We start from the raw sequence: 124,117 nt of genomic DNA, 5'->3' as shown, positions 1-124,117 counted from the left end.
CACATCATCACACCAGCAGGGGGCAGTGTCCTCCTATCACTACTAGGGGTGACTGTCCTATACCATGGCCCCACATCATCACACCAGCAGGGGGCAGTGTCCTCCTATCACTACTAGGGGTGACTGTCCAAAATCATGGCCCCCATATCATCACACCAGCAGGGGGCAGTGTCCTCCTATCACTTTTAGGGATGACTGTCATATACCATGGCCCCCACATCATCACACCAGCAGGGGGCATTGTGTCCTCCTATCACTTCTAGGGAAGACTGTCATATACCATGGCCCCCACATCATCACACCAGCAGGGGGCAGTGTGTCCTCCTATCACTACTAGGGGTGACTGTCCTATGCCAAGGCACCCACATCATCACACCAGCAGGAGGCAGTGTGTCCTCCTATCACTACTAGGGGTGACTGTCCTATACCATGGCCCCACATCATCACACCAGCAGGGGGCAGTGTGTCCTCCTATCACTATTAGGGGTGACTGTCCTATACCATGGCCCCATCATCACACCAGCAGGGGGCAGTGTCCTCCTATCACTACTAGGGGTGACTGTCCTATACCATGGCCCCATCATCACACCAGCAGGGGGCAGTGTCCTCCTATCACTACTAGGGGTGACTGTCCTATGCCATAGCCCCCACATCATCCCACCAGCAGGGGGCAGTGTCCTCATATCACTCCTAGGGGTGAATGTCCTATACCATGGCCCCCACATCATCACACCAGCAGGGGGCAGTGTGTCCTCCTATCACTACTAGGGGTGACTGTCCTATACCGTGGCCCCCACATCATCACACCAGCAGGGGGCAGTGTCCTCCTATCACTAGTAGGGGTGACTGTCCTATACCATGGCCCCCACATCATCACACCAGCAGGGGGCAGTGTCCTCCTATCACTAGTAGGGGTGACTGTCCTATACCATGGCCCCCACATCATCACACCAGCAGGGGGCAGTGTCCTCCTATCACTACTAGGGGTGACTGTCCTATACCATGGCCCCCACATCATCACACCAGCAGGGGGCAGTGTCCTCCTATCACTGCTAGGGGTGACTGTCCTATACCATGGCCCCACATCATCACACCAGCAGGGGGCAGTGTGTCCTCCTATCACAACTAGTGGTGACTGTCCTATACCATGGCCCCACATCATCACTCCAGCAGTGGGCAATATCCTCCTGTCACTCGTAGGGGTGACTGTTCTATACCTTGGCCCCCACATCATCACACCAGCAGGGGGCAGTGTCCACCTATCACTACTAGGGGTGACTGTCCTATACCATAGCCCCCACATCATCACACCAGCAGGGGGCAGTGTCCTCCTATCACTACTAGGGGTGACTGTCCTATACCATGGCCCCACATCACACCAGCAGGGGGCAGTGTCCTCCTATCACTACTAGGGGTGACTGTCCAAAATCATGGCCCCCACATCATCACACCAGCAGGGGGCAGTGTCCTCCTATCACTTCTAGGGATGACTGTCATATACCATGGCCCCCAAATCATCACATCAGCAGGGGGCAGTGTGTCCTCCTATCACTACTAGGGGTGACTGTCCTATGCCAAGGCACCCACATCATCACACCAGCAGGAGGCAGTGTGTCCTCCTATCACTACTAGGGGTGACTGTCCTATACCATGGCCCCACATCATCACACCAGCAGGGGGCAGTGTGTCCTCCTATCACTGCTAGGGGTGACTGTCCTATACCATGGCCCCATCATCACACCAGCAGGGGGCAGTGTCCTCCTATCACTACTAGGGGTGACTGTCCTATACCATGGCCCCGTCATCACACCAGCAGGGGGCAGTGTCCTCCTATCACTACTAGGGGTGACTGTCCTATGCCATAGCCCCCACATCATCCCACCAGCAGGGGGCAGTGTCCTCATATCACTCCTAGGGGGAATGTCCTATACCATGGCCCCCACATCATCACACCAGCAGGGGGCAGTGTGTCCTCCTATCACTACTAGGGGTGACTGTCCTATACCGTGGCCCCCACATCATCACACCAGCAGGGGGCAGTGTGTCCTCCTATCTCTGCTAGGGGTGACTGTCCTATACCATGGCCCCCACATCATCACACCAGCAGGGGGCAGTGTCCTCCTATCACTAGTAAGGGTGACTGTCCTATACCATGGCCCCCACATCATCACACCAGCAGGGGGCAGTGTCCTCCTATCACTACTAGGGGTGACTGTCCTATACCATGGCCCCCACATCATCACACCAGCAGGGGGCAGTGTCCTCCTATCACTGCTAGGGGTGACTGTCCTATACCATGGCCCCACATCATCACACCAGGAGGGGGCAGTGTGTCCTCCCATCACAACTAGTGGTGACTGTCCTATACCATGGCCCCCACATCATCACACCAGCAGGGGGCAGTGTCCACCTATCACTACTAGGGGTGACTGTCCTATACCATAGCCCCCACATCATCACACCAGCAGGGGGCAGTGTCCTCCTATCATATCTAGGGGTGGATGTCCTATACCATGGCCCCCACATCATCACACCAGCAGGGGACAGTGTCCTCCTATCACTCTTAGGGGTGACTGTCCTATACCATGGCCCCACATCATCACACCAGAAGGGGGCAGTGTGTCCTCATATCACTGCTAGGGGTGACTGTCCTATACCATGACCCCCACATCATCACAACAGCAGGGGGCAGTGTCCTCCTATCACTACTAGGGGTGACTGTCCTATACCATGGCCCCCACATCATCACACCAGCAGGGGGCAGTGTCCTATCACTGCTAGGGGAGACTGTCCTATACCATGACCCCCACATCATCACAACAGCAGGGGGCAGTGTCCTCCTATCACTACTAGGGGTGACTGTCCTATACCATGGCCCCCACATCATCACACCAGCAGGGGGCAGTGTCCTATCACTGCTAGGGGAGACTGTCCTATACCATGACCCCCACATCATCACACCAGCAGGGGGCAGTGTCCTCCTATCACTCCTAGGGGTGACTGTCCTATACCATGGCCCCCACATCATCACACCAGCAGGGGGCAGTGTCCTATAACTGCTAGGGGTGACTGTCCTATGCCATGGCCCCCACATCATCCCACCAGCAGGAGGCAGTGTCCTCATATCACTCCTAGGGGTGACTGTCCTATACCATGGCCCCCACATCATCACACCAGCAGGGGGCAGTGTGTCCTCCTATCACTACTAGGGGTGACTGTCCTATACCGTGGCCCCCACATCATCACACCAGCAGGGGGCAGTGTGTCCTCCTATCTCTGCTAGGGGTGACTGTCCTATACCATGGCCCCCACATCATCACACCAGCAGGGGGCAGTGTCCTCCTATCACTAGTAGGGGTGACTGTCCTATACCATGGCCCCCACATCATCACACCAGCAGGGGGCAGTGTCCTCCTATCACTACTAGGGGTGACTGTCCTATACCATGCCCCCACATCATCACACCAGCAGGGGGCAGTGTCCTCCTATCACTACTAGGGGTGACTGTCCTATACCATGGCCCCACATCATCACACCAGCAGGGGGCAGTGTCCTCCTATCACTCGTAGGGGTGACTGTTCTATACCTTGGCCCCCACATCATCACACCAGCAGGGGGCAGTGTCCACCTATCACTACTAGGGGTGACTGTCCTATACCATAGCCCCCACATCATCACACCAGCAGGGGGCAGTGTCCTCCTATCATATCTAGGGGTGGATGTCCTATACCATGGCCCCCACATCATCACACCAGCAGGGGGCAGTGTCCTCCTATCACTCTTAGGGGTGACTGTCCTATACCATGGCCCCACATCATCACACCAGCAGGGGGCAGTGTGTCCTCATAACACTGCTAGGGGTGACTGTCCTATACCATGACCCCCACATCATCACAACAGCAGGGGGCAGTGTCCTCCTATCACTACTAGGGGTGACTGTCCTATACCATGGCCCCCACATCATCACACCAGCAGGGGGCAGTGTCCTATCACTGCTAGGGGAGACTGTCCTATACCATGACCCCCACATCATCACACCAGCAGGGGGCAGTGTCCTCCTATCACTCCTAGGGGTGACTGTCCTATACCATGGCCCCCACATCATCACACCAGCAGGGGGCAGTGTCCTATAACTGCTAGGGGTGACTGTCCTATGCCATGGCCCCCACATCATCCCACCAGCAGGGGGCAGTGTCCTCATATCACTCCTAGGGCTGACTGTCCTATACCATGGCCCCCACATCATCACACCAGCAGGGGGCAGTGTGTCCTCCTATCACTACTAGGGGTGACTGTCCTATACCGTGGCCCCCACATCATCACACCAGCAGGGGGCAGTGTGTCCTCCTATCTCTGCTAGGGGTGACTGTCCTATACCATGGCCCCCACATCATCACACCAGCAGGGGGCAGTGTCCTCCTATCACTAGTAGGGGTGACTGTCCTATACCATGGCCCCCACATCATCACACCAGCAGGGGGCAGTGTCCTCCTATCACTACTAGGGGTGACTGTCCTATACCATGGCCCCCACATCATCACACCAGCAGGGGGCAGTGTCCTCCTATCACTACTAGGGGTGACTGTCCTATACCATGGCCCCACATCATCACACCAGCAGGGGGCAGTGTGTCCTCCTATCACTACTAGTGGTGACTGTCCTATACCATGGCCCCACATCATCACACCAGCAGGGGGCAATATCCTCCTATCACTCGTAGGGGTGACTGTTCTATACCTTGGCCCCCACATCATCACACCAGCAGGGGGCAGTGTGTCCTCCTATCACTACTAGTGGTGACTGTCCTATACCATGGCCCCACATCATCACACCAGCAGGGGGCAATATCCTCCTATCACTCGTAGGGGTGACTGTCCTATACCATGGCCCCACACCATCCCACCAGCAGGGGGCAGTGTCCACCTATCACTACTAGGGGTGACTGTCCTATACCATAGCCCCCACATCATCACACCAGCAGGGGGCAGTGTCCTCCTATCACTACTAGGGGTGACTGTCCTATACCATGGCCCCACATCATCACACCAGCAGGGGGCAGTGTCCTCCTATCACTTCTAGGGGTGACTGTCCTATACCATGGCCCCCACATCATCACACCAGCAGGGGGCAGTGTGTCCTCCTATCACTACTAGAGGAGACTGTCCTATACCATGACCCCCACATCATCACACCAGCAGGGTGCAGTGTCCTCCTATCACTACTAGGGGTGACTGTCCTATACCATGGCCCCCACATCATCACACCAGCAGGGGGCAATATCCTCCTATCACTACTAGGGGTCACTGTTCTATACCATGGCCCCCACATCATCACACCAGCAGGGGGCAGTGTCCACCTATCACTACAAGGGGTGACTGTCCTATACCATAGCCCCCACATCATCACACCAGCAGGGGGCAGTGTGTCCTCCTATCACTGCTAGTGGTGACTGTCCTATACCATGGCCCCACATCATCACACCAGCAGGGGGCAGTGTGTCCTCCTATCACTACTAGGGGTGACTGTCCTATACCATGGCCCCCACATCATCACACCAGCAGGGGGCAATATCCTCCTATCACTACTAGGGGTGACTGTTCTATACCATGGCCCCCACATCATCACACCAGCAGGGGGCAGTGTCCACCTATCACTACTAGGGGTGACTGTCCTATACCATGGCCCCACATCATCACACCAGCAGGGGGCAGTGTCCTCCTATGACTTCTAGGGTGACTGTCCTATACCATGGCGCCCCCACATCATCACACCAGCAGGGGGCAGTGTGTCCTATCACTACTAGGGGAGACTGTCCTATACCATGACCCCCACATCATCACACCAGCAGGGGGCAGTGTCCTCCTATCACTACTAGGGGTGACTGTCCTATACCATGGCCCCACATCATCACACCAGCAGGGGGCAGTGTCCTCCTATCACTTCTAGGGGTGACTGTCCTATACCATGGCCCCCACATCATCACACCAGCAGGGGGCAGTGTGTCCTCCTATCACTACTAGAGGAGACTGTCCTATACCATGACCCCCACATCATCACACCAGCAGGGTGCAGTGTCCTCCTATCACTACTAGGGGTGACTGTCCTATACCATGGCCCCCACATCATCACACCAGCAGGGGGCAATATCCTCCTATCACTACTAGGGGTCACTGTTCTATACCATGGCCCCCACATCATCACACCAGCAGGGGGCAGTGTCCACCTATCACTACAAGGGGTGACTGTCCTATACCATAGCCCCCACATCATCACACCATCAGGGGGCAGTGTGTCCTCCTATCACTGCTAGTGGTGACTGTCCTATACCATGGCCCCACATCATCACACCAGCAGGGGGCAGTGTGTCCTCCTATCACTGCTAGTGGTGACTGTCCTATACCATGGCCCCCACATCATCACACCAGCAGGGGGCATTGTGTCCTCCTATCACTACTAGGGGTGACTGTCCTATACCATGGCCCCCACATCATCACACCAGCAGGGGGCAATATCCTCCTATCACTACTAGGGGTGACTGTTCTATACCATGGCCCCCACATCATCACACCAGCAGGGGGCAGTGTCCACCTATCACTACTAGGGGTGACTGTCCTATACCATGGCCCCACATCATCACACCAGCAGGGGGCAGTGTCCTCCTATCACTTCTAGGGTGACTGTCCTATACCATGGCGCCCCCACATCATCACACCAGCAGGGGGCAGTGTGTCCTATCACTACTAGGGGAGACTGTCCTATACCATGACCCCCACATCATCACACCAGCAGGGGGCAGTGTCCTCCTATCACTTCTAGGGGTGACTGTCCTATACCATGACCCCCACATCATCACACAAGCAGGGGCAGTGTGTCCTCCTATCACTGCTAGGGGTGACTGTCCTATACCATGGCCCCACATAATCACACTAGCAGGGGGCAGTGTGTCCTCCTATCACTCCTAGGGGTGCCTGTCCTATACCATGGCCCCCACATCATCACACTAGAAGGGGGCATTGTGTCCTCCTATCATTGCTAGGGGTGACTGTCCTATACCATGGCCCCCACATCATCACACCAGCAAGGGGAAGTGTGTCCTCCTATCACTGCTAGTGGTGACTGTCCTATACCATGGCCCCACATCATCACACCAGCAGGGGGCAATATCCTCCTATCACTCGTAGGGGTGACTGTTCTATACCTTGGCCCCCACATCATCACACCAGCAGGGGGCAGTGTGTCCTCCTATCACTGCTAGGGGTGACTGTCCTATACCATGGCCCCCACATCATCACACCAGCAGGGGGCAGTGTGTCCTCCTATCACTGCTAGGGGTGACTGTCCTATACCATGGCCCCCACATCATCACACCAGCAGGGGGCAGTGTGTCCTATCACTACTAGGGGAGACTGTCCTATACCATGGCCCCCACATCATCACACCAGCAGGGGGCAGTGTGTCCCCCTATCACAACTAGGGGAGACTGTCCTATACCAGGACCCCCACACCATCACACCAGCAGGGGGCAGTGTGTCCTCCTATCACTGCTAGGGGTGACTGTCCTATACCATGGCCCCCACATCATCACACCAGCAGGGGGCAGTGTGTCCTCCTATCACTACTAGGGGTGCTGTCCTATACCATGGCCCCACATCATCACACCAGCAGGGGGCAGTGTCCTCCTATCACTGCTAGTGATGAATGTCCATACCATGGCCCCCACATCATCACACCAGCAGGGGGCAGTGTCCTCCTATCACTGCTAGTGATGAATGTCCATACCATGGCCCCCACATCATCACACCAGCAGGGGGCAGTGTCCTCCTATCACTACTAGGGGTGACTGTCCTATACCATGGCCCCCACATCATCACACCAGCAGGGGGCAGCGTCCTCCTATCACTGCTAGGGGTGACTGTCCTATACCATGGCCCCCACATCATCACACCAGCAGAGGGCAGTGTGTCCTCCTATCACTGCTAGTGGTGACTGTCCTATACCATGGCCCCACATCATCACACCAGCAGGGGGCAATATCCTCCTATCACTTCTAGGGGAGACTGTTCTATACCATGGCCCCCACATCATCACACCAGCAGGGGGCAGTGTCCTCCTATCACTCCTAGGGGTGACTGTCCTATACCATGGCCCCACATCATCACACCAGCAGGGGGCAGTGTCCTCCTATCACTACTAGGGGTGACTGTCCTATACCATGGCCCCACATAATCACACCAGCAGGGGGCAATATCCTCCTATCACTACTATAGGTGACTGTCCTATACCATGGCCCCCACATCATCACACCAGCAGGGGGCAGTGTCCTATCACTACTAGGGGGGACTGTCCTATACCATGGCCCCCACATCATCACACCAGCAGGGGGCAGTGTGTCCTCCTATCACTGCTAGGGGTGACTGTCCTATACCATGGCCCCACATCATCACACCAGCAGGGGGCAGTGTCCTCCTATCACTACTAGGGGTAACTGTCGTATACCATGACCCCCACATCATCACACCAGCAGGGGGCAGTGTCCTCCTATCACTTCTAGGGGTGACTGTCCTATCCCATGGCCCACACATCATCACACCAGCAGGGGGCAGTGTCCTCCTATCACTACTAGGGGTGACTGTCCTATACCATGGCCCCCACATCATCACACCAGCAGGGGGCAGTGTTCTCCTATCACTGCTAGGGGTGACTGCCCTATACCATGGCCCCACATCATCCCACCAGCAGGGGGCAGTGTGTCCTCCTATCACTACTAGGGGTGACTGTCCTATACCATGGCCCCACATCATCACACCAGCAGGGGGCAGTATGTCCTCCTATCACTACTAGTGGTGACTGTCCTATACCATGGCCCCCTCATCATCACACCAGCAGGGGGCAGTGTCCTCCTATCACTACTAGGGGTGACTGTCCTATACCATGGCCCCCACATCATCACGCCAGCAGGGGGCAGTGTCCTCCTATCACTGCTAGGGATGAATGTCCTATACCATGGCCCCCACATCATCACACCAGCAGGGGGCAGCGTCCTCCTATCACTACTAGGGGTGACTGTCCTATACCATAGCACCCACAGCATCACACTAGCAGGGGGCAGTGTGTCCTCCTATCACTACTAGGGGTGACGGTCCTATACCATGGCCCCCACATCATCACACCAGCAGGGGGCAATATCCTCCTATCACTGCTAGGGGTGGCTGTCCTATACCATGGCCCCACATCATCACACCAGCAGGGGGCAGTGTCCTCCTATCACTACTAGGGGTGACTGCCCTATACCATGGCCCCCACATCATCACACCAGCAGGGGGCAGTGTGTCCTCCTATTACTTCTAGGGGTGACTGTCCTATGCCATGGCCCCCACATCATCACACCAGCAGGGGGCAGTGTCCTCCTATCACTACTAGGGGTGACTGTCCTATACCATGGCCCCCACATCATCACACCAGCAGGGGGCAGTGTGTCCTCCTATCACTACTAGGGGTGACTGTTCTTTACCATGGCCCCCACATCATCACACCAGCAGGGGGCAGTGTGTCCTCCTACCACTGCTAGGGGTGACTGTCCTATACCATGGCCCGCACATCATCACACCAGCAGGGGGCAGTGTGTCCTCCTATCACTACTAGGGGTGACTGTCCTATACCATGGCCCCCACATCATCACACCAGCAGGGGGCAATATCCTCCTATCACTACTAGGGGTGACTGTCCTATACCATGGCCCCCACATCATCACACCAGCAGGGGGCAGTGTTCTCCTATCACTGCTAGGGGTGACTGTCCTATACCATGGCCCCACACCATCCCACCAGCAGGGGGCAGTGTGTCCTCCTATCACTACTAGGGGTGACTGTCCTATACCATGGCCCCACATCATCACACCAGCAGGGGGCAGTATGTCCTCCTATCACTACTAGTGGTGACTGTCCTATACCATGGCCCCCTCATCATCACACCAGCAGGGGGCAGTGTCCTCCTATCACTACTAGGGGTGACTGTCCTATACCATGGCCCCCACATCATCACGCCAGCAGGGGGCAGTGTCCTCCTATCACTGCTAGGGATGAATGTCCTATACCATGGCCCCCACATCATCACACCAGCAGGGGGCAGCGTCCTCCTATCACTACTAGGGGTGACTGTCCTATACCATAGCCCCCACATCATCACACCAGCAGGGGGCAGTGTCCTCCTATCACTGCTAGGGGTGACTGTCCTATGCCATGGCCCCCACATCATCCCACCAGCAGGGGGCAGTGTCCTCATATCACTCCTAGGGGTGACTGTCCTATACCATGGCCCCCACAGCATCACACTAGCAGGGGGCAGTGTGTCCTCCTATCACTAATAGGGGTGACTGTCCTATACCATGGCCCCACATCATCACACCAGCAGGGGGCAATATCCTCCTATCACTGCTAGGGGTGGCTGTCCTATACCATGGCCCCACATCATCACACCAGCAGGGGGCAGTGTCCTCCTATCACTGCTAGGGGTGACTGTCCTATACCATGGCCCCCACATCATCACGCCAGCAGGGGGCAGCGTCCTCCTATCACTACTAAGGGTGACTGTCCTATACCATAGCACCCACAGCATCACACTAGCAGGGGGCAGTGTGTCCTCCTATCACTAATAGGGGTGACTGTCCTATACCATGGCCCCACATCATCACACCAGCAGGGGGCAATATCCTCCTATCACTGCTAGGGGTGGCTGTCCTATACCATGGCCCCACATCATCACACCAGCAGGGGGCAGTGTCCTCCTATCACTGCTAGGGGTGACTGCCCTATACCATGGCCCCCACATCATCACACCAGCAGGGGGCAGTGTGTCCTCCTATTACTTCTAGGGGTGACTGTCCTATGCCATGGCCCCCACATCATCACACCAGCAGGGGGCAGTGTCCTCCAATCACTGCTAGTGGTGACTGTCCTATACCATGGCCCCCACATCATCACACCAGCAGGGGGTAGTGTCCTCCTATCACTACTAGGGGTGACTGTTCTTTACCATGGCCCCCACATCATCACACCAGCAGGGGGCAGTGTGTCCTCCTACCACTGCTAGGGGTGACTGTCCTATACCATGGCCCGCACATCATCACACCAGCAGGGGGCAGTGTGTCCTCCTATCACTACTAGGGGTGACTGTCCTATACCATGGCCCCCACATCATCACACCAGCAGGGGGCAATATCCTCCTATCACTGCTAGGGGTGACTGTCCTATACCATGGCCCCACATCATCACACCAGCAGGGGGCAGTGTCCTCCTATCACTACTAGGGGTGACTGTCCTATACCATGGCCCCACATCATCCCACCAGCAGGGGGCAGTGTCCTCCTATCACTACTAGGGGTGACTGTCCTATGCCATGGCTCCCACATCATCACACCAGCAGGGGGCAGTGTCCTCCTATTACTTCTAGGGGTGACTGTCCTATGCCATGGCCCCCACATCATCACACCAGCAGGGGGCAGTGTCCTCCTATCACTACTAGGGGTGACTGTCCTATACCATGGCCCCACATCATCAGACCAGCAGGGGGCAGTGTCCTCCTATCACTACTAGGGGTGACTGCCCTATACCTTGGCCCCCACATCATCACACCAGCAGGGGGCAGTGTCCTCCTATCACTTCTAGGGGCGACTGTCCTATACCATGGCCCCCACATCATCACACCAGCAGGGGGCAGTGTCCTCCTATCACTCGTAGGGGTGTCTGTCCTATACCATGGCCCCACATCATCACACCAGCAGGGGGCAATATCCTCCTATCACTGCTAGGGGTGACTGTCCTATACCATGGCCCCACATCATCACACCAGCAGGGGGCAGTGTGTCCTCCTATTACTTCTAGGGGTGACTGTCCTATACCATGGCCCCCACATCATCACACCAGCAGGGGGCAGTGTCCTCCTATCACTGCTAGTGGCGACTGTCCTATACCATGGCCCCCACATCATCACACGAGCAGGGGGCAGTGTGTCCTCCTATCACGTCTAGGGGTGACTGTCCTATACCATGGCCCCCACATCATCACACCAGCAGGGGGCAGTGTCCTCCTATCACTGCTAGTGGCGACTGTCCTATACCATGGCCCCACATCAGACCAGCAGGGGGCAGTGTCCTCCTATCACTACTAGGGGTGACTGTTCTATACCATGGCCCCCACATCATCACACCAGCAGGGGGCAGTGTCCTCCTATCACTTCTAGGTCTGACTGTCTCACACCAGCAGGGGGCAGGATAGAAGACATCACACGCGTGTCCTGAGGGGAGTGTTACAAAAGGCCTGCAGGCTTTAATAAATACAAGCGCATCTAAAACATCTCGTCCTCCAAAATGGCGGCAAAATCCCAACCAGAAAGAAGCGGCACCGCGAGGTAAGTATTACAAAGTAACTTGATACGGGAGAGATGTGCTGCATGGATGACAGGAGGGGGATGTTGGGGGGACATTACATTCAGTAGGATCCTTCATCATTTATCTCTGGAGGAGGCTGAAGGGGCACATGTGTGTCCATAACGGAGAGGTCTCCTCGGGGGGCAAATTATGAAGGGATGAATGTGCGAGGACCTCTGTGTGGCGAGGACGGGGGCGACGGGAGAGGCCGACGAGGGGGCGGGAGAGGGCGACGAGAGGGCGGGAGAAGCTGGGGGCGACGAGAGGGCCCGAAGAGAGGGCGGGAGGGGCCGACGAGAGGGCGGGAGGGGCCGACGAGAGGGCGGGAGGGGCCGACGAGAGGGCGGGAGGGGCCGACGAGAGGGCGAGGAGAGAGTGGGAGAAGCGGGGGGGCGACAGAAGCGGGGGGCGACGAGAGGGCGACAGAAGCGGGGGGCGACAGAAGCGGGGGGCGACGAGAGGGCGACAGAAGCGGGGGGCGACGAGAGGGCGACAGAAGCGGGGGGCGACGAGAGGGCGACAGAAGCGGGGGGCGACGAGAGGGCGACAGAAGCGGGGGGCGACGAGAGGGCGACAGAAGCGGGGGGCGACGAGAGGGCGACAGAAGCGGGGGGCGCCGAGAGGGCGACAGAAGCGGGGGGCGACGAGAGGGCGACAGAAGCGGGGGGCGACGAGAGGGCGACAGAAGCGGGGGGCGACGAGAGGGCGACAGAAGCGGGGGGCGACGAGAGGGCGACAGAAGCGGGGGGCGACGAGAGGGCGACAGAAGCGGGGGGCGACGAGAGGGCGACAGAAGCGGGGGGCGACGAGAGGGCGACAGAAGCGGGGGGCGACGAGGGGCCGACGAGAGGGCGGGAGGGGCCGACGGGAGGGCGGGAGAGGGCGACGAGAGGGCGGGAAGGGGATGAGAGAGTGAGAGGGAGAGAAGGAAAGGATGAAGGAAACAAGAAGTTAGATGAAGAGAGAAGAGACCGTGGAGGAAAAGAAAGAAGACCAAAAAAATGGGAAACGGGAGTGAGAGAAAGGAAAGAGACGGCTAGAGATGCTGTAATCTATGAGATGATGGGGTGATCAGCCCTTTGTCCTGGGTCCTATCCTCTCAGTCGCGGTTAGAAGACCCTGCGGTCAGACCCATGAGGACTCCGTAGACGCCGTGTGATGCTGCAGCAGGGAGGAGGCGCTGCCATAAAACAGATGAAACGATTTTAAAAAAACACAGAACTCTAGAGGAACAGGCAGCTCTGACTGGAGCTTCAACCACTCGTACGCCCCCGGGGGTCCTACAGTCCTCCAGCAGCAGCAGCACCTCCTGTATACAGACTGGTATATACAGGGGGAATCGGAACGTACCGATACAAAATGGGAACCTCTGTACTGCAGTGCGGGTAACAGGGGGCGCTAGTGAGCTCCTATATACACAGTTTATCTTCAGCTGTATTCACAGAGGTGGCCGCAGCCCGCTGGACAGTGCGATTTCTTCTGCATCCAGTTCATGATGTGCTGAAGGTGGCCGCCGTGCCCGCAGCCCTGGCACCAGACAAAGAGGCCCTTCACCACGTGGTGGCACACGGCGCACATACTGGCACACTGCCGGCACCTGGGGAGGAAGGGCACATGCGGGTTATGGCAGAGTGTAACATGCAGACAGTATAGCGCCCCCCGGCGGCCGCACTCACCGGTCACAGATCCAGCCCTTGTTGCTCATTGGCCGCTTGCAGTTGCTGCAGTTGATGTGCAGGGTGGTGGACGCCTGGTTCAGGCAGTTGATGGCGCTGCACGTGCTCAGTTTGATCACCTGGTTGGAGACGTTCCACAGCTTGAAGCGCTGCAGCAGGTCGATGTAAGACGTGAACCAGTGCTCCTGCCAAAAAGACGAGAGACACCCGCCTTAAAGGGATCTGTAAGCAGGCGGGACCATGCAGACTGCAGCCAGTGTTATGTATTGTCCCTGGAGAGATGTGTAATCAGACCTCACACTGCTGTGCTCTGTGCTCTCTGCATCCAGTGTTATGTATTGTCCCTGGAGAGATGTGTAATCAGACCTCACACTGCTGTGCTCTGTGCTCTCTGCAGCCAGTGTTATGTATTGTCCCTGGAGAGATGTGTAATCAGACCTCACACTGCTGTGCTCTGTGCTCTCTGCAGCCAGTGTTATGTATTGTCCCTGGAGAGATGTGTAATCAGACCTCACACTGCTGTGCTCTGTGCTCTCTGCAGCCAGTGTTATGTATTGTCCCTGGAGAGATGTGTAATCAGACCTCACACTGCTGTGCTCTGTGCTGTCTGTAGCCAGTGTTATGTATTGTCCCTGGAGAGATGTGTAATCATACCTCACACTGCTGTGCTCTGTGCCGCCACTGTTATGTATTGTCCCTGGAGAGATGTGTAATCAGACCTCACACTGCTGTGCTCTGTGCTCTCTGCAGCCAGTGTTATGTATTGTCCCTGGAGAGATGTGTAATCAGACCTCACACTGCTGTGCTCTGTGCTCTCTGCAGCCAGTGTTATGTACTTTCCCTGGAGAGATGTGTAATCAGACCTCACACTGCTGTGCTCTGTGCTCTCTGCAGCCAGTGTTATGTACTGTCCCTGGAGAGATGTGTAATCATACCTCACACTGCTGTGCTCTGTGCTCTCTGCAGCCAGTGTTATGTATTGTCCCTGGAGAGATGTGTAATCAGACCTCACACTGCTGTGCTCTGTGCTCTCTGCAGCCAGTGTTATGTATTGTCCCTGGAGAGATGTGTAATCAGACCTCACACTGCTGTGCTCTGTGCTCTCTGCAGCCAGTGTTATGTATTGTCCCTGGAGAGATGTGTAATCAGATCTCACACTGCTGTGCTCTGTGCTCTCTGCACCCAGTGTTATGTATTGTCCCTGGAGAGATGTGTAATCAGACCTCACACTGCTGTGCTCTGTGCTCTCTGCAGCCAGTGTTATGTACTGTCCCTGGAGAGATGTGTAATCAGACCTCACACTGCTGTGTTCTGTGCTCTCTGCACCCAGTGTTATGTATTGTCCCTGGAGAGATGTGTAATCAGACCTCACACTGCTGTGCTCTGTGCTCTCTGCAGCCAGTGTTATGTATTGTCCCTGGAGAGATGTGTAATCAGACCTCACACTGCTGTGCTCTGTGCTCTCTGCAGCCAGTGTTATGTATTGTCCCTGGAGAGATGTGTAATCAGATCTCACACTGCTGTGCTCTGTGCTCTCTGCACCCAGTGTTATGTATTGTCCCTGGAGAGATGTGTAATCAGACCTCACACTGCTGTGCTCTGTGCTCTCTGCAGCCAGTGTTATGTACTGTCCCTGGAGAGATGTGTAATCAGACCTCACACTGCTGTGTTCTGTGCTCTCTGCACCCAGTGTTATGTATTGTCCCTGGAGAGATGTGTAATCAGACCTCACACTGCTGTGCTCTGTGCTCTCTGCAGCCAGTGTTATGTATTGTCCCTGGAGAGATGTGTAATCAGACCTCACACTGCTGTGCTCTGTGCTCTCTGCAGCCAGTGTTATGCATTGTCCCTGGAGAGATGTGTAATCAGACCTCACACTGCTGTGCTCTGTGCTCTCTGCAGCCAGTGTTATGTATTGTCCCTGGAGAGATGTGTAATCAGACCTCACACTGCTGTGCTCTGTGCCGCCACTGTTATGTATTGTCCCTGGAGAGATGTGTAATCAGACCTCACACTGCTGTGCTCTGTGCTCTCTGCACCCAGTGTTATGTATTGTCCCTGGAGAGATGTGTAATCATACCTCACACTGCTGTGCTCTGTGCTCTCTGCACCCAGTGTTATGTATTGTCCCTGGAGAGATGTGTAATCAGACCTCACACTGCTGTGCTCTGTGCTCTCTGCAGCCAGTGTTATGTATTGTCCCTGGAGAGATGTGTAACCAGACCACACACTGCTGTGCTCTGTGCTCTCTGCAGGCAGTGTTAGGTATTGTCCCTGGATAGTTGTGTAATCATATTTTTGTGTGTGTTGTTAGCACACAGGACTGTGATATATGGATTAATATTCCAGGATTACACTGTACTGGCGGGGGGGGGGGGGGGGCGATGTCCTCACACTGCTGTGCTCTATGCACTAAACCCTCACCTAGTGTTGTATACAATAAGGCCTCAGGTTGGTAGGCCTACATTTTTACATCACATTTCTATCCAGAGCACAGTGGGAGGTGGTGTGTAACAGTTCATTGCAGAGAGCACAGCAGTGTGAGGACACGTCCGCACAGCTGCAATCCTGGAATATAAACCATCTTTCAGTCCTGCTGCTGAAGATTGGCTGACAGATTCCCTAGACCTTTTTCCTTTCCCTTCTTTGTGTTGTGCCGTTACCTGCATCTGCTCGTCTATCTCCTTGCGGATCCGATCTCCCAGCACGATGAGGACAGAGGCCGCCATCTGCACGTCCCCCTGCTCCGCATAGTGACACAGCATGTCCCGCACCGTGGGGTTAAAGAAGTCAGAGGGCAGACGGTTCTCATACAGAGCGTGAGAGATGGAGATGAGGGAGAAGGACTCCACCGGGGTCAGGGAAACCGTCTCCGCCTCATTGCCGCTCACATGGGGGGAGTCCGCCTTCTCCTGGAGGTGATCCAGAGCCGAAGGGTTATCCGTAATCTCATGCCGAAGAGGAAAACCTTCCTGGGGGAGGACATACTCCTGCTCCTCCGCTGTAACAAGAGCATCCGGCATTATACCCAGAGCTGCACTCACTATTCTGCTGCTGGTGCAGTCACTGTACATACATGACATTACTTATCCTGTACTGATCCTGAGTTACATCCTGTATTATACCCAGAGCTGCACTCACTATTCTGCTGCTGGTGCAGTCACTGTGTACATACATGACATTACTTATCCTGTACTGATCCTGAGTTACATCCTGTATTATACCCCAGAGCTGCACTCACTATTCTGCTGCTGGTGCAGTCACTGTGTACATACATGACATTACTTATCCTGTACTGATCCTGAGTTACATCCTGTATTATACTCCAGAGCTGCACTCACTATTCTGCTGCTGGGGCAGTCACTGTGTACATACATGACATTACTAATCCTGTACTGATCCTGAGTTACATCCTGTATTATACTCCAGAGCTGCACTCACTATTCTGCTGCTGCTGCTGGTGCAGTCACTGTGTACATACATGACATTACTTATCCTGTACTGATCCTGAGTTACATCCTGTATTATACCCCAGAGCTGCACTCACTATTCTGCTGCTGGTGCAGTCACTGTGTACATACATGACATTACGTATCCTATACTGATCCTGAGTTACATCCTGTATTATACTCCAGAGCTGCACTCACTATTCTGCTGCTGGTGCAGTCACTGTGTACATACATGACATTACTTATCCTGTACTGATCCTGAGTTACATCCTGTATTATACTCCAGAGCTGCACTCACTATTCTGCTGCTGGTGCAGTCACTGTGTACATACATGACATTACTTATCCTGTACTGATCCTGAGTTACATCCTGTATTATACCCCAGAGCTGCACTCACTATTCTGCTGGTGCAGTCACTGTGTACATACATGACATTACTTATCCTGTACTGATCCTGAGTTACATCCTGTATTATACCCCAGAGCTGCACTCACTATTCTGCTGCTGGTGCAGTCACTGTGTACATACATGACATTACTTATCCTGTACTGATCCTGAGTTACATCCTGTATTATACTCCAGAGCTGCACTCACTATTCTATAATGGATGTATAGTAATGGTTATGTTATAATACTCACGGTGTGGATGGTCGTGATCCACCAGGTAGAGCTCGTCCTCGTCCCCCTCCACGTCCCCCAGGAGGTAGTCAGCAGGGACGTCGCTGCCTTCTGTCTCCTCGTTCTCTGTGGGGGCAGTAGATGGGTCAGTAGTGCAGCAATACACTGGGCACGGAGCTGGATCAGTCACTTACCATCATTGTTAATGGCGGTGGAGTCCATCATGATGCTGTCCGCCCGGCTGTCCCCCTTGTTGTGCTCCAGCCGAGCCTCGCTGCCCATCCCGGGGGGCATGTCCTTCATGTTAAAGCTGCACAGAGAAGGTTATAGTAATGGGGGAGTCTGGAGATACGGCTAACACACCAGGTAGAGGGGGCGACGTCTCACCTGGGCAGGGAGTTCCCGCTCTTTCCCAGGCTGTGGTTGAGGTTGGCCGGTGGCACCGTGCCCGGGCAGCTGTAGATGATCCTCAGCATGGTCCAGGTCTGCGCCACCTGGAGGGAGGTAGTGGGAGAGGTTACACTCTGAAGGGGAGGGGAATGGGGGACAACCCCCCAAGAAGAAGTCCTTATGGGGTGCATCTCACCTGCCATCTGTTCAGCTCTCGTGCCACCTTGGCATTGTGGTCGCACAGTTCCGCCAGCGGTTTCCCAGCCAGGGCGTACCTCTCCGCCGTAGCCACGAACCATCCCATGTCCTCTCCCCCGGCCTCGAACACCATGAGACTACTGGAGATGTTCTCAAACTGCTCGGTGGGGTCCTGCTTCCTCAGGAAGAAGATGGGGTGCCGCCTGTCGTACGGCTTCCTATTGGAGTCATGGGATGAGGAGGATGATGAAGAGATCAGACTCTCCTTAGCAGCAAAAGCCAGGTCACCAAGGAGCCCGTAGCAGAGCCCCTCAGGATTGGCGCGGTCTATGGGCCGGCGAGCGTCCCTGAAGATGTGCTGGTACAAGGTGCTGTCCTTAGATCCCGAGAGCATGAAGTACGGGTCATGCGAGTGGCGCCATATGATGCCCGTCGTCACGTCCTTGTGCTCCTCGAAAGTGGCGAAGGGTATGTAAGGGCGGCGGACGTCCCAGACATAGATGTTGTGGTCCACCATCATGGAGCACGTGGCCAGGTGGTACTTCCTTTCAGGTCGCCACTTCACCCGGGCCACAGAGGCGATGGTCTGCACGCAGTAGATCTCCTTGGCGCGGTTGGTGTTCATGTCCCACACTTTCACCATCTTGTCACGACCCCCGGTGGCGAGCCAGCCCCTGCAAGGTAGTGGTCAGAGGGTAAAGACTTAAAGGGATTTTATGATTAGGGATGATGATATGAAAACTGACCCACATTGTGCCAGGGGCGGCTCTCGGTCTCAGGGGCCTTGAGTTCTGTCAGACGGGAAGGGCTGATGCTGAGGGAGCTGCAGGGACTGAATGTTGTCATAGTGGGGAGGGAGCTGCAGGGACTGAATGCTGTGATAGTACCATAGCATTCAGTACTTGCAGCTCCCTCCCCACTGTGAGAGGGGAGAAGGAGCTGCAGGTACAGAATGTTGTGGTACTGTGAGAGGGGAGAAGGAGCTGCAGGTACAGAATGTTGTGGTGCTGTGAGAGGGGAGAAGGAGCTGCAGGTACAGAATGTTGTGGTACTGTGAGAGGGGAGAAGGAGCTGCAGGTACAGAATGTTGTGGTGCTGTGAGAGGGGAGATGGAGCTGCAGGTACAGAATGCTGTGGTGCTGTGAGAGGGGAGATGGAGCTGCAGGTACAGAATGTTGTGGTGCTGTGAGGGGAGAAGGAGCTGCAGGTACAGAATGTTGTGGTGCTGTGAGAGGGGAGATGGAGCTGCAGGTACAGAATGTTGTGGTGCTGTGAGGGGAGAAGGAGCTGCAGGTACAGAATGTTGTGGTGCTGTGAGAGGTGAAATGGAGCTGCAGGTACAGAATGCTGTGGTGCTGTGAAAGGGGAAAAGGAGCTGCAGGTACAGAATGTTGTGGTGCTGTGAGGGGAAATGGAACTGCAGGTACAGAATGCTGTGGTGCTGTGAGAGGGGAGATGGAGCTGCAGGTACAGAATGCTGTTTGCTGTGAGAGGGGAGATGGAGCTGCAGGTCAGAATGCTGTGGTGCTGTGAGAGGGGAGATGGAGCTGCAGGTACAGAATGCTGTGGTTTCTGTGAGAGGGGAGATGGAGCTGCAGGTACAGAATTCTGTGGTGCTGTGAGAGGGGAGATGGAGCTGCAGGTACAGAATGCTGTGGTGCTGTGAGAGGGGAGATGGAGCTGCAGGTACAGAATGCTGTGGTGCTGTGAGAGGGGGGAGGTAGCTGCAGTGATGCACACTCTGGAGAGCTGCCGTACAAGCTACTAGATCTGACGGTGTGATTTGCGGGCACATACCTGTCCTCTGGGTGCCAGTCACAGCAGAAGACGGGACCGTTATGGGCAGTGAACATGCGCTCGCATCGGTCCGGCCTCCGGATGTCCCACAGTTGGACGTTCCCATTCTCAAAGGTAGCAGCGAAGGTGAAGTAATCTCGGATGCTGAACTGGACGTCTCTCACGCTCTCCGACTGACCTGAGGATAAGAGACCGACAGTCACAACAAATCCCCAGATCTATGCAGGCAGTGTCCCCGGGTCTGGGCCTTCACTCTACCAATTTAATTTAATTACTGTTAGCGATGTTGTCCTGTGAGCATAGGTAATGTATTTCAGATTATGGGGGTCCAACGCCCTCATTATTGCAAGACAGTGATGTCACGTTCAGGTGTTACATGACCTGTTTGCAGCTGTAATACTAGGTGCAGCCACTATACCATGTATGGCCCCGTGTTTGTAGTGTGTGAGGTCCTGAGCGATCACCTGAAAAGGTGCTGACCGAGTCCTTCTTGCGGAGATCAAAGCACTTCATGAATCCGTCTTGGGATCCGCTGAGCAGCATGTAGACCTCGGTGGGGTGGAAGCAGACCTTGTTCACCGTCCTCTTGTGCTCGGTGAAGAGCTGGTCCTGCTTGTTCCGGGACGGCTTGTCCAGGTTCCAGGTCACCACCACACCATTGGTGGCCGCCGTGGCCAGGAGGTTCTCGTCCATCTGATGCCACACCACGTCCGCGCAGCTGAAGTTCAGGGACGGCTTGCGGCCCACCCTCAGGTTAAACTTTTCGGCAAAGTGGTCTTCTTCCATGGTGTAGATCTTGAAAATGTTCCGTCCGGCCACCACCACCGAAGAGGCATCGCGGCACACGCCGATGGCATTGGAGGGGGCGTCCAGGTGACAGAACATGGTGCGGCCTGTCAGGGTGTTACCGCCCAGGGCCGTGGTGACCCGCGCCATCTTCTCCATGACGGGTCCACGGCCACTGGCCCCCTTCCAGACGCCGCTGAGGGTCTCCACTAGAGCGGTTCTACTGACCAGGGATGAGAAAGACCATGCTGATCTGGGAATGGCAGAGAGGGGGCGCCACTAAGCAACAGACAGGAACAGTGCGGGTGCTGGGCAAGACCGACCAGGAAACGGGACCTGCAAAACGGAAGAGAGAAGATGAGTCACATCCAAGATCTGCAGGAGGAACACAAGTCCCATAAAAGTCCTGTGCAGGAGGACCACAAGTCCCATAAAAGTCCTGTGCAGGAGGACCACAAGTCCCAGATAGTCCTCTGCAGGAGGGCCACAAGTCCCAGATAGTCCTCTGCAGGAGGGCCACAAGTCCCAGATAGTCCTCTGCAGGAGGGCCACAAGTCCCAGATAGTCCTCTGCAGGAGGGCCACAAGTCCCAGATAGTCCTCTGCAGGAGGGCCACAAGTCCCAGATAGTCCTCTGCAGGAGGGCCACAAGTCCCAGATAGTCCTCTGCAGGAGGGCCACAAGTCCCAGATAGTCCTCTGCAGGAGGGCCACAAGTCCCAGATAGTCCTCTGCAGGAGGGCCACAAGTCCCAGATAGTCCTCTGCAGGAGGGCCACAAGTCCCAGATAGTCCTCTGCAGGAGGGCCACAAGTCCCAGATAGTCCTCTGCAGGAGGGCCACAAGTCCCAGATAGTCCTCTGCAGGAGGGCCACAAGTCCCAGATAGTCCTCTGTAGGAGGACCACAAGTCCCAGATAGTCCTCTGCAGGAGGGCCACAAGTCCCAGATAGTCCTCCGCAGGAGACTCACAAGTCCCAGATAGTCCTCTGCAGGAGGACCACAAGTCCCAGATAGTCCTCTACAGGAGACCCACAAGTCCCAGATACTCCTCTGCAGGAGGACCACAAGTCCCAGATAGTCCTCTACAGGAGACCCACAAGTCCCAGATACTCCTCTGCAGGAGGACCACAAGTCCCAGATAGTCCTCTACAGGAGACCCACAAGTCCCAGATACTCCTCTGCAGGAGGGCTACAAGTCATAGTAAGTCTCCTATTAACAAGAAGATGCAGCGCGCAGTTGCAGGTGTAAACATGGATAAAGTTGAAGGGGGAAGGAGAAGCAGAGCGCACCAGTCGCGCGACCTGTGTAAAGGCGGGAGACGAGGCCCAGAGCCCGCACACCCGTCACTGGCCACACCCTGTCCGGGCCACTGTCACCCCAGCACACGGGACACTCACCGGCTCACTCGTGACACCGGAAACAGCCGGGTTTGTATCTGGTCCGTCGCTTATTTTCTTCCCCCATCCGCTCTATAACTCCGGGACAAAGGTTCCGTGCTCGCAAGGTTCCGGCTATCTGTGTGTATGGCGCGCTGCGGCCTGGACCTGTATATGTCTTATATCGCATTCATATACTGTGGAGGGGACTAGAGAGCAGTATATACTTTGTACAATATCATATCCATCCTGTACCATATGTAGTGAATGGAGCAGCCCAATAAATACAGGGACACAATCTAATGGTGTGCTCAATGGTGATGCTGGGAGTAGTAGTATTTATTATTCATAGTAGTATTCCTAGTAACTGTAGTAGAGCCTGAACGGCTCCCTATTAAATATATAATAGGGAGCCGCAGTCCAGTCAGTCACCCGACACCACATCACTTTTAACATGAGTTTATCATGTTAAAGACGGCGTGGTGAGACGTTTAGGGACGGGGTTTAGTGAGCCATCGGCGAGCTGGCTCAGGTCGTTCACGCGAATGAGCCGGCTCTCCGTTGGCGGCTTGTTCGCGAACGACCCATCACTCCTGCATATTCCATTGGACTCGTGAGGAGGACTAGTTCTGTGCAACCACTGCCTAAGCCAAAAAGGACCCTGAGTCCCTCCTCTGAAGGGACCCCATGGTCACAAAAGTTTGGATGTGCATCAGGTGTGATCCTTTTTCTTGTAATTAGTGGGGGGTCCCTACATAATCAGACACTGGTGCTGTGGAGTTAATCTGTAAGTCTTGAACCAGTTTTGCCATTCAATGGCCCTAATGAATTTAATGGAGTCTAGAATAAAGCTGTTGTTGATACCTTTCATTGGCTAAAAAGGATGATGTAAGTAGCAAGTTTTTGATACTTCTTAGGTCTCTTCATCAGGTATAAGACAATACCTGAATTAGTGATGGGTCCTTCGTGAACGAGCCGGCGTGAATGACAGGAGTCGGCTGTCCTTAGTGAGCTGAACGCTCACCTAGACCCCGCCTCTAATCGACTCACCACGCCCCTTCCAAACAGATGAAATCGGGTTAAAAGTGGAGTGGTGTGGGGTGACTTAGGGTGATGCCTCACATGGTGTTTTGAAGCCGTTTTTGGTCCGTTTTAAAGCCGTCCGTTAAAAAACGCATGCGTTTTTGACAGGTTTTACCAATTATCTTAATTAAAACGGGTAAAAAACAGATGCTTTTTCAAAAACCGCATGCGTTTTTTAACGGACTGCTTTAAAACGGACCAAAAACGGGTTCAAACCGCCATGTGTGGCATCACCCTTTTTGGCCTGAGGCTCCCTATTATATATTTAATAGGAAGCCGTTCAGGAACCAGAAGAGCCGGCTCTTCTTAGTGAGCGGAGCCTAATGAACCAGCTCACTAAGAAGAGCCGGACTTCCCATCACTAATATGAAAAGAACACAAATTTACACACAAATGGACACACTTTCACTGCAGTCACCATAAATATCCATGTGGTGGCGCTGTTTCTCTATGTTTGCAGGATCCCCATCTATGCGTTCTCCAAATCAGATTTTTATGGTACCTGCTCCTCTGTCACCATATGATCTCAGCCATGAAAACATCACAACATTAAAAAGGTTAAGAATTTACCTCACCCAGCCTTAGGGTGCTGCCACATGGGTGCATTTTTGGACCGTTTCTAAATAGATGCGATTTTGTATGTTTACCATCCGTCTCACGGCTACCTACACTTCTAGAATTGAAGATAAAGAGGTTCAAAGCAGCCAAACGCGCGGTAAACATACATAACACATGCATTTTCAGTCTGTCCAAAAATGGTCCAAGAACGCCCCGTGTGGCAGCACAGAAGTCACACTGTTGAGGGTTTGTTACAATGTTTCAGAGCTATGGCGTACAGGACACAAAAGAGATTTGTGCTGTTTGGAGCTCACAGCTGGATACAATTGTAGCGGAAACATCTATAAAATATAAAATGTATATGACGTTGGGAGATGCGGCGCAGTCGTGAGATTCCCCTTATATATAATTGGGATGAGTTTATTTTCAGAAATCCTTTATGCACTGAGAGAGTCGCAGTGAGTCAGCCGGGTCGTGACGCTCACTATACAGGTGGGAGATGGGCCGCCTGTCAGGTGTCAGTCACCGGTGTCACCTCTGTGCCACCAGCCAGGATCAATGCCGCGCGCTGGAGCCGGAGAGCAATGGAAATGCCTGATAACAAGCTGTCAGCATCACGGAAATCACGTGCAGCATTTCTATGCATGAAAGCAAGTACTTATGTAGCTTCTTCATGTGGGTGGATTGAGTCCGTAAAATACTCACAATGTGGCGTCCATACTGCCCAGACTAAGGATATCAGCAGACAAACAAATGACCTGCATGTCCTCAGTGACTTCTGCTCACACACTGATGGCAGCCTGAGGGTGCGGTCACACGTCGCGTTTACTGCATGCGTTTAAAAACGCATTGCTACAGCTGAAGGGGTATTTCCCTAATTAAACAGCTGTTAACGCTTGCGTTTACAAAACGCAAGCGTTAACGCATTGTTAACGCATGCGTTAACATCGCGGTTAACGCATGCGGTTGTTAACGCATTGTTAACGGATGCGTTAACCGCGATGTTAACACATGCGTTTTGTAAACACGAGCATTAACAGCTGTTTAATTAGGGAAATATCCCTTCAGCTGTAGCAATGCGTTTTTAAACGCATGCAGTAAACGCGACGTGTGACAGCACCCTGAGCTGCAGATACGGGTAGGACTAGGACCTGCTCTGAGTTTTGCCATTCAGGGCGCGGTCACACGGTGCACACAAATGCATTTTGTAAACACTATGTTAACAGCAGTGGAATTAGACAAATCTCTTCTCGGCTGTTGTATTCCGTTTCAAAATGCATGTGTCGACTCCACGTGTGACCGCACCACTAGACGCAACGCTAGCACACAGCGCGGGACCTTGGCCTGATCGCATATGCTTTTCCAGTGAAACACCCGTAGTCTTGTATTGTTTAAATGCAAGGCATCGGTTGCTGGTTACTAGTCGCATGGAAACGCACAAGAAATGGGGCCGAGGCACGCCCTTGTGTCTGTAAATGCAATGCTAGTGGTATACAAGATCACATCCTCAGGGCGCGTTCACACGTTGCGTTTTGGTTGCGTTTTCATTGCGTTTGGAACGCATATACAACAGCTGATGTGAGGTAATTTGCCTAATTACATTACCGTTTACGTTTGTAAACGCAATGTTAACACATGCGTTAACAAAACGCATGTGTTAACACTTTGTTAACGCATGCGTTAACATAGCGTTTATGATGCGTTTTGTTAACGCATGCGTTAACAGTGATGAAATTAGGCAAATCACCTCTCCTCAGCTGTTGTATATGCGTTTCAAACGCAATGAAAACGCAGGTCAAAACGCAACGTGTGAACGCGCCCTCAGGCCGGCACCACACAGGGCGCTTTGTCTGCGCTTGCAAACGCAGACAAAGTCGCGCCCACTGGGGCGGGCCTCGGCTCGATCGCATCGGCGTTTCTATGGAAACGCCTGCGATCGGGAACGAGCCGCCGGTGTTTTGCGTTAATTTAACGCGAAACACCGGCGGCTCGTTCCCGATTTAACGCGAAACACCGGCGGCTCGTTCCCGATCGCAGGCGTTTCCATAGAAACGCCGATGCGATCGGGCCGAGGCCCGCCCCGGTGGGCGCGACTTTGTCTGCGTTTGCAAGCACAGACAAAGCGCCCTGTGTGGCGCCGGCCTCAGGCAGCATTCAACTTCTAGAAAGGTCTTCCATGATCACCTGAACACTTTTAGAATGTTAATCAAGATTTTTCTTAAAGGGATAGTCTGATCTTGAACATTCATGACGTACAGTCAACTCCCCCCTCCAGTCACAAGATGGTGCAGCCCCAGAGGCCGATGACCCCACATCTGTCAGACACGATGGATGTGCCATAAATGGCCCAGAGTGAAGAGCCCTTCTAAAGTGTTTTTGACGACTGAAATATTGATGACAACTGTAGGTTAGTGAAGCAATATCACACAGAACCACAAGCCACCTGGGCGCCGATTGTTGGATCACAATAATCCTGATATTAATAACCGACACTCAGTAGTGGATTATAATCTCAGTGGTTGGGCAGTGACCCAGGGCCCAGGGCTTCCCAAACCACCCACCAAATTTTCACCCAGAATAATCTGTTCCTGCTCTCAATACGCATGTACACAAGAGAGATTTCAGGACCTTTGAGGCCGCGGTCACACGTACCGCTAGGCGTCCGTTCATAATGCGACGCTAGAGCACAGGGGGAGGTCCTCGGCCCGAAAGCACATGCATTCCAGGGAAACGCATGCGATTGATAAACCGATCACATGCGTTTCTCTGGAAACGCATGTGCGTTCGGCCCGAGGACCTCCCCCTGTGCACTAGCGTTGCGTTATGAACGGACGCCTAGCAGTACGGGTGACCGCGGCGTGAAGGTCCTCCAAAGCTCCTGAAACCACAGATTGAAAGCAGCAGAAGGGGCACAACATCTGGGTGGTGTAAAGGGAGGAACAAAAGGTGTGTCTGAGGTAAAAACAAATGTTGTCCCTCTTTCTCACAGTGTGGTAGATACTTATGTAAAATAATTTGTAATGAGGCTAAACGGTTACATTATTGCTGCAGGAGTTCCCCTTTAAGGACATGATGCAATGTTTCTTATATGATCATAGTTCATTTATTACTAATTCACCAAAATCCTCCATCTGCATCCTGTCTCCATGGAAGCCACATCGGACAGATTCCCTTTATGGCATTTTACACCAAATAATGTAAGAATGAGGCTTCTCCATTATTAATAACCATCATAATTCATATTTTATTATAGCAAATGTTTTATTATTCTGGTATTTTGCTGCTGCCCACAGTCAACATGGCCGCCGCGCTCTTTCCCGTCCTGTCTGTTCATTGGCTCAGTTACCGGAAGTCTATGGAGCGGCCGCTGAAGCCACTTCCGCCCACAATTCCCGGCTGCGGGCGTTGCTATTCTGCCCGGCGGCTGCTGTCTGTGTACGTGCGTCACTATGACGTCACCGCGCTGCCTGTGTGTGTGGCGGGGTCACCCAGCCGCGGGCAGAGCGGGGGAGGATGAGGAGGAGGCTTGGTTTGGCTCCTGTTTGTGTTTATAGCGGGCATTGTTTGCAGACATCACTTAGCAGGTGGAGGACTACAAGTCCCAGTGATATTGAGTCGCGCTGACTATGTATGGTGTAACCCTTTAACACCTGGGTATTTTTTTTAGGTCACCTACAATTATCAGTCCAATATATTTTTTAGTGTTTGATCATTAATCTGGAATAACCAATAATCTGGCAACAGAAATACTGAAATTTATGTTATCTGTCACCCTCCACTCCTGCCTTGTACATTATTCATACCTGCAGCTGGTGGCCTGAGCCCAAGAGCTTACAATCCTCTCCCTTGCCTGTGGGGGCTGCCTTTGTTGGTCAATCCCCCATGGGCATAGGAAAGATTTTCATATTTATCAACCAGGAGAAGCCACTGCTGATTGTGTGCACTGATATCCCCTGAGCCTGGTAACACCATAGCACACAGTGGCGGTTTTATCTCCATTCATCCCAATATAATAAGCACCTGGAGCAGCCGCTTATCCAGGCACCTCACACAATGGCCGCCATGTGCCCCCCTGCAGGAACAGGCCGGATTACTGGTATGAATACTGCCCGGGATTATCCTGATCTCACACCAGCATCACCCTGAGCCACTGATACACGGAGATAGCGAATATATCCAACACAGGGGGCAGTATTATAGTAGTTATATTCCTGTACATAGGGGCAGTATTATAGTAGTTATATTCCTGTACATAGGGGGCAGTATTATAGTAGTTATATTCTTGTACATAGGGGGCAGTATTATAGTAGATATATCCCTGTACATAGGGGGCAGTATTATAGTAGTTATATTCCTGTACATAGGGGGCAGTATTATAGTAGTTATATTCCTGTACATAGGGGTCAGTATTATAGTAGTTATATTCTTGTACATAGGGGGCAGTATTATAGTAGTTATATTCCTGTACATAGGGAGCAGTATTATAGTAGTTATATTCTTGTACATAGGGGGCAGTATTATAGTAGTTATATTCTTGTACATAGGGGGCAGTATTATAGTAGTTATATTCCTGTACATAGGGGGCAGTATTATAGTAGTTATATTCTTGTACATAGGGGGCAGTATTATAGTAGTTATATTCTTGTACATAGGGGCAGTATTATAGCAGTTATATTCCTGTACATAGGGGGCAGTATTATAGTAGTTATATTCCTGTACATAGGGAGCAGTATTATAGTAGTTATATTCTTGTACATAGGGGCAGTATTATAGTAGTTATATTCTTGTACATAGGAGGCAGTATTATAGTAGTTATATTCCTGTACATAGGGGGCAGTATTATAGTAGTTATATTCTTGTACATAGGGGGCAGTATTATAGTAGTTATATTCTTGTACATAGGGGGCAGTATTATAGTAGTTATATTCCTGTACATAGGGGGCAGTATTATAGTAGTTATATTCTTGTACATAGGGGGCAGTATTATAGTAGTTATATTCTTGTACATAGGGGGGAGTATTATAGTAGTTATATTCTTGTACATAGGGGGCAGTATTATAGTAGTTATATTCTTGTACATAGGGGGGAGTATTATAGTAGTTATATTCTTGTACATAGGGGGCAGTATTATAGTAGTTATATTCTTGTACATAGGGGGCAGTATTATAGTAGTTATATTCTTGTACATATGGAGCAGTATTATAGTAGTTATATTCTTGTACATAGGGGGCAGTATTATAGTAGTTATATTCTTGTACATAGGGGGCAGTATTATAGTAGTTATATTCTTGTACATAGGGGGCAGTATTATAGTAGTTATATTCTTGTACATAGGGGGCAGTATTATAGTAGTTATATTCTTGTACATAGGGGGCAGTATTATAGTAGTTATATTCTTGTACATAGGGGGCAGTATTATAGTAGTTATATTCCTGTACATAGGGGGCAGTATTATAGTAGTTATATTCTTGTACATAGGGGGCAGTATTATAGTAGTTATATTCTTGTACATATGGAGCAGTATTATAGTAGTTATATTCTTGTACATAGGGGGCAGTATTATAGTAGTTATATTCTTGTACATAGGGGGCAGTATTATAGTAGTTATATTCTTGTACATAGGGGGGAGTATTATAGTAGTTATATTCTTGTACATAGGGGGCAGTATTATAGTAGTTATATTCTTGTACATAGGGGGCAGTATTATAGTAGTTATATTCTTGTACATAGGGGGCAGTATTATAGTAGTTATATTCTTGTACATATGGAGCAGTATTATAGTAGTTATATTCTTGTACATAGGGGGCAGTATTATAGTAGTTATATTCTTGTACATAGGGGGCAGTATTATAGTAGTTATATTCTTGTACATAGGGGGCAGTATTATAGTAGTTATATTCTTGTACATATGGAGCAGTATTATAGTAGTTATATTCTTGTACATAGGGGGCAGTATTATAGTAGTTATATTCTTGTACATAGGGGGCAGTATTATAGTAGTTATATTCTGTACATAGGGGGCAGTATTATAGTAGTTATATTCCTGTACATAGGGGGCAGTATTATAGTAGTTATATTCCTGTACATAGGGGCAGTATTATAGTAGTTATATTCTTGTACATAGGGGGCAGTATTATAGTAGTTATATTCTTGTACATAGGGGGCAGTATTATAGTAGTTATATTCCTGTACATAGGGGGCTGTATTATAGTAGTTATATTCTTGTACATAGGGGGCAGTATTATAGTAGTTATAGTCCTGTACACAGGGGGCAGTATTATAGTAGTTATATTCTTGTACATATGGGGCAGTATTATAGTAGTTATATTCTTGTACATAGGGGGCAGTATTATAGTAGTTATATTCTTGTACATAAGAGGCAGTATTATAGTAGTTATATTCCTGTACATAGGGGGCAGTATTATAGTAGTTATATTCTTGTACATAGGGGGCAGTATTATAGTAGTTATATTCCTGTACATAGGGGACAGTATTATAGTAGTTATATTCTTGTACATAGGGGGCAGTATTATAGTAGTTATATTCTTGTACATAGGGGGCAGTATTATAGTAGTTATATTCCTGTACATAGGGGGCAGTATTATAGTAGTTATATTCTTGTACATAGGGGGCAGTATTATAGTAGTTATATTCTTGTACATAGGGGGCAGTATTATAGTAGTTATATTCCTGTACATAGGGGGCAGTATTATAGTAGTTATATTCTTGTACATAGGAGGCAGTGTTATAGTAGTTATATTCCTGTACATAGGGGGCAGTATTATAGTAGTTATATTCCTGTACATAGGGGGCAGTATTATAGTAGTTATATTCTTGTACATAGGGGGCAGTATTATAGTAGTTATATTCCTGTACATAGGGGGCAGTATTATAGTAGTTATATTCTTGTACATAGGGGGCAGTATTATAGTAGTTATATTCCTGTACATAGGGGACAGTATTATAGTAGTTATATTCTTGTACATAGGAGGCAGTGTTATAGTAGTTATATTCCTGTACATAGGGGGCAGTATTATAGTAGTTATATTCTTGTACATAGGGGGCAGTATTATAGTAGTTATATTCCTGTACATAGGGGACAGTATTATAGTAGTTATATTCTTGTACATAGGAGGCAGTGTTATAGTAGTTATATTCCTGTACATAGGGGGCAGTATTATAGTAGTTATATTCCTGTACATAGGGGGCAGTATTATAGTAGTTATATTCTTGTACATAGGGGGCAGTATTATAGTAGTTATATTCCTGTACATAGGGGGCAGTATTATAGTAGTTATATTCTTGTACATAGGGGGCAGTATTATAGTAGTTATATTCTTGTACATAGGAGGCAGTATTATAGTAGTTATATTCCTGTACATAGGGGGCAGTATTATAGTAGTTATATTCCTGTACATAGGGGGCAGTATTATAGTAGTTATATTCTTGTACATAGGGGGCAGTATTATAGTAGGTATATTATTGTACATATGGGGCAGTATTATAGTAGTTATATTCCTGTACATAGGGGGCAGTATTATAAGGTATTATATTCCTGTACATAGGGGGCAGTATTTTAGTAGTTATATTCTTGTACATAGGGGGCAGTGTTTTAGTAGTTATATTCCTGTACATAGGGGGCAGTATTATAGTAGTTATATTCTTGTACATAGGGGGCAGTATTATAGTAGTTATATTCTTGTACATAGGGGGCAGTATTATAGTAGTTATATTCTTGTAAATAGGGGGCAGTATTATAGTAGTTATATTCCTGTACATAGGGGGCAGTATTATAGTAGTTATATTCTTGTACATAGGGGGCAGTATTATAGTAGTTATATTCTTGTACATAGGGGGCAGGATTATAGTAGTTATATTCTTGTACATAGGTGCAGTATTATTGTAGTTATTTTCTTAAACATAGGGGGTAGTATTATAGTAGTTATATTCCTGTACATAGGGGCAGTATTATAGTAATTATATTCTTGTACATAGGGGGCAGTATTATAGTAGTTATATTCTTGTACATAGGGGGCAGTATTATAGTAGTTATATCCCTGTACATAAGGGGCAGTATTATAGTAGGTATATTCCTGTACATAGGGGGCAGTATTATAGTAGTTATATTCCTGTACATAGGGGCAGTATTATAGTAGTTATATTCCTGTACATAGGGGGCAGTATTATAGTAGTTATATTCTTGTACATAGGGGGTAGTATTATAGTATTTATATTCTTGTACATAGGGGGCAGTGTTTTAGTAGTTATATTCCTGTACATAGGGGGCAGTATTATAGTAGTTATATTCCTGTACATAGGGGGCAGTATTATAGTAGTTATATTCCTGTACATAGGGGGCAGTATTATAGTAGTTATATCCTTGTACATAGGGGCAGTATTATAGTAGTTATATTCTTGTACATAGGGGCAGTATTATAGTAGTTATATTCCTGTACATAGGGGGCAGTATTATAGTAGTTATGTTCTTGTACATAGGGGGCAGTATTATAGTAGTTATTTTCTTGTACATAGGGGGCAGTATTATAGTAGTTATATTCTTGTACATAGGGGGCAGTATTATAGTAGTTATATTCTTGTACATAGGGGGCAGTATTATAGTAGTTATATTCCTGTACATAGGGGGCAGTATTATAGTAGTTATATTCTTGTACATAGGGGGCAGTATTATAGTAGTTATGTTCTTGTACATAGGGGGCAGTATTATAGTAGTTATTTTCTTGTACATAGGGGGCAGTATTATAGTAGTTATATTCTTGTACATAGGGGGCAGTATTATAGTAGTTATATTCTTGTACATAGGGGGCAGTATTATAGTAGTTATATTCCTGTACATAGGGGGCAGTATTATAGTAGTTATATTCTTGTACATAGGGGGCAGTATTATAGTAGTTATATTCTTGTACATAGGGGGCAGTATTATAGTAGTTATATTCTTGTACATAGGGGGGAGTATTATAGTAGTTATATCCTTGTACATAGGGGCAGTATTATAGTAGTTATATTCTTGTACATAGGGGCAGTATTATAGTAGTTATATTCCTGTACATAGGGGGCAGTATTATAGTAGTTATGTTCTTGTACATAGGGGGCAGTATTATAGTAGTTATTTTCTTGTACATAGGGGGCAGTATTATAGTAGTTATATTCTTGTACATAGGGGGCAGTATTATAGTAGTTATATTCTTGTACATAGGGGGCAGTATTATAGTAGTTATATTCCTGTACATAGGGGGCAGTATTATAGTAGTTATATTCTTGTACATAGGGGGCAGTATTATAGTAGTTATATTCTTGTACATAGGGGGCAGTATTATAGTAGTTATATTCTTGTACATAGGGGGCAGTATTATAGTAGTTATATTCCTGTACATAGGGGGCAGTATTATAGTAGTTATATTCTTGTACATAGGGGGCAGTATTATAGTAGTTATGTTCTTGTACATAGGGGGCAGTATTATAGTAGTTATTTTCTTGTACATAGGGGGCAGTATTATAGTAGTTATATTCTTGTACATAGGGGGCAGTATTATAGTAGTTATATTCTTGTACATAGGGGGCAGTATTATAGTAGTTATATTCCTGTACATAGGGGGCAGTATTATAGTAGTTATATTCTTGTACATAGGGGGCAGTATTATAGTAGTTATATTCTTGTACATATGGAGCAGTGTTATAGTAGTTATATTCTTGTACATAGGGGGCAGTATTATAGTAGTTATATTCTTGTACATAGGGGGCAGTATTATAGTAGTTATATTCTTGTACATAGGGGGCAGTATTATAGTAGTTATATTCTTGTACATATGGAGCAGTATTATAGTAGGTATATTCTTGTACATAGGGGGCAGTATTATAGTAGTTATATTCTTGTACATAGGGGGCAGTATTATAGTAGTTATATTCTGTACATAGGGGGCAGTATTATAGTAGTTATATTCCTGTACATAGGGGGCAGTATTATAGTAGTTATATTCTTGTACATAGGGGGCAGTATTATAGTGGTTATATTTGTGTACATAGGGGGCAGTATTATAGTAGTTATATTCTTGTACATAGGGGGCAGTATTATAGTAGTTATATTCTTGTACATAGGGGGCAGTGTTATAGTAGTTATATTCCTGTACATAGGGGGCAGTATTATAGTAGTTATATTCCTGTACATAGGGGGCAGTATTATAGTAGTTATATTCTTGCACATAGGGGGTAGTATTATAGTAGTTATATTCCTGTACATAGGGGCAGTATTATAGTAGTTATATTCTTGTACATAGGGGGCAGTATTATAGTAGTTATATTCCTGTACATAGGGGGCAGTATTATAGTAGTTATATTCTTGTACATAGGGGGCAGTTTTATAGTAGTTATATTCTTGTACATAGGGGGCAGTATTATAGTAGTTATATTCCTGTACATAGGGGGCAGTATTATAGTAGTTATATTCTTGTACATAGGGGGCAGTATTATAGTAGTTATATTCTTGTACATAGGAGGCAGTATTATAGTAGTTATATTCTTGTACACAGGGGGCAGTATTATAGTAGTTATAGTCCTGTACACAGGGGGCAGTATTATAGTAGTTATATTCTTGTACATAGGGGGCAGTATTATAGTAGGTATATTCTTGTACACAGGGGGCAGTATTATAGTAGTTATATTCCTGTACATAAGGGGCAGTATTATAGTAGTTATATTCTTGTACATAGGGGGCAGTATTATAGTAGTTATATCCCTGTACATAGGGGGCAGTATTAAAATTGTTATATTCTTGTACATAGGGGGCAGTATTATAGTAGTTATATTCTTGTACACAGGGGGCAGTATTATAGTAGTTATATTCCTGTACATAGGGACAGTATTATAGTTGTTATATTCCTGTACATAGGGGGCAGTATTATAGTAGTTATATTCCTGTACATAGGGGGCAGTATTATGGTAGTTATATTCCTGTACATAGGGGGCAGTTTTATAGTAGTTATATTCCTGTACATAGGGGGCAGTATTATAGTAGTTATATTCCTGTACATAGGGGGCAGTATTATAGTAGTTATATTCCTGTACATAGGGGGCAGTATTATAGTAGTTATATTCTTGTACAAAGGGGCAGTATTATAGCAGTTATATTCCTGTACATAGGGGGTAGTATTATAGTAGTTATATTCTTGTACATAGGGGGCAGTATTATAGTAGTTATATCCCTGTACATAGGGGGCAGTATTATAGTAGTTATATTCCTGTACATAGGGGGTAGTATTATAGTAGTTATATTCTTTTACATAGGGGGCAGTATTATAGTAGTTATATTCCTGTACATAGGGGGCAGTATTATAGTAGTTATATTCCTGTACATAGGCGGCAGTATTATAGTAGTTATATTCTTGTACATAGGGGGCAGTATTATAGTAGTTATATTCCTGTACATAGGGGGCAGTATTATAGTAGTTATATCCTTATACATAGGAGGCAGTATTATAGTAGTTATATTCCTGTACATAGGCGGCAGTATTATAGTAGTTATATTCTTGTACATAGGGGGCAGTATTATAGTAGTTATATTCTTGTACATAGGGGGCAGTATTATAGTAGTTATATTCCTGTACATAGGGGGCAGTATTATAGTAGTTATATGCCTGTACATGGGGGACAGTATTATAGTAGTTATATTCCTGTACATAGGGGGCAGTATTATAGTAGTTATATTCCTGTACATAGGGGGCAGTATTATAGTAGTTATATGCCTGTACATGGGGGACAGTATTATAGTAGTTATATTCCTGTACATAGGGGGCAGTATTATAGTAGTTATATTCTTGTACATAGGGGGCAGTATTATAGTAGTTATATTCTTGTACATAGGGGGCAGTATTATAGTAGTTATATTCCTGTATATATGGGGCAGTATTATAGTAGTTATATGCCTGTACATAGGGGGCAGTATTATAGTAGTTATATTCTTGTACATAGGGGGCAGTATTATAGTAGTTATATTCTTGTACATAGGGGGCAGTATTATAGTAGTTATATTCTTGTACATAGGGGGCAGTATTATAGTAGTTATATTCTTGTACATAGGGGGCAGTATTATAGTAGTTATATTCTTGTACATAGGGGGCAGTATTATAGTAGTTATATTCCTGTACATAGGGGGCAGTATTATAGTAGTTATATTCCTGTACATAGGCGGCAGTATTATAGTAGTTATATTCTTGTACATAGGGGGCAGTATTATAGTAGTTATATTCCTGTACATAGGTGGCAGTATTATAGTAGTTATATCCTTATACATAGGAGGCAGTATTATAGTAGTTATATTCCTGTACATAGGCGGCAGTATTATAGTAGTTATATTCTTGTACATAGGGGGCAGTATTATAGTAGTTATATTCTTGTACATAGGGGGCAGTATTATAGTAGTTATATTCCTGTACATAGGGGGCAGTATTATAGTAGTTATATGCCTGTACATGGGGGACAGTATTATAGTAGTTATATTCCTGTACATAGGGGGCAGTATTATAGTAGTTATATTCCTGTACATAGGGGGCAGTATTATAGTAGTTATATGCCTGTACATGGGGGACAGTATTATAGTAGTTATATTCCTGTACATAGGGGGCAGTATTATAGTAGTTATATTCTTGTACATAGGGGGCAGTATTATAGTAGTTATATTCTTGTACATAGGGGGCAGTATTATAGTAGTTATATTCCTGTATATATGGGGCAGTATTATAGTAGTTATATGCCTGTACATAGGGGGCAGTATTATAGTAGTTATATTCTTGTACATAGGGGGCAGTATTATAGTAGTTATATTCTTGTACATAGGGGGCAGTATTATAGTAGTTATATTCTTGTACATAGGGGGCAGTATTATAGTAGTTATATTCTTGTACATAGGGGGCAGTATTATAGTAGTTATATTCTTGTACATAGGGGGCAGTATTATAGTAGTTATATTCTTGTACATAGGGGGCAGTATTATAGTAGTTATATTCCTGTACATAGGGGGCAGTATTATAGTAGTTATATTCCTGTACATAGGGGGCAGTATTATAGTAGTTATATTCCTGTACATAGGGGGCAGTATTATAGTAGTTATATGTTAGTATTAATGTATGTTCCTATTCTCTCTACAGGTGAGGTCGGTACTGTTGGTTCCGGTGTCAGGTTAGTTGTGCCTTGTATGGATTGATCTATGTACTTTATATGAAGCCATTTTTTGGCTCCTCTCTGTGTTGCCCCCTCCCCCTTTCACATATAATCAGAGATCTGTGTGCCCTTCCCTGTTGTGGTTTTGGTTACATGAGGATGTGTCATACTTTATAGTTGGGATCAGTTTGGCTCTGGAGCCTGGGAAAGCTGGGTGACCTCTTCTAATGGAGGACAAAACCTCTGAGTGACAGGTGCTTTGCTGTAAAGGCGGCCATGTTGGTATCAGACCTTGGGAAAGCTGGGTGGTAGCTCATACTGTGAGGCCAGGCATGTCGCCACCCTTGTCCTCAGGTTGGCTGTGGTATTGCACCTGAGCTGCAGTCTCGTTCTCAGACAGGTGCGGAGCTGTTCATGGAAGAAGCTTCATGTTTCCTGAGGTTCGGGTCGTGGACATCCCCTTTAAAGGCTCCCATGTAGCAGGTAGCACAGGATAGTAGTGGGTGGGGGGGTCCATGTTTGGTGTGATCGTCATCCTTGTGGCCGTTGATGGGTTAACCCCCGGCCCTGCAGATGTGTGCACCCGTCTTCTATGTCCTCAGAAGCTTCTCCTCAGCCTCCGCTATTTATAGCTGCAGACTCTCGCGCCTCCTCCCCTCCCCCGCACACACTACAGCCCGTAGCCAGGCAACCACTGTTACTGGGGGAGACAACCATTGCTAAGTGACGGCAGTTGCCGGGGCGACAGCGAGAGCCATCTCCTCCGCAGTGCAGCTGGACCGAAAGTGTCGTCAGAGAGAAGAGAAAGTCATGTGTTCCCCCGATGTGTATCACCGGAGGAGAGGCTGACGTGTCCTATCTACCTGCCTCACATCTATCAACCTCGCGTCTACCAATCATCTATCTACCTACCTCACAACTTTCAATCATCTATCTGTCTGTCCATCTACCTCGCGTCCACCTACCTCGAATCCACCTACCTCGCGTCCACCTACCTAGACTCCACCTACCTCGCATCCAACTACTTAGAATCCACTTCCTCGCGCCCACCTACCTAGAATCTACCTACCTCGCGTCCACCTACCTAGAATCTACCTACCTCGCGCCCACCTACCTAGAATCCACCTGTCTCGCGCCCACCTACCTAGAATCTACCTACCTCGCGCCCACCTACCTAGAATCCACCTGTCTCGCGCCCACCTACCTAGAATCCACCTACCTCGCGCCCACCTACCTAGAATCCACCTACCTCGCGTCCACCTACCTAGACTCCACCTACCTCGCATCCAACTACTTAAAATCCACCTACCTCGCGCCCACCTACCTAGAATCCACCTACCTCGCGCCCACCTACCTAGAATCCACCTACCTCGCGTCCACCTACCTAGACTCCACCTACCTCGCATCCAACTACTTAGAATCCACCTACCTCGCGTCCACCTACCTAGAACCCACCTACCTCGCGTCCACCTACCTAGAACCCACCTACCTCGCATCCAACTACTTAGAACCCACCTACCTCGCGTCCACATACCTCGCGTCCACCTACCTAGAACCCACCTGCCTCGTGTCCACCTACCTCGCATCCAACTACTTAGAATCCACCTACCTTGCGTCCACCTACCTAGAACCCACCTGCCTCGCGTCCTCCTACCTCGCATCCAACTACTTAGAATCCACCTACCTAGAACCCACCTGCCTCGCGTCCACCTACCTCGCATCCAACTACTTAGAATCCACCTACCTAGAACCCACCTGCCTCGCGTCCACCTACCTCGCATCCAACTACTTAGAATCCACCTACCTAGAACCCACCTGCCTCGCGTCCACCTACCTCGCATCCAACTACTTGGAATCCACCTACCTAGAACGCACCTGCATCGCGTCCTTTCTTTTGTCCTTTCCATTTTCCAAGGACAGATATAGGGGTAGTTGGTGTCTCTGCTGAGGTGCAGGGTTTGGGGGGTCCTGAAGTTTTGGGCTTATCCCTGGAGTTGTGATCCAGAAGTGACTTTCCAGGGGCTGAGAACATCTTCTTCTTGTGCGGTCGTAGTATAAGCTCCGCCCCAATACTCCGATGCTTGTAGTCCCCGCCCAGCGTCACCTGCCTCTTATCCTGCTCTGGACCTCTCTCTGATTGGATGAGGCGGCACCTAGGGGACAGTAGAGCGGAGCTGCCCCACACCTACCTCCCGGGACTGTACCGGGGCATCGGCCTTACATTCAGGGCATCCCGGTTTCTTCTCCCCTACACTGATGTAAAGGGGTTCCCCGATCATCTGAAGGCCCTTAAACCCTTGCTAGGAAGGACCCGGCCTTGGCCCATGGTCTCCGATTCTGGAATGCTGACCTTGGAGCTTTGCTCCGGACCACCGGGTCAGTCGCTGTGCGTGTCATCTCCGCAGGACCCTCCCAGAGGTCAGCGTCACCTAGTGTGAGAATCAGGGGACCCCTTTACCCTTGGTGGGAGTCCACATCTCAGAATTTTAGAAATACCCCTAAGCACAGTTTTCCAGTCTCCCAGAATCCTCTGCGGCATCACGGCTCAGCACAGATACAGCTCTGAGATGTACATGTATGGGAGAGGCGCACGGAGCAGGACGTGTCTCGTGCGATCGTGTTTCTATTTTCAGCCTCCCATCACCTTACACCACAGAAACCTGATCAGACTCCCGAATAATCGAGCGAGGAAGAGAAAGAGGACGGACACATCCAGAGGAAGGCGTCTCCAGGACACAAGCTCCATATAATACCGCAACATGGCGCACAGTATAACACGGAACAGGAGGCCTGTGAGAGACGTCACATCGACTCAAGATGGATTATTCTATCTTCATATATGTATCTATATATATATATAGTCTTTTCCAAAAACAGGCAGCACTCCAAAATAGTAGTAAAAGTAGTGGGGGGTGTCTTTATTCCATGTGCAACGTTTCAGCTCTTGCAGAGCCTTTATCAAGCATAGTATACATGGCCAGTGTGCAAACTTATAAGGGCCAACATTACATCTCATTGGTCCGTGGGCGGACCTAAACAATCATCAGCAAATTTACACAAATTGTGTTAGTGCCTTTACAAGTGATACATATACATCATTGATTCATAGTGGTATTTTGTGTACATTGAAATTGTTGTGTTAAACAAGTGAATAATATAATTAAAGATAGGTAATGCCTCCACATCGGTTGTAGGACCGCCCCCAGTCTCAGCCTTCCAATCATCAGCTCCAAAGGAGAAGGGGCGGGTCGCCGGAAGTGTCAGTGTCTTGATGATGATTAAAACCGCGTCACCGGAAGTCATCATGGTCACGTGAGCGGGCTCCATTCACGTGATTATGGCGCATATGCGCCTATTCCCGCGGTGTTCACGTGATTCTGGCGCATGTGCGCTTATTCTTGCGATGTCAGGCGCCATATTGGGTAAGGGAAAAAGCAATACAGAAACTATGTACAGACATGGTCGAATCCCATGTTGGGTTATGTGCAGTACTGTGCCCCTCCATGACCAGGGGCATAGGGGCAGCAATAAGTAGTGAAGCACCACTCATGCTACCCAGCTCAGATCGCTGGGGCAGGACACGGTATCCAATAAATGGACCACAGTTATCCCGTCCCGACGTCATACCTGGTGTTGCTGGAGTAGTGGGTACAATCTGAGGTAAAAAATTCTGGAATTCTCCCTGTAGGTTGCGACCACTAGTTTTCAGTGTCTGTCAAAATAAAAAATAAAAAAATAATAAAGCATGCCTGGTGAGGCTAAGCAGAAACTGTGACTATACCGGTGATGTGTCTGCGGTATGTTGAAGGCGACTGAGGAGGAAGGCACGAGACTATACGGGGGTTGGTGATCCAGCCAATGAGGGTCACAAGTTTTCCAATATATCTGGAAAAATAAGTAGACAAATAAACACATAAATAAATACATAGGTAAGTATAGTAGATTGTTATGTTACAATATTGTCAATATTCAGACATGTGAGGTCTGAGTCATTACTGGCAGGGGTATTTCCCCTTACTATACTTTAACCTACAGTATGGAGTCCCAGGAGGGCTACACACAGAGCCACCGGACGATCCTTATTCTAGAGCACTCTCAGTCAGTCCTATAGGAAAGTGTCATTAAATAAGACCACTCAAATTGTATTCCACATTTAAACCATAGGGTTGTAGAGTCCCCAGTCTCTGTATCCATCGTAATTCGCATCTCCTGAGTATGGCTTCTCGATTGCCACCTCTTCTCAGTGGGGGAATGTGGTCTATGATCATACATTTCAGGTCACTCTCTTTGTGTCCTGCCTCGGTGAAATGTCGGCTAACTGGTAGGTCTTTTTTCTTTTTGCGGATGGTATACCTATGTTGCGTGAATCGAGTCTTGAAGTCAAGTGTGGTCTCCCCCACGTATTTCAAGTCACATGGGCAACTCAGTAAGTATATCACGAAGTCGCTATTGCAGTCAAGATAGTGGTGTATTTTATACCGTGTCTCTTTGTGGGTAAACGTGTCACCTTTGACGACATAGGAACAATTAATACATGAGCGACATGGATAACACCCTTTTCGAATAGGGCCCAACAGGCCCCTTTGTATTGGTGTTTTGGATGGGCCTATATCGGTCTTGACTACTCGGTCCCTGATGTTTCTAGCCCTTCGATATGAGAGTATTGGGGGATTCTGTAGTGCTGGCACTCTTGAGGGGTCACTTTGTAGTAGCTTCCAGTGTTTCCTCACTATGGATGCTACTTGTGTGCTCGTGTCACAGTACGTGGAGATGAAGGGTATTCTTTCACCTTTGTTTTCAGATTGTGTGGGTGTTAGTAGTTCATTTCTACTTTTGCGTTCCAACCTATGTTTATTGTCAAGGAGTACCCTGTTGGGGTATCCACGTTGTTTAAATCTGGATAACATCACTGTAGTGTTTTTTTGTAATTTGTGCTCGTCACTGGCTATCCGTTTCACTCTATAGAGTTGGCTGAGGGGTAGAGAGTTCAGCATAGGGCGTGGGTGATTGCTGTCAAAACGCAGAATAGTGTTTCTGTCAGTAGGTTTGTAAAAAACGTCAGTTGTGAGACCTTGATGCGTGTTCTCAACGAGTACATCTAAAAATTGGAGATTCTCATTAGAATGTACCATAGTAAATTTAATGTCACTATCCACTGTATTGAGGTATTGGTGGAAGTCAGTCAATTGTTGTGTGTCACCGGTCCACAGGAGGAAGACATCGTCTATGTATCGCCACCACCCCATAACATGCTGGAAGTGGTGGGACACATAGACGAAGTCCTCCTCCAACGTGGTCATGACAATATTGGCGTATGTGGGGGCCATGTTGGCCCCCATAGCCACACCTCTAAGTTGTACATAGAAGTCACTGCCGTATAAAAAGTAATTGTTGAATAATATCAATCTTAAGAGATCCAAAATGAAAAAAATTTCAAGTTGCTTGAAGCTAGATCTCTGTAGTTGTTTCTCCACACACTTAAGGCCCATTTCATGGTTGATGGACGTATATAACGATACTACATCAAAAGAAACAAGAGTAAGCTTCTTCGGATCACATGGTTGTGTCTGTTTAAGTTTGCACAAAAAGTCGGTGGTGTCACGTATATGTGATTGTCCCCTGGTAGATAGTTCCCTCAGTGCCTGATCTAAAAAGATGGCTATGTTTGACGTGATAGATCCCCTTCCGGACACTATTGGTCTCCCTCACGGACCAATGAGATGTAATGTTGGCCCTTATAAGTTTGCACACTGGCCATGTATACTATGCTTGATAAAGGCTCTGCAAGAGCTGAAACGTTGCACATGGAATAAAGACACCCCCCACTACTTTTACTACTATTTTGGAGTGCTGCCTGTTTTTGGAAAAGACTATATTTGAGGACGCTCTAGCCAGAGGGTCAAGGACGTTGCACCCAACCAGGTTGCTGTGCTGCTCTGGATTTTCTCTTTTTTTATTTATTTGGCACCGGAGCTTATTTTGCACGCAAATTCTGTTGCCTTATTTTTTCTACACTATGGATATTGTTTCGGGGGAACCTTTCCAACTCTTTGCCTACACAGAGGAAGACCAGGAGCGGATTGTACGCGAACTACAGGGCGATACGACTTTTTTGAGCACTCCCACAGTCAATGAACTTAGAAAACAATATGAACAAGCCATGAAGAAATCAGTGTCTCTCCAACTCCATCTTGCAACACTTGGTGAATATCTTAAAGCTAAACGGATACCAAGGGGAATGCGGTCTAATGTTCGACCGAACCTTTTCTCACAGGACGCATCATTTTGTTTGAAATTTATGCACATTTCCAATAAGTACTCTCTTGATCTTATTCTGCTAAACATCGAATATCTCCAGACTGAGACCAAAAAACTGGACGCTTTTTTGATGGAACTGATACAAAAACTTAAAGAGATGTGTACCACCGCGGAGTTCGAGGAATTTGTAAAAGAAGTTGACAAGAAAGTAACTACACTAAAGAATGAACAGGAACAAACAAAAAGAACGAAATGGACAAGGGATAATGAAGATTATCGGATCGGCAGAATCTATACCTGGCAGGGCATACACTCTGTTACTATGGGGACCACACCTAAGGAAGCTTCTCTGAGAAAGAAAAAACGCAGCCCGACTATGAAAACACAACGTGACGATCTGGTCTCCACTTCAAAATCATCAACAACAGGCGAATCTTTTTTAGGGGACAACCCGGACAAAGACGACCCACCAGGAGGGGGAGCCGACGCCACTACAAGTGGAGAAAAGTGCAAAGCAATAAAGAACAGAACTTTACCATTGAGAACGGCGAACAAGAGGAAGTGAAACCGGTGGTTGTCAATATTTCCTCTAAACAGCTAAATGTGAGTGAACTGTCTGTACTAGAAAAAGGTTTAAGTTTTTGCCCATGTACTAATACCGATTGGTTTCAACTAGATATTGATTTGCACAGATTGTACCGTAGTATATGTCTTAAACACTGGTTTCATGGCAATCCAATCACCCCTAAGGTTCACACCAATCTTGACCCAAGACAATTTGGCTTAACGAACAAAAGTAACTTTTCTCCCAATACAGAGATCCCAGCCATCACAGCGTTTAAAGACGCAGTACAACATGACATAAACTTACTACGACAGACCAAAAGTGACAGGTTAACACACACTAACCTCAATTCTGAGGAAATCCTGGCGTTGGGACACCTTGCACGTGACAGTGACATCACGATCCGCCCCGCCGACAAGGGCGGAGCGGTAGTGGTCATGGACACGTCGATGTACAACGCCGAGATTCGTCGACAATTGGACGACTCTACGGTGTATAAACGTGTCTCAATTGACCCCAAATTTGAATTGGGACGACGCATCGCACAGATCCTAGACACAGCTGTGAACACAGGGATCATTAGCGAGAACATGCACAAATTCCTAACTGTCATGCACCCACGTACCCCCATTATATATACCCTCCCCAAGATACATAAAAGTCTTGAACACCCCCCAGGGAGACCAATAGTGTCCGGAAGGGGATCTATCACGTCAAACATAGCCATCTTTTTAGATCAGGCACTGAGGGAACTATCTACCAGGGGACAATCACATATACGTGACACCACCGACTTTTTGTGCAAACTTAAACAGACACAACCATGTGATCCGAAGAAGCTTACTCTTGTTTCTTTTGATGTAGTATCGTTATATACGTCCATCAACCATGAAATGGGCCTTAAGTGTGTGGAGAAACAACTACAGAGATCTAGCTTCAAGCAACTTGAAATTTTTTTCATTTTGGATCTCTTAAGATTGATATTATTCAACAATTACTTTTTATACGGCAGTGACTTCTATGTACAACTTAGAGGTGTGGCTATGGGGGCCAACATGGCCCCCACATACGCCAATATTGTCATGACCACGTTGGAGGAGGACTTCGTCTATGTGTCCCACCACTTCCAGCATGTTATGGGGTGGTGGCGATACATAGACGATGTCTTCCTCCTGTGGACCGGTGACACACAACAATTGACTGACTTCCACCAATACCTCAATACAGTGGATAGTGACATTAAATTTACTATGGTACATTCTAATGAGAATCTCCAATTTTTAGATGTACTCGTTGAGAACACGCATCAAGGTCTCACAACTGACGTTTTTTACAAACCTACTGACAGAAACACTATTCTGCGTTTTGACAGCAATCACCCACGCCCTATGCTGAACTCTCTACCCCTCAGCCAACTCTATAGAGTGAAACGGATAGCCAGTGACGAGCACAAATTACAAAAAAACACTACAGTGATGTTATCCAGATTTAAACAACGTGGATACCCCAACAGGGTACTCCTTGACAATAAACATAGGTTGGAACGCAAAAGTAGAAATGAACTACTAACACCCACACAATCTGAAAACAAAGGTGAAAGAATACCCTTCATCTCCACGTACTGTGACACGAGCACACAAGTAGCATCCATAGTGAGGAAACACTGGAAGCTACTACAAAGTGACCCCTCAAGAGTGCCAGCACTACAGAATCCCCCAATACTCTCATATCGAAGGGCTAGAAACATCAGGGACCGAGTAGTCAAGACCGATATAGGCCCATCCAAAACACCAATACAAAGGGGCCTGTTGGGCCCTATTCGAAAAGGGTGTTATCCATGTCGCTCATGTATTAATTGTTCCTATGTCGTCAAAGGTGACACGTTTACCCACAAAGAGACACGGTATAAAATACACCACTATCTTGACTGCAATAGCGACTTCGTGATATACTTACTGAGTTGCCCATGTGACTTGAAATACGTGGGGGAGACCACACTTGACTTCAAGACTCGATTCACGCAACATAGGTATACCATCCGCAAAAAGAAAAAAGACCTACCAGTTAGCCGACATTTCACCGAGGCAGGACACAAAGAGAGTGACCTGAAATGTATGATCATAGACCACATTCCCCCACTGAGAAGAGGTGGCAATCGAGAAGCCATACTCAGGAGATGCGAATTACGATGGATACAGAGACTGGGGACTCTACAACCCTATGGTTTAAATGTGGAATACAATTTGAGTGGTCTTATTTAATGACACTTTCCTATAGGACTGACTGAGAGTGCTCTAGAATAAGGATCGTCCGGTGGCTCTGTGTGTAGCCCTCCTGGGACTCCATACTGTAGGTTAAAGTATAGTAAGGGGAAATACCCCTGCCAGTAATGACTCAGACCTCACATGTCTGAATATTGACAATATTGTAACATAACAATCTACTATACTTACCTATGTATTTATTTATGTGTTTATTTGTCTACTTATTTTTCCAGATATATTGGAAAACTTGTGACCCTCATTGGCTGGATCACCAACCCCCGTATAGTCTCGTGCCTTCCTCCTCAGTCGCCTTCAACATACCGCAGACACATCACCGGTATAGTCACAGTTTCTGCTTAGCCTCACCAGGCATGCTTTATTATTTTTTTATTTTTTATTTTGACAGACACTGAAAACTAGTGGTCGCAACCTACAGGGAGAATTCCAGAATTTTTTACCTCAGATTGTACCCACTACTCCAGCAACACCAGGTATGACGTCGGGACGGGATAACTGTGGTCCATTTATTGGATACCGTGTCCTGCCCCAGCGATCTGAGCTGGGTAGCATGAGTGGTGCTTCACTACTTATTGCTGCCCCTATGCCCCTGGTCATGGAGGGGCACAGTACTGCACATAACCCAACATGGGATTCGACCATGTCTGTACATAGTTTCTGTATTGCTTTTTCCCTTACCCAATATGGCGCCTGACATCGCAAGAATAAGCGCACATGCGCCAGAATCACGTGAACACCGCGGGAATAGGCGCATATGCGCCATAATCACGTGAATGGAGCCCGCTCACGTGACCATGATGACTTCCGGTGACGCGGTTTTAATCATCATCAAGACACTGACACTTCCGGCGACCCGCCCCTTCTCCTTTGGAGCTGATGATTGGAAGGCTGAGACTGGGGGCGGTCCTACAACCGATGTGGAGGCATTACCTATCTTTAATTATATTATTCACTTGTTTAACACAACAATTTCAATGTACACAAAATACCACTATGAATCAATGATGTATATGTATCACTTGTAAAGGCACTAACACAATTTGTGTAAATTTGCTGATGATTGTTTAGGTCCGCCCACGGACCAATGAGATGTAATGTTGGCCCTTATAAGTTTGCACACTGGCCATGTATACTATGCTTGATAAAGGCTCTGCAAGAGCTGAAACGTTGCACATGGAATAAAGACACCCCCCACTACTTTTACTACTATTTTGGAGTGCTGCCTGTTTTTGGAAAAGACTATATTTGAGGACGCTCTAGCCAGAGGGTCAAGGACGTTGCACCCAACCAGGTTGCTGTGCTGCTCTGGATTTTCTCTTTTTTTATATATATATATATATATATACCACCATCATGTACACAGCGCTGTACAGAGCATAGACTTTTATACAACACAATAAGACATCACAGAACAGTAATGGCCAGAGGGAACAATAGGATTGAGAGATTACATATGTAATAGGTTCTAGATGTATATACTGCCCCTATAATCCAAAATAACTGCTATAATACTGCCCCCTATGTACAGGAATATAACTACTATAATACTGCCCCCTATGTACAGGAATATAACTACTATAATACTGCCCCCTATGTACAAGAATATAACTACTATAATACTGCCCCTATGTATAGGGATATAACTACTATAATAATGCCCCCTATGTACAAGAATATAACTACTATAATACTGCCCCCTATGTACAGGAATAGAACTACTATAATACTGCCCCCTATGTAGAAGAATATAACTACTATAATACTGCCCCCTATGTACAGGAATATAACTACTATAATACTGCCCCCTATGTACAGGAATATAACTACTATAATACTGCCCCCTATGTACAAGAATATAACTACTATAATACTGCCCCCTATGTACAAGAATATAATTACTATAATACTGCCCCCTATGTACAGGAATATAACTATTATAATACTGCCCCCGATGTACAAGAATATAACTACTATAATACTGCCCCCTATGTACAAGAATATAACTACTATAATACTGCCCCCTATGTACAAGAATATAACTACTATAATACTGCCCCCTATGTACAAGAATATAACTACTATAAAACTGCCCCCTATATACAGGAATATAACTACTATAATACTGCCCCCTATGTAGAAGAATATAACTACTATAATACTGCCCCCTATGTACAGGAATATAACTACTATAATACTGCCCCCTATGTACAGGAATATAACTACTATAATACTGCCCCCTATGTACAAGAATATAACTACTATAGTACTGCCCCCTATGTACAGGAATATAACTACTATAATACTGCCCCCTATGTACAGGAATATAACTACTATAATACTGCCCCTATGTACAAGAATATAACTACTATAACACTGCCCCCTATGTACAAGAATATAACTACTATAATACTGCCCCCTATGTACAGGAATATAACTACTATAATACTGCCCCCTATGTACAAGAATATAACTACTATAGTACTGCCCCCTATGTACAGGAATATAACTACTATAATACTGCCCCCTATGTACAGGAATATAACTACTATAATACTGCCCCTATGTACAAGAATATAACTACTATAACACTGCCCCCTATGTACAAGAATATAACTACTATAATACTGCCCCCTATGTACAAGAATATAATTACTATAATACTGCCCCCTATGTACAGGAATATAACTACTATAATACTGCCCCCGATGTACAAGAATATAACTACTATAAAACTGCCCCCTATATACAGGAATATAACTACTATAATACTGCCTCCTATGTACAATAATATAACTACTATAATACTGCTCCCTATGTACAGGAATATAACTACTATAATACTACCCCTATGTACAAGAATATAACTACTATAATACTGCCCCCTATGTACAGGAATATAACTACTATAATACTGCCCCCTATGTAAAGAATATAACTACTATAATACTGCCCCCTATGTACAGGAATAGAACTACTATAATACTGCCCCCTATGTAGAAGAATATAACTACTATAATACTGCCCCCTATGTACAGGAATATAACTACTATAATACTGCCCCCGATGTACAAGAATATAACTACTATAATACTGCCCCCTATGTACAAGAATATAACTACTATAATACTGCCCCCTATGTACAAGAATATAACTACTATAATACTGCCCCCTATGTACAAGAATATAACTACTATAAAACTGCCCCCTATATACAGGAATATAACTACTATAATACTGCCTCCTATGTACAATAATATAACTACTATAATACTGCTCCCTATGTACAGGAATATAACTACTATAATACTGCCCCCTATGTACAAGAATATAACTACTATAATACTGCCCCCTATGTACAGGAATATAACTACTATAATACTGCCCCCTATGTACAAGAATATAACTACTATAATACTGCCCCCTATGTACAAGAATATAACTACTATAATACTGCCCCCTTTGTACAAGAATATAACTACTATAATACTGCCCCTTATGTACAAGAATATAACTACTATAATACTGTCTCCTATGTACAAGAATATAACTACTATAATACTCCCCCCTATGTACAAGAATATAACTACTATAATACTGCCCCCTATGTACAGGAATATAACTACTATAATACTGCCCCCTATGTACAAGAATATAACTACTATAATACTGCCCCCTATGTACAAGAATATAACTACTATAATACCTCCCCCTATGTACAAGAATATAACTATTATAATACTGCCCCCTATGTACAGGAATATAACTACTATAATACTGCCCCCTATGTACACGAATATAACTACTATAATACTGCCCCCTATGTACAGGAATATAACTACTATAATACTGCCCCCTATGTACAAGAATATAACTACTATAATACTGCCCCCTATGTACAAGAATATAACTACTATAATACTGCCCCCTATGTACAAGAATATAACAACTATAATACTGCCCCCTATGTACAAGAATATAACTACTATAATGCTGCCCCCTATGTACAAGAATATAACTACTATAATGCTGCCCCCTATGTACAAGAATATAACTACTATAATACTGCCCCCTATGTACAGGAATATAACTACTATAATACTGCCCCCTATGTACAAGAATATAACTACTATAATACTGCCCCCTATGTACAGGAATATAACTACTATAATACTGCCTCCTATGTACAGGAATATAACTACTATAATACCGCCCCCTATGTACAGGAATATAACTACTATAATACTGCCCCCTATGTACAAGAATATAACTACTATAATACCTCCCCCTATGTACAGGAATATAACTACTATAATACTGCCTCCTATGTACAAGAATATAACTATTATAATACTGCCCTCTATGTACAGGAATATAACTAATATAATACTGCCCCCTATGTACAAGAATATAACTACTATAATACTGCCCCCTATGTACAAGAATATAACTACTATAATACTGCCCCCTATGTACAAGAATATAACTACTATAATACTGCCCCCTATGTACAAGAATATAACTACTATAATACTGCCCCCTATGTACAAGAACATAACTACTATAATACTGCCCCATATGTACAGGAATATAACTACTATAATACTGCCCCCTATGTACAAGAATATAACTACTATAATACTGCCCCCTATGTACAGGAATATAACTACTATAATACTGCCTCCTATGTACAGGAATATAACTACTATAATACTGCCCCCTAGGTAGAAGAATATAACTACTATAATACTGCCCCCTATGTACAGGAATATAACTACTATAATACTGCCTCCTATGTACAGGAATATAACTACTATAATACTGCCCCCTATGTACAGGAATATAACTACTATAATACTGCCCCCTATGTACAGGAATATAACTACTATAATACTGCCCCTTATGTACAGGAATATAACTACTATAATACTGCCCCCTATGTACAGGAATATAACTACTATAATACTGCCCCCTATGTACAGGAATATAACTACTATAATACTGCCCCCTATGTAGAAGAATATAACTACTATAATACTGCCCCCTATGTACAGGAATATAACTACTATAATACTGCCTCCTATGTACAGGAATATAACTACTATAATACTGCCCCCTATGTACAGGAATATAACTACTATAATACTGCCCCCTATGTACAAGAATATAACTACTATAATACTGCCCCCTATGTACAGGAATATAACTACTATAATACTGCCCCCTATGTAGAAGAATATAACTACTATAATACTGCCCATATGTACAAGAATATAACTACTATAATACTACCCCCTATGTACAAGAATATAACTACTATAATACTACCCCCTATGTACAAGAATATAACTACTATAATACTACCCATATGTACAAGAATATAACTACTATAATACTGCCCCCTATGTAGAAGAATATAACTACTATAATACTGCCCCCTATGTACAGGAATATAACTACTATAATACTGCCTCCTATGTACAGGAATATAACTACTATAATACTGCCCCCTATGTACAGGAATATAACTACTATAATACTGCCCCCTATGTACAGGAATATAACTACTATAATACTGCCCCCTATGTACAGGAATATAACTACTATAATACTGCCCCCTATGTACAGGAATATAACTACTATAATACTGCCCCCTATGTACAGGAATATAACTACTATAATACTGCCCCCTAGGTAGAAGAATATAACTACTATAATACTGCCCCCTATGTACAGGAATATAACTACTATAATACTGCCTCCTATGTACAGGAATATAACTACTATAATACTGCCCCCTATGTACAGGAATATAACTACTATAATACTGCCCCCTATGTACAGGAATATAACTACTATAATACTGCCCCCTATGTACAGGAATATAACTACTATAATACTGCCCCCTATGTAGAAGAATATAACTACTATAATACTGCCCCCTATGTACAGGAATATAACTACTATAATACTGCCTCCTATGTACAGGAATATAACTACTATAATACTGCCCCCTATGTACAGGAATATAACTACTATAATACTGCCCCCTATGTACAAGAATATAACTACTATAATACTGCCCCCTATGTACAGGAATATAACTACTATAATACTGCCCCCTATGTAGAAGAATATAACTACTATAATACTGCCCATATGTACAAGAATATAACTACTATAATACTACCCCCTATGTACAAGAATATAACTACTATAATACTGCCCCCTATGTACAAGAATATAACTACTATAATACTGCCCATATGTACAAGAATATAACTACTATAATACTACCCCCTATGTACAGGAATATAACTACTATAATACTGCCTCCTATGTACAGGAATATAACTACTATAATACTGCCCCCTATGTACAGGAATATAACTAACTAAGCTCCTTCTTATAAGTTGTAGTATTGCGGTATATATTGTGTCATATAAGCTGTATTGGGCCCCCTGGGTGCTGTATTTCCATCTCTGTAGTCGGCTCTTTCCCTTTGATCTTCCGTTCTGCACTGAGACGCTATTATATTATCTTCTTCTGTTGTGTTTATGGCGGTGACTGATTATTTCTGTGTCTTACAATATGGCGGCACAGTGTGTCCCCTGCTGAGCGCTGTCCCCTGTACTATCCCCCACACTATTAATTATTGATGTCCCCGTATTATTGGGCCATCTGCAGCTTTTTGTTACGTGATATTTTTTATTTGATTGTAATTAAACTTTAATACTCGTCTAGTCACCGGGGGGGGGGGGGGGGGTTTGGAGGGGGTGTATTAATGAGTGCAGTGTTTTAATTACCGATTCTGGTGGATAACGAGATGGCAGTGGTTTATGTAGCGGGGTTAATCACGGATGAATGTTTTCTTATAGATTGATTATCCATTTCCAGGAAACCTTTGATCCTGCCTCTATATGGAATGTGTCGGAATTCTTGTTACATTGAAACAATATGTGAAGATCGCCCCGTAGGTTAAAGGTCACTTAGTGACTGACGAATAAGATTCCTTTTATTGGAAAAGTTTGTGCAACCAACATAAACAGAGGCCTGTCCCGGCTAAGTATTTGGGGTGCGGATCAGTCCATTACCACAGCAATTGTAGGTCCAAAGTCCAAGACATCCAGGTTACAACTTAAAGGGATTCTCCGATTTTTAAATATTGGTGGCGCGGTAGTCAGACCTCCGGCATCACTGGCAAATTGCTGCCCAATTCTCAGAATCGCTTCCGCATTTGAGGCCAGTGACCACATATGTTAGCCCAACCCCGATTAAATCAGTTGCAATACCAAGCACAGCCACCGTACTGTGTACAGCACCGTTCTAGGCAAGAAGTGAAGATACGGACACTGACTTCGTTTGCCAATTCTTGGTCAATCACTTCGAGAGGTCTTGGCCACCACCAGGTCTAGTTCTTGAGGCAAAGCTTAATGGGTCTACCTGGTGTTTACGCTGTAACTTCTATATAAGGATCTGGATTTAACTCTCAGAAGACCACCAGGTCACTACCTCTTGACACAGTCACCTAGTGGCTGGCAAACGTCTAGTGATGAGCCGGCCAAGATAAAGAAATGAACGGTATGTGGAAAGTACAAAATTTAGGCAAGAAGTTGGGTGGTAAAGAATCGAAGTGAGAGAGAGGTCAGCGTCCACATGGAGGATAGTCTAGTGATGAGCCGGCCAAGATATAGAAATAAGGTGTATGCTGAAAGTACAAAATTTAGACAAGTTGGGTGGCAAAGATTGGATAAGATTAAGATAGATCAGGGGCCTCACGGAGAATAAACAGGTTCGGGAAATCCTTGTAGGAATTCTAGGATCCTTTCTGTGGGAGAGTAGAGGATGGGTTGGGGACAAAGTTATGGGCCTGACCGCCCTAAAAACTTTGACAATGAAACGTGTGTGTGACCTTTGGACCAACAAAGACGGAGGAGAGCCCCGTGCAGAGGAGTGTATCCACGACTTCCGAGAGGAGTGGGATCCAAGAAAATCAAAGATTAGTGTTCTAGAAAAGTAGAGACGTCTCAATCCTGAGGAGACCACATCGTCTAGTTGGAAGAAGCTTTGAAAAGTTAAGAAAATAAACTCCTTGCGTTGAGTAAGTCTGTTACTAAGAAGTCTATGAGGCAGAACAATGTGAGACCTCCTGCTCCTGATGGACTCTAGTGGTGAACAACACCACCACATGTGATCCAAGCTAGGTACAGCAGATGTGGAAGTACCTCCTCATTGTGCCTGGGAAAGAGGACTCACAAATGGACAAAGGGGAAGGACTGAGCAGGATTTGCTTGTACCTGAGATCTTTTGGGACCAACTTTTAACAGGAGCATAGGCTCCAACTCTAAGGTCCAAGAGTTTGGGGTCATAAAGGTGTTTTAAAGGGTTTCTCAAATGGTGGTAGAAACGGCCATTGTGAGATCTCTTTACAGGTTCTATGGGATCCAGGTCTGGACTCATTGCTGGTCTCCAGCTCTTTCTTTCAAACCATTTTTTAGGGCTTTTTGAAGTGTGTTTTGGGTCATTGTCCTGCTGGAAGACCCATGACCCCTGAGGAAGGCCCAGCTTTCTCACACTGGGCCTTACATTATGCTGCAAAATGTGTTGGTAGTCTTCAGACTTCATAATGCCATATACACGGTCAAGCAGTCTAGTGCCAGAGGCAGCAAAGCAGCCTCCAAACATCAGGGAACCTCCGCCATGTTTGACTGTGGGGACCGTGTTCTTTTCTTTGAAGACCTCTTTTTTTTTTTTCCTGTAAACTCTATGTTGATGCCTTTTCGCAAAAAGGGAGGAGCCACTGTGACAGGGGCTTTACACTTCTTCATCTAGGGAGGTGCCACAGTGCCAGGGGCATTACACTTCTTCTAGGGAGGAGCCACTGTGCCAGGGGCTTTACACTTCTTAATCTAGGGTGGTACCACAGTGCCAGGGGCTTTACCCTTCTTAATCTAGGTAGGTGCCACAGTGCCAGGGGCTTTACCCTTCTTAATCTAGGTAGGTGCCACAGTGCCAGGGGCTTTACCCTTCTTCATCTAGAGAGGTGCCACAGTGCCAGGGGCTTTACCCTTCTTCATCTAGAGAGGTGCCACAGTGCCAGGGGCATTACACTTCTTCTAGGGAGGAGCCACTGTGCCAGGGGCTTTACACTTCTTCTTCTAGGGAGGAGCCACTGTGCCAGGGGCTTTACACTTCTTAATCTAGGGTGTTACCACAGTGCCAGGGGCTTTACCCTTCTTAATCTAGGGAGGTGCCACAGTGCCAGGGGCTTTACACTTCTTAATCTAGGGTGTTACCACAGTGCCAGGGGCTTTACCCTTCTTAATCTAGGGAGGTGCCACAGTGCCAGGGGCTTTACCCTTCTTAATCTAGGTAGGTGCCACAGTGCCAGGGGCTTTACCCTTCTTCATCTAGGGAGGTGCCACAGTGCCAGGGGCTTACACTTCTTCATCTAGGGAGGTGCCACAGTGCCAGGGGCTTACACTTCTTCATCTAGGGAGGTACCACAGTGACAGGGGCTTTACACTTCTTCATCTAGGGAGGTGCCACAGTGCCAGGGGCATTACACTTCTTCTAGGGAGGAGCCACTGTGCCAGGGGCTTTACACTTCTTAATCTAGGGTGGTACCACAGTGCCAGGGGCTTTACCCTTCTTAATCTAGGTAGGTGCCACAGTGCCAGGGGCTTTACCCTTCTTAATCTAGGTAGGTGCCACAGTGCCAGGGGCTTTACCCTTCTTAATCTAGGTAGGTGCCACAGTGCCAGGGGCTTTACCCTTCTTCATCTAGAGAGGTGCCACAGTGCCAGGGGCATTACACTTCTTCTAGGGAGGAGCCACTGTGCCAGGGGCTTTACACTTCTTCTTCTAGGGAGGAGCCACTGTGCCAGGGGCTTTACACTTCTTAATCTAGGGTGTTACCACAGTGCCAGGGGCTTTACCCTTCTTAATCTAGGGAGGTGCCACAGTGCCAGGGGCTTTACCCTTCTTAATCTAGGTAGGTGCCACAGTGCCAGGTGCTTTACCCTTCTTCATCTAGGGAGGTGCCACAGTGCCAGGGGCATTACACTTCTTCTTCTAGGGAGGTGCCACAGTGCCAGGGGCTTACACTTCTTCATCTAGGGAGGTGCCACAGTGCCAGGGGCTTTACCCTTCTTAATCTAGGGAGGTGCCACAGTGCCAGGGGCTTACACTTCTTCATCTAGGGAGGTACCACAGTGCCAGGGGCTTTACCCTTCTTAATCTAGGGAGGTGCCACAGTGCCAGGGGCTTTACCCTTCTTAATCTAGGTAGGTGCCACAGTGCCAGGGGCTTTACCCTTATTAATCTAGGTAGGTGCCACAGTGCCAGGGGCTTTACCCTTCTTCATCTAGAGAGGTGCCACAGTGCAAGGGGTTTTACACTTCTTCATCTAGGGAGGTGCCACAGTGCCAGGGGCTTTACACTTCTTCATCTAGGGAGGTGCCACAGTGCCAGGGGCTTTAGACTTCTTCATGTAGGGAGGTGCCACAGTGCCAGGGGCTTCACACTTCTTCATGGAGGGCGGTGCCACAGCGCCAGGGGCTTTACACATCTTCATGTAGGGCGGTGCCACAGTGCCAGGGGCTTTACACTTCTTCATGTAGGGCGGTGCCACAGCGCCAGGGGCTTTACACATCTTCATCTAGGGAGGTGCCACAGTGCCAGGGGCTTTACACTTCTTCATCTAGGGAGGTGCCACAGTGCCAGGGGCTTTACACTTCTTCATCTAGGGAGGTGCCACAGTGCCAGGGGCTTTACCCTTCTTAATCTAGGGAGGTGCCACAGTGCCAGGGGCTTTACCCTTCTTAATCTAGGGAGGTGCCACAGTGCCAGGGGCTTTACACTTCTTCATCTAGGGAGGTGCCAGGGGCTTTACACTTCTTCATCTAGGGAGGAGCCACAGTGCCAGGGGCTTTAGACTTCTTCATGTAGGGAGGTGCCACAGTGCCAGGGGCTTCACACTTCTTCATCTAGGGCGGTGCCACAGCGCCGGGGGCTTTACACATCTTCATGTAGGGCGGTGCCACAGCGCCAGGGGCTTTACACATCTTCATCTAGGGAGGTGCCACAGTGCCAGGGGCTTTACACTTCTTCATCTAAGGAGGTGCCACAGTGCCAGGGGCTTTAGACTTCTTCATGTAGGGAGGTGCCACAGTGCCAGGGGCTTTACACATCTTCATCTAGGGAGGTGCCACAGTGCCGGGGGCTTTACACATCTTCATGTAGGGCGGTGCCTCAGTGCCAGGGGCTTTACACTTCTTCATCTAGGGAGGTGCCACAGTGCCGGGGGCTTTACACTTCTTCGTCTAGGGAGGTGCCACAGTGCCGGGGGCTTTACACTTCCTAATCTAGGGAGGTGCCACAGTGCCAGGGGCTTTACACTTCTTCATCTAGGGAGGAGCCACAGTGCCAGGGGCTTTACACTTCTTCATCTAGGGAGGAGCCACAGTGCCAGGGGCTTTACCCTTCTTCATCTAGGGAGGTGCCACAGTGCCAGGGGCTTTACACATCTTCATCTAGGGAGGTGCCACAAACAGTACCAATACTTTTGTCCACCCCCTTTTTTCTGTTTGGTCTGGAATTAAATCCACTTTGGCTTTTTGACAATTCTTTTTGTGGTTTTACATTGAAGACAAATTTAATGAAGATAATAATACCAAAGAATTTCTGATTGCAATCATTTTTTGGATAAAAACATCTTTTGAGTATTATCTGACAGAATTGCAGGGGTGCCAATACTTTTGGCCACCACTGTAAGTGTTCTTTAAACTTATTTTATCTCTTCCTCTGAGGTATTCTGTTGCAGATCATCTGTCACCGATTGGTGGTAGGGTTGAAACTATTCAGGCCTCCTAGAACACGAAAAGATCCCTCACTTCTAGTTCACACATCAAAAACCTATTGACTTTACAACTTTGGGAAAGAATTGTCCTCCTGGAGCCTACCAAACCCTGGTCTATCTCACCATCGCGACTCAGAAGACATTGCTCTAAAATCTAAGGGGTGACCATAGACCATACTGCTGGCCCTCTACTGTATGGAAACCTAACCCAAGGAGGTGACATACTGCTGGCCCTCTACTGTATGGAAACCAAACCCAAGGAGATGACATACTGTTGGCCCTCTACTGTATGGGAACCAAACCCGAGGAGGTGACATACTGTTGGCCCTCTACTGTATGGAAACCAAACCCAAGGAGGTGAACTACTGTTGGCCTTCTACTTTATGGAAACCAAACCCACGGAGGTGACATACTGCTGGCCCTCTACTGTATGGAAACCTAACCCAAGGAGGTGACATACTGCTGGCCCTCTACTGTATGGAAACCAAACCCAAGGAGATGACATACTGTTGGCCCTCTACTGTATGGGAACCAAACCCAAGGAGGTGACCTACTGTTGGCCTTCTACTGTATGGAAACCAAACCCAAGGAGGTGACATACTGCTGGCCCTCTACTGTATGGTAACCAAACCCAAGGAGATGACATACTGTTGGCCCTCTACTGTATGGGAACCAAACCCAAGGAGGTGACATACTGCTGGCCTTCTACTGTATGGGAACCAAACCCGAGGAGGTGACATACTGCTGGCCCTCTACTGTATGGAAACCAAACCCAAGGAGGTGACCTACTGCTGGCCCTCTACTGTATGGAAGCCTAACCCAAGGAGGAGACATACTGTTGGCCCTCTACTGTATGGAAACCAAACCCAAGGAGGTGACATACTGCTGCCCTCTACTGTATGGAAACCTAACCCAAGGAGGTGACATACTGCTGGCCCTCTACTGTATGGAAACCAAACCCAAGGAGATGACATACTGTTGGCCCTCTACTGTATGGGAACCAAACCCGAGGAGGTGACATACTGTTGGCCCTCTACTGTATGGAAACCAAACCCAAGGAGGTGACATACTGCTGGCCCTCTACTGTATGGGAACCAAACCCAAGGAGGTGACATACTGCTGGCCCTCTACTGTATAGAAACCAAACCCAAGGAGATGACATACTGCTGGCCCTCTACTGTATGGGAACCAAACCCATGGAGGTGACATACTGTTGGCCCTCTTCTGTATGGAAACCAAACCCAAGGAGGTGACATACTGCTGGCCCTCTACTGTATGGATACCAAACCCAAGGAGGTGACATACTGCTGGCCCTCTACTGTATGGAAACCAAACCCAAGGAGGTGACATACTGCTGGCCCTCTACTGTATGGAAACCTAACCCAAGGAGGTGACATACTGCTGGCCCTCTACTGTATGGGAACCAAACCCAAGGAGGTGACATACTGCTAGCCCTCTACTGTATGGAAACCAAACCCAAGGAGGTGACATACTGCTGGCCCTCTACTGTATGGGAACCAAACCCGAGGAGGTGACATACTGTTGGCCCTCTACTGTATGGGAACCAAACCCAAGGAGGTGACGTACTGCTAGCCCTCTACTGTATGGGAACCAAACCCAAGGAGGTGACGTACTGCTGGCCCTCTACTGTATGGGAACCAAACCCAAGGAGGTGACGTACTGCTGGCCCTCTACTGTATGGTAACCAAACCCAAGGAGGTGACGTACTGCTGGCCCTCTACTGTATGGGAACCAAACCCAAGGAGGTGACGTACTGCTGGCCCTCTACTGTATGGTAACCAAACCCAAGGAGGTGACGTACTGCTGGCCCTCTACTGTATGGTAACCAAACCCAAGGAGGTGACGTACTGCTGGCCCTCTACTGTATGGAAACCAAACCCAAGGAGGTGACATACTGCTGGCCCTCTACTGTATAGAAACCAAACCCAAGGAGATGACATACTGCTGGCCCTCTACTGTATGGGAACCAAACCCAAGGAGGTGACATACTGTTGGCCCTCTACTGTATGCAAACCAAACCCAAGGAGGTGACATACTGCTGGCCCTCTACTTTATGGAAACCAAACCCAAGGAGGTGACATACTGCTGGCCCTCTACTGTATCGAAACCTAACCCAAGGAGGTGACATACTGCTGGCCCTCTACTGTATGGGAACCAAACCCAAGGAGGTGACATACTGCTAGCCCTCTACTGTATGGAAACCAAACCCAAGGAGGTGACATACTGCTGGCCCTCTACTGTATGGGAACCAAACCCGAGGAGGTGACATACTGTTGGCCCTCTACTGTATGGGAACCAAACCCAAGGAGGTGACGTACTGCTAGCCCTCTACTGTATGGGAACCAAACCCAAGGAGGTGACGTACTGCTGGCCCTCTACTGTATGGGAATCAAACCCAAGGAGGTGACGTACTGCTGGCCCTCTACTGTATGGTAACCAAACCCAAGGAGGTGACGTACTGCTGGCCCTCTACTGTATGGGAACCAAACCCAAGGAGGTGACATACTGCTGGCCCTCTACTGTATGGAAACCAAACCCAAGGAGGTGACATACTGCTGGCCCTCTACTGTATGGAAACCAAACCCAAGGAGGTGACATACTGCTGGCCCTCTACTGTATGGAAACCAAACCCAAGGAGGTGACATACTGCTGGCCCTCTACTGTATGGAAACCAAACCCAAGGAGGTGACATGGTTTTGTGAGGAGCCAATCCTGCTGTATATTCAGGTACAATGAGATGATCCTCAGCTCTTCTGCCCTGCGCAGCTTCTTCCATCAATCTCCCGATGACAATGATAACTCCAGCATCACTTCTGGTGAGACTCTGTAATAGAACGGGCCACGTGGCTGTCACCATATTTCAGAGTCTTTCTTTTTTTTCGCAACCTTTCTTTTCTCCTTTCACCGGTGTTATATGTACACGGTGCTCCTATGACCTGTTATCTGCTAGACCCTTCATGATATTGACCTGCACGATGGGGGAAGGGAAATAACTGGAAAATCACAGCATTGCTGATGACCTCACAGACCACAACACTGGATCTTACCAAGGAAAGTGGATTAGAATATAGTCATGATGTAGTCCTCTCCTGGGAGTATATACCACTATACTCATGGTGTAACTACTATAATACTGCCCCCTATGTACAAGAATATAACTACTATAATACTGCCCCCTATGTACAGGAATATAACTACTATAATACTGCCCCCTATGTACAAGAATATATCTACTATAATACTGCCCCCTATGTACAGGAATATAACTACTATAATACTGCCCCCTATGTACAAGAATATAACTATTATAGTACTGCCCCCTATGTACAGGAATATAACTACTATAATACTACCCCCTATGTACAAGAATATAACTACTATAATACTGCTCCCTATGTACAGGAATATAACTACTATAATACTGCCCCCTATGTACAAGAATATAACTACTATAATACTGCCCCCTATATACAAGAATATAACTACTATAATACTGCCCCCTATGTACAAGAATATAACTACTATAATACTGCCCCCTATGTAGAGGGATATAACTACTATAATACTGCCCCCTATGTACAGGAATATAACTACTATAATACTGCCCCCTATGTACAGGGATATAACTACTATAATACTGCCTCCTATGTACAGGAATATAACTACTATAATACTGCCCCCTATGTACAAGAATATAACTACTATAATACTGCCCCCTATGTACAGGAATATAACTACTATAATACTGCCCCCTATGTACAGGAATATAACTACTATAATACTGCCCCCTATGTACAAGAATATAACTACTATAATACTGCCCCCTATGTACAGGAATATAACTACTATAATACTGCCCCCTATGTACAGGAATATAACTAGTATAATACTGCCCCCTATGTACAAGAATATAACTACTATAATACTGCCCCCTATGTACAAGAATATAACTACAATAATACTGCCCCCTATGTACAAGAATATAACTACTATAATACTGCCCCCTATGTACAAGAATATAACTACTATAATACTGCCCCCTATGTACAAGAATATAACTACTATAATACTGCCCCCTATGTACAAGAATATAACTACTATAATACTGCCCCCTATGTACAAGAATATAACTACTATAATACTGCCCCCTATGTACAAGAATATAACTACTATAATACTGCCTCCTATGTGCAGGAATATAACTACTATAATACTGCCCCCTATGTACAGGAATATAACTACTATAATACTACCCCCTATGTACAAGAATATAACTACTATAATACTGCCCCCTATGTACAAGAATATAACTACTATAATACTGCCCCCTGTGTACAAGAATATAACTACTATAATACTGCCCCCTATGTACAAGAATATTACTACTATAATACTGCCCCCTATGTACAGGGATATAACTACTATAATACTGCCCCCTATGTACAGGAATATAACTACTATAATACTGCCCCCTGTGTACAAGAATATAACTACTATAATACTGCCCCCTATGTACAAGAATATTACTACTATAATACTGCCCCCTATGTACAGGTATATAACTACTATAATACTGCCCCCCTATGTACAAGAATATAACTACTATAATACTGCCTCCTATGTGCAGGAATATAACTACTATAATACTGCCCCCTATGTACAGGAATATAACTACTATAATACTGCCTCCTATGTGCAGGAATATAACTACTATAATACTGCCCCCTATGTACAAGAATATAACTACTATAATACTGCCCCCTATGTACAGGAATATAACTACTATAATACTGCCCCCTATGTACAAGAATATAACTACTATAATACTGCCCCCTATGTACAGGAATATAACTACTATAATACTGCCCCCTATGTACAAGAATATAACTACTATAATACTGCCCCCTATGTACAAGAATATAACTACTATAAAACTTCCCCCTATGTACAGGAATATAACTACTATAATACTGCCCCCTATGTACAGGAATATAACTACTATAATACTGCCCCCTATGTACAAGAATATAACTACTATAATACTGCCCCCTATGTACAGGAATATAACTACTATAATACTGCCCCCTATGTACAGGAATATAACTACTATAATACTGTCCCCTATGTACAGGAATATAACTACTATAATACTGCCCCCTATGTACAAGAATATAACTACTATAATACTGCCCGCTATGTACAAGAATATAACTACTATAATACTGCCCCCTATGTACAAGAATATAACTACTATAATACTGCCTCCTATGTACAGGAATATAGCTACTATAATACTGCCTCCTATGTACAGGAATATAACTACTATAATACTGCCCCCTATGTACAGGAATATAACTACTATAATACTGCCACCTATGTACAAGAGTATAACTACTATAATAATGCCCCCTATGTACAGGAATATAACTACTATAATACTGCCCCCTATGTACAAGAATATAACTACTATAATACTGCCCCCTATGTGCAGGAATATAACTACTATAATACTGCCCCCTATGTACAGGAATATAACTACTATAATACTGCCCCCTATGTACAGGAATATAACTACTATAATACTGCCCCCTATGTACAGGAATATAACTACTATAATACTGTCCCCTATGTACAGGAATATAACTACTATAATACTACCCCCTATGTACAAGAATATAACTACTATAATACTGTCCCCTATGTACAGGAATATAACTACTATAATACTGCCCCCTATGTACAGGAATATAACTACTATAATACTGCCCCCTATGTACAGGAATATAACTACTATAATACTGTCCCCTATGTACAGGAATATAACTACTATAATACTGCCTCCTATGTGCAGGAATATAACTACTATAATACTGCCCCCCATGTACAAGAATATAACTACTATAATACTGCCCCCTATGTGCAGGAATATAACTACTATAATACTGCCCCCTATGTACAGGAATATAACTACTATAATACTGCCCCCTATGTACAGGAATATAACTACTATAATACTGCCCCCTATGTACAGGAATATAACTACTATAATACTGTCCCCTATGTACAGGAATATAACTACTATAATACTACCCCCTATGTACAAGAATATAACTACTATAATACTGTCCCCTATGTACAGGAATATAACTACTATAATACTGCCCCCTATGTACAGGAATATAACTACTATAATACTGCCCCCTATGTACAGGAATATAACTACTATAATACTGTCCCCTATGTACAGGAATATAACTACTATAATACTGCCTCCTATGTGCAGGAATATAACTACTATAATACTGCCCCCCATGTACAAGAATATAACTACTATAATACTGCCCCCTATGTACAAGAATATAACTACTATAGTACTGCCCCCTATGTACAGGAATATAACTACTATAATACTGCCCCCTATGTACAGGAATATAACTACTATAATACTGCCCCCTATGTACAGGAATATAACTACTATAATACTGCCCCCTATGTACAGGAATATAACTACTATAATACTGCCCCCTATGTGCAGGAATATAACTACTATAATACTGCCTCTGCCCCCTGTCCTGTGTATTGTAGCGGTGTGGCTGTGCTGAAGGAGTAGCAGAGCTGGTTGTGTATGGCAGGGGAGGAGGGGACGGTGACTCTGGAGAGGAGGAGGAGGAGGGGAGGGCCGGGCAGGGAGGAGGCGAGAGCCCGGAGTCATGAATTATTGATAATAATGCTGATGTCTCTTTAACAGGATCGGTGTGTGACTCCCTGTGTGTGGCGGGCGGTGGGGAGGTCTCGCCCGGGGGCCGCTGCCCCTCATCCTGCCGACAAAGAGAGGATTGTGGATCCGTTATCCGGAGGATTCTTCCCTCTGCACCTGCAGCGTCTGCCCCTGGATCCTCCTATACCGGGGGGTAGATGGCGCCCCCCGACTGAGGCCGGAGAGGACCCTGTGTATGAGGGGCCGGGAGATGCCGGAGTGACCTACATCTGGTGCTGAGGAGGAGGATGATGGGGATGATGATGAGGATGATGAGGATGCTCTAGCGTGCACCTTAGGATTTAGCAGGAGAATTGGATCCAGCGGCGCCCCCCGCCCTCCAAGACCTCCCCCCCCGGGGGTGCAGGACCCCCTCACCGGAGGATTGGTGTCACCTGTCTGGAGGATAATAACGCTGGATGATGCCATGAGCAACGGTAAGACCCCCACCCCTCCAACCGGGGGGATACATGGCTGCCGAGCAGGCCTCGCATCCCTGCATCCTCATCCACCCAGCTCTTATACACTGTCCTTATATACAAGGACCTCGTACACTGTCCTTATATACAGAGACCTCGTACACTGTTCTTATATACAGAGACCTCGTACACTGTTCTTATATACAGGGACCTCATACACTGTCCTTATATACAGAGACCTCATACACTGTTCTTATATACAGGGACCTCATACACTGTCCTTATATACAGAGACCTCATACACTGTCCTTATATACAGGGACCTCATACACTGTCCTTATATACAGGGACCTCGTACACTGTCCTTATATACAGAGACCTCGTACACTGTTCTTATATACAGAGACCTCGTACACTGTTCTTATATACAGGGACCTCATACACTGTCCTTATATACAGGGACCTCATACACTGTCCTTATATACAGAGACCTCATACACTGTCCTTATATACAGGGACCTCATACACTGTCCTTATATACAGAGACCGTACACTGTCCTTATATACAGATACCTCATACACTGTCCTTATATACAGAGACCGTACACTGTCCTTATATACAGAGACCATACACTGTCCTTATATACAGAGACCTCGTACACTGTCCTTATATACAGAGACCATACACTGTCCTTATATACAGGGACCTCATACACTGTCCTTATATACAGGGACCTCATACACTGTCCTTATATACAGAGACCATACACTGTCCTTATATACAGAGACCTCGTACACTGTCCTTATATACAGAGACCTCGTACACTGTCCTTATATACAGAGACCTCATACACTGTCCTTATATACAGAGACCTCGTACACTGTCCTTATATACAGGGACCTCGTACACTGTCCTTATATACAGGGACCTCATACACTGTCCTTATATACAGGGACCTCATACACTGTCCTTATATACAGAGACCTCATACACTGTCCTTATATACAGAGACCTCCAACCGGGGGGATACATGGCTGCCGAGCAGGCCTCGCATCCCTGCATCCTCATACACCCAGCTCTTATACACTGTCCTTATATACAGGGACCTCGTACACTGTCCTTATATACAGAGACCTCGTACACTGTCCTTATATACAGGGACCTCATACACTGTCCTTATATACAGAGACCGTACACTGTCCTTATATACAGATACCTCATACACTGTCCTTATATACAGAGACCGTACACTGTCCTTATATACAGAGACCATACACTGTCCTTATATACAGAGACCTCGTACACTGTCCTTATATACAGAGACCATACACTGTCCTTATATACAGGGACCTCATACACTGTCCTTATATACAGGGACCTCATACACTGTCCTTATATACAGAGACCATACACTGTCCTTATATACAGAGACCTCATACACTGTCCTTATATACAGAGACCTCGTACACTGTCCTTATATACAGAGACCTCATACACTGTCCTTATATACAGAGACCTCATACACTGTCCTTATATACAGGGACCTCATACACTGTCCTTATATACAGAGACCTCATACACTGTCCTTATATACAGAGACCTCCAACCGGGGGGATACATGGCTGCCGAGCAGGCCTCGCATCCCTGCATCCTCATACACCCAGCTCTTATACACTGTCCTTATATACAGGGACCTCGTACACTGTCCTTATATACAGAGACCTCGTACACTGTCCTTATATACAGGGACCTCATACACTGTCCTTATATACAGAGACCTCGTACACTGTCCTTATATACAGAGACCATACACTGTCCTTATATACAGAGACCTCGTACACTGTCCTTATATACAGAGACCATACACTGTCCTTATATACAGAGACCTCGTACACTGTCCTTATATACAGAGACCATACACTGTCCTTATATACAGGGACCTCATACACTGTCCTTATATACAGAGACCTCATACACTGTCCTTATATACAGAGATCTCATACACTGTCCTTATATACAGAGACCTCATACACTGTCCTTATATACAGAGACCACGTACACTGTCCTTATATACAGAGACCTCATACACTGTCCTTATATACAGAGACCTCGTACACTGTCCTTATATACAGAGACCTCATACACTGTCCTTATATACAGAGACCGTACACTGTCCTTATATACAGATACCTCATACACTGTCCTTATATACAGGGACCTCATACACTGTCCTTATATACAGAGACCGTACACTGTCCTTATATACAGATACCTCATACACTGTCCTTATATACAGAGACCGTACACTGTCCTTATATACAGATACCTCATACACTGTCCTTATATACAGAGACCTCATACACTGTCCTTATATACAGAGACCTCGTACACTGTCCTTATATACAGAGACCGTACACTGTCCTTATATACAGATACCTCATACACTGTCCTTATATACAGAGACCTCATACACTGTCCTTATATACAGAGACCTCGTACACTGTCCTTATATACAGGGACCTCATACACTGTCCTTATATACAGATACCTCATACACTGTCCTTATATACAGAGACCTCGTACACTGTCCTTATATACAGAGACCTCGTACACTGTCCTTATATACAGAGACCTCGTACACTGTCCTTATATACAGAGACCTCGTACACTGTCCTTATATACAGAGACCTCGTACACTGTCCTTATATACAGAGACCTCATACACTGTCCTTATATACAGAGACCTCATACACTGTCCTTATATACAGAGACCGTACACTGTCCTTATATACAGAGACCTCATACACTGTCCTTATATACAGAGACCACTTCCTTATAAACAGGTATCACGTTACTGCTCTCCTCCTAATACACAGATAAATGAAAAATGACACTGACCTCTCACCTCCTCCTAATACACAGGTATGGAGTGCTTCCTATGAGGAGGCCCCAGGAGTGTCTCTACATATCTAGGCTGGTCTAATACACAGTATAAGTGACCTCACTGCTCCCGGGAATGACATCACACACACCTGACACAGAGCCTGTGACATCACTGCTCCCGGGATGACATCACACTCACCTGACACACCGCCTGTGACATCACTGCTCCTGGGAATGACATCACACACACCTGACACACACCCTGTGACATCAATGCTCCCGGGAATGACATCACACACACCTGACACAGAGCCTGTGACATCACTGCTCCTGGGAATGACATCACACTCACCTGACACACCGCCTGTGACATCACTGCTCCTGGGAATGACATCACACTCACCTGACACACCGCCTGTGACATCACTGCTCCTGGGAATGACATCACACACACCTGACACACACCCTGTGACATCACTGCTCCTGGGAATGACATCACACACACCTGGCACACACCCTGTGACATCACTGCTCCCGGGAATGACATCACACACACCTGACACACAGCCTGTGACATCACTGCTCCCGGGAATGACATCACACACACCTGGCACACACCCTGTGACATCAATGCTCCCGGGAATGACATCACACACACCTGACACACACCCTGTGACATCACTGCTCCCGGGAATGACATCACACACCTGACACACACCCTGTGACATCACTGCTCCCGGGAATGACATCACACACACCTGACACACACCCTGTGACATCACTGCTCCCGGGAATGACATCACACACACCTGACACACCGCCTGTGACATCACTGCTCCCGGGAATGACATCACACACACCTGACACACCGCCTGTGACATCACTGCTCCCGGGAATGACATCACACACACCTGACACACACCCTGTGACATCACTGCCCCCGGGAATGACATCACACACACCTAACACACACCCTGTGACATCACTGCTCCCGGGATGACATCACACACACCCTGTGACATCACTGCTCCCGGGAATGACATCACACACACCTGACACACACCCTGTGACATCACTGCTCCCGGGAATGACATCACACACACCTGACACACAGCCTGTGACATCACTGCTTCCGGGAATGACATCACACACACTTGACACACAGCCTGTGACATCACTGCTCCCGGGAATGACATCACACACACCTGACACACAGCCTGTGACATCACTGCTCCCGGGATGACATCACACACACCTGACACACAGCCTGTGACATCACTGCTCCCGGGAATGACATCACACACACCTGACACACAGCCTGTGACATCACTGCTCCCGGGAATGACATCACACACACCTGACACACAGCCTGTGACCTCACTGCTCCCGGGATGACATCACACACACCTGACACACAGCCTGTGACATCACTGCTCCCGGGAATGACATCACACACACCTGACATACATTGTGTGACTGCCGGTATTTGATTGGAAGAAATGAGGCACGAGGCGCTGCATGGTGAGTGGCATCATGGGAGATTCTCGGGCTCCTCTCTGACCTCGCCTGCCCTTTCATTCATGGCTCTGTCTCCTCCGGGCCCGGAGCAGGATGTGTCCTTCCCATAAAACACGTCCCCTGTCAGCACTCCCTCATTTACTATGACTAATTACATGGCTGCCGCTCCCCGGGGACCGGCACCGGCACCGGCTGCTCCATCTCCATAGGAGGAGGAGCTGCACATATGTGCCCCCTATATACCCCACATAGGGTAATTACTATATATCTACATACTGACTCCATCCACATGCAAGGGTACAAACACTGGACATTCCCTTTAAGGAGAGGTGATTATAGTATGCATTCAGCAGGACAGCGTTACATCTATAGGACGTATATTATGTATCATGTCTGACCGCAGTAATATCTCAGGCGTAGACCTGTATCTCCAGTGACTGAGAGCCTGAATATAACACTGAGCTGTGATCTACAGAGCGGTATTACTACTACCTGATGTATCAGAGGGATGTAATGAGGAACAGTTACATCATAACATACCCGACCCGTCTGTCTTGCTACACATATACACAGCAATATAACTATAATACTGCCCTCTATGTACAAGAATATAACTACTATAATACTGCCCCCTATGTACAGGAATATAACTCCTATAATACTTCCCCCTATGTACAAGAATATAACTACTATAATACTGCCCCCTATGTACAGGGATATAACTACTATAATACTGCCCCCTATGTACAAGAATATAACTACTATAATACTGCCCCCTATGTACAAGAATATAACTACTATAATACTGCCCCTATGTACAAGAATATAACTACTGTAATACTGCTCCCTATGTACAAGAATATAACTACTATAATACTGCCCCCTATGTACAGGAATATAACTACTATAATACTGCCCTCTATGTACAAGAATATAACTACTATAATACTGCCCCCTATGTACAAGAATATAACTACTATAATACTGCCCCCTATGTACAAGAATATAACTACTATAATACTGCCCCCTATGTACAGGAATATAACTACTATAATACTGCCCCCTATGTACAGGAATATAACTACTATAATACTGCCCCCTATGTACAGGAATATAACTACTATAATACTGCCCCCTATGTACAAGAATATAACTACTATAATACTGCCCCCTATGTACAAGAATATAACTACTATAATACTGCCCCCTATATACAAGAATATAACTACTATAATACTGCCCCCTATGTACAAGAATATAACTACTATAATACTGCCCCCTATGTACAGGAATATAACTACTATAATACTGCCCCCTATGTACAAGAATATAACTACTATAATACTGCCCCCTATGTACAGGGATATAACTACTATAATACTGCCCCCTATGTACAGGAATATAACTACTATAATACTGCCCCCTATGTACAGGAATATAACTACTATAATACTGCCCCCTATGTACAAGAATATAACTACTATAATACTGCCCCCTATGTACAAGAATATAACTACTATAATACTGCCCCCTATGTACAGGAATATAACTACTATAATACTGCCCCCTATGTACAAGAATATAACTACTATAATACTGCCCCCTATGTACAAGAATATAACTACTATAATACTGCCCCCTATGTACAAGAATATAACTACTATAATACTGCCCCCTATGTACAGGGATATAACTACTATAATACTGCCCCCTATATACAAGAATATAACTACTATAATACTGTCTCCTATGTACAGGGATATAACTACTATAATACTGCCCCCTATATACAAGAATATAACTACTATATACTGCCCCCTATGTACAAGAATATAACTACTATAACACTGCCCCCTTTGTACAAGAATATAACTACTATAATACTGCCCCCTATGTACAGGAATATAACTACTATAATACTACCCCCTCTGTACAAGAATATAACTACTATAATACTGCCCCCTATATATAAGGATATAACTACTATAATACTGCCTCCTATGTACAAGAATATAACTACTATAATACTACCCCCTCTGTACAAGAATATAACTACTATAATACTGCCCCCTATGTACAGGAATACAGCTACTATAATACTGCCCCCTATGTACAGGAATACAGCTACTATAATACTGCCCCCTATGTACAGGAATACAACTACTATAATACTGCCCCCTATGTACAGGAATACAACTACTATAATACTGCCCCCTATGTACAAGAATATAGCTACTATAATACTGCCCCCTATGTACAGGAATACAGCTACTATAATACTGCCCCCTATGTACAGGAATACAACTACTATAATACTGCCCCCTATGTACAGGAATACAACTACTATAATACTGCCCCCTATGTACAAGAATATAGCTACTATAATACTGCCCCCTATGTACAAGAATATAACTACTATAATACTGCCCCCCTATGTACATGAATATAACTACTATAATACTGCCCCCTATGTACAGGAATATAACTACTATAATACTGCCCCCTATGTACAGGAATATAACTACTATAATACTGCCCCCTATGTACAGGAATATAACTACTATAATACTGCCCCCCTATGTACATGAATATAACTACTATAATACTGCCCCCTATGTACAGGAATATAACTACTATTATACTGCCCCCTATGTACAGGAATATAACTACTATAATACTGCCCCCTATGTACAGGAATATAACTACTATAATACTGCCCCCTATGTACAGGAATATAACTACTATAATACTGCCCCCTATGTACAGGAATATAACTACTATAATACTGCCCCCTATGTACAGGAATATAACTACTATAATACTGCCCCCTATGTACAGGAATATAACTACTATAATACTGCCCCCTATGTATAAGGATATAACTACTATAATACTGCCTCCTATGTACAAGAATATAACTACTATAATACTGCCCCCTATGTACAGGAATATAACTGCTATAATACTGCCCCCTATGTACAGGAATATAACTACTATAATACTGCCACCTATGTACAAGAGTATAACTACTATATTACTGCCCCCTATGCACAAGAATATAACTACTATAATACTGCCCCTATGTACAAGAATATAACTACTATAATACTGCCCCCTATGTACAGGAATATAACTACTATAATACTGCCCCCTATGTACAGGAATATAACTACTATAATACTGCCCCCTATGTACAGGGATATAACTACTATAATACTGCCCCCTATATACAAGAATATAACTACTATAATACTGTCTCCTATGTACAGGGATATAACTACTATAATACTGCCCCCTATGTACAAGAATATAACTACTATATACTGCCCCCTATGTACAAGAATATAACTACTATAATACTGCCCCCTATGTACAGGAATATAACTACTATAATACTGCCCCCTATGTACAGGAATATAACTACTATAATACTGCCCCTATGTACAGGAATATAACTACTATAATACTGCCTCCTATGTACAAGAATATAACTACTATAATACTGCCCCTATGTACAAGAATATAACTACTATAATACTGCCCCCTATGTACAGGAATATAACTACTATAATACTGCCCCCTATGTACAGGAATATAACTACTATAATACTGCCCCCTATGTACAGGGATATAACTACTATAATACTGCCCCCTATATACAAGAATATAACTACTATAATACTGTCTCCTATGTACAGGGATATAACTACTGTAATACTGCCCCCTATATACAAGAATATAACTACTATATACTGCCCCCTATGTACAGGAATATAACTACTATAATACTGCCCCCTATGTACAGGAATATAACTACTATAATACTGCCCCCTATGTACAGGAATATAACTACTATAATACTGCCCCTATGTACAGGAATATAACTACTATAATACTGCCCCCTATGTACAAGAATATAACTACTATAATACTGCCCCCTATGTACAAGAATATAACTACTATAATACTGCCCCCTATATACAAGAATATAACTACTATAATACTGCCCCCTATGTACAAGAATATAACTACTATAATACTGCCCCCTATGTACAGGAATATAACTACTATAATACTGCCCCCTATGTACAAGAATATAACTACTATAATACTGCCCCCTATGTACAGGGATATAACTACTATAATACTGCCCCCTATGTACAGGAATATAACTACTATAATACTGCCCCCTATGTACAGGAATATAACTACTATAATACTGCCCCCTATGTACAAGAATATAACTACTATAATACTGCCCCCTATGTACAAGAATATAACTACTATAATACTGCCCCCTATGTACAGGAATATAACTACTATAATACTGCCCCCTATGTACAAGAATATAACTACTATAATACTGCCCCCTATGTACAAGAATATAACTACTATAATACTGCCCCCTATGTACAAGAATATAACTACTATAATACTGCACCCTATGTACAGGGATATAACTACTATAATACTGCCCCCTATATACAAGAATATAACTACTATAATACTGTCTCCTATGTACAGGGATATAACTACTATAATACTGCCCCCTATATACAAGAATATAACTACTATATACTGCCCCCTATGTACAAGAATATAACTACTATAACACTGCCCCCTTTGTACAAGAATATAACTACTATAATACTGCCCCCTATGTACAGGAATATAACTACTATAATACTACCCCCTCTGTACAAGAATATAACTACTATAATACTGCCCCCTATGTATAAGGATATAACTACTATAATACTGTCTCCTATGTACAAGAATATAACTACTATAATACTACCCCCTCTGTACAAGAATATAACTACTATAATACTGCCCCCTATGTACAAGAATATAACTACTATAATACTGCCCCCTATGTACAGGAATACAGCTACTATAATACTGCCCCCTATGTACAGGAATACAGCTACTATAATACTGCCCCCTATGTACAGGAATACAACTACTATAATACTGCCCCCTATGTACAGGAATACAACTACTATAATACTGCCCCCTATGTACAAGAATATAGCTACTATAATACTGCCCCCTATGTACAGGAATATAACTACTATAATACTGCCCCCTATGTACAGAAATATAACTACTATAATACTACCCCCTATGTACAGGAATATAACTACTATAACACTGCCCCCTATGTACAGAAATATAACTACTATAATACTACCCCCTATGTACAGGAATATAACTACTATAATACTGCCCCCTATGTACAGGAATATAACTACTATAATACTGCCCCCTATGTACAGAAATATAACTACTATAATACTACCCCCTATGTACAGGAATATAACTACTATAATACTGCCCCCTATGTACAGGAATACAGCTACTATAATACTGCCCCCTATGTACAGGAATACAACTACTATAATACTGCCCCCTATGTACAGGAATACAACTACTATAATACTGCCCCCTATGTACAAGAATATAGCTACTATAATACTGCCCCCTATGTACAAGAATATAACTACTATAATACTGCCCCCCTATGTACATGAATATAACTACTATAATACTGCCCCCTATGTACAGGAATATAACTACTATAATACTGCCCCCTATGTACAGGAATATAACTACTATAATACTGCCCCCTATGTACAGGAATATAACTACTATAATACTGCCCCCTATGTACAAGAATACAACTACTATAATACTGCCCCCTATGTACAAGAATATAGCTACTATAATACTGCCCCCTATGTACAGGAATATAACTACTATAATACTGCCCCCTATGTACAGAAATATAACTACTATAATACTACCCCCTATGTACAGGAATATAACTACTATAACACTGCCCCCTATGTACAGAAATATAACTACTATAATACTACCCCCTATGTACAGGAATATAACTACTATAATACTGCCCCCTATGTACAGGAATATAACTACTATAATACTGCCCCCTATGTACAGAAATATAACTACTATAATACTACCCCCTATGTACAGGAATATAACTACTATAATACTGCCCCCCTATGTACATGAATATAACTACTATAATACTGCCCCCTATGTACAGGAATATAACTACTATTATACTGCCCCCTGTGTACAGCAATATAACTACTATAATACTGCCCCCTATGTACAGGAATATAACTATTATAATACTGCCCCCTATGTATAAGGATATAACTACTATAATACTGCCTCCTATGTATAAGGATATAACTACTATAATACTGCCTCCTATGTATAAGGATATAACTACTATAATACTGCCCCCTATGTGCAGGAATATAACTACTATAATACTGCCCCCTATGTACAGGGATATAACTACTATAATACTGCCTCCTATGTATAAGGATATAACTACTATAATACTGCCTCCTATGTATAAGGATATAACTACTATAATACTGCCTCCTATGTATAAGGATATAACTACTATAATACTGCCTCCTATGTATAAGGATATAACTACTATAATACTGCCTCCTATGTACAAGGATATAACTACTATAATACTGCCCCCTATGTATAAGAATATAACTACTATAATACTGCCTCCTATGTACAAGAATATAACTACTATAATACTGCCCCCTATGTACAGGAATATAACTACTATAATACTGCCCCCTCTGTACAAGAATATAACTACTATAATACTGCCCCCTATGGATCGGTATGGGTAGCTGGAATTGTGTTTCGGGCAGTTGTATATGTAGATGTACAGCTGTGCGCCGCTATAATGTGCAGGTAATGATCGTTTTGCAGCAATTGTGTCGCTTTTCAGTGAGAACATTTTAATGGCAGACACTTTGGGTCTATTTTGCTTTTCCATGTCTGGGGGAGGGGAGGAAGGAAGTCACATTTATTTGCGGAGAGCCGGTCCCCGGGAGGCGATGTCCTTCGTTCTCTCTCCTCCGCTCTAAGTGGTTTTATCCTCTTCACAAAAATTTATGACAGCTCGGGGCTTGTGGGGGATGTTAAGAGGTTGCTAAGCAACAACCTGTGCTCTGGCCTCCTAAATTACAGACCCCCGATGCCGGGTCCGTCCTGTGGTCAGAAGAGGAGATGATGACATAGTGACTGCTGGAAAATCAAGACCTTGTCACCTGACCCCACCATGATGATGTCCACCATCTTGCCTTACGTTTAACATCTTACTGATGCACTGGACACAATAAGATGAGGATTTCAAGGATGTTTCCATTCACTGGCTGTAAGCAGAGATGTTGAAAATGGAGAAGGATTAAGTTGGGTGCCCGAATCTAAAACCTGCACCACGGCTGCCGTAGATGTGAAGTTTAGTTTACAAGTGTGATGATTAAGTCTGATGGACAGTTGGCCACGCCTTCACATGGTAGGCCACGCCTTCACATGGTAGGCCACACCTTCACATGTTAGGACACACCCATTTTGGGGCCCTTAAGTAAATTCGAAGTCATCGACCAACTAGTGGAGCAGAAGGGAGGTCACGGGGGATGTTCTGTCTTCCGGTTGGACCGTCCTTTAATGAAAATTCCTCCCCGATTCTTGTGGATTGATTTTAGATTATGATCATTTCTGTGGATCTGAACTCTGACTTCTGTTTTCTACAAAATAAAGTCTTGGAGATGTGGAAAAAAAAAACCTTATTAAAAATTCATGCAGAGTAAGCCTTTAGGCATCGTCCCTCGGGAAAAGGGAATAATTACCGGGTGACCTTTGACCCTGGAATAACTGACAAATTACCGGTGAGCACACGATCATCTCGAAGACGTCTCTGCTGTGGGACGTGTCAAAGTTTGAGGACGGAGGAAATCCGATGTATGTCTTACTCTTTCCTTTGGAAGATATTTGCCTAGAATTAAAGGGGTTGTGACCGCGACCCCCCCCCCCCCCCCCCCCGGACCAGGTCACGCGTCGTATTGAAAAACCGCTCCATTAATTTCTGTACAGCTGAGTTACAGAACCAGCATAAACCATGGTTGACCTTGTTTTGGGATTATTTTAATCCCTGAAAAACCCCTTTGACAACTTTCTAGGAGGAAATTTATGATGGAATGCAGAGCTGTCAGTATAGCGCCTCCCGGTGATTGCCATGACGTCATTTGCTGCCATTTACTGTGATACAGGTCAAAAAATGTGGCTATTGTACTAACATTACTCTGATCACGGCTGATCCTATGTTTTTTAAAGTTGTTGGTCAAGCAGCTATATGGTTGACCGCTATCCCTTCTGACTCCTCCCCACTTCACTCATACATACTGCGGATGTGTCAAACATACTCTATCCCTTTAAGAACAATATGTCCTTCCCCTGACATATGCCCTTAAGGGTGAGGCAGAACATAGAATGGTTTGATGGTCTTACCGAAAATGAGAGTTTCAGCTAGTGAAGAGAGCCACCCAAAGGTGTTTTGCAATGTGTGCATGTACCCTTCAATAAGCAGAGATGACTGACACCTTTAACCCCCAGGAATTTAAGAATCAGAACCACACCCTCATGGGCCCTTCTGGACCACCAGCATGCCTACAGATACCGGACTTCATCTCTAGATACTTGAGTTCTCCGGCTCACTGACTAGAAGGAATGTACCTACAGCTCTGGGGCCATTATCTTCTGAGAACAGTTGAGTCCCATGAACCCTGGCTATGCATTTTAGAAGCTTGAGAACCCTGTAACCTGACCTTTACCTTCATGAACTGTTCTAACTTCAGATTCCTGGTAGATCAGTGATGGCAAACATTTTAGACCCCGAATGCCCAAACTACATCCAAAACCCACATATTTTTCGTAAAGTGTCAGTGCGACAATTTAAGCAGTAACTTATTACTCCCTGCTCTGTCACAGGTTTAAATTATATAGGAACCTGAGGACACCAATACAGTATAAAGAAGAAGAAGTTTGGATTATCAGTGTAGCTTCCTTCTAGGGTCCTGGGCTGCCTGGGACTGCAAGAGGCCTTGAGTTCTGTTTGGCAAACTCTACCCTGGGGTGATGGCAAGGGTGCCCATAGAGAGGGCTCTGAGTGCCACCTCTGGCACCCGTGCCATAGGTTTGCCACCACTGTGGTAGATCCTGGTGGACACATTGCTAGCCCATTTTCTTGAACTCCTGTAGGAGCCTGAGGATCTAAATCATGACTACACATATCTTGATTTAATCTCTAGATACTTGAGAGTCTTCCGGTTGACTGCCGAGAAGGCATGCTTCTATAACTTTGGAGCCATCATCTTGCTTCAATGTTCTTCTGAATACACTCAAGTCTTCTGGATGACCACCATGAGCACAGAGATCATCACTTCATCTCTAGATATTTGAGTTCTCTGGTTCAATGACTAGAAGGAATGTACTGTTAGCTCTGGAACCATTATCTTCTGAGAACATATGAATCTTTTGTAGCCCCACAAACCCTAGCTATCAATTTTAGAAGCTTGAGAACCAAGAAGGTCACCTGGCCCTTACCTTCATGAACTGTATCAAACATCGGGATGTTACAATCTTGGTAGATCCTGGTGGACACATTGCAATGTAGGCATGAGCTAGATCATACCTACACAGATCTTGACATTAATATCTAGATATTTGTATGTCTTCTGGTAGACTGTCTAGAACAGGGGTAGGGAACCTATGGCTCGGGAGCCAGATATGGCTCTTTTGTTGGCTGCATCTGGCTCTCAGACAGATCTTTAATTAATAGTGATGGCTCCTGTGTGTCTCTTAGACTGATCACTGGACACAGGCAGCGATGTCACCGCTGCCTACGTCCTCTGTATGACCCAGGTGCTATCACCGCCATTGTCTAAGCCTGGATCAAAGAGAAGAGCGTGAGAGCGTTGAGGAGCTGGTTGCAGGGAGCGCTGGTAAGTGATGGGGCTACCTATATACTGGTAGGCATGTTCTGTGACTTCCTATCTTCTGGCAAGCATGTGCTGTGGCTACCAATTAACTTGGGGGCATGTGCCGTGCCTACCTATTTATTTGGGGGACATGTGCTGTGGATATGAGCTGGGACTACCTATCTATTGGGAGGCATGTGGTGGGTGTAAGGCTTTGGAGTAGTGAACCCCCTGGATCACCACGGATGATGATGTAAGCAGACACCTGGGACCGGAATGCAAGTGGTACCCAGTCTTCACCTGAGCCTGCTGCAAAGCACTATGGTCTTGCTGCAGCGTGGTACCACCAGGTTGTTCCACAGGTTCAGCGGTGGCAGCCAAGGTTGAAATACAGGATCACTAGGCAGTTTCGTAGTCAGGAACAGGCAGACGTTCAAGGCAGGCGGCAATGATGTGTGGTCCGGGACGGAGCCAGAGGTCAGGGCTGGCAGCTCAGGAACAGAATCAGGAACAGGTCCGGGGTCACAACTGGAGGTCAACACTTGGGAAGGAAACACTGTGGAAAGCTTCCTCATAGGCATGAAGCACTATGATCTGTCGAGGAATGCTGGGAGCCACTGGTCTTTATAGGAACTCGGGAAGTGGGCAGCGCCAATTAGCGCCATACTGGCCCTTTAAATCTGTGAGTGCCGGGGCACGCGCGCTGGCCAGCCTGGGATGGGAGCCGGAAAGTGTTGAATTGAGTGAGCTCGGAAAGGGCCGCTGCCATGGAGAGGGGCACAGATGTGCCAGCAATCCGAGACGTAGATCACAGGGGCACCCGTGACACTGGGACTACCTATCTACTTGGGGGCATATGCATGTGGTACGGCTCTTATGGATTAACATTTTTAAATATATGGCGTTCATGGCTCTCTCAGCCAAAAAGGTTCCTGACCCCTGGTCTAGTAGATATGTCGAGCTGTCTGGAATTTCATGAATTCTGTGTATAACTTTTAGGAACCTATCTTATCTAGAACCTTCATGAACTGTACCTTACTTTAAAACGTTCTGGACACATTACCACACGGTTATTGAACTTTCATTTGGATGACTTTATCGTTGGGTTCTATTAAACTCTTCTGGTTGACTGCTTAGAATAGATGTTCCTTCAGCTCTGGAACCAACATCTTCTCTTCATGTTCTTTTCAGAACGTTCCAGTTCCAGGAGGTCAATGATTTGTGTCTATGACTTTTAGGAACTTCTCATACCTTGCGGCTTGGGCAGCCTCACACTCAACACTTCATGACACTCGAGCTACAACCAACCAACCAAGGACTCCATTGTTTGTGGCCTGAGTTGAGTGCAGGGCGTGAGGGATGAATGGAGTGGAGGTTCTTCTACTTCCTACGTGAAGTGTTTGGGAAGTATCTCAGCTTCTGGTCTCCAACCACTGGAGAATTCGAGAGTAGACTGTAGATGTTGTGTCGCTTTTTCAAGAAGCTCCACAGAAGTGATGGGACGTAGATGGAGCATCTGCTCACCCTTGGTTTTGTAGACATTTGGCCCCCTTTCTCCTGATCACTGGTGGTCCCAGCATACACCACACATGTACATTGGATGTTCTTCTTCCAGTCTGGGTGCGTGTGGCGAGTGGTTGGTGTGAATAATAATGGAGCCAGCACGAGACGTTCTCAGAATAGCAGAGAGTGTCGGCAGCTCGCAGCAGGCCCCCCGAGGACAGGCACGATCTGGCCCTCCGCCCGTGCAGCACTCTTGCATCATCTGCCCTATTATCGTCTCCTATTCCCACGTCGTGTTGTTGCTGCCACATTCATCGCTGCCTTCCTCCTCTCCTCCCACCTCTTCCTCTCCGATGACAAGTCCACCATCTTCTCTCCCACACATCCCCGATCCTACTGCGAGGGGAGGCACATCCATCAGAGTCTAAGGAGGCTCCGACATGTATGGAAAGGATTAGATACAGACGCACAATAGAAAGAAAAACACTGCAGAGGATTAGATACACAGCTCAGCAGACAGTATCACACAGGATAGGATTAGATACACAGCGCAGCAGACAGTATCACACAGGATAGGATTAGATACACAGCTCAGCAGACAGTATCACACAGGATAGGATTAGATACACAGCTCAGCAGACAGTATCACACAGGATAGGATTAGATACACAGCTCAGCAGACAGTATCACACAGGATAGGATTAGATACACAGCTCAGCAGACAGTATCACACAGGATAGGATTAGATACACAGCTCCGCAGACAGTATCACACAGGACGGGATTAGATACACAGCTCAGCAGACAGTATCACACAGGATTAGATACACAGCTCAGCAGACAGTATCACACAGGATTAGATACACAGCTCAGCAGACAGTATCACACAGGATAGGATTAGATACACAGCTCAGCAGACAGTATCACACAGGATAGGATTAGATACACAGCTCCGCAGACAGTATCACACAGGACGGGATTAGATACACAGCTCAGCAGACAGTATCACACAGGATTAGATACACAGCTCAGCAGACAGTATCACACAGGACGGGATTAGATACACGGCTCCGCAGACAGTATCACATAGAATGGGATTAGATACACAGCTCAGCAGCCAGTATCACACAGAATTAGATACATAGCTCAGCAAATAGTATCACACAGGAAAGGATTCGATACACAGCTCAGCAGACAGTATCACACAGCATAGGATTGGATACACAGCTCAGCAGGCAGTATCACACAGGATAGGATTAGATACACAGCTCAGCAGACAGTATCACACAGCATAGGATTGGATACACAGCTCATCAGCCTGTATCACACAGGATAGGATTAGATACACAGCTTTGTAGACGCTATCACAAGTAATAGGCTTAGATACAGCAGCTGAGCATGGAGTATCACACAAGATGGTATCAGATACAACATCCCACCAGACAGTATCACTCACTGTACCTCTTATAGGCTAAGATACCTAGTAGGGTTGAGTATGAGGGTCTTTAGACACTGCGGCTGAGATACTTGTTCTTTGGGTAGATAATTCTCTATACTTGTAGATGATTTCCATCGCAGTCTGGTGATCTCCTCCCCTCGGCTCATCCTGAGGTCGATGCTCGGGAAAGGTTCATCGTTATGGATCGGTGGAAACATGTGATAATTGCCGTTGCCTATGTAATTACGTGGGAGGGGGCGCCATCATCCAGATGCGTGTGCTACCCTGTGATTTTCATAGGATCCTGCATCATTGTCAGAGTGCTGGGTGATAATGGCGGAGGTCACCTCCTGAGGTCTCGCTGTAATCATGGTGGAAATCATCTCTTTCCCCCTACTACATTTATTCATGATACAAAATACATCAACCCCCTCTGAGAGACCTGCTCCAGCTGATTAAAACGAGACCTCTGCCATGTCTGTGAGACCTACAGCTCAAATGTTACTGCAAAAGAGATTTCCAGAATGCAGTACCAGCTCTCACCACAGGTGTCAGCAGAGAGCATGAGCGCCAATACACAGCTCCTCCCCTTCCTGTTCTTGAAAATCTAAAAATTTCACATAAAATAATATTTGAGTGGTGCCTCCCCGAAAAAAGAGACATAACACTTAGTCCTTAGTTGAAAGAGATCTATGAAGGGAACCGTTCTACAAAATTGGTGGTAAAACCCCTTTAAGAAAGTTTTTTTCTTTGTTGAGCCAAAATTCATGAATTTAGTGCTGAGCACTGTGGGGGAGGAATAATGGGTCTTTAATTTTTGGCCTGCCCCCCCCGGGAAGGACAGATGTGTCCGTAGTGATGAAAAGGGTTAACCGCACGCAGGACGTCTGCTTTATGAGCCTCCATTAAAGGAGCTGACACGTCTTTACAACCTCCTTTAATAATGGAGCGCACATTATTAAACCTGTCTGGAGGTAGTGGGATCGATCGGGCGGCTCGGAGGCCTTGCTGAAAATAGACTCTCCCCATGAATCACGTTTACTACTGATTTCAAAATGGCCGCCCCCGTTTCTTCACGTCTACACGATGTCACGGTAAGAAGTTTTGGGGGGATTCCCTGTGATTGTGGCTTCACGACATGGAGAAGCAGGATGTGTAGGAACGAGAGACGTTCAGGACCATGGAGAGTGGACGTGAGGGAGCGGGAATGTCCCGGTGCTTCTCCTCTGTGTCTCTGCTGCCACCTATTGGCTCCTCACATTATTATGAGCGAGACTGGTATAGGTAGGATTCCTCAGTCACGCGGTTCTGAGAAATTCTGTTCCAAGTTCGGTTCCCCTAAATCTACTTAGTTTTGTATGGAATATCATCGACCACAACCGGGCCGGAGATCTAGTGTTGTCTGTGGGAGGAGCTCTGTCCTGTGCTCATCGTCGCCCCCCGCTGTGTGATGCGCTCAATCGCAGCTAATTATATGGTAGATTTGGGGTTTCTGAGCGTTACATTTTATCACTTCTTTTTTTTTTGTTTTTTTACAGTGAATTAAAAACATGTCGAATACAACGAACGGAGACACCAAGGCCCAGTGTTTGCCGCGGAACGGGCTGGTGAAAATCCCCGGACCCACCAATGGCCTGGGCTCCGCCAGCATCACCAAAGGGACACCAGCCGTGAAGAACCGCATCTGCCAGCCGCCCTCCGTGCCGTCCATCCTCAGTCAGGCCTTCCCCAAGCACCCGGAGCATGTCGCCCCCTCAGTGTTACCGATTCTTCCACCTCCGCCCACCCACAGTATCCCACTGGGCCTTAGCCCGGGGGAGGAGAACCTTCCAATCCCCTGCGGACCCTCGCTGGACCGCGTCCACGGCCTGGGAATGGACTGTCACCTGGCCCTGGATGAGAAGATCCTGAGCCGCCTCTTCTCTTACTTCTCAGCCTGTGAAAAGTGCGTCCTGGCTCAGGTGTGCAAGACGTGGAGGCGGGTGCTGTACCAACCGCGCTTCTGGGTGGGGCTCACACCCGTCCTGCACGCCAAGGAACTGTACAATGTCCTGCCCACTGGGGAGAAGGAGTTTGTCAGCCTGCAGGGATTCGCTGTGCGTGGGTTTGATTCATTCTGTTTGGTCGGAGTGTCAGATCTGGATATCTGCGAGTTCATCGACAACTATCCTCTGTCTAAAAAAGGGGTGAAATCTGTGAGCCTGAAGCGGTCAACAATCACTGACGCCGGTCTCGAGGTGAGAGAGAGCTTCATCAGCCTGATACTGTAATACTGCCCCCTATGTACAAGAATATAACTACTATAATACTGACCCCGATGTACAAGAATATAACTACTATAATACTGACCCCGATGTACAAGAATATAACTACTATAATACTGCCTCCTATGTACAAGAATATAACTACTATAATACTGCCCCCTATGTACAAGAATATAACTACTATAATACTGCCCCCTATGTACAAGAATATAACTACTATAATACTGCCCCCTATGTACAAGAATATAACTACTATAATACTGACCCCGATGTACAAGAATATAACTACTATAATACTGCCCCCTATGTACAGGAATATAACTACTATAATACTGCCCCCTATGTACAGGAATATAACTACTATAATACTGCCCCCTATGTACAGGAATATAACTACTATAATACTGCCCCCTATGTACAGGAATATAACTACTATAATACTGCCCCCTATGTACAGGAATATAACTACTATAATTCTGCCCCCTATGTACAAGAATATAACTACTATAATACTGCTCCCTATGTACAGGAATATAACTACTATAATACTGCCCCCTATGTACAAGAATATAACTACTATAATACTGCCCCCTATGTACAAGAATATAACTACTATAATACTGCCCCCTATGTACAGGAATATAACTACTATAATACTGCCTCCTATGCACAGGAATATAACTACTATAATACTGCCCCCTATGTACAAGAATATACCTACTATAATACTACCCCCTATGTACAGGAATATAACTACTATAATACTGCCCCCCTATGTACAAGAATATAACTACTATAATACTGCCTCCTATGTACAGGAATATAACTACTATAATACTGCCCCCTATGTACAAGAATATAACTACTATAATACCGCCCCCTATGTACAAGAATGTAACTACTATAATACTGCCCCCTATGTACAAGAATATAAATACTATAATACTGCCCCCTATGTACAGGAATATAACTACTATAATACTGCCCCCTATGTACAGGAATATAACTACTATAATACTGCCCCCTATGTACAAGAATATAACTGCTATAATACTGCCCCCTATGTACAGGGATATAACTACTATAATACTGCCCCCTATGTACAGGAATATAACTACTATAATACTGCCCCCTTATGTACAAGAATATAACTAGTATAATACTGCCCCCTATGTAGAAGAATATAACTATTATAATACTGCCCCCTATGTACAGGAATATAACTACTATAATACTGCCTCCTATCTACAGGAATATAACTACTATAATACTGCCCCTATGTACAGGAATATAACTACTATAATACTGCCCCCTATGTACAGGAATATAACTACTATAATACTGCCCCTATGTACAGGAATATAACTACTATAATACTGCCCCCTATGTACAAGAATATAACTACTATAATACTGCCCCCTATGTACAAGAATATAACTACTATAATACTGCCCCCTATGTACAGGAATATAACTACTATAATACTGCCCCCTATGTACAGGAATATAACTACTATAATACTGCCCCTATGTGCAAAAATATAACTACTATAATACTGCCCCTATGTACAAGAATATAACTACTATAATACTGCCCCTATGTACAAGAATATAACTACTATAATACTGCCCCCTATGTACAGGAATATAACTACTATAATACTGCCCCCTATGTACAAGAATATAACTACTATAATACTGCCCATATGTACAAGAATATAACTACTGTAATACTGCCTCCTATGTACAGGAATATAACTACTATAATACTGCCTCCTATGTACAAGAATATAACTACTATAATACTGCCCCTATGTACAAGAATATAACTTATATAATACTGCCCATATGTACAAGAATATAACTACTATAATACTGCCCATATGTACAAGAATATAACTCCTATAATACTGCCTCCTATGTACAGGAATATAACTACTATAATACTGCCCCCTATGTACAAGAATATAACTACTATAATACTGCCCCCTATGTACAAGAATATAACTACTATAATACTGCCCCCTATGTACAAGAATATAACTACTATAATACTGCCCCTATGTACAGGAATATAACTACTATAATACTGCCCCCTATGTACAGGAATATAACTACTATAATACTGCCCCCTATGTACAGGAATATAACTACTATAATACTGCCCTCTATGTACAAGAATATAACTACTATAATACTGCCTCCTATGTACAGGAATATAACTACTATAATACTGCCCCCTATGTACAGGAATATAACTACTATAATACTGCCACCTATGTACAGGAATATAACTACTATAATACTGCCCCCTATGTACAAGAATATAACTACTATAATACTGCCCCCTATGTACAGGAATATAACTACTATAATACTGCCCCCTATGTACAAGAATATAACTACTATAATACTGCCCCCTATGTACAAGAATATAACTACTATAATACTGCCCTTTATGTACAGGAATATAACTACTATAATACTGCCACCTATGTACAGGAATATAACTACTATAATACTGCCCCCTATGTACAAGAATATAACTACTATAATACTGCCCCCTATGTACAGGAATATAACTACTATAATACTGCCCCCTATGTACAGGAATATAACTACTATAATACTGCCCCCTGTGTACAGGAATATAACTACTATAATACTGCCCCCTATGTACAAGAATATAAATAACTACTATAATACTGCCTCCTATGTACAGGAATATAACTACTATAATACTGCCCCCTATGTACAGGAATATAACTACTATAATACTGCCCCCTATGTACAGGAATATAACTACTATAATACTGCCCCTATGTACAAGAATATAACTACTATAATACTGCCTCTATGTACAAGAATATAACTACTATAATACTGCCCCTATGTACAAGAATATACTATAATACTGCCCCTTATGTACAAGAATATAACTACTATAATACTGCCCCTATGTACAAGAATATAACTACTATAATACTGCCCCCTATGTACAAGAATATAACTACTATAATACTGCCCCCTATGTACAGGAATATAACTACTATAATACTGCCCCCTATGTACAGGAATATAACTACTATAGTACTGCCCCCTATGTACAGGGATATAACTACTATAATACTGCCCCCTATGTACAGGAATATAACTACTATAGTACTGCCCCCTATGTACAGGGATATAACTACTATAATACTGCCACCTATGTACAGGAATATAACTACTATAGTACTGCCCCCTATGTACAGGGATATAACTACTATAATACTGCCCCCTATGTACAGGAATATAACTACTATAGTACTGCCCCCTATGTACAGGAATATAACTACTATAATACTGCCCCTATGTACAGGAATATAACTACTATAATACTGCCCCCTATGTAGAAGAATATAACTACTATAATACTGCCCATATGTACAAGAATATAACTACTATAATACTGCCCCTATGTACAAGAATATAACTACTATAATACTGCCCCTATGTACAAGAATATAACTACTATAATACTGCCCCCTATGTACAAGAATATAACTACAATAATACTGCCCCCTATGTACAAGAATATAACTATTATAATACTGCCACCTATGTACAGGAATATAACTACTATAATACTGCCCATATGTACAAGAATATAACTACTATAATACTGCCCCCTATGTACAAGAATATAACTACTATAATACTGCCCCCTATGTACAGGAATATAACTACTATAATATTGCCCCCTATGTACAGGAATATAACTACTGTAATACTGCCCATATGTACAAGAATATAACTACTGTAATACTGCCCCTATTTACAAGAATATAACTACTATAATACTGCCCCCTATGTACAAGAATATAACTACTATAATACTGCCCCCTATGTACAAGAATATAACTACTATAATACTGCCCCCTATGTACAAGAATATAACTACTATAATACTGCCCCCTATGTACAAGAATATAACTACTATAATACTGCCCCCTATGTACAAGAATATAACTACTATAATACTGCCCCTATGTACAAGAATATAACTACTATAATACTCCCCCTATGTACAGGAATATAACTACTATAATACTGCCCCCTATGTACAGGAATATAACTACTATAATACTGCCCCCTATGTACAGGAATATAACTACTATAATACTCCCCCTATGTACAGGAATATAACTACTATAATACTGCCCCCTATGTACAGGAATATAACTACTATAATACTGCCCCCTATGTACAGGAATATAACTACTATAATACTGCCCCCTATGTACAAGAATATAACTACTATAATACTGCCCCCTATGTACAGGAATATAACTACTATAATACTCCCCCTATGTACAGGAATATAACTACTATAATACTGCCCCCTATGTACAGGAATATAACTACTATAATACTGCCCCCTATGTACAGGAATATAACTACTATAATACTGCCCCCTATGTACAAGAATATAACTACTATAATACTGCCCCCTATGTACAGGAATATAACTACTATAATACTGCCCCCTATGTACAAGAATATAACTACTATAATACTGCCCCCTATGTACAAGAATATAACTACTATAATACTGCCCCCTATGTACAGGAATATAACTACTATAATACTGCCCCCTATGTACAAGAATATAACTACTATAATACTGCCCCCTATGTACAGGAATATAACTACTATAATACTCCCCCTATGTACAGGAATATAACTACTATAATACTGCCCCCTATGTACAGGAATATAACTACTATAATACTCCCCCTATGTACAGGAATATAACTACTATAATACTGTCCCCTATGTACAGGAATATAACTACTATAATACTGCCCCCTATGTACAGGAATATAACTACTATAATACTGCCCCCTATGTACAGGAATATAACTACTATAATACTGCCCCCTATGTACAAGAATATAACTACTATAATACTGCCCCCTATGTACAGGAATATAACTACTATAATACTCCCCCTATGTACAGGAATATAACTACTATAATACTGACCCCAATGTACAGGAATATAACTACTATAATACTGCCCCCTATGTACAAGAATATAACTACTATAATACTGCCCCCTATGTACAAGAATATAACTACTATAATACTGCCTCCTATGTACAAGAATATAACTACTATAATACTGCCCCCTATGTACAGGAATATAACTACTGTAATAGTGTCATCACATCCCATTACCTCTTTGAGGTGGAGGCTGCTGTCCAGCACTTGCCTTTGTGATGCCACCTGGTGGTTACCTGTGGTGCTGCATTAGTGTTGTGTTGTCTTTATATTATTGGGTTATAGAACTTTTCCCCGTTCCTTGCACATTCTGTAGCTTATCATTTATAATTCGGGGGAGTCCATGCTCTGAGACCTCCTCTGATCCTGAGAATGACAGGTCTACAGCACGGCTGTCAATAATTTCACATCCAGAGCTAGAAACCTTTCCTTAAACAAAACATCTCACAGCTGAGGGTTTGTTGCAATGTATACAGCCTAGACAACCCATTGTCAGCTCACCTATATGCAGACATTCTACCTGCACTGATACATTGTAAGAAACTATCGGTACATGAGAGAAATGTGTGCTGCCCCTGTGGTCTAGTATCTTGGCATTGACCTTCGTGTTGTGTTCCTGCAGGTGATGCTGGAGCAGATGCAGGGGGTGGTCCGGCTGGAGCTATCGGGCTGTAATGACTTCACGGAGGCCGGGCTGTGGTCCAGCTTACACGGACGCATCAATTCTTTGAGTGTGAGTGACTGTATCAACGTGGCAGATGACGCAGTGGCGGCCATCTCTCAGCTCCTACCCAACCTAGGCGAGCTCAACCTGCAGGCCTACCACGTAACGGACACCGCACTGGCGTACTTTACTGCCAAACAGGGCCGGGCCACTCACACGCTCCGCCTCCACTCCTGCTGGGAGATCACCAACCACGGTGTGGTCAATGTGGTCCACAGTCTGCCCAACCTGACCGTCCTCAGCCTGTCGGGGTGCTCCAAAGTGACGGACGACGGTGTTGAGCTAGTGGCAGAGAACCTCAGAAGACTCCGAGGCCTGGACCTGTCGTGGTGCCCTAGACTCACAGACACAGCACTGGAGTACATTGCGTGTGATCTGCACAAGCTTGAGGAACTCGTCCTTGATAGGTGGGTGGTGGGATGGAGGGTAGATTGTCATGTGACTTGAACAAGCTGATAGTGGGATGGCAGGGTGGGGGGTACAGCACTATGTGACCCACACAAGCTGGAAGAGGTCATCCTTGATCTGCACAAGCTGGAGCACTATGTCCACGATAAGTGGAATAGTTGGATGGTGGGCTGGTGGGTAGAACACTATGTGACCTACAAAAGCTGGAGGAAATTGTCCCCAATAAATAGGTGGAGGGTCGACCACTAAGTGACTTACATAAGGTGGAGGAGCTCATCCCTGATAGTTGGCTGGAGGGTAGAGCGCCATTGACTTGTAAAACCTTAAGGAGCTCATTTCTGAAATTTGGCTGTAGAGTAGAGCTCCGTGTGACCTGCAAAAGCCAGAGGAGCTCCTGGTTGATAGGTAGGTTACTAGTTGGAGGGAAAGTGCCATGTGACCTGCACAAGCTGGAGGAGCTCCTCCTCGAGATATAGGTGGCAAGGTACAGGGTCATGTGACCTGCACAAGCTGGAGGAGCTCCTCCTCGAGATGTAGGTGGCAAGGTACAGGGTCATGTGACCTGCACAAGCTGGAGGAGCTCCTCCTCGAGAACTAGGTGGCAAGGTATAGAGTCATGTGACCTGCACAAGCTGGAGGAGCTCCTCCTCGAGAAGTAGGTTGTAAGGTACAGGGTCATGTGGCCTGCACAAGCTGGAGGAGCTCCTCCTCGAGAAGTAGGTGAAAAGGTATAGAGTCATGTGACCTGTACAAGCTGGAGGAGCTCCTCCTCGAGAAGTAGTTGGCAAGGTATAGAGTCATGTGACCTGCACAAGCTGGAGGAGCTCCTCCTCGAGAAGTAGTTGGCAAGGTATAGAGTCATGTGGCCTGCACAAGCTGGAGGAGCTCCTCCGCGAGAAGTAGGTGGAAAGGTATAGAGTCATGTGACCTGCACAAGCTGGAGGAGCTCCTCCTCGAGAAGTAGGTGGAAAGGTATAGAGTCATGTGACCTGTACAAGCTGGAGGAGCTCCTCCGCGAGAAGTAGGTGGAAAGGTATAGAGTCATGTGACCTGCACAAGCTGGAGGAGCTCCTCCTCGAGAAGTAGGTTGTAAGGTACAGGGTCATGTGGCCTGCACAAGCTGGAGGAGCTCCTCCTCGAGAAGTAGGTGGAAAGGTACAGGGTCATGTGACCTGCACAAGCTGGAGAAACTCTTCCACAATAGGGGGTTGGCTGGACAGAGACGAGCACTAGCCCCTCCAATGGTGATCAGTAGGTGCAACCACAAAATACCATGGTCTACTGGGGTATGTATGATTGCAGCAGATAGGTAGCGCCGTGCCCACATATCAGTAAATGTGTGCTCAGTTGGTCCTGTCTCTTGCTCTCCCCAGGTGCGTGCGGATCACTGACACTGGCCTCAGCTACCTTTCCACCATGTCGTCTCTCCGCAGCCTGTACCTTCGCTGGTGCTGCCAGGTAATAACATCAAATCCGCCGAGCTGTTTGTCTTCTGCTATAATGTGTGATACTGTGCCTATAAGTTTGTTGTTGTACATGAACATCCGATCACTGGATGACTAGAATGCCCCCTTTCGGTTACAGGTGCAAGATTTTGGCCTGAAGCATCTCTTGGGAATGAAAAGTTTACGTCTCCTCTCTCTGGCCGGTGAGTATAGGTGGCAAGTTTTTCTGTAGTGGCATTGGTTGTCCTCCAACTGGGAGATCCTTCAAACCCCTTGGAGCTAACCCACATTCTTTGTGTCTACTGCAGGTTGTCCTCTACTCACGACCACTGGTCTATCAGGTCTGGTTCAACTACAGGACCTGGAAGAACTAGAACTTACCAACTGTCCTGGTGCCACCCCCGAGCTCTTCAAATATTTCTCCCAGCACCTGCCCCGTTGCGTGGTGATTGAGTAACCAACAGGAGACAAGCTGTCAACAAAAAATATTTCAGCCATATCCTCCGAAAAACCATTCCCAGCATTGACCATCTGATCGGAGACTTTGGCTGTGGGAGTCTTTACCCCCCTCCTCAAGTCAAATATTTGCTGAGAGCAAGATCTGGGAGATATTTCACACTCCGGTTTGTGAAGACCTCATTCCATGTTCCGAAATCAGGGTTGTATTATTTCCTGCGCCTCATTTCTTGTCTTCTCTGTCGTGGATTGATACTCACAAGTAGAGCCGGCTCCCATCCGAAAAAAACCCCATCTATGTTCTCTCTGCAAGGATTCTATGGTGTGAGGTGGAGTACAGCACGTTGTGAAGTGTTGCTTCCAGTTCCAGTGGTGGTAGTCCTCCATGGTTTGGTTCCTTCGAAGATGATTATTTTTGGCTGTTTGTTTGATTCAGAATTTTTTTTTCTTTTTGTACTGAAAAAAAGTTGGAAAGATCAAAGAAAACCAGCAACACGATGAGTTTCCAAATGGTTTGGATGGTTCTTCTCATTGTGGAAAGTCATTGACAAAGGTTCTGCATGGCAGTCCTAAATCTCTATGGCTCCCGATTAGATTGAGTATTGGGAAAGATCCATCCCCCGCCTCAATCTTGTGTCTCCTTTTTTTATACTTTGTTTCTGTGTATAGTATGGACAATACCAACATCTGCCTGATGCTTCTTCTCACTCAACATTTTGATATCTCCACAAAAGGATTCTTTGATTTGGCTGAGACATAAAGAATAAATTGTAGACCTCCGAAGGTCCATTACCTTGTCAACCTTTGGTCCAACATCTGTTTGATTCTCCTCACTCAACATTTTAAGATCTTGTCCTGAAGGATTGACCATCATGGAAGTTATGGTGGGGAGACATCAAGAAGATCATTTGATTTAGTCACGGGGTCAAAAATAATAGTGCAGGTGGACGGGAAAAGGTCCATTACCTTGTCAACCTCTGGTCTCTCTATATACAGTATATATATATTTATATAGTGTGGAAATTTCCCAAATTTGCCTAATGTTCCTTCTCTTTCAACATTTTGATAGGTTGTCCTCGCAATGGTTTTGGTTGCGTAAATGGAAGGGAGAGTTGGTAGTGGGACATCAAAGGATCTTTTGATGTGGCCAATGTGTTGGAGATGAAGTGGTGCAGAACCACCAAAGGTCCATTGCCTTGTCAACCTCTGGTCTCTATAAATAAAGCATCTGCCTACTGCTTCTTCTTGCTCAACATTTCTGATTCTTGTCCTAGAGGAACGACCATCACGATGGAGTAAATGCCCAAAACAAGAAGTGGTGGCGTTGGCACATAAAGAGGATCCTTCAAATTTGGCCAAAGCATCAGAAATGAAATGAAACCTGACCGCCTGAGGTGCACTGCATCTAGTTGGTTGCCCGCAAGAAGATCTTGTTTGGTCATTGTGCCATGTCTTTTGACGTCGAGGCAATAGGGTAGACTCATGATGTGGTTATGACTTTGACCAGAGTGACATCAGGCCTCGTGTAGACCATTGCTTAGGTCTGGAAGGGTTTCATTCCTTGTCCATCTTCTCGGCTTGCCCTAGTGCCTGTACATTGATGCTGTTGCTTTCATCCACTTGGAGGACTTGACTGTCCACTTCTTCTTTCCTCCATGACCTTCTCCTCCCCACCAGAAGACCAGGGAGATGCGGTGTGATTTGCTTTTCTTACAACATTTGTGCTTTTTGACACTTTTGTTCCGAGAAGTCACTTGGATGACGTGATAGTAAAAAGGAAGCTTCAGGGGTTAACATACAATCAGATATTCCTTTTTCTGTTCTCTCTTGCTGTCTCGTACGGTCTCTGTCCATCTATGATTCCACAGGGTCTCTCTCTAGGTATCACCTCTCCCTCTCTCTCTCATATCCCATACGACACACGTTGTCTCTATGTATGCGTGTCCCATGTTCTGACCCATCCCCCGCATGTTTCGTTCCTTCTGTCTCTTTTTCGGACTCTCTCGTTTCTGGAGAGCGCTGTCTATGGAACAATCTCGTGCTGTTTTTTCACCATGCTTTAAATATATTAAAATATATAAGAATTCCAAGTTTTCATCCAGAGGAACGTGAGCCCTGGCCTCCGTCTTGTCTTGGTCTCTTCTATGTGTTATGTGTGTATAAGCGAGACCCCCAAAGTGCAAGCTATACACTGGTGTGGCACCGGCAGGGGGCTGTATAGTGATTGCATTCAGAGACTATGTAGCGGTTTAGTATAGCGGATATATGGCGGTGGTATTTTGGGACTGCAGAAGTAGAAGTATCGTTGGGGCCAGTACTACATGGCGGCATCATCCGAGGGCAGTGTGTAGCAGGATTATGTGTGTAGCAGGATTACGTATGGACTGAATATCTCTATGTATTTCTCAGTATTGGAGGGATTTCAGGATGTACATACAGCGGGGGAAAAAGGATTTAGCCACAATTGGTTCTCCTACTTCAAAAGATGAGACGTGTAAGAGACATCATCGGTAGAACCTCAACCATGAGAGACAAAATGAGGACAAATCCAGGACTTCACATTGTCTGATTTTTAAATAATTTATTTGCAAAATATCATGGAAAATAAGTATTTTGTCAATAACAAAAGTTCATCTCAATACTCAGGACACACTGGTGCTGGTGTCTACCCATTCCTCCAGGCAGATCTCCTCTAGAGCAGTGATGTTTTGGGGATGTCGTTGGACAACACAGATTTTTAACTCCCTCCAAAGGTTTTCTATGGCGCTGAGATCTGGAGATCTGCTCAGACAGCTTCCGGTTGGCCGGGCCAGACACGCACACCCTGTATCAGGCTCTGGGATATGGTGACCAGTGTGCATGCCGGGCCGGTTGGAAGCTGCATCTGGGTGCAGCTTAGGTCCCTGTGTGGTCCTGGGATTTCTGCAGGTCAGTCACTAGGTCCCCTTGTGGTTCTGGGATTTCTGCAGGTCACTAGGTCCCCATGTGGTTCTGGGATCTCTGCAGGTCACTAGGTCCCCTCCGTGTGCTTCTGGGATTTCTGCAGGTCACTAGGTCCCCTCCGTGTGGTTCTGGGATTTCTGCAGGTCACTAGGTCCCCTCCGTGTGGTTCTGGGATTTCTGCAGGTCACTAGGTCCCCTCCGTGTGGTTCTGGGATATTTGTAGGTCACTAGGTCCCCTCCGTGTGGTTCTGGGATTTCTGCAGGTCACTAGGTCCCCTCCGTGTGGTTCTGGGATATCTGCAAGTCACTAGGTCCCCTCCGTGTGGTTCTGGGATTTCTGCAAGTCACTAGGTCCCCTCCGTGTGGTTCTGGGATTTCTGCAAGTCACTAGGTCCCCTCCGTGTGGTTCTGGGATTTCTGCAAGTCACTAGGTCCCCTCCGTGTGGTTCTGGGATTTCTGCAAGTCACTAGGTCCCCTCCGTGTGGTTCTGGGATTTCTGCAAGTCACTAGGTCCCCTCCGTGTGGTTCTGGGATTTCTGCAAGTCACTAGGTCCCCTCCATGTGGTTCTGGGATTTCTGCAAGTCACTAGGTCCCCTCCGTGTGGTTCTGGGATTTCTGCAAGTCACTAGGTCCCCTCCGTGTGGTTCTGGGATTTCTGCAAGTCACTAGGTCCCCTCCGTGTGGTTCTGGGATATTTGTAGGTCACTAGGTCCCCTCCGTGTGGTTCTGGGATATTTGTAGGTCACTAGGTCCCCTCCGTGTGGTTCTGGGATTTCTGCAAGTCACTAGGTCCCCTCCGTGTGGTTCTGGGATTTCTGCAAGTCACTAGGTCCCATCCGTGTGGTTCTGGGATATTTGCAGGTCACTAGGTCCCCTCCGTGTGGTTCTGGGATTTCTGCAAGTCACTAGGTCCCCTCCGTGTGGTTCTGGGATTTCTGCAAGTCACTAGGTCCCCTCCGTGTGGTTCTGGGATTTCTGCAAGTCACTAGGTCCCCTCCGTGTGGTTCTGGGATTTCTGCAAGTCACTAGGTCCCCTCCGTGTGGTTCTGGGATTTCTGCAAGTCACTAGGTCCCCTCCGTGTGGTTCTGGGATTTCTGCAAGTCACTAGGTCCCCTCCGTGTGGTTCTGGGATTTCTGCAAGTCACTAGGTCCCCTCCGTGTGGTTCTGGGATTTCTGCAAGTCACTAGGTCCCCTCCGTGTGGTTCAGGGATTTCTGCAAGTCACTAGGTCCCCTCCGTGTGGTTCTGGGATTTCTGCAGGTCACTAGGTCCCTGTGTGGTTCTGGAAGTTCTGCAGGTCACTAGGTCCCCGTGTGGTTCTGGGATTTCTGCAGGTCACTAGGTCCCTGTGTGGTTCTGGAAGTTCTGCAGGTCACTAGGTCCCCGTGTGGTTCTGGGATTTCTGCAGGTCACTAGGTCCCCGTGTGGTTCTGGGATTTCTGCAGGTCACTAGGTCCCTGTGTGGTTTTGAGATTTCTGCAGGTCACTAGGTCCCCTCCGTGTGGTTCTGGGATTTCTGCAGGTCACTAGATCCCTGTGTGGTTCTGGGATTTCTGCAGGTCACTAGGTCCCTGTGTGGTTCTGGAAGTTCTGCAGGTCACTAGGTCCCCCGTGTGGTTCTGGAAGTTCTGCAGGTCACTAGGTCCCCCGTGTGGTTCTGGAAGTTCTGCAGGTCACTAGGTCCCCGTGTGGTTCTGGGATTTCTGCAGGTCACTAGGTTCCCGTGTGGTTCTGGAATCTTTGCTCACCGTTCTTGGGATCATTGTGACCCCCGGGGTGACATCTTACCTGAAGCGGCTGATGGAGGGAGGTTATCGGGGTCTTGTATGTCTCTAATTAGGTATTTCTTGCCCCCGAGCTGCTGCTTCTTGCAGTTTCAGTCTCCCGGCCCGGTGCAGGGTACGATGGTGTTTCGGGTCCTTCCACAGCGCTTTGTCTTCACCATAGTGGAGTTGGAGTGTGAGTGTTACTACACGTAATGAGTGGCACAGAGTCATCATTTGCTAATAAATTATTTAGTAATCAGATAATGTGATCTCCTAGATTTGTTAATCACTTTTTGTCTCATAGTTGAGGTTCTATCTTTGATGTCGGGTACAGACCCCTCATCTTTATAAGTGGGAGAACCTGCACAATTGGAGGCTAATTACTTTTTACCCAACTGTAGTTGTAGTTCCTGTGCTGTCCAGCAGAGGCACTGGAGTCCACCTCTGCTGTAGCCTGCAGTTCCTAAGCTGTCCAGCAGAGGTGCTGGATTCCTGCTCAGCAGCAGCCTGTAGTTCCTGAGCTATACAGCACATCAACAGGGGGGCATCCTCTACACCTAGAGCAGAGGAGGTTCTACCATCACCATAGACCGGGGACATCCTCTACACCTAGAGGAGAGGAGCTTCTACCATCACCATAGATGGGGGCATCCTCTACACCTAGAGGAGAGGAGGTTCTACCATCACCATAGACAGGGGGCATCCTCTACACCTAGAGGAGAGGAGGTTCTACCATCACCATAGACAGGGGGCATCCTCTACACCTAGAGGAGAGGAGGTTCTACCACCACCATAGACCGGGGACATCCTCTACACCTAGAGGAGAGGAGGTTCTACCATCACCATAGACAGGGGACATCCTCTACACCTAGAGGAGAGGAGGTTCTACCATCACCATAGACAGGGGCATCCTCTACACCTAGAGGAGAGGAGGTTCTACCATCACCATAGACAGGGGGACATCCTCTACACCTAGAGGAGAGGAGGTTCTACCATCACCATAGATAGGGGGTATCCTCTACACCTAGAGGAGAGGCGGTTCTACCATCACCATAGACAGGGGGCATCCTCTACACCTAGAGGAGAGGAGGTTCTACCATCACTATAGACAGGGACATCCTCTACACCTAGAGGAGAGGCGGTTCTACCATCACCATAGACAGGGGGCATCCTCTACACCTAGAGGAGAGGAGGTTCTACCATCACTATAGACAGGGACATCCTCTACACCTAGAGGAGAGGAGGTTCTACCATCACCATAGACAGGGGACATCCTCTACACCTAGAGGAGAGGAGGTTCTACCATCACCATAGACAGGGGGCATCCTCTACACCTAGAGGAGAGGAGGTTCTACCATCACCATAGACAGGGGGCATCCTCTACACCTAGAGGAGAGGAGGTTCTACCATCACCATAGACAGGGGGCATCCTCTACACCTAGAGGAGAGGAGGTTCTACCATCACCATAGACAGGGGGCATCCTCTACACCTAGAGGAGAGGAGGTTCTACCATCACCATAGACAGGGGGCATCCTCTACACCTAGAGGAGAGGAGGCTCTACCATCACAATAGACAGTGGCACCCTCTACACCTAGAGGAGAGGAGGTTCTACCATCACCATAGACAGGGGGCATCCTCTACACCTAGAGGAGAAATGGTTCTACCGTCACCATAGACATGGGGCATCCTCTACACCTAGAAGAGAGGAGATTCTACTATCACCATAGACAGGGGGCATCCTCTACACCTAGAGGAGGTTCTACCATCACCATAGACAGGGGCATCCTCTACACCTAGAGGAGAGGAGGTTCTACCATCACCATAGACAGGGGGAATGCTCTATACCTAGAGGAGAGGAGGTTCTACCATCACCATAGACAGGGGGCATCCTCTACACCTAGAGGATAGGAGGCTCTACCATCACCATAGACAGGGGGTATCCTCTACACCTAAAGGAGGGGGATTCTACCATCACCATAGACAGGGGGAATGCTCTATACCTAGAGGAGAGGAGGTTCTACCATCACCATAGACAGGGGACATCCTCTACACCTAGAGGATAGGAGGCTCTACCATCACCATAGACAGGGGGCATCCTCTACACCTAAAGGAGGGGGATTCTACCATCACCATAGACAGGGGGAATGCTCTATACCTAGAGGAGAGGAGGTTCTATCATCACCATAGACAGGGGGACATCCTCTACACCTAGAGGAGAGGAGGCTCTACCATCACCATAGACAGGGGGCATCCTCTACACCTAAAGGAGGGGGATTCTACCATCACCATAGACAGGGGGCATGCTCTATACCTAGAGGAGAGGAGGTTCTATCATCACCATAGACAGGGGGACATCCTCTACACCTAGAGGATAGGAGGCTCTACCATCACCATAGACAGGGGGCATCCTCTACACCTAGAGGAGAGGAGGTTCTACCATCCCCATAGACAGAGGACATCCTCTATGCCTAGAGGAGAGGAGGTTCTACCATCACCATAGACAGGGGGCATCCTCTACACCTAGAGGAGAGGAGGTTCTATCATCACCATAGACAGGGGGCATCCTCTACACCTAGAGGAGAGGAGGTTCTACCATCACCATAGACTGGGGGCATCCTCTACTCCTAGAGGAGAGGAGGTTCTACCATCACCATAGACAGGGGGCATCCTCTACACCTAGAGGAGAGGAGATTCTACCATCACCATAGACAGGGGCATCCTCTACACCTAGAGGAGAGGAGGTTCTACCATCACCATAGACAGGGGGCATCCTCTACACCTAGAGGAGAGGAGGTTCTACCATCACCATAGAAAGGAGACATCCTCTACACCTAGAGGAGAGGAGGTTCTACCATCACCATAGACAGGGGGCATCCTCTACACCTAGAGGAGAGGAGGCTCTACCATCACCATAGACAGGGGACATCCTCTACACCTAGAGTAGAGGAGGTTCTACCATCACCATAGACAGGGGACATCCTCTACACCTAGAGGAGAGGAGGTTCTACCATCACTATAGACAGTGAACATCCTCTACACCTAGAGGAGAGGAGGTTCTACCATCACCATAGACAGGGGCATCCTCTACACCTAGAGAAGAGGAGGTCCTACCATCACCATAGACAGGGGACATCCTCTACACCTAGAGGAGAGGAGGTTCTACCATCGCCATAGACAGGGGCATCCTCTACACCTAGAGGAGAGGAGGTTCTACCATCACCATAGACAGGGGGCATCCTCTACACCTAGAGGAGAGGAGGTTCTACCATCACCATAGACAGGGGACATCCTCTACACCTAGAGGAGAGGAGGTTCTACCATCCCCATAGACAGGGGCATCCTCTACATCTAGAGAAGAGGAGGTCCTACCATCACCATAGACACGGGACATCCTCTACACCTAGAGGAGAGGCGGCTCTACCATCACCCTAGACAGGGGGCATCCTCTACACCTAGAGGAGAGGAGGTTCTACCATCACCATAGACAGGGGGCATCCTCTACACCTAGAGGAGCGGAGGTTCTACCATCACCATAGACAGGGGGTATCCTCTACACCTAGAGGAGAGGAGGTTCTACTATTGCAACTGAGGTGCGGGAGTCCTGCTCAGCAGCAGCCTGTAGTTCCTGTGCTGTCCAGCAGAGGCGCCGGAGTCCTGCTCAGCAGCAGCCTGTAGTTCCTGTGCTGTCCAGCAGAGGCGCCGGAGTCCTGCTCAGCAGCAGCCTGTAGTACCTGTACTGTCCAGCAGAGGCGCCGGAGTCCTGCACAGCAGCAGCCTGTAGTACCTGTACTGTCCAGCAGAGGCACCGGAGTCATGCTCAGCAGCAGCCTGTAGTTCCTGTGCTGTCCAGCAGAGGCGCCGGAGTCCTGCTCAGCAGCAGCCTGTAGTTCCTGTGCTGTCCAGCAGAGGCGCCGGAGTCCTGCTCACCAGCAGCCTGTAGTACCTGTACTGTCCAGTAGAGGCGCCGGAGTCCTGCACAGCAGCAGCCTGTAGTACCTGTACTGTCCAGCAGAGGCACCGGAGTCATGCTCAGCAGCAGTCTGTAGTTCCTGTACTGTCCAGCAGAGGCGCCGGAGTCCTGCTCACCAGCAGCCTGTAGTACCTGTACTGTCCAGTAGAGGCGCCGGAGTCCTGCACAGCAGCAGCCTGTAGTACCTGTACTGTCCAGCAGAGGCACCGGAGTCATGCTCAGCAGCAGCCTGTAGTTCCTGTGCTGTCCAGCAGAGGCGCCGGAGTCCTGCTCAGCAGCAGCCTGTAGTTCCTGTGCTGTCCAGCAGAGGCGCCGGAGTCCTGCTCAGCAGCAGTCTGTAGTTCCTCTTCTGTCCAGCAGAGGCGCCGGAGTCCTGCACAGCAGCAGCCTCTAGTACCTGTACTGTCCAGTAGAGGCGCCGGAGTCCTGCTCACCAGCAGCCTCTAGTTCCTGTGCTGTCCAGTAGAGGCGGTGGAGTCCTGCTCAGCAGCAGCCTGTAGTTCCTGTGTTGTCCAGTAGAGGCGCCGGAGTCCTGCTCAGCAGCAGCCTGTAGTTCCTGTGCTGTCCAGCAGAGGCGCCGGAGTCCTACTCACCAGCAGCCTGTAGTTCCTGTACTGTCCAGCAGAGGCGCCGGAGTCCTGCTCAGCAGCAGTCTGTAGTTCCTGTGCTGTCCAGCAGAGGCGCCGGAGTCCTGCACAGCAGCAGCCTGTAGTTCCTGTGCTGTCCAGCAGAGGCGCCGGAGTCCTGCTCAGCAGCCGCCTGTAGTTCCTGTGCTGTCCAGCAGAGGCGCCGGAGTCCTGCTCAGCAGCAGCCTGTAGTTCCTGTACTGTCCAGCAGAGGCGCCGGAGTCCTGCTCAGCAGCAGCCTGTAGTTCCTGTGCTGTCCAGCAGAGGCGCCGGAGTCCTGCACAGCAGCAGCCTGTAGTTCCTGTGCTGTCCAGCAGAGGCGCCGGAGTCCTGCTCAGCAGCCGCCTGTAGTTCCTGTGCTGTCCAGCAGAGGCGCCGGAGTCCTGCTCAGCAGCAGCCTGTAGTTCCTGTACTGTCCAGCAGAGGCGCCGGAGTCCTGCTCAGCAGCAGCCTGTAGTTCCTGTACTGTCCAGCAGAGGCACCGGAGTCCTGCTCAGCAGCAGCCTGTAGTACCTGTACTGTCCAGTAGAGGCGCCGGAGTCCTGCTCAGCAGCAGCCTGTAGTTCCTGTACTGTCCAGTAGAGGCGCCGGAGTCCTGCTCTCCAGCAGCCTCTAGTTCCTGTGCTGTCCAGTAGAGGCGGTGGAGTCCTGCTCAGCAGCAGCCTGTAGTTCCTGTACTGTCCAGCAGAGGCGCCGGAGTCCTGCTCAGCAGCAGTCTGTAGTTCCTGTGCTGTCCAGCAGAGGCGCCGGAGTCCTGCTCAGCAGCCGCCTGTAGTTCCTGTGCTGTCCAGTAGAGTCGCCGGAGTCCTGCACAGCAGCAGCCTGTAGTTCCTGTGCTGTCCAGCAGAGGCGCCGGAGTCCCGCTCAGCAGCAGCCTGTAGTTCCTGTACTGTCCAGCAGAGGCGCCGGAGTCCTGCTCAGCAGCAGCCTGTAGTTCCTGTACTGTCCAGCAGAGGCACCGGAGTCCTGCTCAGCAGCAGCCTGTAGTACCTGTACTGTCCAGTAGAGTCGCCAGAGTCCTGCTCAGCAGCAGCCTGTAGTTCCTGTACTGTCCAGCAGAGGCGCGGGAGTCCTGGCTGCTCCCTGCTGGGCTCAGCTGTTGCAGTGGCTGCTGGGCTGGAGAACAGGATTACACTGGGAAAAAGCTGGAACTGAGGATGGTGGGAAATACTGAGGATGGGAGCAGCGCCAGGAGGGAGACCTCAGTAACCCGTTCAGTGCCGGGCTAATACAGCCAATCATACACAGACATATACATCTTCATACATGTACATTCATCTACACATGACGGCCAAAGATAAAGCAGGCTCTATCCTGTGTACAGGCGCATACACATACACTGATACATACATACATACACACATACATACACATACATACTGACCCATACACACACATACAAATACACTGATACATACATACATACACACATACACTGATACACACATACACTGATACAACATTCATACACACATACACTGATACACACATACACTGATACATACATACATACATACACACACACACACATACACTGATACATACATACATACACACATACATACACATACATACTGACCCATACACACACATACAAATACACTGATACATACATACATACACACATACACTGATACACACATACACTGATACAACATACATACACACATACACTGATACACACATACACTGATACAACATACATACACACATACACTGATACACACATACACTGATACATACATACACACACACATACACTGATACATACATACATACACACATACACTGATGCATACATATATACACACACATACACTGATACATACATACACACATACACTGATACATACATACACACACATACACTGATACATACATACATACACACATACACTGATACACACATACACTGATACATACATACACACACACATACACTGATACATACATACATACACACATAAACTGATACATACATACACACACACATACATTGATCCACACACTTATACACTGATACATACACATATACAATGACTAATACATACTGACCCATACACTGACACACAAATACAGTGATATATACACCGGTACATACACTGATATATACACTGATACATACATACACACACTGATACATACACACACTTATATACAGACACATACATACACATATACAATGACTAATACATACATATATAAGCACACACACATCTATACATACACTTGCACACATATGAGGTGCAGTAATAACCTATATACAGCCACATGCAGGACATATACGCAGCACGTCTGGCCCCCGGCTGATGTATGACATCATGTATTATAATGCTGGATGATGTCATCACGGTGACCAGTGTCGCCCTCTGGTGGAGAGAAGTAAAGCAGCCGGGGGTCATCGTGCGCCTCCTACCCTCCCCCGTCACCAGGACACAGCTGCACTGACCAAGCCGCCATCTTGTCCGGCCTCACATTATGTGTCACCATGGTAACCCGGCTGCCCTGGCAGGAGATCCTAAATGAAGTTTGACCTTTGTGACCCCTGGGGCTGACCCCGGGGTCTCCGGATGAATTAGCTTCATGACGGGCAGTGGAATGGTTAATGCAGCTTTATGTTAAGGAAAATCAATATCTGGGGGCGAGCGGCAAATCCTGGAGGAGGAGGAGACATCGGATTCTGATATTCCGGAAAATTATCCACAAAATACAGCGATGGGGGAGGGGCACCATCATATAATCCACCGATCCAGCGCACCCCAGTGACTGCCGCAAGGACCCCAGAGAGACCCCAGCAACTCCCTACAAAGAGAGAGCTCCTCAGAGTGCGCCAGTCCCAGAGAGACGCCCCATTGTTATAGTGTGACCCCCCCCCGAGACCGAACATCCCAGAGAGACCCCCCATTGTTACAGTGTGACCCCCCGAGACCAAACATCCCAGAGAGACCACCCATTGTTATAGTGTGACCCCCCGAGACCAAACATCCCAGAGAGACCCCCCATTGTTACAGTGTGACCCCCCGAGACTAAACATCCCAGAGAGACCCCCCATTGTTATAGTGTGACCCCCCGAGACCAAACATCCCAGAGAGACCCCCCATTGTTACAGTGTGACCCCCCGAGACTAAACATCCCAGAGAGACCCCCCATTGTTATGGTGTGACCCCCCGAGACCAAACATCCCAGAGAGACCCCCCATTGTTACAGTGTGACCCCCCGAGACCAAACATCCCAGAGAGACCCCCCATTGTTATAGTGTGACCCCCCGAGACCAAACATCCCAGAGAGACCCCCCATTGTTATAGTGTGACCCCCCGAGACCAAACATCCCAGAGAGACGCCCCATTGTTATAGTGTGACCCCCCGAGACCAAATATCCCAGAGAGACCCCCCATTGTTATAGTGTGACCCCCCGACCAAACATCCCAGGGAGACCCCCCATTGTTATAGTGTGAACCCCCCCCCCCCCCAAGACCAAACATCCCAGAGAGACGCCCCATTGTTATAGTGTGACCCCCCCCCGAGACCGAACATCCCAGAGAGACCCCCCATTGTTACAGTGTGACCCCCCGAGACCAAACATCCCAGAGAGACCACCCATTGTTATAGTGTGACCCCCCGAGACCAAACATCCCAGAGAGACCCCCCATTGTTACAGTGTGACCCCCCCGAGACTAAACATCCCAGAGAGACCCCCCATTGTTATAGTGTGACCCCCCGAGACCAAACATCCCAGAGAGACCCCCCATTGTTACAGTGTGACCCCCCGAGACTAAACATCCCAGAGAGACCCCCCATTGTTATGGTGTGACCCCCCGAGACCAAACATCCCAGAGAGACCCCCCATTGTTATAGTGTGACCCCCCGACCAAACATCCCAGGGAGACCCCCCATTGTTATAGTGTGAACCCCCCCCCCCCCCCCAAGACCAAACATCTCAGAGAGACCCCATTATATCCAGATACTGAGACCCTCTGAGAACATCTCCGAGACACCAAGGGACTAAGAGGAGACATCCAAAACAGCTCGTCCTAGACCCCTCCATGTAATAATAATCTGTATATATATATATAGCGCCATCATATTCCATAGCGCTGCACAGATTCTGGGGAACACACAAATATAATAAGACATTGCAGAGTAATAACAAGAGCTTACAGTCTATGAGGATGAGGGGGTGACACAAGAGCTTACAGTCTATGAGGATGAGGGGAGGACACAAGAGCTTACAGTCTATGAGGATGAGGGGGTGACACAAGAGCTTACAGTCTATGAGGATGAGGGGTGACACAAGAGCTTACAGTCTATGAGGATGAGGAGGTGACACAAGAGCTTACAGTCTATGAGGATGAGGGGTGACACAAGAGCTTACAGTCTATGAGGATGAGGGGGTGACACAAGAGCTTACAGTCTATGAGGATGAAGGGCTGACACAAGAGCTTACAGTCTATGAGGATGAGGGGGTGACACAAGAGCTTACAGTCTATGAGGATGAGGGGGTGACACAAGAGCTTACAGTCTATGAGGATGAGGAGGTGACACAAGAGCTTACAGTCTATGAGGATGAGGGGGTGACACAAGAGCTTACAGTCTATGAGGATGAGGGATGACACAAGAGCTTACAGTCTATGAGGATGAGGGGGGACACAAGAGCTTACAGTCTATGAGGATGAGGGGGGGGGCACAAGAGCTTACAGTCTATGAGGATGAGGGGGTGACACAAGAGCTTACAGTCTATGAGGATGAGGGGATGACACAAGAGCTTACAGTCTATGAGGATGAGGGGGTGACACAAGAGCTTACAGTCTATGAGGATGAGGGGGTGACACAAGAGCTTACAGTCTATGAGGATGAGGGGGTGACACAAGAGCTTACAGTCTATGAGGATGAGGGGGGGCACAAGAGCTTACAGTCTATGAGGATGAGGGGGGGACACAAGAGCTTACAGTCTATGAGGATGAGGAGGTGACACAAGAGCTTACAGTCTATGAGGATGAGGGGGGACACAAGAGCTTACAGTCTATGAGGATGAGGGGGTGACACAAGAGCTTACAGTCTATGAGGATGAGGGGGTGACACAAGAGCTTACAGTCTATGAGGATGAGAGGTGACACAAGAGCTTACAGTCTATGAGGATGAGGGGGTGACACAAGAGCTTACAGTCTATGAGGATGAGGGGGACACAAGAGCTTACAGTCTATGAGGATGAGGGGGTGACACAAGAGCTTACAGTCTATGAGGATGAGGGGGGACACAAGAGCTTACAGTCTATGAGGATGAGAGGTGACACAAGAGCTTACAGTCTATGAGGATGAGGGGGTGACACAAGAGCTTACAGTCTATGAGGATGGGGGGTGACACAAGAGCTTACAGTCTATGAGGATGATGGAGTGACACAAGAGCTTACAGTCTATGAGGATGAGGGATGACACAAGAGCTTACAGTCTATGAGGATGAGGGGGTGACACAAGAGCTTACAGTCTATGAGGATGAGGGGGTGACACAAGAGCTTACAGTCTATGAGGATGAGGGAGTGACACAAGAGCTTACAGTCTATGAGGATGAGGGATGACACAAGAGCTTACAGTCTATGAGGATGAGGGGGTGACACAAGAGCTTACAGTCTATGAGGATGAGGGGGTGACACAAGAGCTTACAGTCTATGAGGATGAGGGGGTGACACAGGAGCTTACAGTCTATGAAGATGAGGGGGTGACACAAGAGCTTACAGGCTATGAGGATGAGGGGGGACACAAGAGCTTACAGTCTATTAGGATGAGGGGTGACACAAGAGCTTGCAGTCTATGAGGATGAGGGGGTGACACAAGAGCTTACAGTCTATGAGGATGAGGGGTGACACAAGAGCTTACAGTCTATGAGGATGAGGGGACACAAGAGCTTACAGTCTATGAGGATGAGGGGGTGACACAAGAGCTTACAGTCTATGAGGATGAGGGGTGACACAAGAGCTTACAGTCTATGAGGATGAGGGGTGACACAAGAGCTTACAGTCTATGAGGATGAGGGGGTGACACAAGAGCTTACAGTCTATGCGGATGAGGGAGTGACACAAGAGCTTACAGTCTATGCGGATGAGGGGGTGACACAAGAGCTTACAGTCTATGAGGATGAGGGGGTGACACAAGAGCTTACAGTCTATGAGGATGAGGGGGTGACACAAGAGCTTACAGTCTATGAGGATGAGGGGGTGACACAAGAGTTTACAGTCTATGAGGATGAGGGGGTGACACAAGAGCTTACAGTCTATGAGGATGAGGGGGTGACACAAGAGCTTACAGTCTATGAGGATGAGGGGGTGACACAAGAGCTTACAGTCTGAGGATGAGGGGTGACACAAGAGCTTACAGTCTATGAGGATGAGGGGAGGACACAAGAGCTTACAGTCTATGAGGATGAGGGGGTGAAACAAGAGCTTACAGTCTATGAGGATGAGGGGACACAAGAGCTTACAGTCTATGAGGATGAGGGGGTGACACAAGAGCTTACAGTCTATGAGGATGAGGGGGGGGGACACAAGAGCTTACAGTCTATGAGGATGAGGGGGTGACACAAGAGCTTACAGTCTATGAGGATGGGGGGTGACACAAGAGCTTACAGTCTATGAGGATGGGGGGTGACACAAGAGCTTACAGTCTATGAGGATGATGGAGTGACACAAGAGCTTACAGTCTATGAGGATGAGGGATGACACAAGAGCTTACAGTCTATGAGGATGAGGGGGTGACACAAGAGCTTACAGTCTATGAGGATGAGGGGGTGACACAAGAGCTTACAGTCTATGAGGATGAGGGAGTGACACAAGAGCTTACAGTCTATGAGGATGAGGGGGGGACACAAGAGCTTACAGTCTATGAGGATGAGGGGGGGACACAAGAGCTTACAGTCTATGAGGATGAGGGAGTGACACAAGAGCTTACAGTCTATGAGGATGAGGGGGGGACACAAGAGCTTACAGTCTATGAGGATGAGGGATGACACAAGAGCTTACAGTCTATGAGGATGAGGGGGAGACACAAGAGCTTACAGTCTATGAGGATGAGGGGTGACACAAGAGCTTACAGTCTATGAGGATGAGGGGGTGACACAAGTGCTTGCAGTCTATGAGGATGAGGAGGACACAAGAGCTTACAGTCTATGAGGATGAGGGGGTGACACAAGAGCTTACAGTCTATGAGGATGAGGGGGTGACACAAGAGCTTACAGTCTATGAGGATGAGGGGGTGACACAAGAGCTTACAGTCTATGAGGATGGGGGGTGACACAAGAGCTTACAGTCTATGAGGATGATGAAGTGACACAAGAGCTTACAGTCTATGAGGATGAGGGATGACACAAGAGCTTACAGTCTATGAGGATGAGGGGGTGACACAAGAGCTTACAGTCTATGAGGATGAGGGGGTGACACAAGAGCTTACAGTCTATGAGGATGAGGGAGTGACACAAGAGCTTACAGTCTATGAGGATGAGGGATGACACAAGAGCTTACAGTCTATGAGGATGAGGGGGTGACACAAGAGCTTACAGTCTATGAAGATGAGGGGGTGACACAAGAGCTTACAGGCTATGAGGATGAGGGGGGACACAAGAGCTTACAGTCTATTAGGATGAGGGGTGACACAAGAGCTTGCAGTCTATGAGGATGAGGGGGTGACACAAGAGCTTACAGTCTATGAGGATGAGGGGTGACACAAGAGCTTACAGTCTATGAGGATGAGGGGACACAAGAGCTTACAGTCTATGAGGATGAGGGGGTGACACAAGAGCTTACAGTCTATGAGGATGAGGGGTGACACAAGAGCTTACAGTCTATGAGGATGAGGGAGTGACACAAGAGCTTACAGTCTATGAGGATGAGGGATGACACAAGAGCTTACAGTCTATGAGGATGAGGGGGTGACACAAGAGCTTACAGTCTATGAAGATGAGGGGGTGACACAAGAGCTTACAGGCTATGAGGATGAGGGGGGACACAAGAGCTTACAGTCTATTAGGATGAGGGGTGACACAAGAGCTTGCAGTCTATGAGGATGAGGGGGTGACACAAGAGCTTACAGTCTATGAGGATGAGGGGTGACACAAGAGCTTACAGTCTATGAGGATGAGGGGACACAAGAGCTTACAGTCTATGAGGATGAGGGGGTGACACAAGAGCTTACAGTCTATGAGGATGAGGGGTGACACAAGAGCTTACAGTCTATGAGGATGAGGGGTGACACAAGAGCTTACAGTCTATGAGGATGAGGGGGTGACACAAGAGCTTACAGTCTATGCGGATGAGGGAGTGACACAAGAGCTTACAGTCTATGCGGATGAGGGGGTGACACAAGAGCTTACAGTCTATGAGGATGAGGGGGTGACACAAGAGCTTACAGTCTATGAGGATGAGGGGGTGACACAAGAGCTTACAGTCTATGAGGATGAGGGGGGGACACAAGAGCTTACAGTCTATGAGGATGAGGGGGTGACACAAGAGCTTACAGTCTATGAGGATGAGGGGGTGACACAAGAGTTTACAGTCTATGAGGATGAGGGGGTGACACAAGAGCTTACAGTCTATGAGGATGAGGGGGTGACACAAGAGCTTACAGTCTATGAGGATGAGGGGGTGACACAAGAGCTTACAGTCTGAGGATGAGGGGTGACACAAGAGCTTACAGTCTATGAGGATGAGGGGAGGACACAAGAGCTTACAGTCTATGAGGATGAGGGGGTGAAACAAGAGCTTACAGTCTATGAGGATGAGGGGACACAAGAGCTTACAGTCTATGAGGATGAGGGGGTGACACAAGAGCTTACAGTCTATGAGGATGAGGGGGGGGGACACAAGAGCTTACAGTCTATGAGGATGAGGGGGAGACACAAGAGCTTACAGTCTATGAGGATGAGGGGTGACACAAGAGCTTACAGTCTATGAGGATGAGGGGGTGACACAAGTGCTTGCAGTCTATGAGGATGAGGAGGACACAAGAGCTTACAGTCTATGAGGATGAGGGGGTGACACAAGAGCTTACAGTCTATGAGGATGAGGGGGTGACACAAGAGCTTACAGTCTATGAGGATGAGGGGGTGACACAAGAGCTTACAGTCTATGAGGATGGGGGGTGACACAAGAGCTTACAGTCTATGAGGATGATGGAGTGACACAAGAGCTTACAGTCTATGAGGATGAGGGATGACACAAGAGCTTACAGTCTATGAGGATAATGGGGGACACAAGAGCTTACAGTCTATGAGGATGAGGGGGTGACACAAGAGCTTACAGTCTATGAGGATGAGGGAGTGATACAAGAGCTTACAGTCTATGAGGATGAGGGATGACACAAGAGCTTACAGTCTATGAGGATGAGGGGGTGACACAAGAGCTTACAGTCTATGAGGATGAGGGGGTGACACAAGAGCTTACAGTCTATGAGGATGAGGGGGTGACACAAGAGCTTACAGTCTATTAGGATGAGGGGGTGACACAAGAGCTTACAGTCTATGAGGATGAGGGGGGACACAAGAGCTTACAGTCTATGAGGATGAGGAGGTGACACAAGAGCTTACAGTCTATGAGGATGAGGGGGGGACACAAGAGCTTACAGTCTATGAGGATGAGGGGGTGACACAAGAGCTTACAGTCTATTAGGATGAGGGGGTGACACAAGAGCTTACAGTCTATGAGGATGAGGGGGGACACAAGAGCTTACAGTCTATGAGGATGAGGAGGTGACACAAGAGCTTACAGTCTATGAGGATGAGGGAGTGACACAAGAGCTTACAGTCTATGAGGATGATCGAGGACACAAGAGCTTACAGTCTATGAGGATGATCGAGGACACAAGAGCTTACAGTCTATGAGGAGGAGGGGGGACACAAGAGCTTACAGTCTATGAGGATGAGGGGTTGACACAAGAGCTTACAGTCTATGAGGATGAGGGGGTGACACAAGAGCTTACAGTCTATGAGGATGAGGGGGTGACACAAGAGCTTACAGTCTATGAGGATGAGGGAGGACACAAGAGCTTACAGTCTATGAGGATGAGGGGGTGACACAAGAGCTTAGTCTATGAGGCTGAGGGGGGACACAAGAGCTTACAGTCTATGAGGATGAGGGGGGACACAAGAGCTTACAGTCTATGAGGATGAGGGGTTGACACAAGAGCTTACAGTCTATGAGGATGAGGGGGTGACACAAGAGCTTACAGTCTATGAGAATGAGGGGGTGACACAAGAGCTTACAGTCTATGAGGATGAGGGAGGACACAAGAGCTTACAGTCTATGAGGATGAGGGGGTGACACAAGAGCTTACAGTCTATGAGGATGAGGGAGGACACAAGAGCTTACAGTCTATGAGTAGGAGGGGGGACACGAGCTTACAGTCTATGAGGATGAGGGGGTGACACAAGAGCTTACAGTCTATGAGGATGAGGGAGTGACACAAGAGCTTTCAGTCTATGAGGATGAGGGAGTGACACAAGAGCTTACAGTCTATGAGGATGAGGGGGTGACACAAGAGCTTACAGTCTATGAGAATGAGGGGGTGACACAAGAGCTTACAGTCTATGAGGATGAGGGGGTGACACAAGAGCTTACAGTCTATGAGGATGAGGGGGTGACACAAGAGCTTACAGTCTATGAGGATGAGGGGGAGACACAAGAGCTTACAGTCAATGAGGATGAGGGGGTGACACAAGAGCTTACAGTCTATGAGGATGAGGGGGTGACACAAGAGCTTACAGTCTATGAGGATGAGGGGGTGACACAAGAGTTTACAGTCTATGAGGATGAGGGGGTGACACAAGAGCTTACAGTCTATGAGGATGAGGGGGTGACACAAGAGCTTACAGTCTATGAGGATGAAGGGTGACACAAGAGCTTACAGTCTATGAGGATGAGGGGGGGACACAAGAGCTTACAGTCTATGAGGATGAAGGGTGACACAAGAGCTTACAGTCTATGAGGATGAGGGGGGGACACAAGAGCTTACAGTCTATGAGGATGAGGGAGGACACATGAGCTTACAGTCTATGAGGATGAGGGGGTGACACAGGAGCTTACAGTCTATGACGATGAGGGGGTGACACAAGAGCTTACAGTCTATGAGGATAAGGGGGGCAGACTGCGTAGACTATATGTACATCTAGAATTGTTTCCCCTAAATCCCTTCCCCATTGAATCCCTTCTCTTCCCCGGTTGAACTATGATGGACAAGTGTCTTTTTTTTAGAAACATAGTATGTGGACTATATATTCATTTACTAGAGGGGGAAGGAGACTGACTATGAACATACTATGTGGACTATATAAGGACTACATGTACATCTACTAGAGTGCTTATGTTTCATTGTGATCATTTTATTTAGATTGCGATGATTTCCATAGAATGACAAGTGACTTCCCTGCTATGTGCGCCATTGTTATTTTAGAGAGATCCAATGTGTTCACCTCAGAGTGACCGTCTTAAAGGGGATGTCTCAGACGAACCTCCATAAAATGACCATCCAAATGAAGTTCATGTGTAGCGCCTCTCAGGATGACGTCCCCCATCTCCATCCTCACAATACAGACCAATGGGAAGTGTTTCATTATCGCATATTTAGCGCAGCCTCATCTGCATACTCCGAGGGCCAGCGGGAAATCTCCGGATAATGTGGGATATTTGCTACATGTGAAGCTTCACGCTCAGACGTTCACACTGCAGGACGGGGTGGGGGGGGGGATGTGGGGTCAATATTTGAACAATCCCCATGTGAATGTAATTGAGATTCCATCACTAGAGAGACAGGGTGATGGTAACCGGCTCCCCGCTCCCCCTCCTCCGCTCTCTTGTCTTTCCTGTGGATAACGTCATCCTCCAGATATGTGGAGACTCACAGACGAGTGTGAAAGGAGAGCGGCGGCGGCCTCCATTCAATCATGAGGATGTATGAATGGGACGCGGCCTCCAATCAGATCAGTGGCCATCATATTGTATCGGAGGGAAATGGCCGAGCGCCCGGGTCATGGGTGCGGCACAGACTCCATAGGGTATACATGTACAAGTGTGCGCCACGTCCTTGACGATGGTGGCCATCCATCATCTGAGATAAAATGGAGTCCATCGTACTAAACCCAACACCTCACCATGTAAACACATGTTTGATGACATCATCTGAGAAAAAAATTTGCGTCAAGACGCCCGAAAATTGATATAAATGACGCCTATAAAGGAGCGAAGTGACATATGGTAATGGAAGAGCGAGGTGCATCATGGGAAATAACATATCACTATGTAGATCTTAGAAATCCTGATCTCACGAGATGCGGGGTCAGTCGTGTAATGTCATGTGATGGCTGGAGGTGGTCAGTCACATGACCTCATATCCTGGTGAGGTAATCGGACGGCCATGTTAGATGTGGAGGTTCTTTATTACAGCAGAGGAATTCCCAGGCAGCGGTTACTATGGAGATCCATCCGCCTGACAACCACAAACTGATTTTACGCCTCAGCAATCGCTTGTCTCCTCAGTCACCCAAATACTATCTGCACCCCCCACCCTCCATTCCCATCATCAAGTCACTGTCTGCGGACAACCCAACCCCCCCTTCCCCTTTCCCAAACCGTCTCCCCACAGTGTCCTGCTGAATGCGAGGTCGTAGGCCGCAGCCTATGTTATGTCTACAGGGGGAGGGGTGATATACTGTATCTAAGCCTATCGTGTGTGATACAGCCAGTGACGGGTGACTCTGGGTATGACAATTCTAGAATCCGACGATGATCCCGATGGTCCATTACATGCCCCTGCTGGTAATCTCCGGTGCTCGCTCCCTAGTGGCACGGCCCATATGTATCCATTAGTTCTGCAGGATTACATGCTGGGGCCCGACTATAGGACAGAGCCATTATACAAGCTAATTAGTGGTGCCCTTGTCTGCGAACACTACTGCGCCGGGCCTATCCCTCCATATTAGTGCTGCTAATGGGCGGGGGGGAGAGTTGTGTTCCATATTTGTGTTTATATTGGGATAGTAATGGGGTTCTCTTTAGATGCATCTTATTCAGAGCCAAACCATGGCACAAGTGTCCCACCTCCCCAATGCATGGCACCCAGATGTCCCAGGAACCTGAGCTCTAAGTAGATCTACCATTCAGGGTATTGGGAAAGCTGGATTGGCAGCCATTGTGATGGACGCTCACCTCAGGAGACTCTCAGCTCCATAGAAAAGACCACAGCGGCCAAAGCACCACTATGGGGCACATTTACTTACCCGGTCCGGAGGAGTTCCCGAAAGTGCATTGTCCAACGACAATGCGCTGTGCCGCGATTCAATAAGATTGTGCGCCAATTTCCTGCATGTGTGGCTTCCCGCTCAGGTCCGCTGGAGTTCACCTTCTTCTTCCCAATGCATGTAAGTGCATGGCTTGCGAAACGACAGGAATGCGGCCGCGGCACTCTTAGTAAATAAGCCCCAACCCAATGTGTCAGCCATAAACAGAAGGGGTCATCGTCTATAGGATCATTAGTTCTGATTGATCCTTTCTTCTATGGGAGCCACTTCTTACTTACCTTCCTGGTGCATGTAAATGCTTGATCTTGCGTCACAATTTGAAAGTTAAATCCTGCCTCCTTCCGGATTAGTCGCATCGTCTTTTGCACACCCTCCCCCCCCCCCCCCCGCATGGAAGCAGTGCAGCTGCAACACAATTCGATCATGTGCACCAAAATCCCGGACGCACATTCCGATGAAAGTGAGCAGCGCGACCCTCAGTAAATAAGCCCTAGTGTGCTCGCCACAAGGTGACCGGATGCCATAGACCTCTATGGGGGTTATGATCTGGCTGAAAAATCACAGCCCCCATAAGGGTCATGAGGCCTAACCCTAATACATCACATATAGTAATAGACACAAAAATATACTCTCAATGGACAGTAGACTGGAGAGGGTCCCAACCTGACCCCAGCTGCAGGTTATTCCTGTTTCTTCTGGGTCTTCTGTCTTGACAGATCTCCACATCTGACGGATGGATTTTGATCATTTTGATCTTCTCATTTTGCAGATCTCCTCGAATATTCCCTCTGTTGTGTGAATCCATTGCTCTGATCCTCTGTCCTGCTGGAGACTCTGATGATTTGTAGATCTGCTCTGATGGATTTCCTATTTCACACACTATTTTCATTGATTCTGGTAGATCTTTAGGTAGTTGGTTCTTCTGGATGTTCTGTCCTAAAGATGCTTCTCATCAGATCAAATTGAGGCCGATTGTCTGTTTTGTATGGATCTTTTTGTGTGTGTCGATCTTTTTGGCCTTGTGATTTTGGATCTGCTTCCAGTAGATCTTCGGCCCTGAGAGATTCTGGTTTATCGTTAGGGTGGTCTGGATCCTCTGACCTGGAAAAGCTTCTGTTCAGATAAGCATGTGGTTTTTTGTGTGAATCCATTTGCCTCATGTATCTAGATTTTCGGTTGTATGCGGATCCCCAGGCCTTGTGCTGAAGGATCTTCTGTTGGGTTTATTTCCTGGTCTCTTGTTGATGGATCTTCTGTTCTGCGTGGATCCGCTAAGCTTCTGCTGAAAGTTCTTCTGTTCTTTGTAGATCCTTGGGCTTTGTGATGAAGGATCTTCTGTTCCGTGTAGACCCCTTGGTCCTGTGCTGATGGATCTTCTGTTCCGTGTAGACCCCTTGGTCCTGTGCTGATGGATCTTCTGTTCCGTGTAGATCTTCTAGTATGATGGATTCTGGTTGATCTTGGTACTTGGGACTTCTGGATTCTTTCTTCTAGAGAAACTTCTGGTCCAATCCTGTTATTGCAGATGTCTTGTCCTTGACATCAGTTTTTGTCCAATGTACATGATATTTTTGGAATTTCCCGTCCACCCTCCAGCCCCCTCCTCATATCTCACACACATCCAGTGGATCTAAAGACACCAACAAAAGTGTCTCAGTTCTCAGCATCCGTGATAGAGGACCAACAGGGTTAAGATCAATGGAAAGATAGAAACCCCGTCCCCTCCTACACAGTCAGATCACAATCACTCCACAGACAAGATCAAAGCCGCCATCTACAAAGAGGAACCGCAGCGGTGGTCACCCCAACCCGTACACATCTTATATGGTCAGCCGCTACGGCTCGTGCTTGGGAAAGCTGGATAATACACCCTGCAGGAGATATACTGGTGGCCATATTGGTTCTTACCATAACGACACTGGAAGATGCTGGGGAATAACAGAGAGGTGGAGGGCCGCACGGTAAAGTAACGGATTAAAATCCAAGATGGGTGCAGGCCCAGAGGGAACTGACTCAAAGTCCCAGCAATTCCAAATGAAGAAAGGTTTGCTTGGGGATATAGCAGGGGTGCTGGGTATATAGTAGGGGTGCTGGGGGTATAGTAGGGGGCTGGGGATATAGTAGGGGGGCTGGGGGATATAGCAGGGGTGCTTGGTATATAGTAGGGGTGCTGGGGGAAATAGTAGGGGTGCTGGGGATATAGTAGGGGTGCTGGGGGAAATAGTAGGGGTGCTGGGTATATAGTAGGGGTGCTATAGATGTAGTAGGGGATGGGGATATAGTAGGGGTGCTATAGATATAGTAGGGGTGCTGGGGGATATAGTAGGGGTGCTATAGATAAAGTAGGGGATGGGGATATAGCAGGGGTGCTATAGATATAGTAGGGGTGCTGGGGGAAATAGTAGGGTGCTAGGGGATATAGTATCGCAGCTGGGGATATACTAGGGATGCTATAGATGTAGTAGGGGGGCTGGGGATATAATAGGGGTGCTAGGGGATATAGTAGGGGTGCTATAGATATAGTAGGGTTGCTGGGGCATATAGTAGGGGTGCTGGGGGTATAGTAGGGTGCAGGGGATATAGTAGGGGTGCTATGGATGTAGCAGTGGGCCTTGGGGATATAGTAGGGGTGCTGGGGGTATAGTAGGGGTGCTGGGGGATATGGTAGGGGTGCTATAGATGTAGTAGGGGGGCTGGGGGATATAGTAGGGGGCTGGGGATATAGTAGGGGGGCTGGGGGATATAGCAGGGGTGCTGGGTATATAGTAGGGGTGCTGGGGGAAATAGTAGGGGTGCTGGGGATATAGTAGGGGTGCTGAGGGAAATAGTAGGGGTGCTGGGGGATATAGTAGGGGTGCTTGGTATATAGTAGGGGTGCTATAGATGTAGTAGGGGATGGGGATATAGTAGGGGTGCTATAGATATAGTAGGGGTGCTGGGGGATATAGTAGGGGTGCTATAGATAAAGTAGGGGATGGGGATATAGCAGGGGTGCTATAGATATAGTAGGGGTGCTGGGGGAAATAGTAGGGTTGCTAGGGGATATAGTATCGCAGCTGGGGATATACTAGGGATGCTATAGATGTAGTAGGGGGGCTGGGGATATAATAGGGGTGCTAGGGGATATAGTAGGGGTGCTATAGATATAGTAGGGTTGCTGGGGCATATAGTAGGGGTGCTGGGGGTATAGTAGGGGGCAGGGGATATAGTAGGGGTGCTATAGATGTAGCAGGGGGCCTTGGGGATATAGTAAGGGTGCTGGGGGTATAGTAGGGGTGCTGGGGGATATGGTAGGGGTGCTATAGATGTAGTAGGGGGGCTGGGGGATATAGTGGGGGTGCTGGAGGATATAGTAGGGGGGATGGGGATATAGTAGGGGTGCTATAGATGTAGTAGGGGGGCTGGAGGATATAGTAGGGACCTGGGTATATAGTAGGGGTGCTATAGATGTAGTAGGGGGGCTGGGGATATAGTAGGGGGGCTGGGGATATAGTAGGAGTGCTATAGATGTAGTAGGGGGGCTGTGGAGCTATACATGTAGTAGGGGGGCTGGGGATATAGTAGGGGGGCTGGGGATATAGTAGGACTGCTATAGATTTAGTAGGGGGGCGGGGATATAGTAGGGGTGCTATAGATGTAGTAGGGGGGCTGGGGGATATAGTAGGGGTCCTGGGGGTATAGTAGGGGGCTGAGGATATAGTAGGGGTGCTATAGATGTAGTAGGGGGCTGCAGTGCTATAGATGTAGTAGGGGGGCTGGGGGATATAGTAGGGGTGCTATAGATGTAGTAGGGGGGCTGGGGTGCTATACATGTAGTAGGGGTCCTGGGGATATAGTAGGGGGCTGGGGATATAGTAGGGGAGCTATAAGAAAATAGTAATAAAGCAGCACTCCGTAAATGCAGTCAAGTGAGTTTATTCCACCTTCATGATGCGACGTTTTGTCTCTTCAATCAAGACATTCTCAAGTAGGGGAGCTATAGATATAGTAGGGGGGTGGGGATATAGTAGGGGTGCTATAAGTATAGTAGGGGTGCTATAGATGTAGTAGGGTGCTGGAGGATATAGTAGGGGTGCTATAGATATAGTAGGGGTGCTATAGATGTAGTAGGGGTGCTGGGGGATATAGTAGGGGTGCTGGGGGATATAGTAGGGGGCTATAGATATAGTAGGGGTGCTATAGATGTAGTAGGGGTACTGGGGGATATAGTAGGGGTGCTATAGATGTAGTAGGGTGCTGGGGGATATAGTAGGGGTGCTGGGGGATATAGTAGGGGGCTATAGATATAGTAGGGGTACTGGGGGATATAGTAGGGGTGCTATAGATGTAGTAGGGTGCTGGAGGATATAGTAGGGGTGCTATAGATATAGTAGGGGTGCTATAGATGTAGTAGGGGTGCTGGGGGATATAGTAGGGGTGCTGGGGGATATAGTAGGGGGCTATAGATATAGTAGGGGTGCTATAGATGTAGTAGGGGTACTGGGGGATATAGTAGGGGTGCTATACATGTAGTAGGGTGCTGGGGGATATAGTAGGGGTGCTCGGGGATATAGTAGGGGTGCTAGAGATGTAGTAGGGGGCTGGAGATATAGTAGGGGGGCTGGGGGATATAGTAGGGAGGCTATAGATGTAGTAGGGGGGCTGAGGATATAGTAGGGAGGCTATAGATGTAGTAGGAGGGCTGAGGATATAGTAGGGGGGGGGCTAAAGATGTAGTAAGGGTGGGTGGGGGATATAGTAGGGAAGCTATAGATATAGTAGGGGGCTGAGGATATAGTAGGGAGGCTATAGATGTAGTAGGGGGGCTGAGGATATAGTAGGGGGGGGGCTATAGATGTAGTAGGGGTGGGTGGGGGATATAGTAGGGAAGCTATAGATATAGTAGGGGGCTGAGGATATAGTAGGGAGGCTATAGATGTAGTAGGGGGGCTGAGGATATAGTAGGGGGGGGGCTATAGATGTAGTAGGGGTGGGTGGGGGATATAGTAGGGAAGCTATAGATATAGTAGGGGGGCTGAGGATATAGTAGGGAGGCTATAGATGTAGTAGGGGGCTGAGGATATAGTAGGGGGGCTATAGATGTAGTAGGGGGGTGGGGATATAGTAGGGGGGCTATAGATGTAGTAGGGGTGGGTGGGGGATATAGTAGGGAAGCTATAGATATAGTAGGGGGGTGGGGATATAGTAGGGGGGCTATAGATGTAGTAGGGGGTGGGGATATAGTAGGGGGGCTATAGATGTAGTAGGAGGGGTGGGGATATAGTAGGGAGGCTATAGATATAGTAGGGGGGTGGGGGAAATAGTAGGGGTGCTATAAATATAGTAGGGGGGTGGGGGAAATAGTAGGGGTGCTATAGATATAGTAGGGGGCTGGGGATATAGTAGGGGAGCTGGGGATATAGTAGGGGTGCTATAGATATAGTAGGGGGGTGGGGGAAATAGTAGGGGTGCTATAGATATAGTAGGGGAGCTATAGATATAGTAGGGGTGCTATAGATATAGTAGGGGGCTGGGGATATAGTAGGGGAGCTGGGGATATAGTAGGGGTGCTATAGATATAGTAGGGGGGTGGGGGAAATAGTAGGGGTGCTATAAATATAGTAGGGGGGTGGGGGAAATAGTAGGGGTGCTATAGATATAGTAGGGGGCTGGGGATATAGTAGGGGAGCTATAGATGTAGTAGGGGCTGGGGATAAAGTAGGGGTGCTATAGATGTAGTAGGGGTCCTGTGAGCCTCATAAAGGTGCTCTCTTATTTACAGTCAGGTGCTGGGGGTTACACACCTGTCATGGATGGGGATCATGTGCCCCTAATGGCTTTATTTTAGGAAGTAGATCCCGGTTACGGCTTTCCTCAGCTGTCATCACCCGGAGGAGATCACCCGCACTCACTGCAAGGACCTGGAAGAAGGATACATTGTCCTCTCCCTGTCTCCGCAGATGTCCTGGAAGTCTTTAGGTCTCTGTTGTGGATGTGTGATGCCACCCATGAAGTCTTCCCAAAATACCAGGGACCCCCAGGATGAAGGTGGAGGTCATGAGCGGGGTCAGGAGAGGAGCCCGGGGTCTCCCAGCTGCATAGGGACTTTGTTACTTAGAGTTATAGAGTCTAAAACTATCTTATGATACGTCCTGAGACGTCTCATCACTGAGGGGGAAGAGGGTGACAAACAGATGTGTGCCCCCAATAATGGGGCACTGCCACTGCCCAACACCAGTAGCACCAGGGCTCTAATGGCAACAATAGGGCTGGCAATGTTAAGGGGGCACCACGGCTGTTACTATTATAGGGAGCACCACAGCTATTACTATTATAGGGGGCACCACGGCTGTTACTACTATAGGGGGCAACATGGCTGTTACTATTATAGGGGGCACTACGGCTGTTACTATTATAGGGGGCACCATGGCTGTTACTATTATGGGGGCACCACGGCTGTTACTATTATAGGGGGCACCACGGCTGTTACTATTATAGGGGGCACCACGGCTGTTACTACTATAGGGGGCACCATGGCTGTTACTATTATAGGGGGCACTACGGCTGTTACTATTATAGGGGGCACCACGGCTGTTACTATTATAGGGGGCACCATGGCTGTTACTACTATAGGGGACACCACGACTGTTACTATTATAGGGAGCACCACGGCTGTTACTATTATAGGGGGCACCATGGCTGTTACAATTATAGGTAGCACCACAGCTGTTACTATTATAGGGGGCACCACGGCTGTTACTATTATAGGGGGCACCACGGCTGTTACTACTATAGGGGGCACCACGGCTGTTACTATTATAGGGGGCACCACGGCTGTTACTACTATAGGGGGCACCACGGCTGTTACTATTATAGGGGGCACCATGGCTGTTACTATTATAGGGGGCACTACGGCTATTACTATTATAGGGGGCACCCAGGCTGTTACTATTATAGGGGGCACCATGGCTGTTACTATTATAGGGGGAACCACGGCTGTTACTATTATAGGGGGCACCATGGCTGTTACTATTATAGGGGGCACTACGGGTGTTACTATTATAGGGGGCACCATGGCTGTTACTATTATAGGGGGCACCACGGCTGTTACTATTATAGGGGGCACCATGGCTATTACTACTATAGGGGACACCACGACTGTTACTATTATAGGGGGCACCATGGCTGTTACTATTATAGGTAGCACCACAGCTGTTACTATTATAGGGAGCACCACGGCTGTTACTATTATAGGAGGCACCACGGCTGTTACTACTATAAGGGGCACCACAGCTGTTACTATTATAGGGGGCACCATGGCTGTTACTATTATAGGGGGCACTACGGCTGTTACTATTATAGGGGGCACCGCGGCTGTTACTATTATAGGGGGTACCATGGCTGTTACTATTATAGGGGGCACCACGGCTGTTACTATTATAGGGGGCACCATGGCTGTCACTATTATAGGGGGCACCACGGCTGTTACTACTATAGGGGGCACCACGAGTGTTACTATTATAGGGGGCACTACGGCTGTTACTATTATAGGGGGCACCACGGCTGTTACTATTATAGGGGGCACCACGACTGTTACTATTATAGGGGGCACCACGACTGTTACTATTATAGGGGGCACCATGGCTGTTACTATTATAGGGGGCACCAAGGCTGTTACTACTATAGGGGGCACCATGGCTGTTACTATTATAGGGAGCACCATTGCAGTAACTATTATAGGGGGCACCATGGCTGTTACTATTATAGGGAGCACCACAGCTGTTACTATTATAGGGAGCACCACAGCTGTTAATATTATAGGGAGCACCACGACTGTTACTATTATAGGGGGCATCACGGCTGTTACTACTATAGGGGGCACCATGGCTGTTACTATTATAGGGGGCACTACGGCTGTTACTATTATAGGGGGCACCACGGCTGTTACTATTATAGGGGGCACCATGGCTGTTACTATTATGGGGGCACCACGGCTGTTACTATTATAGGGGGCACCACGGCTGTTACTATTATAGGGGGCACTACGGCTGTTACTATTATAGGGGGCACCATGGCTGTTACTATTATAGGGGGCACCATGGCTGTTACTATTATAGGGGGCACCATGGCTGTTACTACTATAGTGGGCACCATGGCTGTTACTAGTATAGGGAACACCATTGCAGTAACTATTATAGGGGGCACCATGGCTGTTACTATTATAGGGAGCACCACAGATGTTACTATTATAGGGAGCACCACAGCTGTTACTATTATAGGGAGCACCACGACTGTTACTATAATAGGGAGCACCACGGCTGTTACTAATATAGGGAGCACCATGGCTGTTACTATTATGG

General features: G+C 46.8%; 2 protein-coding genes across 5 annotated transcripts; one reads left to right on the top strand and one right to left on the bottom strand.

The window, feature by feature from the left end:
* Positions 1-13,056: 13,056 nt before the first annotated feature.
* On the bottom strand, positions 13,057-22,855 carry WDR24 (WD repeat domain 24). Of its 3 annotated transcripts, none has more exons than XM_072119704.1 (10): positions 22,737-22,855; positions 21,018-21,675; positions 20,554-20,731; positions 18,755-19,430; positions 18,556-18,662; positions 18,363-18,478; positions 18,190-18,294; positions 16,764-17,101; positions 14,101-14,285; positions 13,057-14,021 (listed from the first exon to the last, which is right to left on the bottom strand). In XM_072119704.1, exons 2-10 carry the CDS (start codon positions 21,496-21,498, stop codon positions 13,853-13,855), a joined length of 2,355 nt encoding a protein of 784 aa, XP_071975805.1. In that variant the 5' UTR covers positions 21,499-21,675; positions 22,737-22,855; the 3' UTR covers positions 13,057-13,852. The 3 variants fall into 3 exon arrangements, with proteins under 3 accessions (XP_071975805.1, XP_071975806.1, XP_071975807.1); XM_072119705.1 differs by lacking the exon at positions 22,737-22,855 and adding an exon at positions 22,641-22,730; XM_072119706.1 differs by lacking the exon at positions 22,737-22,855 and adding an exon at positions 22,629-22,720.
* Positions 22,856-27,841: 4,986 nt separating this feature from the next.
* FBXL16 (F-box and leucine rich repeat protein 16) lies at positions 27,842-95,308 on the top strand. Of its 2 annotated transcripts, XM_072119703.1 has the most exons (8): positions 27,842-28,452; positions 37,514-37,544; positions 65,258-65,703; positions 84,393-85,091; positions 90,786-91,294; positions 92,669-92,753; positions 92,880-92,943; positions 93,049-95,308. In XM_072119703.1, exons 4-8 carry the CDS (start codon positions 84,405-84,407, stop codon positions 93,195-93,197), a joined length of 1,494 nt encoding a protein of 497 aa, XP_071975804.1. In that variant the 5' UTR covers positions 27,842-28,452; positions 37,514-37,544; positions 65,258-65,703; positions 84,393-84,404; the 3' UTR covers positions 93,198-95,308. The 2 variants fall into 2 exon arrangements, with proteins under 2 accessions (XP_071975804.1, XP_071975803.1); XM_072119702.1 differs by lacking the exons at positions 27,842-28,452; positions 37,514-37,544 and having other exon boundaries at positions 65,188-65,703.
* The last annotated feature ends 28,809 nt before the right edge of the window (positions 95,309-124,117 follow it).

Source organism: Engystomops pustulosus, chromosome 8, assembly GCF_040894005.1.
Source record: "Engystomops pustulosus chromosome 8, aEngPut4.maternal, whole genome shotgun sequence".
In the NCBI taxonomy this organism is placed as follows: Eukaryota; Metazoa; Chordata; class Amphibia; order Anura; family Leptodactylidae; genus Engystomops; species Engystomops pustulosus.
The sequence above is the reverse complement of the archived record's forward strand: the minus strand, read 5'-3'. Positions and strand labels throughout refer to the sequence as shown.

Coding starts and splice junctions, on each gene's coding strand:
- WDR24 (XM_072119704.1), bottom strand. CDS start 21,498: ATGGAGAAGATGGCGCGGGTCACCACGGCCCTGGGCGGTAACACCCTG. Junction 18,295..18,362: donor CACCGCCATTAACAATGATG/GTAAGTGACTGA, acceptor CTGCCCCCACAG/AGAACGAGGAGACAGAAGGC. Junction 17,102..18,189: donor GGATCACGACCATCCACACC/GTGAGTATTATA, acceptor CTCTTGTTACAG/CGGAGGAGCAGGAGTATGTC.
- FBXL16 (XM_072119703.1), top strand. CDS start 84,405: ATGTCGAATACAACGAACGGAGACACCAAGGCCCAGTGTTTGCCGCGG. Junction 91,295..92,668: donor GAGGAACTCGTCCTTGATAG/GTGGGTGGTGGG, acceptor TGCTCTCCCCAG/GTGCGTGCGGATCACTGACA. Junction 92,754..92,879: donor ACCTTCGCTGGTGCTGCCAG/GTAATAACATCA, acceptor TTTCGGTTACAG/GTGCAAGATTTTGGCCTGAA.